Source organism: Drosophila teissieri, chromosome X, assembly GCF_016746235.2.
Source record: "Drosophila teissieri strain GT53w chromosome X, Prin_Dtei_1.1, whole genome shotgun sequence".
Taxonomy (NCBI): Eukaryota; Metazoa; Arthropoda; class Insecta; order Diptera; family Drosophilidae; genus Drosophila; species Drosophila teissieri.
In genome coordinates this window covers 13,014,018-13,154,486 of record NC_053034.1, presented here as the reverse complement: position 1 = coordinate 13,154,486, position 140,469 = coordinate 13,014,018, and the positions used below count along the sequence as shown (strand labels likewise).

General features: G+C 45.3%; 12 protein-coding genes and 1 long non-coding RNA gene across 34 annotated transcripts; 6 read left to right on the top strand and 7 right to left on the bottom strand.

Moving 5' to 3' along the window:
- Positions 1-5,724: 5,724 nt before the first annotated feature.
- LOC122624569 (AF4/FMR2 family member lilli) lies at positions 5,725-6,825 on the bottom strand. Its single transcript, XM_043804208.1, has one exon. It carries the CDS (start codon positions 6,750-6,752, stop codon positions 5,772-5,774), a length of 981 nt encoding a protein of 326 aa, XP_043660143.1. The 5' UTR covers positions 6,753-6,825; the 3' UTR covers positions 5,725-5,771.
- A 4,908-nt stretch (positions 6,826-11,733) lies between these two features.
- Positions 11,734-19,624, bottom strand: LOC122624732. Its single transcript, XR_006326504.1, has 4 exons — positions 19,508-19,624; positions 14,770-14,990; positions 14,501-14,688; positions 11,734-12,318 (listed from the first exon to the last, which is right to left on the bottom strand). It is a non-coding gene; the product is annotated as an uncharacterized LOC122624732 (long non-coding RNA).
- A 14,392-nt stretch (positions 19,625-34,016) lies between these two features.
- LOC122624443 (keratin, type I cytoskeletal 10) lies at positions 34,017-35,518 on the bottom strand. Its single transcript, XM_043803980.1, has 2 exons — positions 35,085-35,518; positions 34,017-35,029 (listed from the first exon to the last, which is right to left on the bottom strand). Exon 2 carries the CDS (start codon positions 35,001-35,003, stop codon positions 34,560-34,562), a length of 444 nt encoding a protein of 147 aa, XP_043659915.1. The 5' UTR covers positions 35,004-35,029; positions 35,085-35,518; the 3' UTR covers positions 34,017-34,559.
- A 22,132-nt stretch (positions 35,519-57,650) lies between these two features.
- On the top strand, positions 57,651-61,237 carry LOC122624449 (nuclear exosome regulator NRDE2). Of its 2 annotated transcripts, none has more exons than XM_043803986.1 (2): positions 57,651-58,464; positions 58,878-61,237. In XM_043803986.1, the coding sequence occupies exons 1-2, from the start codon at positions 57,718-57,720 to the stop codon at positions 61,140-61,142; spliced, it is 3,012 nt and encodes a 1,003-aa protein (XP_043659921.1). In that variant the 5' UTR covers positions 57,651-57,717; the 3' UTR covers positions 61,143-61,237. The 2 variants fall into 2 exon arrangements, with proteins under 2 accessions (XP_043659921.1, XP_043659922.1); XM_043803987.1 differs by lacking the exon at positions 57,651-58,464 and adding an exon at positions 58,612-58,741.
- Positions 61,238-63,367: 2,130 nt separating this feature from the next.
- LOC122624452 lies at positions 63,368-83,386 on the top strand. The gene is made up of 10 exons (XM_043803994.1): positions 63,368-64,048; positions 70,248-71,020; positions 74,723-75,582; positions 79,410-79,573; positions 79,638-79,992; positions 80,096-80,288; positions 80,369-80,600; positions 80,674-81,486; positions 81,664-81,803; positions 81,915-83,386. The coding sequence occupies exons 3-10, from the start codon at positions 74,732-74,734 to the stop codon at positions 82,059-82,061; spliced, it is 2,895 nt and encodes a 964-aa protein (XP_043659929.1). The 5' UTR covers positions 63,368-64,048; positions 70,248-71,020; positions 74,723-74,731; the 3' UTR covers positions 82,062-83,386.
- A 280-nt stretch (positions 83,387-83,666) lies between these two features.
- Positions 83,667-91,123, top strand: LOC122624451 (DNA topoisomerase 1). 6 transcript variants are annotated; one of them, XM_043803990.1, is made up of 8 exons: positions 83,667-83,981; positions 85,314-85,522; positions 86,035-87,001; positions 87,077-87,150; positions 88,308-89,437; positions 89,515-89,765; positions 89,842-89,993; positions 90,057-91,123. In XM_043803990.1, the coding sequence occupies exons 1-8, from the start codon at positions 83,955-83,957 to the stop codon at positions 90,157-90,159; spliced, it is 2,913 nt and encodes a 970-aa protein (XP_043659925.1). In that variant the 5' UTR covers positions 83,667-83,954; the 3' UTR covers positions 90,160-91,123. The 6 variants fall into 6 exon arrangements, with proteins under 6 accessions (XP_043659925.1, XP_043659927.1, XP_043659923.1 ...); XM_043803992.1 differs by lacking the exon at positions 83,667-83,981 and adding an exon at positions 84,655-84,675; XM_043803988.1 differs by lacking the exon at positions 83,667-83,981 and adding an exon at positions 84,735-85,250.
- Positions 91,124-92,304: 1,181 nt separating this feature from the next.
- LOC122625026 (dystrophin-related protein 2) lies at positions 92,305-94,921 on the top strand. Its single transcript, XM_043804864.1, has 6 exons — positions 92,305-92,678; positions 92,738-92,954; positions 93,011-93,868; positions 93,930-94,047; positions 94,115-94,268; positions 94,331-94,921. The coding sequence occupies exons 1-6, from the start codon at positions 92,450-92,452 to the stop codon at positions 94,690-94,692; spliced, it is 1,938 nt and encodes a 645-aa protein (XP_043660799.1). The 5' UTR covers positions 92,305-92,449; the 3' UTR covers positions 94,693-94,921.
- A 42-nt stretch (positions 94,922-94,963) lies between these two features.
- Positions 94,964-97,163, bottom strand: LOC122625027. The gene is made up of 3 exons (XM_043804865.1): positions 97,059-97,163; positions 95,481-96,984; positions 94,964-95,424 (listed from the first exon to the last, which is right to left on the bottom strand). Exons 2-3 carry the CDS (start codon positions 96,880-96,882, stop codon positions 94,973-94,975), a joined length of 1,854 nt encoding a protein of 617 aa, XP_043660800.1. The 5' UTR covers positions 96,883-96,984; positions 97,059-97,163; the 3' UTR covers positions 94,964-94,972.
- A 64-nt stretch (positions 97,164-97,227) lies between these two features.
- Positions 97,228-104,388, top strand: LOC122625025 (histone deacetylase 6). Of its 4 annotated transcripts, none has more exons than XM_043804860.1 (9): positions 97,228-98,064; positions 99,189-99,491; positions 99,554-99,684; positions 99,743-99,926; positions 100,457-100,728; positions 100,794-102,201; positions 102,284-102,916; positions 103,063-103,150; positions 103,638-104,388. In XM_043804860.1, the coding sequence occupies exons 1-9, from the start codon at positions 98,062-98,064 to the stop codon at positions 104,021-104,023; spliced, it is 3,408 nt and encodes a 1,135-aa protein (XP_043660795.1). In that variant the 5' UTR covers positions 97,228-98,061; the 3' UTR covers positions 104,024-104,388. The 4 variants fall into 4 exon arrangements, with proteins under 4 accessions (XP_043660795.1, XP_043660798.1, XP_043660797.1 ...); XM_043804862.1 differs by lacking the exon at positions 97,228-98,064 and adding an exon at positions 98,316-98,334; XM_043804861.1 differs by lacking the exon at positions 97,228-98,064 and adding an exon at positions 98,733-98,841.
- A 117-nt stretch (positions 104,389-104,505) lies between these two features.
- On the bottom strand, positions 104,506-106,157 carry LOC122625028 (p21-activated protein kinase-interacting protein 1-like). The gene is made up of 3 exons (XM_043804866.1): positions 105,292-106,157; positions 105,157-105,233; positions 104,506-105,093 (listed from the first exon to the last, which is right to left on the bottom strand). The coding sequence occupies exons 1-3, from the start codon at positions 106,042-106,044 to the stop codon at positions 104,568-104,570; spliced, it is 1,356 nt and encodes a 451-aa protein (XP_043660801.1). The 5' UTR covers positions 106,045-106,157; the 3' UTR covers positions 104,506-104,567.
- A 99-nt stretch (positions 106,158-106,256) lies between these two features.
- On the top strand, positions 106,257-110,782 carry LOC122623087 (probable ATP-dependent RNA helicase DDX46). Its single transcript, XM_043802016.1, has 5 exons — positions 106,257-106,486; positions 106,551-106,835; positions 107,049-108,267; positions 108,417-109,417; positions 109,485-110,782. Exons 1-5 carry the CDS (start codon positions 106,470-106,472, stop codon positions 110,623-110,625), a joined length of 3,663 nt encoding a protein of 1,220 aa, XP_043657951.1. The 5' UTR covers positions 106,257-106,469; the 3' UTR covers positions 110,626-110,782.
- Positions 110,783-112,949: 2,167 nt separating this feature from the next.
- On the bottom strand, positions 112,950-138,953 carry LOC122625196 (inhibitory POU protein). Of its 13 annotated transcripts, none has more exons than XM_043805183.1 (9): positions 138,828-138,953; positions 138,214-138,246; positions 133,027-133,083; positions 132,326-132,502; positions 115,304-115,502; positions 115,095-115,235; positions 114,762-114,993; positions 113,787-113,950; positions 112,950-113,729 (listed from the first exon to the last, which is right to left on the bottom strand). In XM_043805183.1, exons 1-9 carry the CDS (start codon positions 138,951-138,953, stop codon positions 113,668-113,670), a joined length of 1,191 nt encoding a protein of 396 aa, XP_043661118.1. In that variant the 3' UTR covers positions 112,950-113,667. The 13 variants fall into 13 exon arrangements, with proteins under 13 accessions (XP_043661118.1, XP_043661119.1, XP_043661108.1 ...); XM_043805184.1 differs by having other exon boundaries at positions 113,663-113,729; positions 113,787-113,944; XM_043805173.1 differs by having other exon boundaries at positions 113,663-113,729; positions 113,787-113,944; positions 115,304-115,481.
- On the bottom strand, positions 119,847-121,978 carry LOC122624025 (serine/threonine-protein phosphatase alpha-3 isoform). Its single transcript, XM_043803448.1, has 3 exons — positions 121,800-121,978; positions 121,598-121,737; positions 119,847-121,511 (listed from the first exon to the last, which is right to left on the bottom strand). The coding sequence occupies exon 3, from the start codon at positions 121,046-121,048 to the stop codon at positions 120,140-120,142; it is 909 nt and encodes a 302-aa protein (XP_043659383.1). The 5' UTR covers positions 121,049-121,511; positions 121,598-121,737; positions 121,800-121,978; the 3' UTR covers positions 119,847-120,139.
- Positions 138,954-140,469: the final 1,516 nt, after the last annotated feature.

Below are 140,469 nucleotides of genomic sequence, written 5' to 3'. Positions count from 1 at the left end.
GTCAACTGTAAAGTAGGGTAGATTACACTGCTTTGAATGATGCCACCAGCCAAGGAGCGAAGATTCCGGAAAATGCCAACCGGAATGAGGCGAAAGACGCGAATGTGTCTCGACCCTGCTGGTGCCCATTAGATGGACCTATGTAGGTGTAGAGTAGAGGCAAATGATACAAAACGCAACTTACCATCAACTTGCTTTCTTGAAAGCCTAACTAGTTTTCCTAACTACTCATTGAAATTCCGGTATACCCCGTGGAAATTTCGTATAGGTCCTGGTCGTGGCGCCAGTCCAAGGAAAACCAACAGAAAACGGAAACACTCGAATGGGAGGGCTGAGCGGAAAGTGCAGGGGGAAAGGCAAGACATCGTCCTTTTCCATAGACAAAGCCAAAGGACAACGCACAACTAGCTGCAACAGAAAAGAAGTAGAATGAATTGGTGTCTGAATTTTCGCAATCGAATTTCTTAATACCCTTGTTGGCAAGAATTAAATCATATCGAAAGCGAATTGAGCTTTATGTTCTTTATTGGATATACATAAATATATAAAGACATTAAAAACCAATTTAATTCACAATTCAAAGTGTTAACCGATATGTAAGATACTTTTCAACTTTCACATACTTACAACATTTTCCAAATTCGTAGGGCATTGGGGTATGGCGTGGTCTTTGGACAGGATACGTTTCGCTGAGATTCTCCGGAGTCTGCTTCGGACCCGGACCCGGACCCGGACTTGCACTGGCCCAGTAACTCGAGTAATTGGTAGCACAACCGCCCCCCCTTTCCGCTCCCTCCTCACCACCCCCCCCTGACAGCTCGTCGTCATTGCCATTGCTCATCTTCAGCGCTGTGTGGCCCGCAAATGTGTCTTTGTCAGTGCGTCAGTGGAGCGTGCCGCGTTGCAGTGCCAGGAGGTCACCAGAGAGAGAGGAGGTCACCACCCCTGCACCCACCAAACCCAGGCCAGAAGTCACCAGCACCAACACCAACACCATCACCATCTCCACAGCCATGTGTGTGGAACGCAAATGCTTTGGCATATCAAAAGTGAAACTTTGACATATAATTTCTCGCATGGATTTTCACTTTGACGGCATAAACGACGACAATGGCACATGCCTTTTGCTGTGCGAACCCCATGGCGAAATGGAAGAGGAGACAGGCAGGCACATTCGGCGTCGGATTCTTATGCGGATATACTCGTATGTACGTATCGAGATCCAGATCCAGATACAGATCCGGATCCGGCCTAAAAGCTTGCCTCCCCAGCCCGAGAACATGTCATAAGAAGTTGCTGGCAAAACGCCTGAGGGGCGATACCATCATCGACATCATCAATTCAAACGGTGGATGGCAGTTGAATTGATGGGCAGCCAGCCAGGTGGCAATCTGTGCAGCAGGACGTGGCATGGATATGGATAAGTGGGCCAATGATGGGTTATTCAGCGCCTAGCACTGCAAGCCCTCGTTTCCTTGCCCAAATGCACTTGTGTTGCACTCACTTGGGACAAAGTGGTCTGTCGAGAACCCTCTATTATATTATGTTTGTGGAAAGTAATAACAGGCCTCAGGCTACAGACTACCAAACATTTCCGTAGCTTAAGAATCTTTCATTTATTTTGAATGCGTATTGTTGTAACCATTATTGTTATTATTCCTCCATATCTTTAACGGACATCTCCAACGGATCCTTATTAAGTTTCTAATGCAAATCGTCATCTGGAGCTGCTCTTCTTGCTTATCCAGCTGCACTTTCATAAGCTCTTCATGCTCTTTTTAAAAATCACCTTTCAAATACCTTTTCTCCTTCTCCACCTAAGCCTTCTTAGTTGTTTCAGTCTTTTCTCTGATTATCTCCTCAGTCGTTTGTTTAGTGCTTCTCTTGGTCATTTCGATTTCGTCCTCCTCGGAAGATGAGACTTCAAAGCTGTATATATTCTACCGCTCTATTGGTTAACTTCAGGCTAACTTCAGTGTTGTTAAACGGTAGGTATTGTTGGGTTGTGGCTAACTTCAGTGCTGTGAAACGATAGGTATTGTTGAACTTTGTTGAACTTTGGTGCTGCAAATCGATAGGTATACCTAGTACAGCTACCTGTGTAGCACTAATTGCAACAGTGATTGTAAAAACACACCCTCAAACTTCTTCCTCTCTCTAATTAGCATTTAAATACTGAATAGAACTGACTGTAGGCAAATATGACTAAAACACTCATATCATGTCACGTGAGCCTCTATCTGCCAGAGTTGCACAATAACCAATTCTCTTTTTCCCTCGTTACTTTCTCCATTTGCCTTCGGTGCTTTCTCCTTTCTCATATCTCCTCCTTGCTTTGTTTTCGATTGCTGTCTCTGCTCTGAATGAGTTGGTTGGTTTTTGTATGGAAATTTAGAAATTATGTTTTCTTGTCTTTTAATTAATAATCTCGAGGGTGTGTTGGCCTGCTCTGGCCGTGGCTTATGTCTGAAGACGACGGAGTTTTGTTGGATTTGCAACGGGTTTTGTGAGGGGGGAGGGGGGGAATGTGAGTGCCGAGCAACGGGGCGTATGAGTAACATGTGAAAGCAATATATGTTGTTGGGCTGGGCGTCGACTCAGCAGGCAGCAGGCAGCTGGTGTAACTCAAATTGTAGATGGTGTTGATGCCCCCGCCTCTGCCTCCGCCTCCGCCTCCCCTCCCCTTTGCTGCCCACTTTTTCACCGCCTTTCTCGCTTTTCCGGAGCAACTTTTATGGCCTGTGTGCGGATGTGTGTGCATTTGTGTGTATTTGTGTGCGAGTGTGGCTTGACAATGTGATTTACATTTAATTAAAATCGTATTTACTCGTTAGATAAACAAACACAGGACTGGGGCACCCGCTCTGTCGCATCATTAGGCACTCGGAGCGCACGAATTGCCAAGTGGCATTGGGAAATGGGAAATGCTCGGTGGAAAGTGGGAAAGTGGCGCTTGGGAAATTCGGCTGGAAGCCAAGTCTCAGGTGTTGGCCTGCCACTTGGATGTCAGCCTTGTGTTGACGTTGACAGGGCGACATGTCAAAAATAACTCGGTGCCATCGATCGCCGAAGGCGCTCCAAATATAAACCACTCTATCTTACGGCCAAGAACGAAATAAGACAGCGGGGAAATGGAAAATGGAAAAAGGAAAATGGAAAATGGAAAATGTTGAGAAGCCGCAACAAAAAGCCCAAATATTACCAATAACGGAACGTGAAGGTAATGGAAATATATATCTATAGTTTAAACTCATACAATTATTGTTATGCTAAAGCATATATCATCGATATAACTTGCAAAATTCGAAGGTTTTCATGGAAGCCACATAAATATCTTTGAGTTTTGCCCACATTTATTGCCCACAAAGCTGCTCCTTCATTCGTTTATGGCAGATAGCAATTGTAAAAACATATACTCGTAGTTAGTTGAAACCAAACTGAATTGTTATTGCTGGCCATTCGAGAGCAAAGCAAATTGTCAATCGATGCTGACTTGGACATTAATTGCAGGAAGTGCTCTGTGAAGCTTTGGCCTTTTAAAGAAACCTCCAATCATGTTGCATTCAACAGCACGAGTTGTCCTCTCTTTTTGCCACCACACCATGACCACTCCACTCCAATCCAATCCAATCCGCCCGCTCCAATCCCAATCCCCAGTTCCCAGTACCCATCCCCATTTTCATACCCATCCTCATCCCCATTCATTGCCCATTCTTTTCCGCCTCTTGTTTTGACTTGATGACCAAGTTAAACAAACACACGCCACACAAACATGACCCGGCGCTTCGGCAATCGGAATGGGATTCAAACTGGAATCGGGACTCGGACTAGGAGTGGTGAGGTGCGGTGGGATTGGGATTGGGAACGGGATTGGGAATGGGGGATGTGCTGCTGCAGCCGTGTCCAATTTGCATGGCCATTGTGAGCTGGACAGGAAGTTGGGGGGGGAATCCGCCGCCTGCTCCGGAATTCCCAGTCATGCCCTGCACTTCATGGGGGAAGTGGGTGGGTCAGCGGGTGGGTCAGTGGGTGGGGCAGTGGGTCAGAAGTGGGCAGCGCATTTCCGGCATTTATCAATGGTAATTTCTCGTGTCAGCTTTGAAATAATTTCAGTTGACGGAAACGAGACTATTCAAGTGTGATCGAATGCACACAAAAATTATGCCACAATTACCATTCGGTTCTATAGCAGCCATTGTGTATGTTTATAAACTCTGCTGATAAGTTTGCGGTTTCCCTTGGTCCATTTTCAATTAAATTGATCTACACACACAAGTGTTCGGCAATTCATTTTTTGTATATTTATAGCACATATAAACTAATAAATGTCAAAATAGTTTGTGCCACGCAAAGCGTTGTTTGTGACCGGATTTTTAATCAGCTTCAGAACTATGATTATAATTTATACGAAATATAGTTGATATTTTATGTATTAAGCTCAGGCGAACGTGAGTGCAAAAGAAAAGCGTAAAAAATAAATTTAATTAAATTTTTATTTATTTTTAAATGTTGAATAATGTTGAATAACCCTTCCGGAGCATAAATATTCATGAGCACTTGTAGTGGCCAAGCCGAACTCAACTTCTTGTTGCCTAATCGATTTTCCCCCCGCTTCTGCCTGATTTTCCCGCACTTTGACTCCGATTTTTGGGGGGGGTGGGGTTGGAAAAGGGGGCTGGAAAGGGGGCGTGATAAGGGGCAGCTTGTAAAACAATGACAAGGACAAATTCGTGCGATAGGCAAACAGCATGGAAGGCGTTTTTCTTTCTTTTCTTTTTTTGGGAAAGGGGCTCGAAGTGTCAATACAAATATAAATCAATGTTCGGGTGGGGAACCAGTTGAGATGCTCGGAAAAGCGGGCAGGAAAAGCAGGGGAGCTGGGAGAAAGGTAACATGCCTAAGCAGTTGTTGCCTTTCCCTTTGTCCTCCCTTTGCTGGCAATCAATTTTAACAAGCACCCAGTTTTCCGAGATCTGCTCGGCTTACTGGGCATCTGGCTCCTAATTGGTTGGCAGTTATAGAATACGTAGATACGTAAAACATGCGACGCAACTCAAGTTCCATGCAACTCTACGGGAACTCTACCTTTTCAGATATTAACTAAAGCAGATGAAAATAAGGCAGAGAGTTTCATTAGTGGCACACGCACAGTGGTACAAAAAAACCCATTTCGAATTGCATTTAAATAATAGTTTTGGTTGCTTTACCGCCCTCTCTTTCGCTCACTATCGCCGCCTCTTTCTGTGCCGTGTGAGTCGTGTAATTAGTGCAAGCGAGAGGGCGATAGAGTGCGAGAGAGAGCGGGACAGAGAATAGGCCGCGCAAAAAAGTTGGCAGACTTATTTTTTCCCCGTTTTTTGCACCGTTTTTTGTACAGCTCCTTATACTCCCACAGTTTTGTGCTTTTGTTTTTGTTTCGCTAGAATTTGTTCAATTTAATGTAACATGAAGGGAAAGGCACAAAAACCAGAAACTGCTGGGCAAACTCTGGGGGAGGGGGTGGGCGTGGGAAACGGGCGGAAGCACAACATGGAAAACTGAAAAGTTTGCGGTGACGCCGGAAAATTCCATCAAAACTGTGGCGCACAGCCTTAAAGTGACTTTAAGGGTTTCCCAATTATTTGCAAGTTCATGAAAATGCAGGAAAAATTCGCTCTAATTGCGAATCAGATCACTAAAAGCTTGCTAAACTAAATATTAGTTATTTATGCTTGGAGAATGAAGTATTATCTAAGATTATTTATTAATATATTACTCAAAAGACAAGCAAGTTAGATAAATTTCAAGCGATACGGAATGATGCCTTGATCAGTGTGGAAATTCAACAGGATATCAACCACGTACAGCTGGCGGTCAGCGGATAATCCTGCGCCATCGCCTTCGTCTTCAAGCTCTCCCGACTCGCCAGATCCTCCAGATGCTCCACAGCCTCCGGATGCGTCAGGTTCTCCAGTTGCCTCGGCTGTCACGGTTTCTTCGGATGCTTCAGACCCGCCCGCTGTTTCAGTATCTCCTGAACGTTCAGCTCCTCCGGATGCTTCCTCAGCTGCTTTGGTGGAGTCAGTTTCGCCTGGTCCATCGGCTCCTCCAGTTGCTCCAGTTGCTCCACCATCCTCTTTTGCCACATCCTTTCCACCGGTGTCAGCCATTATAAACTTCCGCAAGAGCTGCTTCTTCCGGGCCTGCATGGCACGCCACTCGTCCAGTGTATATTGTTCGGGCTCCTCCGATGGATCGTTGTTGGCAGCGAAACTGGATACCTTGGATAGCTTCATCTCGAAGGCGAAGGCGTGCGAATTGGTTTTCTGGCGCAAGTCGATCTCCTGCTGCAGGGAGCCCCAGTTGTGGGCACCGGCTCCATTGCGCTTGTCCACCGCCTTGACGCCAGTGCGATTCGATCCTGATCGGCGATCAAAGAGTCGCTCACCAGGACGATTGCTTTTGCGTCCGGCTTTGCGAAGAATGCCTTTTTGTATCGGTTCGAATTCTGACCGCTTGTCGGAGCGAACCTTGATGTCCTTCACCCGATCCTTTTTGGGAGCAGTGCGCAATGCCATGGTCGAAATGGGCTTCTTCTCCACCTTCGGCTGGAAGAGACGAGCTGCCCTCTGCGGCTTTGGGGGCATCTTCCGGAGAACGGCCACCATTGCTGGCTGCTTCGACGACTTCTTCATCTTGCGATCCTTGGTGGGGCTCACGGACACGTTCATACCCTCGTCGAAGGCGCAACGATTGTCGTGGCACGCATTCATATTGAATATAATAGTAGAGTAAATATCAGATATATAATATAGAATAAAATCGGAGCTCTGCAGGCGAACGAGAATCGGGCTGAACTGAATGACAGTCAGTAGGGAATCAGGGCAGCCGAACAACCGGGCAACTGAGTTTTCTCAAAATTTGTTTAATCTTGAATTACTAATTGTACAGAATTATGGTTGCAGGCCTTTGAAATAATATCTAAAGATAATCAGCTATGCATTATGGGCAAATAATAACTGAGTATATCAGCATTTTTCTTCATTCCCATAAAAAGTTAAACGAGGTATTTTGTAATCAAATATTTGTATTTTTCATAACATCAAATTAAGTGTCTCCCTCAAATATTTCGAAAAGCCATATAAAATTGCCATGTGGCTGAGTTGCTAGGATATTAACTTGAGCGTTCAGTTTCCGGGCATTATTATTTATAAGTTTACTCGCTCTGCGAGTGCTTCGTTTTACCCACTTTGTTCATTTCATTTGGCCTCCCGCTCCTGTGGCTCCCTTGTGTCTCTGTGGAGCTGTGCTGCTGTGCTGCTGTGGAGCTGTGGAGGGGCCCAAAGTCCAGTGCTGGTCCAGTGGTCCAGTGGTCCAGTGGTCCATGGTCTTGGCCATCAAGTTCTGTGTTTTGTCATAAGTCATGTGTCTGCTCGTCCGTGTTGTGCTCGTGTTTCCGCTGTTGCCGCGCAAAGTTGTGTACTTATGAAAATTAGTTTCTGCTGCTCCGCTACTATTTTTCATAATTAAAGCGCAAATAAAAAACTAAACTGGCGAACAAACAATTGCAATTAACTCCTCTTGTTGTTGCTGGGCCACCCCCCTCCTCCCCCCTCGCCCCCTGTTTATGTAGTTATTCGCATTTATTTGCGAGATTCGTGTTATTCTACCCTCCCATTTTTCCTTTTTCTCTTCTTTTCCCCATTTTTTTTTTTATATTCGCCTCTGCCGCTGCTGTGCAAAAACATAATTCACTTTTTATTATCTCATATTTTATAGAAAGTTCCAGGGAAATATGGGTGGGTGTATATCAGCCATATATATGTACATATACACACATATATATATATATGTACTGGGGTGTATGTATAATGCAGCGGCTGTAAGCCTCTCTGTGTGTCGTTTAATTCATTTAGTTTATGCTTTTAGCGCTTTATTTGCTTAACTGCAGTTTGCATGTGTGCTTAAGTGTGCGTGTGAGTGCGCGTGTGTGCGTGAGCATACATGTATGTATGTATGTATGGGTATACCCAGTCGGAAGTTCGGGAAAGTGTCGAGGAAAAGAAGTGTTACAGAGTGCTTCTTTTTCCACAGAACAGCGAAAGAATTTCTCCAAAGCTATAATGCTACTACATATAATGCATTTAGATGCCAATTGCTCATAATTATGTATATCGTGCATATCATAATTAATCGTGCATATTTGTTTATTTTCAATTATATATTTATTTACTTTATTTAGAATGTCCTCCTATTAAAATGTGAATAACTCTTGGGGAACACTTCTTTGGGAACAAAAGAAGTACGACGGAACGTGTTCGGGAATAACTCGAATTGCGACTGGGTAATTGCAGCACACACCAGCACACACTCGCACACACACACACATACACACGTCCTGGATTTTGCAATTACTCCGCTTGACAAACAGCAGCAGCAATAGCAACAACAACAACAGCAAGGAGCCGCAGCAGAGCAGAGAAATTAATCAAAATATGAACAATTCAAGCCACTCCCCTGAAAAACCACTTCCCCCCGCTTCCCCCCCAGCCCGCGAAAAATACCCTCACCACGGCAGTGGAAAACCGCAGATGCTGCCATTGACAACGCATCACTGCATTTTGCATTTCGCATCTCGCATCTCGCATTTGGCATTTCGCATTCCGGGCCATCCTTTCGCCTGTTTGCCAAATATCAGCAAATTTTGCGTTTAAGCCAAGTGCAAACATTTTAGCAAACGGCGAGCAAACAAAAGACGACACAGCCGCCTTTCCATTCATTCAATCGATTGCCTCTAATGAAAGCCACTTCGACAAACTCAACAAAATCAGCAGCTAAAATCAACAGGACACCACGGCACTTTTAAGTATTTTGGCATCTAGTGTGCATTTGGTTTTAATTTAAAATTAAGCCGCAATTTGAAATTGGAGCGGCGAAACTGGTTTCGGTTTTCACTTATCCATATACATTTATACTTATTTTGCATATGGTTGTGGCACAAACTCTGAACGTAAATGCAAAACATTATAAATAAATAGAGAACGCCATAACTGTTTTAATATTTTGCGTGCATTTAGTTTTTAATGGAAGCGAAAATGAAATCGGGGGAGAATAGCAGAAATTTGTGCAAACTTTTTTGTTTATTTCAGACATAATTAAAAGTTTTGAAATTAAATGCTCCGTGCTGCCTAATTTACTATTTTGTACTATTTACTATTTGTTTGTTCTTTCCATTTAAAAGTTGCTGTATGGATTATTTAATTTTTAGCATACATAAACATATATACTGTATATACATAGCTATGTATTGAGTAATATGTACAACTTGTCGTTCTGTATTACTTTTCTGCCAGTTATACTCCGCATATGAAGGGAACTTTTTGTGCAAAAAGAAAATGTAAAAAGTTCAAAGTGTTGGTGTAGCAGGTTTATTCTTATTCTGCAAGCGATAAAAATTAAAGCCGAGGAAGTAACAATCGTAATTGTTACAGCTGCTCGGCAACTTTTGTGGGCTTCTATTTTGCTATTTTGCTATTTTATTTTAATTTTTATTGGGCGTCTGGCTTCGTACTCCTAAACGTATACGCAGTTTCTTTTATGAGCCATTCCGATTGTGCGTCTGTGTGGGTGTGTGTGGGTGAGTGGGTGTGTGGGTGAGTGGGTGTGTGTATGAGCTCTGGTGTACATTTGGCTGCTTTTTCTTTGTCTTGGGGTGAGTGGCTTTCATTTATGCCCTGCTAGGTCCAAAGCCAATGCCGAATTTCGCCTTTTTCTTCTACTTTGCTTTTCGATTTGCCATTTCGAATTCACTTCATTGAATTGTTAATTTTATCGCTCACTGGAGAACACACACACACACTAACACACACATACACTGACATTCGGCGGGGGGCGATTGCATAACTTTGATTTTCCTGCTTGTTCTTTATTGTCATTGGCTTGTATTTTGTATTTGTGGTTATTGCACAGCCAGTTGAGGGCCGTTCTCCTCCACTCGAATCTCCGTATCATTTGCTCATATTAAATTTTATTGCTCGCGGTATTCCCTCATAAACATTATGTCTTCCATCCACCCTCGCATGCACGAGCTTAATCAAACGGCGGCGAGGTGAGCGCGTAATGTTTGCGGCAGGACGAGGAGGAGCTATGTATGTATGTACCTTCACACGAGTTACTTGTATATTGGCTGGAATGGCAGGGAATGGCAGGGAATGGCATGGTCTGGTTTTTGGCTTATTGCTCGGGCTGCTGGCACCGAACTGGCCAGCAAATTGCGGCGATATTGCACACAAGTGTGCGCTGCGATTGGCAGGACACAAAGTGGTCATCCTGGCCACGGACGACAGTGTCCTTTGCTAGGCGGCGAAGAAGCTGCAGCGGAATATGAGTCAACTGACAACAGGTCGTCGCACAGCAGTAATACGCCCACAAAAACCCTACAGCTCACTAACTATTTATTATGCTAATAAATCTTGGAATCATATTTTAGGCAATAAATTTAATGGCATATATATTACTAGCAAAGCTAAATATTTTAATAAATATTAACACATTATAAAATATTAAAGTTAAATATTGTAATATAGTTACATATTCAAGAATAAGTCGACCAGCCCCATTGGTACCTCTTACTTTTGGCAGTCAGTGAAGTTTGCAGGCTTGCCTCAAAGGGAAAAATTTGCATTTTTTGCAGTAAATTCAATATTTTCCTTTATGATTTTCCACCGCTGCCTGCTGCCTGCTGCTGCTGCTGCTGCTGTCGTTTTCCCGCTGACTGTTTTTGTGGAACGCAGCATCCCCATCCCCATCATCATCATCATCATCTTTTGGCCATATTTCCCTTCCGCTTACCCACTCCATCCGCTCCGTTTGAGCCAGAATCTGAATTCTTTGCTGCCAGCTTTTAGATTGCGCCATCGTTTCATGTGCAGAGTTGTAGGTTCTGCATGTGATATTAAGCCGGGACCAAGTCGAAGACAAACATCGTCTGGCAACGGGACACGGGACACGGGAAACACAGGGAACAGGAGGAGTTGCTCTCTACTGGGTGGTGGGTGGAGGGAGGTGATTGGGCGGACAAGGACGAGGCAGGACGCGACTGTCATTTGCCTGATAGACGAAAGCGGAGGCCGCGTCCTTTGGCAGGCGATCCATTCCACTTCCCCTGCCTCTTTCCCTCCGCTGCTGTTTGCAACATCAACGGCACGAGTATATCCCTGCTGACTTCCTTCAGATTTTCCTCGCAGGGATAACGTTTTTGGGCGGCTGTTGTTTTGGGTGGCTGGAGGCAGGAGGGGGGGGAAATGTCCTTGGCTTCAAGTGCTTGTGCCTGATTTCGGAAATTGGTTTGCATTAGAAATCACTTAAGCGCATAAAGTGGTCGTGAGTTATTGCCGCAGGATGTGCACCAGGACATCCAGCATATGTGCTCCTGCGCTCCTCGTCCCTCCTCCTGCCTTCGATTCACTTGGCCCTGTTTTGTTCCTGGCTGCCACATTTCTTTCGTTTGGATCTTTGCCTGCACGTCAAACCGTAACAAATTAATTAGGACAAGCTAAATCCTTGTGGTCGCTGGCCTGCCTGTTCCCACTGCACAGTAATCATACTCACGTATTTGTTAAGAAAATTCTATTATATTAGTATAAATTTATAGTAGCAAAACCATACAGAACTGCATGGATTCACTTAAAAAAGAAACGAATTTTTATTACCCATATATACCAACATATGCATTTTATTATCCTATTTCCCACATATTCACAATACTTTTAGCCAATAAAATAGTAAAGTTGCTATTGCTGTCACGGCAAATTTCTCTGTGTGTACCTCTCCGTTAGTGCCTCCTTTTTATTTTCTTCTGTCTCGTCGTCATCTCATTTCAGTAATTAAGACATTTTGCTTCATGAACTTCAAAGAAAACATAACTTGCACGCTCCACTGGCTCGCCAGTTGGATGTTGCCTTCGGTCGGCGGAGTTCCAGTGGTGCAGTGGTGCGGTGGTGCAGTGGTGTGGTGGTGCGCGGTGGTACATTGCAGCCGGTTCCAGTGAGCCAGAGGGCTAGGTGGTAGGTAGCGGGTAGCGGGTGGTGGCAGTGCGCAAAGGCCTTGCAACTTTTTGCCGCACAGTGCAGCACAATGTGCCCGGCTTAGAGATGTTGCTCGTTGCGACTTCCGTTTCCTGCACCATGCACCCTGCACCCTGCATCGTCCTCTTCCTGCTGGGCTGCTAATTTCCTTCATTAAGCAGCTCAAGCATTTAATGGCAACAGAGGACTAAATTGTTGCTCGAGGTGGCATGGCAACAGCGACTAGAACAACTAAGGCGGACAATAAAGAACCCTAGGCGAAAAGTACCTGCGATAAGTGACAGTTATCTTATCTTTATCAAAAAATCAACAAAACAAAATTGTTGTAATAATACGGATACTTTAATTTTGATCATCAAAATTTGCCAAAAATGGCAAAAAATTATGATTTCTCTTTTTGCACACAGGTGGATAGGGAATTTTGTTACGAATTCAACGAGATATGGCATTCCACTTTTGGACACCTATTTTTACTGCTATGTATTAAAAACTTGTGCCTTAAGTTGCACATTCATTATTCATTCACATTCATTCAGTTCATTACTTTGCCCCTTTAATTGCTGGCTACTTAAATGCACCTCCACTTTTAGTCATTAATTGGTGAGTATTATTATTACTAGATAATTGCGCTGAATAATTTCCCGATTGGCTTGCAGTGCGACAATAATTTAATTCAAATACATCTATCTAGATGCGTATATAAGCCATCTCTTAGCCGCTGAATTTATTATCGCAATGATTATTGATATTATTGATTATTGATATTCATGTGTGGGCCAAACATTTATTTGCAGCCGCCAGAAGTTTTTCGCCATCAAATTAAATGGAAATGTTCGCAGTCCAAAAGTTCCGCCTCCTCAGCTGCGGGGCAAACTTTCCATTGTGGCTCAATCTGATAGATTACGCATACGCCACGTTGTCGCTGCCTGGTAAAATTTAACGAGCAAGAAAAACACTCAATGCGAGACCGAGAGTCTGAGTCGGCAGCCTCCCAGGATCAGTAAACCGGAGCTTAAGCCAAAAACCGAACCAAACTGGAGCTCAGGTGATGGAGCAAGGGGCTGGGCCATGCCCACGCCACGCCCGCTGATTTATAATTTAATTTGTGTGTTGGCGGAAAAAGTTGGTGAAACCCTCTCGGCTCTGCGGCTCACAACTTGAAACTCAAATAGAGCAAGGCGAAGCTTCCAGTTTTGCAGGCTCCGGTTTTCCACTTTCCACTTGCCAGTTGCCCGGAATCCCGGCCAGCGTTCAGCGCTCAACAGCCAACTTTGTCCATTAAAACAAACTTTTTCAGGCAGGTGGAGCGCATCGATGGATTCCACCTCCTTGTACCAACTAACGCTCCAGCTCCAGCACCAGCTCCATCTCCAGCACCAGCATCAGCTCCATCTCCAGCACCAGCTTCATCTCCAGCACCAGCTCCATCCCCAGCTTCAGCTCCAAAACCATTCCCGAAAAATGCGAAGCCCCCAAGTTGACTGCAACAAGGTAACCAAAAACTGATACGCCGAGTGCAGGCAACCAATTTTGTAATGTGAATTTAATGTCAGTTTTGCGACAGGTGCGTTGAGTGGCAGGAAAATGGGGGGTTTTCACTGAAAAGCTCTCAACTCTTCCCCCAACTCTTTTCCCCTCTGCGGGGAGCGGGCTTAATGCATTGCATTTGCAGTTATTGGCAAACTTTGCTGTGGTCAGATGAGCGGCCAGGTGCATACTCGTACATATATAGACGATAGCCAGATGGATCTGGCTGTCGGGAATCTGGGAAATGGGGGAAATCTGGGAAATGGGGGAAATCTGTGGAATCTGGGGAATCGTCGGTGTCGCTGGTGTGGCATAGAGATCCATTTTCATCCTCTTTTTGGGTCACATTCGATTGGCACTGGCCTTGCGGCTGATTAATTATGGAGCATCCTTTTGCGGGCAAAACGGAATCGCAAACGAGGATGTCCTAATTCTTTTCGCAATTTTTATTTTTAGTTTTTGACAATCAATCAACGGAAATCAACGCTTATAGCCGCGAATTCAGTGCATTTGATGTAATTTACTCACATTAAAAAAAGGAAATGGTAAATATAAAGCCATTTATATTTTCACGCAAAATACTAATATTTTAAGCCAGTGCATTGCATGATTATATATGTTCGTCAGATGATTTATGTTCGCAGTGCCATTATAAATTTACGTTATTTTGACATGACATACTTTTCCGCAATTGCCGGTTTTTGTTTTTTTGTTTTTTTGTAATTTATGCTCTTGACAAAATTTCGCTGATTGATTTAAAGACCCCGCATTTTTTGCCATCAGTCATTTGCCATGCATACATATTGTACGAGTATGTGTGACGAAAATGCTTTGTTGACAAATAATTCTCACGCAATTTAATGAAAATTAATGACAGGTACTTTGAGTGATTATTGTGTGCAGCTTACGTTCGGGATCGGACTGTCGCCTTGTCATCGGGTCTCTCCTGCTCCTCCTGCTCCTCGTGGTCCACTCCACTCCACGCCACTTCGCATCAGCCCAGGGCCAGCCCCTATATGTGCATATGTGCGGAATCCTCTCCAGATCCAGCTCCCTTTATGGGCGCTCGGTTCCGCGCTGTTTGCCTCTGGCATCGCTGCACTTTCATTGCGTTAATATTGAAATTGGGTTAATGAGTTTTTGTTTATGGCGCGGGTACACACAGCCACAGCCTCACCTTTATTCCCATCTCCACCCACCTGCCCGTGCTCTTCATCCCGCTCTGTGGAAAACTGATGGCATCCGCATCCTCATCCCCATCCCCATCTCCATCCCCATCCTCATCCGCCTCCACAGCCACATGCCAGTCCAACTCATCCACTCAGCTCACTTGGCGGGTTTAATGCAAATTTGCCGAAGCCTGGGCGCCACAGCGGTGGGCGTGGCACGTAGGCGGCGCTGAAAAAAGTTATCATTATCTTTTTTTTATATCGATAGGTTTGCCCGTGTAACATAGCCAACTACCCGGGGATAGTAAATAGGGTTAAGTACTAATAAAATATTGATTTCATGCTATAGAAATATTATCTAAAAGCAAACAGCTAATGAATAACTCACTTAATATTGAATAAAACATTAAAGTTGCATGGGTTAAATGCTTTGAATGCATTCCCAATCGATTTAAACATATTTTAGATTATTCAATTTAGATCATCTATACATAATGTGCAATTCAACTGTAATTATCCACCTACGAGTATAAATACCAATAAATAAATACCATTCATTGTAAATATATATAAATAAATAAATATATATTCAAAAGCGCCAAATAAATAAAAATGTTTTTCTTTTTTCTTTTACAATTATACATGTTATATTAATATAGCAAAAGAGATTGTTTTTACCCTTACTTAAAGTAGGTGAAAATGTGAGCAAATTAAATACAACCAGCCGAAGGTTTTCCTTCTCGATTGATTTCCCGGCTGTGATGATGGAAATGGATGAGAGTTTCCAACGACGACGATAATGATGTGAACGCTCCTTTTGAGCTGCGAAAACTACGTGATGATGGTCTCCGAAGGTTTAATTTTAATTAAAGTGCAACTGGCGGCATTTCGCCAGGCAGGTGCTGCAAATGCAATTGCAATTGCAACGGATACAAAAAGAGAGAAAAAAAAGACACGTACAACGTACACCAATATTGATTGTGCAACGGCAACCGCAAAGTGCCAGAAATCCATTTCAGTAATCAAAATATTGGCTCAAATTAAATTCAAATTGTTGGAAAAATATCGCCAAATCGAAATGCACAGAGGGCATTCATCTTTGGCAAAGGATGAAAAGGATGCAAAGGATGTCAGCCTTTATGGATGCGATTTTACGAACATGTTTGGCTATGGTTACATACATACATACATATGTATGTATATGGTTGTGGCTATGAATGTATGCCAATAAATTCCACTTGTCGTGTTAATTATGCATTTTATGCGTGCCACGCCCAGTTTTCCCACAAAGGCGGTGCTCCCAACGTACTTATTAGGGCGCAAATTCAATTAATAAGCACGGCGCTCGCGATTCGCGCTTTTTGCATTGAAATACGAACAATGTTGCTGCTGCACAGAGAGAAATAAATTGGTCTATGGAAAATATGTGCAAAAGTAAGCTCTACATTTCGCTATGCAGTCTTATTATTGCTTAAAAATTCTTATATTTATGTTATGTATTACAAATATAATATATATACCACTGGCTGCCTTTTCGCCCTGTGCAATTGTGTAATTGATGTTTTGTCGCTGCTTTTTTTTCGCCATGTCCTGGATTCCCGTTGCGCTGCCGCATGGCATACTTTCGGGCTCATGTCGGCCAATAAATTATGCGAAATTATTTGAAGTTGTTAATGGCCTGCGTTGTCGTTGTCCTTGTCGTTGCTCTGAAGCCAACTGAACTGAACAGAACAGAGCTAAACTGAACAGAACTGAATTGAAACGAGCTGAGCAGCATCCCAGTGGCTGTCGCCATTATGATTTAGTTGCCATTTGGCCAGTGGCACACCTAGCTGCTCCGCCATATACAGGGTAGCATGGTAGCCCATAGTGGCCCCTCGGATTGGATCGCCTGTTGTGGATGGGATGCTTATGGCTGCGCCGACCGGGGAATTGTCTCGGAATTCAATTTGCTTTCGGGATTTCAGCGCAAAGTTAATTACCCGGCAAAAAACTATGTAGGCGAGTCCCCGGCGGCGTTGATCGCATAAATATGCTGGGAAAATCAATCATGAAGGATAATTGAAAAAGCCCCCAAAACAGCAGCTTTGGGCTATGATTTGTGGATTTAATTAAGCTGGGGAATAGCATTTGGTTGGCCTAGAAATGTGCACCACATTCAATTTTCTCGCCAAATAGAAAATATTTATACTTAGCCCATTAAGAGATTAATTGAATAATGTATAAAGTTAAGTTTATAATGCAATCAAAAGGGAACAAGCAATAAAATATTAAGTATTTGAAGGATTAACAGCGAGGGACAAGCAAAGTAGTTTGTATTCCACTGAATTCTCCCACGATGGCCAATAAGATTCTTTGGGGACCTTACATTTTCCCCGGCCGAAAACAAAGTTGCCCGTTTCGGGAAATGCAAGTTTTCCACTGCACTTTGTTGCGCTTTTCATCAGCGCCGTGGCCGTCTCACTTTCACTTGAAACTTTCTTATTGCATACTTTCATTATACGTTTATTATTTCGGTTGTTTGGGGTCGAAGCATATTTCATTTACTGCTCGCTGGTGTTTGGCGAATTTCCCCTCGTGGAATTTTCCCGCTTTGCACTTTGTAGTTTCTCGATTTATATATATTTTGGCACTTTTGCCTGACGCATTGACCTAATTCAATTTCACGCTGCGCCACACACAAAACACAGAGATCAGGGTAGTGAAAAATAGAGCAAAATAATAGCGAGGCGAATAAAAGGCACTAGAAAAAAAGAAATGAAACGAAGAGAAAAGAAAAGCCGGCGGAGAGAAAAGAAAAATCAACTTAACTCAACTCGAAAAAGGGGGGGGGGGGCCTTGTACTCGTACAATCAAAATTGCCGAGAAGAAAGCCGGGGGAAGAAATGGGAAAGGGGAAAACGGGGAAAGCGGGGAAAACAGGGAAAAGCGGCAGCGACAAGCTGGTCTAAATTATGAAATACACTCGCTGGCAAAGAAAAGCGCAATTGCAAGGGAAAAGCGATGGGCGGGCGGGCGTCCTGGTGATTCTGGGGAAAACTTTGAAAGTCTTTGCTGGGCTGCAGATTTTTCTATTAACTGGCACTGCAGCAACACAAACAACAACAAAAACAACAACAGCAGCAACAAAAACAACAATAGCAGGCAACTAATGCAATAATAAAGGAAATTTCCAAAAGAAAAGGCAGCGACGAGAAGAGAATAGAGAGCGGAGAATAGAAATTTCACTCGCTGGCTGGAGTTGCTCTTCCGCTTTCCCGCTTTTCCTGCCCCAATTGACTTGGCGACACATTAGACTGCACTGTGCGAAATTTCGGCTGCATTCAGCGCAATATTATGAATGCGAATAGTGTTTTTTGTTTTAGAATTAACTAAACGTAATCCTTAATATTGAGTACTTTAATTAATTGAAATTCCGCATTCGAAAGCTATAATTTATATGCAATAAATATTGATTATTAAAATACGAATAGCATAATTTTGGTGAGTGCATCGAACCCCTTCCATTAAGTGCTGGTGCCGAGCCAATTTTTAATCATAAAAGACAAGCGGCAAACTCTTTGTCAGCCCAAAAGGAAATGCCAATGGAAAATGGAAAATGGTGGCACGGTGGTGGCGTTGTGTGGAGTGGCTACAGTAGGTACAGTGAGTACATGGGGACACGAACTCATTTCCGGCTCATTATGACCTCGGCGGCAATAAAGCTAACGTTTTAAGCGCTCTAATTAGGTTTCGCCCGCCACCTCGTCCTTTTGTCCATTGCTCCTTTGCTCCTTTGGTCCTTTGGTCCATTGGTCCTTTGATAATGGCTAGCAATTCTGATTTGATAATCCGGCAGCGATGCAGCGGCGGCAATTGAATGACGGCATTTATTCGCCTGGTCAAGGAGTCACCAATTTAAGTCACGAAGCCCTGCGCTGTTTAATCAAACTAATTAGGCACCCCGTTTTTGCACCCCCTCAAAAGCTTTGCACCCTGCCCCCCTCATTGTCAGCGCTTCTGCGACTAATTATGATGCCTGGTTATGACGTCAAAGCCGAAGTAATGCTGTCAGTTGCCTGGTTTTGTCTCAGGCCGCAATTGATTAATGCGCAATTATTCGCAGACGCTTAAAATACATTTTCCAATTACAATTAGTGTCCGAAAAACGGAAAAGGGGTGGTTCCCCTCAGGGAATGGCTGTTCAGGATGGGGTTTAGCCAATGGAATGTAATTGAAAATTTGGCCACGACCCCGAAATGTGGGCAACGCTTTTCAGCCAACTAAGTCGGATGATGAATGAATTATTTTTGGGCCACCTGTAACTAAGAGAGACGGAAAGCCAACCAGAAATGCTGGCACATTTAGGCAAAGTTTTCACTTAATATTTATAGCAACATGCTTATATCATAATTCACCTTTTTTTTTGGTTTATGTTTTATTCAACGAAATTGTTTAACTTAATCTAATCGGTGTCACTTAAACGATTTTTCTTGATACCTAAGTTATTTAAAAAGATTACATGGCGTAATTATTAAAGGAAATGGCATAATTGGCGTTTCAGTCTTCTGCTCGTCTTAACATCACAGGGTGGAGAAATATTCTTAAGAATAACCAAACACTATATAAAAACAGGAATAACTTTATTTTAATCATATAATATTAATAATATGTGCGTTTATTAATTAAATATGTGCTGAGAATAAATATCAAATCGCGAACATAAAAATATAATTAAATAAACTGCCTCCTAAGTGTGGAACATACCTGACCAGGTCCATGATGCACTGCATCCAGAATGACGACGGGATACCCACATGGCCTCTGGAACCACTATCAGACACACCAACACACAAACTACTACTTTTACTATCACATTTCAACTTCCGGTCAACTGATTAGTGAGATGTCAGAGCGGCTATCCCATGAGGATGGAGTCAGAACTGATTGGGAATTGCAAGTATTGGTGGACGAAATTTTGTTTACTTTACATTAATTATGTAAAATTATGTAAATTAAGTAAATTACCATGTATACAAAATAACTTTTGATATGTTTAATGTTTTGCGTTGAATGTTACCTATGTTTCAGTGTTGCAAATTCATTGTTGCACATTCAATGTTGCAAATTCAATGTTGCACATTCAATGTTGCATATTCAATGTTGCAAATTCATTTTGCACATTCAATGTTGCAAATTTAATGTTGCACATTCAATGTTGCATGTTCTATGTTGCAAATTCAATGTTGCAAATTCAATGTTGCATATTCAATGTTGCAAATTCAATGCTGTAAATTACAAATTCAATGTTGCTAATTCTAAGAACATTTATAAGTATTTACATTATTTATTTTATATACATGCTCTATGATTATGTTTACCTTTGTATTATAACGTTGATGATGTTTGTGCTCTATGATTATGTTTATATCTGTATTATAGAGTTTATAATACTACTAATTCTTTGGGGTGCAAATCTTGGGTCAATGTCTTGTGCCTTGTGACTCAAGAGTGGCAGCCAATAAAGTAATACCGAACTTCTTGAGCGTGGAAATTGAAATAAATGTGCTTTTAATTATGCCTCTAGTGACAGCCACATCTCCGTCAATCAATTAGAGGTTGTCAGCCCGCTACCAAGTTGCCCACTTGCCCACTTGGCCAGTTCTTTAGCATTTTGGCCACCATCGACGAACAAGAAGAAGAGGAGTATCGCGAAAGAGACGGCGAGTAAATAGAAGGGAGACAGAACGAGTGCTACAGTTTAAGCGAAACGAAACGAAATGAAATAAAATCAAAAAGTTTCTTGTTGAAAATGGCCGCATAACTGAAAGTAAATTTACCCAGCAAACGAAACGAAATTGTTGCAAAAATATTTGAGCTGCATAAGCCCCAGATGGGGGGCGGCAATATAGTAGTGGGTGGCCGAGGCGAGGCGAGGGGCGTGGCAGCAGCTGTCACGCCCGGCTCCTTTGTAGTATAAGTGTATGTGTCTGTGTGTGTGTGTGTGTGTGTGTGTGCATTTGATTTTATGACTGTCAACTGACGGCGAATGTTTGTCATGGCAACGGCAAAGGAAAAAACTTGTCCCATGCTCGTTCGCCTGTATTTGGCTTCCTGCCATTTCGATATATCAAAGCATCATAAATGCTGCTATAGCTGCACCACCAACAACACCAAACACAACACCGACAATCACAAAAACAATAAAGCCAGAATGGAAGTATGGTATGGTATGGTATATATGGTTATATGGAGTACAGAAGTCGGGGCGCCGCGTACGTGTACAACCCCATTTGGCTCAGTTAGCCGGCCCACGTTGCGTATGAGGAATGATATGACGAATGACGAATGAGTTTCATTTCCACTCGGGCCACGCACCCAGCCACTTGTCATCGTGGGCCGGATTATCTGCCGGGAATTCCCAAGTGTCTACGGAGTGCTCCTGCTCCTGCTCCTTCTGCTCCAACTACTGCTGCTGATCCTGCGAATCCCGCTCCGCGGATTGTCCTGCAATTACGGGGGATGACAGTGCGACATACATTCGAATGCGCGTTTTAAGGGCATTTATGCCAGAGCGTTTGCCTTTATTATGGTAAAGAATACATAGAAACATCTATTTGCTCGCACTTTAAGCACCTTAATATAATATCAGCTGCATCTTTCCAGCAGACAAATAATATTATAAAAGTATCGCTCTGTTTTCTAGTAAATACAAATGCAATGTGTACAAAACCACGAAACAACAGGGCCAATAAATGTTTTTGTTACCATCTGCAGCGAAAAACTGGGCCAATAATCAGAGTTCAAAGAAACTTGCGCACTTATTGGCTCTCCTCGGTGAAAACATGGCACATTTCAATACCAAAATTCAGAATTGCATTTCGATTATACCGCATATCGGATTTCAGCACTCATTTAATTAGCGTCGACAAAATCGTGCACTGTGCGAAACGATAGAGCATTTGAAAAGCTTATAAATGTAAGCAATACTTATGCATATAATATGGAATATGGAATGGGGATATAAATCGAGCAACTTGCAGTTAACCATTTTCTAAAGTTATTTTGCTTTCGTTGCCGGCCAGATGAGTGGGTCTTTTCTCCCAGTGTTGCACTAACACAGCACCGATTGCCAATTGCCGCGAGTCAATTGTTATTGTATTGTAATTCGCTAGTCGAAATATTTGCCAGGACAATAACAATTTGGCTTGCCGCACAGGACCCTCGGCGTCAGTTGATTGGATGAGTGTGCGATGGTGGCGGTGCTGGTGGTGCTGGTGGTGCTGGTGGTGCTGGTGGTGCTAGTGCTGCAAAGTGGTGCCGGGTGGCAATTAATTTGCACTAACCACTGGGTAATTAAAATGAAAAGTAAATTACATAGCCAAGGCAAGGATCGGCGGAGGCAGCCTGATGGCTCGGGACCTATCCTTCCGCAAATCCAGGACCATTGCACAACCTGACACACTTGCTGCTCCAACTGTATCTGTGTGCCTGCTTGCGTGTGTATGTGTGTGGGTGTGTGTGGCGGTCTGTGGGTTGTTTTTAAAAGCATTTGCTGCAAATGTATCTCGAACTTCGCACACTTGACTGCCATTCAATTTGCATAGGAAATTAGTTTGTTCGCTTTGAATTGAAGTTGGTCCCACGAGGCCAAACAAGGCCAAAAGTTGCTGAGAGCCAGAGTGCGACAGAGATGGCCAGCTGGAGCGAGCGAGATGGCTGCTGTGCACACATGTAACCGAGACAGTCGCTGCCAAAAGGATAAAGCAAAGGATAATTACAAAACACTAATTTGATAGCTTGCTAAAATGAATTGCCTAAAGAACTGTTAAAATAACCATCCTACCTTTGGTTTAATAACAGTATTATAATACATAAGAAAATTTTTTTTTTATAATTGAATAACTATTTTTGTGCCCGCAGCTGTGCGTGTGCGCCAACTGCCTTTGTGCACATTTATGCGTTTTGTTACTGGGTCTTTGGCAAGTAGGAGTATCTACCTTGCACTAACGCAGCTGCTGGTGCACTTAGAGAAATCCGAACGTAGCTAACAGAAAATTGGAAGAAATTGTACTTTATTGAAAAGGCATACCACACTTGAATCACTTTTAATCAATACAAAAGCTTTAATACAATAGCTACATTTAAAAGTTATTAATTAACGAGCTGATGACCCATTTCTCTGAGTGCACAGGCCAAGTGTATGTACTTTTTAGCATGTGGTGCGCTGCACTTTGGATCTTCTTTTTGTTACTTAACCATGCGGGCGGCAAGGGGTGGCAAGGGGGCGGCAAGGGGGCGGCAAAGGGGGCGGCAGGACGTAAAAAGGATACCATATGAGCACCTGCCTGTTCAACACGACAAGTTTCTGTTGTTTCGGGAGACGATTTGTCTCTGGGGCATTGAACACATGTAGTCGGTGGCAACCACATGAGCAAAGTGAACGTACAATTTCAGCATTGATAATTAATCGATTAACTTGGGTAGTACAAACAAAAAAAAAAAAATGGGGGGAACAATAGAGAGCTAATTGTTATGCAGATAGAATACCCCTTGGGTATACTCAAATTGCTACGAAAATGCGTTTACAACGACATGACAAAGTGAACTATTAATTGAATTGAATTGATTTCTTTGCAATAAATAACGTATTTAAATTTTGATTAGCAAGCAATGTAGTGTTTATTTTATTGCAACACACTTTCAATATGTTATTTTAAAACGTAGAAATGCATACCTTACCTGTGGAGAAAATGACTAAGAAAATTAATTTCCTTGAATGCCAACTATTTTGATAAATTAGTTTGATGAATTTCCTGCACTCGGAGATCTGTAGCTGTAGCTGTAGCTTCCAGCTAGCATTTGATTAAGCTCACATACAAATAGTGAAACCACAACACCATCCTGCCAGTAATTTTGCCAGCTTACAGGTATTATTATTGCTTTTGGGGCGTTGACAGCATTTCAAGCCGCAGGGGGCGTGGCACGTGCCACCCACCGAAGCAACCATGAAAATGGCTTAAATGGAAATTGTTGTAGTACCACTCGAAGCCGGGCAAAGTGGGCGGGAAACTGGGAAATGGGAAATGGGAAATGGGATAAGGGATTAGGGATAAGGGATCCATAAAGATAGACAAGGACAGCGACAAACAGGTGGGCTGGGAATCGGGTTTCGGCATGTAATCCCATTGTTGGGGTTAGACGACAATCTCTGCGGGATTCCAATGCCCCCCAATCGGCGAATCTCCCTCTGCGAAGCCTGAACACCATGTATACATATATATAATTATATATCATGCGTATGTTGATCGCAAAACAAACACCTTTGGTTAAATACATACATTTGGGGGAAATATGTACATAATACACATCTTAGATAACAGACTTTTCCCTTTAATTTGTATGAATCACACATACTTTACTAGCTTATTTCAGCAGATACGATGAATCAATAATCTAGAAACAACGAGTTGGTAGTTCTAATAGATTTAACCTCTACTAGATATTAATCTCCATAAAATCTGGAAAATATCTATGAATAATAAAGTTGCATGTAAATGGCATCTATGCCATTTTCTTTTCCCAATTATAATAATTAATCAACAAACTGAGAAGCCACACACAAAGATGGTAAAGTGCAAACACTTTTTAGTGTAACCAAAATACTCGACTTGAGAATAAATAAATAATCTTGAGGCACACTTTGTCGTTACTATTAATATGATGGGAATACGGAATAGCCGGGCTTTGAAGTTTAGTTCCTCGGGTATTTATCAGCCGTAGTTCGCCGTTGTTGAAGTATTTTGTGTTTCGGGTGTAGCTTGCACCTGCCACTTTCTTGACAGCGACTTTGTTCGGTATCCGGGACAGGAACTCAAAATATTTATGAAGATGCTCGGCAAAAGTTGCAGAGCACGGAGCTAACATGAAAACTTGTGGAAACAATTTGCCCGGCCAGCTAGTTACCCACTACATTCGCCATTTGCCAACGGGGATATTTGTTCTGGGCGAGCGAGGAAAACTTTGCGGCAATCGTATTTAATTTTCGCCCCATGCAAATAGAGGTCAGCGCGGTGGTCGAAAGGCCTGCTCATATTTAGACTGAACTAACTTTTCCACACATGTGCGTGTGTGTGTGTGTGTGTCCGTGTGTGTGTGAGTGTGTGTGTGTGATTTGGGGGCGGTGCACCGCATGCGGTAGGCAGTGGCAATGGTAATTTGAAATTTATGCACAAGTTGCAGTTCAACTGACAAACAAGCACATAAATCAATTTATCGGCCATTCGGGAGGGTGTGTCCACCTATGTGTGCTCTATATGGAATACATGTATCCGCACAAATGTATACATACATACATACATATATATATATATATATATATATGTATATGCATATATGTTAGGTATGATTTTGGTAGGTGGTGCAGTGGCGCTTACAACTCCAGGGCACAATTATTGAGATTTGTTTGAAGCAGAACAACAGGCCGGCAAAGTTGTATGGTACGCCGAACTGCTCTTATTTGGTTATTGGCCACTAGGTGGCGATCGATAAAGTGGTCGACCCAGCCAGTCCACCCAAAAGTGTTCCATTTAAAGGGTGTGCAACGCCTCGACTATGGCCAATCGGGCACTTTATCTAAGTTTTTGGCCTGGCCCATGGGCGCCGTGGGCTATTTACAATTTGCTTTTGATTTGTTTCATCAACTTTCATTAAATTTTATTAAATTTTAATTGCCATGCTTGCATAGCCTCTTGCCTTTTCCTGTTAACGTGCCAGCTCTTCGGTATTTCTTCACTGCCAACAGATTTTTCGGCAACATTTACTTCTTCTCATCTAAGTTGTTTTCAAAAGGCTTTCTTTTGTGAATTGTAATGCTACAGAGTTTTAGTTGAAAAAGTGTTCATTTTACTTGCTGTAAAAAATCAGTACAATCATTACAACAATAAAGGAAAAATGTAGCAGCAACTCAATTAAAATCATTTAATATTTGAATAAAATTGGCAGTTTATCAAATACCTCTTAAAACATTTTAAAAATACTTATGTAGACCGAAAGTTTCTTTGCTTAGTTAAGCTCCACAGTTTGTCCATATAAGTAGTTAACAAAATGCCTATCTCTTACTGGATTGTGAGGGGGAAATCGTAGGAAAGAAGGATGATTAATCCGATATGCCGGGCAAAGTCATCTGCGTCTCTGCATCTCAGTTCACTTTGCCGGCGAGGAATTAAATTTTAATTACACTTTTAGCGCTTGGCCCGCTAACAAGCTTCGGTTCCAGCTTTTCGCAGGAGCAGCAATAGCAGCAGGAGCAGGACACCTTTGCCAGTCTCGTTTTAATGAGAATTTATCGCCTTGGATATGGCCGGGTGAGTCGTGGGGCGAGTCCTGCGAGTTCCGCGAGTCCTGTGCATCCTGTACTCTCCCGGTGAGCTGTTGAGCTGGTGAGCTGTGCGTACCGAAGGCCAGTTGACGTTCATTGCAAATTAGCCGCTGCACTTTTCAGTGCCGAGATGCGGAGGTGCAGTCCTGCAGTTTTGCAGTTTTGCTGTCCTGCAGTCCTGCAGTTTTGCTGTCCTGCAGTCCTGCAGTCCCCCGGGCAACGCGTCGTATGCGCAATAAATAAATCTGTCGTAATTAAAACGCGCCCTCTGCGACATCGCCTCAACTGTCATCCGCAATTTACGTGCGCTCTCTCTATTTCCCCATCTGCACACCCACTTTTCTCCAATTCCCCTCCAATTCTGCCCATTCTCCATTTCTCATTTCGCTTTGTCTCCATTTCTCCGATTCCTGTTCATTCTCTCGTGCTGTTACCCATCGCCAATTCCATTTTGTTGCCTTGGCAGCGGCGCACAAAATTCCCAGCTATAAATTACTTTGTTTCCAGGAATTCGCCAAAAGGGCAAAAAACGAAAATAACTCGAGTGCGTAGTGCAAATCCCGATGAACGACGCACAAATGCCCTGGAGTGGCACATGAAGATCGGATCTTTAAGGCACTTAAATCCATACGTTTTTTATGGCTTTGGCTTCTAGCCATATGTACAATTTAAGTGGCTTTACATTTGATCACAAGTTTGCTGATTTGCTGCTGATTGTATTACTTTGTGGCAAATTCAAGTGCTTGCTTCATAATGCTTACTTCATTTTGTGGCATTACTAATTTAGAATGTGAGATTGTAACAGGCGCCGCTTTGTTCATGCCAAATACTCGTATATTGTTGGCCTAAATATGCAACTGGGAGATCGGTGGCGTTTTGGTTAGGGTGTGGCCGGGCATTATTTCATTTTTTGCCCCAAACTCGCTGTGGCAAGCTGCGCAAAGATAACGCAAACAAAACCCCAAACAAACTCCGGCAAAAGGCCAAAACGCGTTCATAAATTGCCCAATGAAAGCGCACCCGAGGGGCGCCACATTCAAAGGACCCCGGTCGAGGCGAATCCAATCGAATCGAATCGCCTGGAATCCGGGGGACAGGTCCTGGTCCAGGTTCTGGTTCCCGCAGCGAAGGTGTCCGGTGTGGACTGAAGTGGACGCCGGTATATTCATTCATTTTTCATCCAGTATCAGTAGGACTGGACATCAAACTGCGTTTGGGGACTTGTTCACGGGCGGTCTTTTCAGACGGCATGAACTATGAGGCTCATATCGGTAGAAGGCTTGGATTCGCTGTAGCCGAGAGGTTCGACTAGCGCATACCTACTACATCTGCTGCATCAGCATCATTTGTCTTACTTAAAAGGGTATACTTATAAGCTTCGTGTCTTCTTGTTGTCATCCTGCAGCTGTTATTAGTGCAAAGGCCTTCTATAAAATGGTAATTTTGGTAAATATGTACATTTCTCGGTGGCATTTGACCGCGGCAAAGTGTTTTTCCCGCTGACTTGTGGCCAGTGCAGGCATTTAAGCAATGCGCTGACTGCATTCCGAAACTGGTGCCCTTTCTCCACTTTCTTCGCCCCAATGCCATTCCATTCTCTTCAGTCTTCGCAGTCTGCTGCTCAGTCTTTCCAGTTGAGCTTTTCCGCTGTTAGCATTTCCTTTCTTTGCCTTTTCCCCGTTTTCGCCCCTTTGTGTGCATCCCTTTCAAGTCGCTGCCTTTGCCATTCGCCGTTGGCTGTCTCCCGTTGAAGTTTTTTCACACTTCCGCGTACACCAACACCCAGCACCCACCACCCACTGCCACCACCCACTCGGCGCCACCCACTAACTGCAGCGCAACGTCCTTGATGGGCGGCATGCATGACAGATGGCCACGCCCAGTGGAAATGATATCATTTGTACTCGCATCGGGCGGCGAGCAACTTCGCCCAGTTGTCAGTTATTCTGCTTTCCAGCCATACTTTCCAGCAAACAAAGGCGCTTCGCGATGCCAATGGGCGTGGCACATCTATGCACGGCCATGAATCCTTTAAAAACAATTGTTACATATATAAATGATATTTTTAGAGTCACTAAAAGCATTGACTTTGGCTAGGTATACATACATTCTTTTTTGTTTAAATAACATACGATAAACACAAAGTGTATCAATACGCTTACAACGATTTCAGGCGTAAATAATTATTCAAGACTGCCAGGGAATTTGTGCTCAGTGTATTTGCTAGCCCAACGCGATGTTACTTGTGTAGTTACTTGTCGTGGCGAAATGGAAGGGCACGAATGCTCTTAATGGCTCGCGCAGGCTTCGTCACTTAGTTTGCCATTTGGCTGCCAGCTTAGTTTAATGTTCTACCCCTCCTGCTCAGCCCCCCCTGGAACCACGCCCATGCCAACGCCTCCAGCATCGCCTGTCCACCGTCCACCGTCGACTGTCGACTGTCGCCGTCTTGTCTTGGCCGAGGCTAAAGTGTTTTCTGCTGCTGCTCCTGATTGACATGATATGATGGCGGCCGGGGGCTGCTGGTGGCGGTGCGATTGCTCGCTGTGAAGTTGGGAATGTACATCTATAGATGGCCAACTTGAGATGGTCAGGGAACAGCGGGGGACGGGGACGGGGGACGGGGAGCAGGGCAAATCCTGTCTTTCACTGGCCTCGATTTGATTTGGCTCCGTTCGGTTCAGTTCGGTGCGGTTGGGTTGGGTTCAGTTTGGTCGATCAGTGAGTTTACCCAAAGTCAAATTGCTGCTTGACCCACACACAAGGATATTGCGGGCTTGTCAGCAAATTATGTGGCTTCTGCTCCTGTTCCTGCTGCTGTTGCTGCTCCTGCTGCTGCTCCTGTTGCTACTCCTGCTCCTGCTTCAGTTGTTGATGTGGTCGGAATGCCAGAATGCCAAGGGGCGTTGGCCATTTGGGTGGCTCAAACGCGGCATAAATCCGGCGACCGGTAATTGAAACGTGTGCGCAATTTTCCACTTTAAGGCGGTGGCAGCGAATCTCCGATGGAATGGCTTCAAATGTGCATGCATTTTCGCAGATAATTCGTAACAGTTATCGTGGTATATGAGTATAATATTTCATTTATTTCATTCAATTATTAAAAACCGAGTTAACATCATTTGAATGAAACAATGATTAGAAGTAAACGGTAAGTTTCATGTATCTCATTTGTATCTTCTAAAGTCGCCTCTTGATTAACCTGCTCAATGGCCTCGTACTTAATCCTAATTGACTGAGTATCCAAATGATGAAACCCCCTGCCACATTTTTCCTGTCCCATTCAGATGTCGTGGGATCGTGGGAGTCACCGCATCCATCATCGCCTCCTTTTCAATTTGAATTCTGCCCCTGGATCTGTGGATCTGCATCTGTATCTGGCGGTTGGCCATGTATCTGCTTGTTGTTTCGATTAAAGGATTTCCGCCCCCAGCTCCTCCTCTCGAGGTGGCGGTGTTGTTGCCTCCTGATTAAGCATAATTTATGTTGGCCAAGTGGCGACCATTAGCGCTGCGTCGCCATCGCGGAGTCCTCGGAGTCGGAGCCATGTCCATGATAAATGCGCCGCATTAGCGTCCAATGCCGGCTGGCAATAAATCCCACGTCGAATTTAACCCCCCCCCCCCCCCGAGTGTAACCTCACCTCTTTTCCCGATGTTTGGTTAATTTCGCTGCGGGAATTTTAAATCATCTTTAAATTAGGGTCATGCAAACTCAATAAACCAAAGGCAGTGGGTGCTGGTTGGTTTGTTGGTTTGCTGGTTTGTGGGTGGTGTTCGTTCACATCACCGCATCGCTACTGCTGCACTAATTGAGTTGCAGATACATTCGCACATTTGCCACAATTTGGCAAACAAATCACGTAGCAACTGACGCTGCTCATCCCACTGCCCACCACCATCCACCATCCACCCCCATCCCCCATCCACCATCCACCATGCCCCATTTCGCAATCTCCAATCCTCCATTCCACATCCACATGCCACCGAAAAAAGCACCCAAGGCCATTACACATGGCTCCTTCGACATCGTATTGCATTCCCTGATTTCGCTGCTGGGTTCACCTCCACCACCTCCACCACGTCCATGTATGTACATATGTATGTATGTACGTCGATGCCTTTTCACTGGGTCTCCGGGTTTTCCGGGCACGGAGCAGATGTGTCCGGCGAAAGTGGGGCGGTATTTCAATATTCAGTTTTCAGTACTTAATTGCTTCGCTGCGTATTTCTAGGTGCTAGTTTCGATTCTTTTCGGCCAGTGATCAGATCGTATCTAAAGTCGATCCATATCAGATCTTTGACTATATATATATATCTTTTGTATACTTGGCCATGCTTTGCCCGATTTCCATTTCGATTCAAGTGCCTTTGGGTGTGGGCTAAAATTTACATTTATTTAATTTGCCCCGGTCCCGAGAAATGCAAATGCCGCCGTTGCAATGCAAAGTGCTTAAATGCAACCTCTCTCTCTTTCTCTCTTTCTCTCTCTCTCTCTCTCTCTGTCTCTCTCTGCTGCTTTAGTAGTGGCGTCTCTTTCGCTGAGCATGCGGCCTTCTTTGTCTGCTTGTCTGCATTAATGCATATGCATGAGACTTAAGCGCGGCCACGCCTCGCAGTTGGTAGTTGGAGACGACTACCCACTACCAAATTATCGACACTTAAAATGTTGCAAGCGTCGCCTGTTTGCCAATCCCTCTACCCCTCTACCCCCCTTTTAACCCCCTTTGGCGCCCCGCTAATGCCACGTTAACCCCCCCCCCCTTTTTTCGGTGCTTCCTCTGGGGTCTCTTCATCTTCGTCTTCATCGCCGCCGAGCTTCGTTGTCCTGCGAAAAGGATTCCCGTCGACGTTTATGTAATCTTAATGTTTATGCAGCTTATGCTTCATAAATTCGCCACCCCCCCTGTGAAAGTACCTCACCACCCCACCCCCTACCCCCCCACCAACGCCACTGGAAATGCGCTGCTTTTGGCGCCGCGACGTCGTCTTCCGGTGGCATTTTGCGCCATCGCAGCTGGATCTTCATTTTATGCCCTTGCTGTTCGGCAATTTGGCCACAATTTTGCCCCTGCAAACAGTAAAACTTATCAGATCCACAGCATTCATAACTTGTGATGGCCAAAATTTGCAAGTTTAGTTGGCTTGCTTTGTGAATATTATATAAATATAATTACCAAAGAGCGCTAATTAAATAAATAAATATTTGTTGCAAACCTAAGCAGGCATTTAATTGTAATAAAATATACAGAATTCAATATATCTGTTTTATTAGGGTAACTGCAGTTTTGCTTCCCTTTTCGTTGGCAATTCATTTTCTGTGTGTTTTTGCCGGCTCTTTTTTCGCTCTCTGCTTCCTTTTTGCACATCCGTTGCCGTTTGTGCCATTTGTTTATTGCCAGTTTCATTGCTTCATTGCGAAAACTGGCGAGCTACACTCTGCTTATCTGCCCCCATGCCCCATGCCCCAACTTGCCCCATACAACCATACGACCGTGCCCCAGCACGCCCGTGGAAATCCTGCCGCCTCCTGCTCGCTTTTTGGTCCTTGCAGCTCCATCTTCATCCGCATCCACATCCACAGCCACATCCACATCCACATTGCTCCTGCTTTATTTTGGCTGATGGAAATATTTTTACGACAAGTTTTTCGCGAAGATTTGCAACATTTGCAGAAAAAAGGGAAACGGCAGCCAGCCAGCTAACGGAAGTGGATGTGGCACTGAAAGTTGCGCGAATCAGCGCAAAAACAAAAAACCAACAGCAACAAAAGTAAGAAACGAGCAAAATAAAGCAGGGGAGTGGTCTGCACAAATGGAACGCACATTTTGGCCATAAAACGCTTAACGTTGATGTGTTCGCCTTGATCAACCTTTGACCCCGGATGTTGTCAAGTTTTATGCCAACATTCGGTGGGCAGCATTGGAATGACAGCCGTGCCCCGCACTTTTCGCGTCCATGAATTTTGCATGCGGCAGCAGAATGCAAAATTATAATTAGGCAGCCGCGTGATGTGGCCCTTTCTCCCCTTTCTCCACTTTCTCCCCTTTCTCCCCTTTCTCCACTTTCTCCCCCTTTCTCCACTTTCTCCCCCTTTGCCAGAACGAGTTCACAGTCAACGCACGTCCAGGCATAAAGTACATTTTATTAGCTTGCCTTTTGCATCGGCCATCGGGTGGGTGGTTGGCTGGCTAAGTGGTGCTGCACCACTGCCAACTGTCCTCTAATTTCGAGCTGCCGCATGACACGTAATTGGTGTGACCAGGGCACAGGAAGTTGCAGGATCAGAAGGCATGCAGCTGGAAAAATCATTTACATTTCATTGCAACATTGGAAAATGTACAACTTACGGACGCTAGAAAGGATCGAATACAGTTTTTCAAAATTGCGTGAAAAGGCAGCGAACAAAACTGTTAAGTAGAATTATAGTCTTCACAATTGAAAGAAGTTAATTAGTCAATGTAAAAAAGATAATTCTGTATATCCAAAGTTCACTCCCATATATTGGAAATCAACAAGACTGCCTTTCAAAACTCCGGGCACACTTTGCCTGATTAAGCAGATACCTTTCATGCGATTTGATTCGCTAGTTTCTCCCCCGCGGACCACGCTGCGTATGCGTAATAATTTTTTAGTTGCGCCACACCCAACACCAAACCCAAACCCAAACCCAACTGGCAATGCAAATAAATATTCAATTGCAAATGGCTGAGTGGGCGTACAGCACACGCCCCCTTTAGGCTGTTATTTTTTTGTTGCTGTTTTCTTTTTTTTTTCCTATAAAAGCAATGGGGAAAGTGGGGAAGGTACACGCGAGGCGGACGCGCTCAAATTGCAAATTGCGCTCGTTTACAAGCGAAATAAATGCGCGAGCGCCTGCCATTTGGCAAGAGTCAGGCATGCTCCACACAGGTCCTGACCCACCGCATTTTCCGCTTTTCCGCTTTTCCACGGATTCCCGCCGCCAGCGCATGGCATTAGAAAAATGAAGCGTCGTGCCGCAAAAGACAAGTTGGTCGTCGTCGTTGGCTCGACTTGCTTGGCATTTTTGTGTTGCGTGCTTTTGGGCGCGTAATTAGATAAGCAGCCAGCCTGAATGTGGGTCCTGTTTATCCCCGCAGCTCTTTGCCCAGCTCGTGTCCTGGTGTCCTGGTGTCCTGGTGTCCCGGTGTCACCAGCCAACGAACTGAACTGAACAACTGAACAACCAACAAGCCGCTGACAGATGGAGCGTCATAAAAGCGGCACCAACAATGCGCCGCAGAATGTCTGAGGTTAGGAGCAGCGGCAAAGTGGTGTGCCGGAAATGGCTAATGGGAAATGGGAAAGCCGACACAAGACCAACCAAGCAACAAGGAGTGGAAAGCGGTGACGGGGATTTGAATTTGTCACGTGGCCGGCAAACGCACCTGGGCACAAAGGGGCGGACAAGGACACAACATGCAATTATACGCAATCAACATAAATCATTCAAATTGCCACACACACACACACACACACAGAGAGAGAGAGTCAGAAGAGGGAAAAATAAGGGAAAAGAAAGGAAAAGTCGAGGCGCACTTCAAGAGGGGGCGGCTGTCGGCGAGGGCGTGGTGGCCGTTGACGTTGGCTTTTGGCTAATTTGCAATTGAAATGCCCAAATTGTGTGGGCTGGCCGCATTACGCATACGCCGTGTGGTGTCTGCGTGGCAAGGGCTCCTTAAACTTCCGCTCAGCCCATTCATCTTCCCCCGCACCCCCGCACCGCCGCCCTTCAGCTCGACTGACAAATGCCACGGGGGCACGTGAAGCGGTCAGTGGCCAAGGTAAATGGATTCCCTTCTTTTAAGCAACAAATTACGGCATATACTTGCAGATTTTTGTCATTTGACTGGGCATAAATTCTCAATAGCACTAATTTTTCGTTAAAGCTCAGTTCTTATTTTGTTTGCATGATTATACAGATTATTTGAGATTTTTAAAGTATATTTCGAGGTATTTTTTTACATTTCGTATGAGCAAAAACCACACGTTTTTCTCAAGCCATGCGCAAGTAGATGTCGTCCTCTAGTCAAAGAAGCTCAAGCAGTTTGATTTTTTTTATCGAACCGAACATAAATATATATATCTTTCGGATATTTCCACCTGGTTGGTATGCGCTATGCTATCTTTAATAGTTGCCTAATTGCTGCCTACGCAAAAATCGCTTAACGCCAGGAACTAAAAATTTGGTCTCATTTGTAGAGCGGTAAGTCTATCAAGAAGAAACGATGCTAGAATTCCTAGATTTTGCCAACAGTGCCAAAGTTCAAATGCCATCTGCCACGGTCCTGCTTATAATACAAGTACCAGCCAATCGGAGCTCATCAAGAATCCATCGAAACCATCGTCGTCCAGGTGGAGGGAGAGTACACTCCCATCAGCAGTCCCACAAGGAATCGGGTGCTCTTGTGCCTTGTCATCAGTCGAACAGAAGGTCCATTGGCACGCCATAGATCTCGGCCAGCTGCAGTTTGGTGTAGGCAACAACGCCGCTGGGACAGTAGGCCATCGCCTCCTCCAGGGTGATCCACTTGGCGTTCGAGTCGCCCGCACATACCACATGCAGGTGGATGGTGCCCTCGAATACTCCATGGCTGATGATGCCCATCAGGTTGCTGGTGGCGCCACCACTTGCACCACCCCCACCACCACCAGCAATGTTGCCACTGCCACTGCCACTGCCGTTACCGTTTCCGCCTCCGTTTCCGTTTCCGCCAATGATGCTGCCGCTCTGGCTGCCGGCGCTGCTTATGCCACCGCCACCACCACCGCCGCCGGTGCCGCCGCCACCGCTGCCACCGCCCACGCTGCCACCGCTGGCATTGGCGTTCGAAGAGGTGGCCGGATTCAGATTGATGACCATCCTGGAGCGGCAGCGATTAGGAAGGTCTGCGGTACAAATTCAGCCAATTTAGTCAATAACTTAAGTTAGTAAGTGACTCACCTGAATATAAAACTATCAAAAGTGGAAAAGAAATCGGATTGGAACCAGTTGTCAAAGTGGCTCAGTACTCGGGATTCGTTGCAGTTTGCCGCCTTTGGCCTTCGGCCTTCTGGCCCGGATGGTCCGTGGCTGGATTCTGGACACCTTGAACTTTGATCCTACGAATTTTGTACTTATTCGGTGCGATCCAATGAGTCTCTGGTGCAGCTTAAGATATGTGTTCTACACTTCTGGGCGCCCAAGTCGCACGCGATTCTGGTGCAACTTTCTCGATTGGCTAGCTAGATACAATAACAAGTTATGATTTTATTCGCCGTTTGATTATTATTTTTTTTTTTTTCGATTTTCCTCTATATTTTTTTTCTTTGTTTAAACGGTGTGTGTGTATTATGTGTCGGTTGTGTGTGCTGACTACCTAGATGATTTTAATATATCTAATGAGCCCTGACTTTTACATGGCAGTTTGCACAAAGCCAGCTGGCACACTTTCTTTTCAAGATCAAATAAGAGACGATGTATTTTTGGAAAATTGAGAATATAGAAAATTGCCATCTGTAAACGAAACTCTATTGGAAATGTTATGGTAAATCAACAAGAGAGAATATATTTTCTGCCAAAATCCAAAAATAATCATCAAACATTGGAAAAAACTTGGAAAAAAATAAATTTTTTTTTGGTAAACACAGTTTGATTGGAAATTTAATTACGAATTCAACGAGATGTCCCATTCCATATTTGGACCAATACTTTGAATGTTCTGATCAATATACTGATATTTAAATCGAAAAAAAACAGAAAATCAATTTTTGGCCAAAATCTAATAATCATCATAAAAAATTGGAAAACATTTGGAAACAAAATAAATTTTTTTTGGTAAACACAGTTCGATTGGAAATTTAATTACGAATTCAACGAGATATGACATTCCATATTTGGACCAATATTTTGAATGTTTTGATCAAAATGCGGGTGCGTGGTCTGGGCTGCGGGTTGCGGGGTCTGGGCTGCGGGGGCTGTGCGGGGGCTGTGCGGTGTCTGGGCTGTAAAATGTAAAATGCGGGGTGTGGGGTGCGGGGTGCAGGGTCTGGGCTGCGGGGTGCGGGGTTTGGGCTGCGGGGTGCGCGGTCTGGGCTGCGGGGGCTGTGCGGGGTCTGGGCTGCGGGGGCTGGGCTGCGGGGTGCGGGGTCTGGGCTGCGGGGTGCGGGGTGCGGGGTCTGGGCTGCGGGGTCTGGGCTGCGGGGTGCGGGGTCTGGGCTGCGGGGGCTGTGCGGTGTCTGGGCTGTAAAATGTAAAATGTAAAATGCGGGCTGCGGGGTGCGGGGTGCGGGGTGCGGGGTGCGGGGTCTGGGCTGCGGGGTGCGGGGTGCGGGGTCTGGGCTGCGGGGTCTGGGCTGCGGGGTGCGGGGTCTGGGCTGCGGGGGCTGTGCGGGGTCTGGGCTGTAAAATGTAAAATGTAAAATGCGGGCTGCGGGGTGCGGGGTGCGGGGTGCGGGGTGCGGGGTCTGGGCTGCGGGGTGCGGGGTGCGGGGTCTGGGCTGCGGGGTGCGTGGTCTGGGCTGCGGGGTGCGGGGTCTGTAAAATGTAAAATTCGGGGTGTTCGGTCTGTGCTGCGGGGTGCGGGGTCAGGGCTGCGTAGTCTGGGCTGCGGGGTGCGGGGTCTGGGCTGCGGGCTGTGGGCTGCGGGGTGCGGGGTGCATGGTCTGGCCTGCGGGGGCTGTGCGGGGTCTGTAAAATGTAAAATGTAAAATGTAAAATGCGGTGTGTTGGGTGAGGGGTGCGTGGTGCGGGGTCTGTAAAATGTAAAATGTAAAATGCGTGGTGTGTGGTGTGTGGTGCGGGGTGTAAACGTAATAGATTGCAATATTAGTATTGCATAGCTTTAGGATCTGACGGAAAACGTTGATCAGCTGATCGTGATTGTGCGTGGGCACAAAACACCGCACAAAACCCCGCACTCCGCATTTTACATTTTACTTTTTTTACGTTTACAAATAATTCCCAACTCGTTGAATTCGTAATTAAGTTTCCAATCGAACTGTGGCAAGTTCACACATTCGAAGTGAAACGTTAAAGTTTGTGCAGTAAGCAACTAACAAAGGCAGAACAATGAGGCAAGCAAAGTTTTCATGGTTTTCTTGTGCTGTATTCCTCATAAAACACCAATACCATTCACATTTCGATGACATATCCTGGCCGCACTGGTGCTTATGAATGTGCCACATTATGTTTTGCTTCTGCCAGCAGCAAATGAGCTGCACAAATACAAGTTGCACGGCAAAGTTGGTGGCACGACAGCCTCCGCTCTATCCGATTTGCAGCTGCAATTCCTCACCTTCATGTTCACGCTTAGCTCTTATTTACGATTGCAGGTGCGATGCGGGAAAAGTGCAGGAAAGTGCAGGAAAAGTGTGAGAAAAGTGCGGCAAAGTGCGAGTGAGGCGGGCGGTGGGAATGGCGAAGGAAGAGCGAAGGAAAAGCGGAGGAAAAGCGGAGGAAAAGCGGAGGAAAAGCGGAGGAAAAGCGGAGGGAAAGCGCCAGTGCTGAGTTTAAGTCGCGGCAACGGGGGGGGTCCCAAAGCAATTAAATCGCATTCGCCGTGTGGAAAGCAAATAGGATTCCGGGTGGGGCTCTGAATGGGGAGTCCGGACAGAGACAAACAATCAAACGGAAATTAATTGCGGGATGTGTGAAAAGTGAAAGCCAAAAGCTGCGCGGTAAATGATTGTCGGAGCAGCGAGTTTTCCCCCATTTCCCCCCCTTCCCCACCGCGACTTTAACTCTTGAACCCTGATTGATAGCTAACCTCGCACGGGAGCATTGACTCCGGTTCTCCAGAATCGAACTGAAATCCAAATCCAGACAGTTTGCTGGCTCTCGAAATGTAATGCATTTTACCCCGCGAAAACCATTAAAGCAAGTTTGTAATTGCTCTAACAAAATCATTTTGTTTTTCTGGTCAGCATAATGTAGCCTAAAACTAGGTAGGTATATATATTATTTTTCCAGCTCTTTGGAAATTCAATATTCTGGGTCATTCAATATTTTTGGTCATTGCAATTAAGAGTCATTGCGAATTTCGCTTACTCATTGAACTTATGTATGTGAAACACGGCCATTTTGCACATTCGTGTCATGGCGTTGCCCAAAAACCGATATGGGCCAAGGGTCGAAGTTTAATTAATACATCATTACGTGCTGTTTTCGGCCATCCCTTTGTCACCGTGCACATGGCTGAGCTGTATCCACATCCGGATCCGCATCCGGATCCGGCGCACAATGAGCCAACTCATTGGCCCGGCAGTGAGTTATATCTTCATGAAAGATTTGACAGTTGCACCAGCAGTCGCACCCAAGGGGCCACATTGAGTGGATGCAAGGAGTGGGGTGGAGTGGGGTGGAGTGGGGTGGAGTGGGGTGGAGTGGGGTGGAGTGGGGTGGAGTGGGGTGGAGTGGGGTGGAGTGGGTTGGAGTATCGCCTCCATTGCCTCGGTTACACGCCTGGGTTGACTCCAGCATCCGCTGCACTGCTCTGCGCCATCCAAGTGTTACATATTGCCATCCACCACCCATCCACCTGCCACCCACCTGCCACCCAACTTTGCCACATGCCACCTACCGCCTGCCACGCCCACTCGGCGCCCTCTCGCCGCCCACTTGCAGTCGCACTCACTTCATAATGCTGTCAAGGTTGAGCGATGCTGAAATATTGAAGCCTGCCCCTTAAACATTCACGAGTTCGTGGCTTGATGGCTTTTGCCCGCAGCAGGTGATGCCGCAGTGAAAACCGTCAAAATGCCGAGTATTAACTTGTCAACTTGGTTCGATTCATTCTTAGCTGGCAATCTGCTCCAGAGTATTTGCATTCGATTGCCATAGAGAAAGTTATGTAACTTTTCCAAAACGCACTTGTGGGCCATTATACTCGTGAGCTTGCGTTCTATGAGCATGTGTTTACATATCGCTGATTTATTTTACTTGTTGATAGGAGCGCACAGTGCATAGAGTATGTGTTAAATGCGGAATAAGGCAATGTTATCAACTATTGTGGCATATTTTAACATACGTAAGTGGTCTAAAAAACATTTGGATAGAGTAGCAATGAGCAGGTGTTTACACTATTTGGTAGTAGCAATAAATAGAGAGTGCCTAAGGAGTACGAACTGCAAGTGGGGCTGTGTGATTGACTTGTGGATGCCGTTTTGCCAGAGGTCAAAGCACACACAAGTTCAACGACTGACACCAGCGTATGTATGTAGTATGTATGTATGTATGTATGTATATGTATGTGTGTACTTGCCATTTTAGCTTTTGTTCTGACTTACTGCAGCAGCATTGAAAATCCAAAAAACAATTCGAGTCCCGGCCCAGGTTTGCCAACATAAACAATTTATGCACAACAAACTGCACTCTTTTGAATGGCAAAGCAGCAACAATGCAGAACACACGCAAGGAATAGGAAAAAAAAAAGTAAAAAAGAAAGCAGGGGAAGTCCCGGCTTGCAGCCAGCTAACTTTTAGCTTGGCTTGTTAGTTAAGCGTAAACAAGGGGCGGCAAGTGGGTGTGGGCGTGACTCTGGCCGGGTCATTTGAATGCATGTTTGGATGGACGAACGCCGGAGCGCCATCGATGATAAGCGAGAAGTCAACACGGCGGCGGCGAAGGGGGGTGGGGTGTATCGGTTGCAGCAGAGAAAGTGGGTGAAAGTGGGTGGCTGCTTCGGTTGCTGCTGCTGCTGCTGGTCAGTGGGGACTTGGCCATGTGTTTGCGAGTTTGTGGCGGCAGAGGCGCAGAGTCAACGCCAATGGTAAATATTTAGCTCTCGGCTGCACTTGAGATTAACTCGCACACAGATGCGCCGCATCCACACACACACACACACACACATATATACACATAGATATAAGCTGTGTGTGAGAAAGGGACAAAGGCGGAGTGAAGCGCAATACAAACACACTCAAAAGTGAAAATGGAAAAAGTTTCAATGGTTTTATCATGTTTACTTTTATTTGTGTCACTGAGTGGTTGTATAAGCCCCAGCCCAGAACCCCCAGCACCCCCATCCCAGCCCGGTATATAGCCAGGGGTCAGGGGTCAGGGGTCAGGCGGTGGATAAACAAACATAGACGGAGACAACCGAGCATCGAGCAGAGGAAAGGCGTAACGGGGAACGGGGGAACAGGGAAAAGGGGGCAAAAAAGAAGGACTGGAAGGACTCACATAAGAAGCGTATGTTCAACACACTCGAGGGAGATCACTGGCTGCCGTGAAGTGGCCGACAAGTGACAGCACTGGATTTCGATAAGAAGCCGGGACAATGGCAGTGTCCTTGGTCCTTGGACCTTAGTCCTTGGTCCTTGGTCCTTGGTCGCCGGCTCCAGCAGCTGAGCCTCGTTGAGCCACAGCTACGGCTGCAGAAGCAGAAGCAGAAGCAGCTCCAGGCATCGAACTGCGAAATTCCCTGAATCCCACTCGAGTTACGCCTTTAATGCGCCGCTGACCCCTCTGCACCCTGACCCCTCGCAGCGCCCGCATCATCTGACCAAACATCCCGGCATTCCCGGCACCATCAGCCTCAGTCTCAGCCTCACCTAATCAGGTGCTAAGCCCGGCCAGATGTCCCCACAATTCGTTAACCGATTTTACCGATTTCAGCCCAGCCTGGCCATAAACAACCAGACGCTTGTGCGGCTTTCCAAGCCCCCAATCTTCCAATCCCCCAATCCCCCAATCCTCCAATCCCCCAATCCCCAGGTCGAGTGCGAATCGTATACAGCTTAGTTTAGCCTTAAAATGCCTGAAACTGCTGCATTGAAGGTGAATTTACATTATTAGTGGGCACATTTCTCAATTAGCAAAAACATGTCCACGAAATTAAGCGACAATCAAAACTGAAACATTTATTAAATGCTACTTCAATTAATTTGTTAAATATTTAAAGCAGCATAGAAAAGGATAGAAATAGGTCAAGTACACCCACATTTCTTTAACAGAAAGAAAAATTGATGCATATTCTTGCAGTTTAATATTCTAAAATATTTGCCTTTTGGGCAATCGGTGTCAAGTTCTCATGTCGCAACTAAAAAAGGCGCCAATTGGCTTTTGGCCATTCTGATTACTTAATTCAAAAATATTTAATATATTTAAAAAAGAGGAATGAACTTTCGGCCATTCTGATTACTTAATTCGGAAATATTTAATATATTTAAAATAGAGGAATAGAACTTTTGTTTTCAGCTGCATTTTCTGAACCATTTCGCTCGTTTTTCATTCCCTTGGCAATCGACTAATTAATGAATATCCTTGCATAAGGCGGGGCACAAGCCCCCATTGGGGGGGGCAGTGGGCGTGGCAACGCCCCCGATTTGTTGCTCAAGTTGACTTTGGGGCACATTTTGCATTGATTGGCTCTCGAGTGTTTGGTTTCCGTTGTGGGCCCCATTGTTTTGGCCCGGCTTTTGTTTAGACATGCTGAACAGCAGTGCTCTGTGCAGGGGGTTAGAGGTTAAAGGTTGTCAAGTGTGCGATCGGAGATAAAACCCAATGCCTCAGACCCCCCCTCTCCCCTTCCCTTGTTCTGTATTGTTGTCATTGTTTTTATTTTTGTGGCTTTTGTTTGTGCTTTTAGCCAGTAATTAGTTTGGCATAACACCTCCCCAGCCACTTTTCTGGCTGGCCAAGTGTTGGGGCGACTTTTGGATGAAGGTCGCTTTGGCCCCAGGGCGAGTACAAGTATTTGATTTCGGATCAGGAAAAGTTCTCCAGGGAATTACACATCACTGCTGCCTGGCAGTTGCAAGGGGATTTGTTCTCTTAATTAGATAAGATACATGAAGGGTTTCATTCAGATACATTATCATTTTTTCCACTGACCCAATTCAAATTTGAACTCCAACTGCTGAAAATCAATAATAAGAGTGTCCTTCGGTCCTTTCCAACCGCATGCAAAGTAACATAGTTCCCCCAAAGTACAGTGCTTCTTATGATGGCATTTCGGTTTTGTTGCTATGCCGGATCGGCGATGATTGCCCCACTGCCACTGAAAGGGGCATCGATCAGTGCAGAGTGCAGCGTGTGTGCTTCTGCAACTGAAACTGCGAAAGTAATAGTCTTTTGGCCCCATCCAATCCCCAAAAACCCCCTTGAGCTTCGAACTCAAAATCGCCGCATGGGGTCGCATTATTTTGTCCGCCACTATTCCACTTTTAACTGCCGCCCAGTCTTGTCCGCCCTATTTGCTGTTGCTGTTGCCCTTTGTCTCTGTGGCCCACGGAATTTCGTAAGCGGATTTTTATATTTTTGTACCATTTGAACTTTTAATGTGCGTGCTGTGCCCGCTGTCCAGTTCTTCCCTCCCCTCCCCTCCCCTCCACCTCCTCACTCCGCCAACGCCATCCAATTTATACTTTCGCAGCTTTTCCGCTTTCCATCGCGAGTTTTTCCCTTGGCCACTGGGTGCCGTGGCATTAAAGTTTAAATGGCGAAACGTTTCAATCAGCAGGAAAACACACAGCACTTAAGATACGGATGCAGATACAGATGCAGATACAGATGCAGATAGAGATACAGATAAAGATGTACGGATGCTATAAGCAGGTTTACTCAATCCTTTAAGGGATATTTGCAAGGAAATTAAATTGTATTACAATACACGATAAATATTCATACCTGCAAATATTTTAAAATATTATAACTACAAAATTACACTTTATTTGATATTTGCAGGTACCTCTAGTCAATAACTAAATAAATACAGCGCACATTATATACAAATAAATTATTTAATTTAAATTTTGGGACGTTTCAACACATTATGCGCGATTAAGACCGCCATATTCGTAACTTCATTAATAACATGTTTTTCGCTTATAAATATTTAAATTTTCCTGTGGCTTTGCATTGCATTGTTTTATTTATTTCCTTTGTTTGTTAATGAGTCAGTGAACTGTACTTAATACGAGCGAACTGTATGACTTGTTTACTGATTATTATTATTTTTAGGCGGCACATTGTGGTTCCATTTGATGCTGCATTTGGCCGCTCCTTTCTCCCCACCCACATTTGTTAATTCTTTAGGTGCTTTTTCACCTCCATTACGACCTTCTTCTGCTCACCCCACACGCTTTTAATTGCCGCAGCTGCAGTTTTGTTGTTTGGCGCTGGTGGTTTTTTCTATTCCGCCATTTCGCAAATTGAAATGCGCACAAAATTTAAATTGCTGCTGCATGCTTTTAGGCGGCCTGGATGAGGATGAGGAGCAAATGGCGGAGAGGAGGACGATTGCCCATTCCCAGGGCAATGAGAAGAGGAGGAAAGAGAGGGAGAGTAACACTGATGGCAACGGTAAAAGCCAACGTTAACGTCATCGTTAGCGGCATTTTCCAGGCGCTTGAACACGCCAACACACACACACACACAGGCACACACACACACACACAGCTACCAACCGGAAGTGGAAGCGCGAGCGAGAGGCAAGATGGCAGCCTCATTTGCAGCTAGGCAAATATCGCGTATACGTCATGTTGGCGGCACAACAATTACCGTTAGCGGCTTGTACAATTTATGTTGCTTACTTGTCGACGACGCAACGATTCCCAATCAGAGAACTGCAGCAAGCCACCGGCACTCCAAGTGCACCTGTCTCAGCACCCGGGTGTTCGTAGACACTCTATTTGCGGCAATAACAAACACTCTAATGTCTTAACAAAAAACAATCTTATATATCATTTAATAGTAATTATACTTAATTAACACCATTCTATTTCTATTGTTCTAGCTGGCATTCAAAGTGATATTATAAAATTATAAGTAAGTTAGCTGAATGTATTACGTTACATTTAAAGGAAATATTGAATAATACTAAATACTAAAAAATACTAAATACTAAAAAATTAAATAAAAAATACTAAATTACTATTAAATACTAAATAATACTAAATACTAAATAATACTAAATACTTAATACTAAATAATACCAAAATATAGGTGCCCTCCTCTGCGCTTCTCAAAAGTCCTACATAAGCAAACCACTTTTTCGATGTCAATTTTTTAAATACTAATTGTGAGTGAGTGGTGCAGTGATAAGTGATATATGGCAGCAGAGGATATCAACATTGTGATTTCGACCTACTGGAGGATGTGCCTGAGCTGGCTATTTTCCAGGAGCTACAACCAGCTGTCTGGCAGCTCTGACGTGGCAAGGAAAGGAAAGCTTGAGGAAAGGGGTGAGTACCTGGGGGAAAATGGAGAGGGACGCTTAACTCTCTGACTTTTGGCTGCGGCTTCTGTGGCTGCTTGTTTATTTTATCTTTTTAAAAAGAATAAGTATACATTTATAAAGTTAAATATGGGAAGCAAATATTAAAAATTTTAACAAAGCTAATAATATAATATATAAAAAAGAAATGTCTATTTCGTGTTGTTTAAATGTTTGTAAAATTAAGGCAAAAAAGGAGGCTATCTACAGATTTTGGGCATAATCTTTTTCGTTGTTTTTTTTGAGTAATTATGTTACCACAGACACTCGGGTGTTTACGAGACATAAATGAGTGTTCTTGCCACTCTTGCAGTTCCCGGCTTACTGCAACCCCCCTTCCCTCTACCCACCGCCCCTCTTCTCAGCCAATTTAACTTGGCTAATTTGCAAGTATGTTTATATGTACATTCATATACATACATACATATACTTTTGCCGTCTAGACGCAGCACAGCATTGCCACTTAGTGCCACGCCCACGCTACCCACGCCCATGCATTTCAATTGCATCGCTTTACTGCCCACATAAAAAACTATGCTGCAAATTAAAATAAAGCTGTGGCCCGAAGAAACTTTAGAGAAACGCCGAGCGGCGAAAAAGTAGAAAATAAAGCGAGCGAAGAGGATGCAACAAACAACATATATCCTGCGCATCGGTCGACCACCCGAGTTGGTCGCCTTGGCCCGGGCCTCATTAAATTAGCATTGATAATTATTTTAAATTACTTCATTTAGTTGTGAAAAATGTTTGCGCGTTGTTGCCTCTGTTCCCCAAAGCGATTTGTTGTCTGTCCCAACAGCCTCGCATCCCCCTTTTTTGCCACCCAGTCGCTTTGTGCCCCATTTAGTTTTGTCGGATGTGGCAGACAAAAAGCAGGGTATGCGGGTTATGCAGGATAAATGGGATATAAATCCCCGCAATTTAAGTATTACTCTTTTTTAGTAACTCAATTATTCAATCATTACTCATTTATTAGCAATATTATAGTTATACTTCTTAATCATTGAGAAATAATAATAATACTTTATTTTTCTTGAAAACCATCAAACCACTTTAATGGGTATCCCACGGGCGGCGACTTTAAAGTGGCAAGTGCGCGTGTTCGTCGCCTGCTGTTGTTGTTGTCGTTTCTTTATAATCCGCTCATGTAACTGAAATTAATTTGATTGCTGATGTTGTCTCAGCTGCTTCATTAATCAAAAGGGACAAACGGCGCCTGTGTAGTCGTAGTCCTAGCACTTCTGCCGCCTCATGAATAATTAAATATGGAGCAGAGGAGCATAGTTATCCCTGTTTTTTGGGCTCCGCTTGGTGGATGCGAGCTTGGCCCCAAAAACTTATCCATCAAATGACATTTGCGTTGATGCGGGTGCTGCTTACGCTTACGCCACTTGCCTCCATTAACCCCCATGCGCTGGGTAACCCACATCCATGTCCCCATCCATGTGCCCATCCACCACCACCACCACCTAGTTGTCATTTGTTTGGGTTTCGGCCCGCCTGTGTGCATCCACTTGTTACGGTTCAGTTTTTGACATTCGTCAAAAATTGTGTCACAATTTCAGCGAACTTTTCGCCGCCCAACGGGCAACGGGCAACGTCACTCTGTGCAGCATTTTCCGGAATTTTCCTGATGCCGGCGGCGCCACAAGTTTCACCTGTACCGTACCCTACCCCCCCTACCCCCCACACGCCCATGGCAATGGAAATGAAAACGGACAGGCCCCCAACACAAAGGTGGTGGTCAGCAATTTTAGTTGCAACAACTTTTGCTCTACTTTCCAAATGGATCGCAACGCCGTTTTGCGGCCTGCGAACTTCAGCAGGTGTTGCGAAAATCGCTCTAATGACGTTGCCTCTTATTACAAGAGCTTACAAATGTGCAGAATTTTCTATTTAAAACTGATTTGCAGTTACTACTCCATACACCTATTAAACTATATTTATTTCGAACTTCTAAATTTTCAAATGTTTCGCAACATTTTTCAATTCAATCGCCAATGCATTTTAATGCGTATTAGCACTTTATTTATCATCCACATTTCGGTTGCGAACAACATTCTGGAGCTCTTCTCGATTTGATTCAATTTGAGTGCGGTGATTGAATCAGGTCAATTCAAATCAGGATCTGCTGAGCAGGGTGGGAAAATGGGAAAATAGGAAAATAGGGACGAGAGGGCATTCAGCGAGTTTATATTTCTATTGGTGCGCTTCACGCATTCGGCACCTCTGCGAATTGAAAGGGCAAAAAAGGAAAAATGTAACACATTGTTTCTTCAATGCAAAATGCTTTATTCCTTTTTCAAGTGTGTCTGTGTGTGTGTGTGTGCTAACATTTTTTGTGGGCGTTTTTTCGGCAGTGTGTATGGTGTTATCACCGCTGTCACCATTTTTTGTTTGTCTTCGTTTTGCCCTTTTTTTCGGTGTTCTGTTTGTTTGGCTAAACCATTTTTGTTCAGCGGGGATAAAACCTGCATAATATTTTGGTAAAGGTTTCGAGGCTCCAGTTTCGGTGGCACTGTATATTTGCTTTCGTTTTTTTCTTATTTTTTTTTTGTTATTTTTGTTGGTTTTTTTGTTGTTTTGGTTTTGTGCCAGCACCGTGCCTATTTTTCAGATTTTTTCTCCTTTGTGGCGTTGTAATTTCTGACTTGGAAATGAGTTTGGTGCGGTCAGCCGCTTGGAAACGAGGCGATGGGATGAAAACATGGACAAGGAATTCGTTTTATGAATTTGTTAACTACAAAATGAAAATCAAGCCATGAAAATGCCCGAGACAACAACAAAACAATTCCATCTCATTTGCCCCGGATATTTGCCTGCGTGAAGTGTGAAAATCTAAGAGAGAGCCTCTGGACAAGGGGCGGGGGGCGGGGGGTGTTGAGTTTTCCTCGCCAAAATGGCAGATTGGCTAGGACTCAAATGTACCGTAAGCCCAGAGAAGCCGGGAAAAGTTCATTCCGGATTTCGGGGGGCTTCTTCATGAATTTCATGAGTTGTCCAAATGTCCAAATGTCCGCATCTGTGTCCAGAGCATTTGGCACTGATTATGCAACTATCCCGGAGGTAACATCATCCACATAAGTACTCCATTCCACTCACATCCACACACTCTATACTCTACACTCTATACTCGTATACATATATACACGCAATCTGTATAATTGATGCAGCCTTAGGTGAACACGGAGCTAAAGTGTCCTTGGGCACACCTTAGGATTGAGTGAAGTCGGAATAAGCAATTCGAGTGGATGAAATGATACGGAAAGATTCAGGTGCAGGAGAAGGCGATTTCAAATAAAGCAGCTACGCTTATCAGCACTTATCCATATCCATATGCAGCGTGTGCAACTTTAAATTCTAAAACATTCCTTCTAATTTCCACTTTAAGACTTGTGCAATGGAAGATATACAATCAAATCAGATAAGTTAGTTTAGTTAGTTACAGAAAAATCGTAATCAAATTAAAGGAAGTGGTTACTAGTAGTTCTAGCAATAATTGATTCAAACATCAAAGAAATAATCATCCCACCCAGTTTCCCATAACATTTCCATAGCCCAATGGCAACGAAGAAAGGGGGCGTAAGAACATCTCAACGAATATTTCAATGTTTCCTATTAGATGTCATTCTCGATTTATTTGCCAAACACTAAACTTTGTCCAGTACTTTTAATAAAAAGTCAAGTCGCAGAGCCCTCTCCAGTATTTTCTGTTTTGGCCCCAAATGTTTGACAGCATCGAAGCGCCATTAAAGTCAATTCCTGAGTCGTCTGGGTGGATGAAAGTTGGCGGCGATGGGCGGCGGTGGGCGGAGGTGGGTGTTTTTCGCCAGGACTTTTCACCCGCAGTCAGGCAAAGTCACCGAGAGTTGCGAAAAGGATATCTCGATGTGTGGAAGAAGATTGAAAATGGATTTGGAGGAGATGACTGGCACTGGGAATCCCCAAACGATTTCGACACATTTCATTAAATTTTGGCAAAAGCCAAGGGCTTTTCTCCGAATCGAGTTCTTTTCGCCCTTGTTATTTGTTTTTTTTTTTTTATCCTCACCAACTGCTCGGCAGATTATGAATTGGCGATTATGTTAATGAATCATCCAGAATCCAGAATTCGCATTCTTATGTGCATAAGTAATAGAATATACGTGACACTCCCCATCGATTTAGCACAGTCGTTGCTCCCTAATGATTTATATGAGCAGTGAGAAAAAAGACAATTTTTTGACTTGTTTTTAATTAAATTTATTTAGCCAGTTCTCTTTACTCTTCGCCGACTCTTTTAGCCTTGCGCATTTTGCGTATTTTTCGCCAGATTCTCAAAGGGGAAAGCACCAAAGGCGAAACCAAAGCTCTAAGTATGAAAATAAATAAGTTCGTCTACAGTTTTTTCCACTTTTTTTTATCAGCTTGTTTGCTGGGCGGTGTTGGTCAAGAGATAGTCCCCGATTTATATATATACTCGAGGCGGAAAACTCTGAAGGGTGAATGGTAGTTTGCAGGATGGAGCCAAATTGTGGTCGCAGCTCTTTGAACCAAGCTCCGCTTTCATAACGAACAAGGAGCAGAATGAAAATATGCCACGAAAAGTATGCACAAGTTTTTGCCAATCCTCCCTAGAAAAAAAACCCCAGCCAAGCTTAGTGGTATAGGCAAAAAAAATACAAAAAAAATAATAAAAAATAAAATAATAAAAAGTGCATCAAAATAAATCGAGTCCAAGTTTTTTTTCGGCACGGACGAGTGCGAGGGGCAAAAATCTGGATGGCTTCAGTGAAGAGGCAAGCGGGATGTATTATTTTTAGCGCTTTCCCCTGGCTTTTTTGAATTTTCTTGCCGTTTTTTTGGGAAACTTGAGTTGCAAACAAATTGCTTGAAAGTATGCAACAAAAATTTCAATTGTGTGAGAGCTGAGCGGCAAATGAAATTGCCCGAAGCGGTCATGTGTGTGTGTGGGTGTATTCGTGAGTGTGGGTGTGTAGGTGTGTAGGAGTATGTGTATGTACTTAGATTCTTCATGCGTATCTCCTGCCTGTGTGTGTTTGTGTGCCATTTACCTGCTGGCAGTTGGCAGTTCATGCGGTTTTTTAGCGTCACACGGTGGAAAATGGGAGCAAATCTGCCCAGTAGTTGTGCATTTCTTGCTCTCTTTATTGTTGCATTTGTTTCAGCCATAAAGTCATCATGGGGCAACTGATTTTAACAATGAGGAATTTTGCAATCAATTTTATCGCTTTTTTGCCATCGAAAAAACCATCTGAAAATGGTTGTTGAGCAATAAATATATATGAGTTTACAAGTTACACAATGAGGAATGCTGCATGTATCGATGAAATTTAAAAATTCCACTATACATATTAAAATTGTGATGGCAAACAACGATTTTTTTTACCCGTAGCTAACCGAATTAATCCTAGCGAAGTCAACATGTTGGCAAACCAAGCAAATAACATGCAGCATTTGGTCAATTTTCGCACAGTGTAAATAGTTCTCTCCGAATTGGATATTATTTTTGTTGTTGGCCCGTCTCGACCCTAATCGGATCAGCAAGTTAATTTACATGCAATTCAATCAGTGGCGCATTGTCCTGCCCTACTAAGTATGCAACAAAAGTTTCCACCGCCACATGCATGAGTGTGCGTGTGTGTGTGCGTGTGTGTGTGTGCGTGTCATCAGTATTTTTGGCAAATGCCATCAATTCTCGGTGAGTGAGTGAACGAATGACAGCTGGAAGATGGTACATACTATATACCATACCATGCCATACTATACCAGAAACTGAAGTAACTGAAGTGCCGAGGTTGAGGATGGCGATGGCGATGACGATGGAGACTGATGATGGGGCTGAGACAGATGCCTAATCCCCGGCACAGGTAACCCGAAACTTGCTCCTTTGTTTCCCCGTGCCCCTCGGTTGGCTGTCAGTCGAGCTGCCATCAATAATCACGTACAGTGGAGCTCTACCAGCCCCTGCTTTCATAAAGAAATTCTGAAAATGTCCTGCCTACAAGTCCTTAACTGCCTATAAGCGCACATAATTGCTTGCATGCCCTTGGGCAGTTTTATACATTATTTCAAGTGCCTAGTGATTACTTCCACGAATAACAACATAATTGAATGAATGTTCGAATTTAAAGCAATGCCCTAAGAAGTCCACTGTAGATAGGCGAAAGTCGTTGTACTGCATCCGCACTGTGGAATGCAACTGAGATGGGGAAAATACCTCTTTTGGGCCGCGTCCTCGTTTCCTTGCCACGGATTGCGTGCCTCGCCCGAAATCGTTTCGATTATATTGTACATTTCCGACTCTATCTTTTGGCTCATCTCATCTCATCTCATCTCGTCCAACTTTCCACTCAAACATGTTCATTTGGCAGTCATTCATCATTCAGCTGCTTTTGTGCTGCTTTTGGGCAAACAAAAAAAATAAAAGAAAGGGAATATGTATGTATATACGGGAATATATTTACAACTAACCAACAGACGCACGCAGTTCATAAAAAATTAATTAAAATCGAGTCAAGTCAACGTGGTGCAAATATATAAATATAAACAGAAGAGGAATTAAGTGAGTATCGATTATTTATTGCATTCGCAACTGCTCGCTATTAATTACAACAGACACTTGACAATTGCGCACTGGAATTTTTCGCAGTGCGATGATGGCAGAATTGGCGACACTTGAATATATGTATATAAGTTATATATATATAAGTTATAGGTAATGTGAGTATGGAATGATAAAAACGAATAGTTAGGTATAACTGCACATGCAATGAATAGAAATCATTTGAGAGCATTTCGCATTCGACGTAGTGCACCTGTGGCTGTCAAACCCATATCTGCAAATGCTAAATGACACTTTTGGCAATTTTCCAACCGCTTTTATATTTGCGTAATTTCATTTACAAGCACAAAAGCACTTATATACACATAAATTAATTTATATGAAATCCGCATTAAAGCGCAGCCCACTGACACCTTTAAACTTTAATGCGGAGTGGAAAAGCTGAATTCGTCAGTGAAATTGAAGTGGAAATTAATAGTTCTTGGATTTAACAACTAACTTGTAAAAAAGAAGGGGCATCTTTTCCAATTCCAATTCATTTTTGTGTAATTTGTTGTAATATAATTAAGCCTGGCTGATGGGATTAGGCTGTGTAATCCTGGCAGAGAGAAAGTGAATGCTAAAGGACTCAGGAATGCAGAATGCCAGCGAGGGGAACGAAATACCGGCGAAATCTCTCGCCGATCCACGTGTCACAAGCCAACGGCGACAGGACGATGACATGACCACTGACCCACCTGGCCAGCGAAACGTCCATGCCCGCAGCTCCCGATCCCCGAAAGATACGGGCATGGGATTGCATGGGCATGCGATTGGAAATGAGAATGGGAATGGGAAGGGACATGGGTTTCTGAGTTGGGAGTTGGACGTTGGACGTTGGTCGGTTGTGCCTACATTGAAATTGACGGTTTAGCCGGGGCTTTCAAATGGCCCTGCCTACTTTTCGAACCCAAACGAGACACAACGAAACGAGAAACGAATCGAAACGGGAATCGTCGCTCCGGGCAGCGGTTAGATTGCTCTTTTATCGACGCTGCAGCCGCTTTTCGACCAGGTTAATACGAGCTCCGCATGGCTGACCATGTCGTCCTGGACCGAGCAAAAGGGTTCCGGCCACAAGCGACACAGGCAACGCAACACACATATCCAATTTCGAACTGGGGCAGACCCACTTTATACAAACTCCACATAAGCAGGCAATCCAATTGGAAAATGCCACGACCCATAGGAATCCAAACTGCCTACTTACTTGCATATTTATTAGAAATTCATAACACATATATCACATATTGTGTTAAATATTTATGTGAAATTAAAAAGTGTTCAAGTGTCTGATTGAATAACTAACTATTGAATGCGTAGTAGAAACTCCATATTATTTGTCAGTTTTAGACATGCAAATGCTGGCTTTCAATGTAAATCACGGCACAACAGGTAAATGCCATAACAATTAACTGGGTTACTTCCGAAATCTCCTGTACGTGCCTTTTGGCTTGGAAAAGATCTCACTTGTGCGAATATGTATATTTTTTGAGCAAGTCTGCTGTTTTTTCGCTGCGTATTTCCATCCTTTCAGCCGGCTAATCTTGCCGAAAGCAGCAGCACATTCAAATACCTCCGCCCTTATGCGATTATATATTTTCCTACTTCAACCCTGAGACAGTTTTTTCTCTCTTTACCTTTGCCTTCAACATTTAACATTCAGCAGGGGCATGAGCATGAGCACATGAACACCGCCACCTGCCATATGCTACGCTTCTTGTCGGCACTCCTATGGTGTCCTTGAAAGCAACAGCCCACCGGGCATACCCCACACACCCCACATACCCCGCACTCCCCGCGCCAGCCCGCATCCATTACGCACTTTTATATTCACATTCGCGTAATTATGCAATGCCAGAGATAAATAAGGAACAAAAACCTACGGATGTGTGGGCTCCTCTCCCGATGCAGGTAATAACAGTGCAAACATGTAATTACTAAAAATTTTTATATTTGGCCGTGTGCAGCCACCGCAGCTCTGGTGGCAAACTACGAAATCCGTTTTCTATATTTTCCAGCATAATGAGGCTCACAAAGGGCCCAACGGAAGGTGAGCAGGAGCTGTGGATCAGAGGAGCAGCTGGATCAGAGGAGGAGCTGGAGAGGATTGCGGGCGGAGCGTTTTGCTGATGACTCTGTGGGCAAATAATTAGATATGCCGCTGGGCCAACCAGACTGTGAATAGAATGCCAAGCACACACACCGCCAGAACACACCAACACACATTCTACACCTGAAACAGTGGGACAAAGACTCAATTTAAAAAGCGCCATGAAAACGGGAATAGCTTTTATCTCATGTTTGCGTCGTAATTCATTTCAATAAATTTATGTTATATTTTTAATGCATTTATAAGAGATTCCATAACATTTTCGTTCAAGTTAAGTTGTAGGTATTCCACATGGAGTTGATCTAATATTAAGCACATGGAAATTGCAAAAGCAATCCCATGTTAGACGTTCTTTTTCATCTTGATTAAGCGCAAGCTAAAGCCCAACCAGCGGTGATTTTCATTTCCCAACGGCATCGAGCTCAGCACGATTTTTCCGGCGATTTGCCGCGCATTTTCCATGGTATCCGCCATGGTAACATACGTGGAGATGCCGCAAACCGCCTACATTTTAGTGTGCAGCCGATGGCAGCCCCTCTTGCCATGTTCCTGCTCCACCTACTCCTCCTGCTCCAGCTGCTCCTCCTGCTCCTCCAGCTCCTCCTGCTCATCCAGCTGCTCCTCGTCTGCCCATGCGAGTCCTTCGTGGTCGTAGCATCCACATCCTGACCTGCGCTATTCTGGTCTGGCCTGCTCGGCTTTGGTTTGGTCGGCCCGACTTTGAGTCTGAGTTGGAGTTTGGCTCTGGTTAGGGTCTGCACGGACAACAATTTGATCGAAATGCTCAATTTACCAAAAAAAACAGTAAACAAACAGTAACAATTACAAGTTTTGCATTATGTGTATAAAAGTGCATATTAATTCGCAGTATTCTATTATGGAAAAAGCTTACCCCACTGTTTTCAGTGCAGGCTCGGATCTAATGGTGGAACTGCTGTGGTGTGGCTTAGCTGGCAGCCATGTGGATGCATGTGTGCTGTGTGCTCTTAGTCCTCCATGGTCTGCCCAACCACCCGCTGCTTGTGGACGTAGTCGTTGTTGTTTTTCTGACGCATGCCTCACTGGGCTCCAACCCAATCCTTATCCATGTGCTCCTCCGCCAACCTCAGCCGCGTGCCCATCCTTCAAGCTCTTCAGCTGCAACCGCCGGCTGTCTTTTATTTTAAGCAGCCAACGCGGAAAAATATCTCGAAAAACAAAAGCAAAAACTACAGCAGCGGAGTGGAAAATGGCTTCAAATCAAACACACAGACCTGGCCAAGGCAGCCGGTACGGTGGGAAAACCCAAAACGTGAAAATCTCCGCTTGTGTGTCGACGTCATCGCCATAGAAAAAAACAAAAAAGAAAAAACAAGAAAATACAAGAAAAGAAAAGAAAACGAGGAAAGGTATGGACAAAAACGGTTTTACCTATGCAATTTGAATAATTTAATGGATTTTTATGAGCAGTAAACTGCGCACAGGATGGATGCACTCACTCACTTCCGGAGCCCTACATCCACATTCTCCGGCATTCGCCACGACTTGAGACATTTGGCCCAGGAGCAGCCAATTCCGGGGAATGGCTGACGAAAAATGTCCTGCCAGTGACGGAAAAATCGCCGTAAATTCGTGTCGACCGGATTAAGGATGAGTTTGAGAATCGCATCGCCACTTGGGCAACGAAATTCACTTTACTTTTGTCAACCGAACGGTGTTGTTTTTAAAAATAGCCCAGGCACTTTAAGGCAACGAGCTTAGCGGCAAAATAATATACTTTATAAATCAATTTGGTTTCTTCCATAAATATGAAACCGTGTTTTGCATTCTCTTTGATTTTATATATTAAACAAACCCTTGCAAAACTAAATAATAAATATAAGCATTATGCATTTAAATAAGTTTATAAATATTTGATGACTTCAAATGTCAATATAAACTATATACTTCTTGCTTCTTGTTAGACAGCCATACATTCAAGTTTTGATCAATTTTCAGCCCGCAGCTTCTCACATCTTATTCCATCGAGTTTTTTGTCCAGTGTAGCGGTGGTGGTGGATTCCTGTTCCGGTTGCTCTGCTCCGCTTCGCTTCAGCTCCAGGGATCGGGTTCTGTGGGCTTATTCAATTTCGCAATCGCCGCCTCTGGAGTCGTGCCACCTCCCCCCAACGGGGGGTATCCCCTTCACCCCCCTTACCCCCTCCACCACCACAAGCCCCCCGCAGCTGGTTGTGCCTCCGGCCATGTCCTGGCCTGTCCTCCCAATTGACTGCCGCGCCACTTCCGTTTCGTTGACGATGGCGATGCGATGGCGATGGCAATGGCGTTGGGAGCTCCAAAGCCAGTCAAGCGTTCGCCTGCTGGATGCACAGCAGCAACATCAGCAGCAGCAGCAACATCAGCAGCAGCAACAGCAGCAGCAGCAGCAACAGCAGCAGCAGCAGTAACATCAGCAGCAGCAGCAGCAGCAACAGCAACTATGCTGTTGTCGTTGTCGACGTTGTGCAGCAAATGCAATAAATTTTCAAGTCATTTCAACTTCCGGTGTGTGGCCCCGATTACAGTTTAGTAGCTGTAAATATAAAGCGATATATACTCACCCCTACACCTAGAGAAAAACATTCAAGTAACGCACTAAGACATCAAATTATAATTAAATCATTTATGTAAGTACATGTTTTAAGCAGAGCTGATCCGGTTTTTCCAAGCATGACGTGCAAATACATATCTCAATTTCATGGCACCAACATACAGATGTGCCAGTCTTCAATGATCGCGCGCATTTCCTCTCAGTGCACAGATGCTAGACGGATCCGCCCACGCTCCGCGTCAGTTTTCCGTTGCCACTGGCAACTTTTGTAGCCGTCTGGCTTTTTATAGCTGGACGCCGGACTTGTTTTCATTTTAATGTCTGTTTTTAATCTTCTTGCTTAGGTTTTTTTCCTCGCCGCCACCGCTGGGAAAAAAGCCTAAAGTAATTACTGTTCGATTTTCCAAAGGGGGGGAAAATTCTTCGGCGGGTGGGGGTGGATGGGAAAATTATGGAAGACAACCGCCAGCTGACATTTGCCAAGTTTCCCTCGCTATTTGCCTTGTCATTGTCATTGGGCTGCTGTTGTTTACCCATTATTATGTACAAATGTGTGGATGTGGGCGTCTTTTGTTGTGCCAAACACACACACACACACTCCTGCACCCACACACATGGTTCTCTCTCTCACTGTATCTGTATCTGTCTCTGTCTCAGCCTGTAACTGTCACATTGCTGGCACTTCATCATCATCAACAACAGCAGCAGTCATCGCTTTCTCCCGCCTTCTGCCGCTTTCTCCCACTTTCGCCGCTCCTTGTCCGCTTCTCTCGCTGCTTTCTCCCCTCGCAGGACGACTTTCTCACAGTTGGTGATTAGCGACGAAAGGGGGGTGGTAAGGGGGTGGCCAAGGAAACCCCACGATAACGACGTCACTGGGGGCGATGGCAAATGATTGCCACTTGAGGTGTAAACGAGCGCATTTTACAGCGTCTTTGAGATGTTCACAAAAATCAAGTAGAGATGTATATGGAAAAGAGTGCAGGAAAAACTGCGGGGAAATATGGAAAAGGGAAGGAAAGGAAAGAAAGGGGAGGGGAAGCGGAAAAAGTCTAGCTGAAATCACTGGCACGCCCCCTTCTTGAATTCGTTATCGATATAAGCATAAAGCTTAAGCTGCAAATCGACTGACATTAAGTGTTATTATTCCCTGATACTCGCATCATGTGTGGCGCAAAGACCTCAAGCATTTCATTATTAACAAATATGCTCTGCTGACTTCGAACATATTTGGTGAGGCGTGAATGCAGATGCTTAGTAGTCTAAAACCAATTTCAATAGAAATAAACATAGTATTTATAATGTAAAGGAATAATAATTATTTAAGTGGAACCCATTAATATGAATGGATCATGGCCTTAAAACCTTACTGTGGAATTACAATTAAATCGCAAGGAAAATATCAGTTAATTTCTTTGTAAGTTATAAAAGCATCTAGAACTTGCGACTATGCCTAATTAGTTTCACATAATAGTATAACGGAAATAATTCAATTTTAATGGGTCAAGCAAAAACGGGTACGTTTATCACTTTTATTTTTGCACGTAAACAAAATGAATTCGGTGCCTTTCGTAAAACTTCGTTCTTGGTGCTATTCACACATCTATATATACATAAATATGCATGAAGCTTCGTATCTTAATTTTTTTCTTTTTGGTGGGCGGGATATTTTTACAAGTGTTTAATCACGCCCAAATATTCAAAACCTTTTTGGATATTCTCAAAACGGTTGCAAACACCGCTAAGGGGTCTACAAAAGTGGAGACTTAGCAAAAGCTCTGGAAATTGCTAATTTAAATTAAAGCGCCTTTTCCAGTACAATACAACCTATATCGAAAGTAGATTAAAACAAAATCAATTAAAATGAAATATTATAGGAATTATAAATATATAAAATAATTGTAATAGGTTCTAGTCACAGCTGCATTAGTGGAGTTTCCAGCCCAATGGTTGGGGACTCCACTAGATTTCGATAAGGTACCAATCGACATTTGCCCACCTCTAAAGTGCCGATTATAAACAAAGTTAATATCAAATACACAGGCCAGAATTCTTCACCAATTTGTTGTTAAGTACATAAATTGACTGTTTAGCATGTCTCTCTTTCCCGCCTATGGCGATGGCCAGCCCCCAGCAGCCGGCAGTGCGAAAGAGACGGCGAAACCAGAAGAAGAGGCGCCAGCAAAAAGCGCGAATTGGAAAAACAACGAGAGTTACGTTCAAAAACATATAGAAGATGTAGATATGGCAACTCAGGAAGCCCAACCAGGCAGCTCCTCCAGCAGCGAGGACTCCGAGGAGGAGGCGGACAAGGACAGGAAAGAGGATGTAACCAAAACCAAGGAAATGCCCCGGGGTAAACCACTAGAATTCGATGCCAGCGATGAGTTCTATGTGGACAAGAAGAGCAACAGCGCCTATAGAAACATCAGCACCCTGACTAAACCCACGCGACCACGCTACAAAACCCGGATGGCACGACTACGGGATGGGAACCACAAGCACCGTGGCTTCTCAAGGGCTGACTCCAAATTGACCCTGAAGAACAGTCGCTACGTCAGGAAGCAGCTGCCCGCTGAAGCACTCAGCGAGGAGGAGGTGTCCAGGCTGCGGGAGCAGCTCACCCGCAGCAAAGTGCTCGTACAGCGGGAGCCCGAGGTGCTGGACCACTGGCTGGAGCTGCACCGCCTGCTGAATCTCAATTTGGACAAGGCCAATCGACTGGCGGTGGCGGAGCACCAGCTGCACACCCTGGAAACGGCCCTGGAACACCATCCGTCCAATCAACAGATCCTGCGGCTCTACACAGACGTGGCCAACGCCACATATCAGGCCAGCGAGGTAATCCCTGGGTTATTTACTATTGGGTTTCGTACAAGGTTGAATCTTTGCGAGCGCATAAGTAATTAGTAACCTTTTTAAAAAACATTAACTGCACAACTTTTAAGTATATTCATCGTAGTAACCCGGTAATATTTTGTAAATAGAATCTAGTACGTTTTAGTCATACTGTCAAGCCACATCAGGTCCTAGCCACATTCGATTTTCAGTTTCAAAGCCGACGACACCGAAAAATAAAAAAAAATATATATATTTTATATACGAATTGAAAATTTTGGTGAGCGGAAACATATACAACTCCCATTTATTTATCGCGCGTATTACAATACAAAATTTTGAGAAACGACCGTACATAAAAAACATAACATTTTATCAACTAATATACACATATACAACAATTTTTATTTGTTCAGGTCGCCGCGCGCTTCGAGAAAATGCTGAAGAGAAACCCCTTCGAGTACATACTGTGGACCAACCTAATAATGGTCACCCAAGGCAACATGGCGCGTTGCAGGGTGCCGGCTGTGCTCCGGATCTACGCGTACAGCATGCGCCGAATGCATGTGGGACACACCGATGAGATAACCCGCAGATTCGAGACGACGGAGACGGATGTGATAATGCTCAAACTGTTCCACAATTGCCTACTATTCCTACGCCAATCGGGCAACATAAACAGGATGTTTTCCGTGATTCGTTTGTCAATGGAGCTGAATTTCCCGGGCCTGACGATGGATTGCCTAGAGGCAAGTGCCGCCAACGAAGCACCATTGATCGAGTTTGAGGAAATGGTGCTGAGTTCGGGAATGCCGATGCCCGAGATCTGGACGCGAGTGGAGAAGCTCAGACAGGCGTACTGCTACCTGCCGTATCCAATCTTGACTGAGTCCGACTCGACTGAAGACTTCAAAGGAGAATTGGATACCGAACGATACATGTTCAGCGACGATATTGTCCCATATGCACACGCACTCAAGTCGCCGAACAATCGGTTGCACCTGCTGCTCGTGGTTGTGCAACTAACCAAGATGCCCCTGATTCGCAGCTCTTGTTTGGCAGACAAATTGAATCCGTGCATTGACGAGTTCGGCGAGACCGAGGCCATTGAATTGCTATTCGCTGTCCTAGCAGATAGGCACTCCTATGCAGTGCCCGCGTCGAACTATGCGGACTGTAATGCGCCCATGATCAACTTGGCCAAGGACATGTCCGTGACTCCCAGCTTCATGCCGCACTTTGTGGGACATGACGTGTATGCGGATACCGTCAGTAAATTGATACTCAAATGCAGCGAAGCTTTCAGCGGCGAGGAGACCAAGCGACGAGTATTCGTGATTCTGTGGTTGCGCTTCCAACGGCTCTTAATAGTGCTGCACAAGCTCATGGGCAAGCTAACGACATCTTATTTAAAAGACACACGAAAGCGGATTCGCGACCAGATCAGTTTGGAGGAGAATCGGGATGTGGTACGTTTCTATACGGAGCTGGCCTTGTGCGAATTCGAGGGTCAGGATGATAATGACAATGACAATGACAATGACAAAGACAAAGACAAAGACAGCCGTTTCTTTTCCATATTTTGGAAGATCATCTCCGAGAAATCGGCCGAATCCGGCTGCATCAGCTGTCCGGACATAATGCATCTCTATTTAGTGTGTGCTGAATTGCTTATACAAAATCGTCGCAAGGAGAGGGCCATCGAAGTGCTCATTTCACTGTGTGTGGAAACACATGTCACCTTAGACGAGACTTCTATTAGCTCCAAGCAAGTGATTGTAGAAAGCATAACGAGCGGAATGAAGCTGGTAGCTGCGGAACTGAAAGCCCTCAATACACAGCCAGCTGAGATGGCTTTGGAAGAGTACTTCATGCCCAACAAACTGCTCATCCTTTTGCGTGCTCTCAGTTTGCTCGACACACTGTATGATCCGCGCAATCTGGAGGTTAAAAAGTTCCTCAATGACCTGCAGCAGAGGGAACTTGGCCCCGAGGCCGCGGAGGCCTGCGAAAGAAGGCGTTTCCTTAGGGAGCAGGTCATGGAAATACAGCTACTACAGCTGCAGTTGTCCATTTCACTATCTGGCGATGTTGACATCTATTGCGGATTCAGTGAGAGCAAGCTGGAGGAGCTACTGGAGCGAGGACTCGACGAGTTTCCACGAAATATGGTGTTTCTGCAGCACTGGACCAGCTTGAAAACGATTCTGTGGCACAAGCAGCGGGGCCGCTTCATACGCACCAAGGCCGGCATCGCTTCACTGGCGCACTTGGTCATTGCGGCTCACAGCCGCTTTCAGAGCATCGAAGGCAATGATGCGTTTTCGAAGGACGCCATACGGGTGGCGGTGCGCAATCGTTTGATCAACTTGTTTCAGGCTTACCTTCCGACCAATTCAAGTCGTTCGGAAACGGAGGAGGAGCAGTATCGCGTACTGCGCAGGAACTCCATCTATTGGCGCTTGTACATGACATGCCTATCCGATACGAATGCCACTTTTCAGCGCAGCAGGGACGTCCTGCTGATGGCCATTGACGAGTGTCCCTGGGACAAGGCCCTGCTGATGGAAGGCGGCAAGGTTTTGCCGAACGAAATGGCATTCCTACAGGACCTGATGACCGAAAAGGAAATACGCATTTTCGCTGTGCCCGAGGAACTGAACATCTTGCGGGCCCAGTGAGTCGCGTCAGCTAAATTTAGTTATTGCCCGATGTTTTCTACCATTCGAGCAACTCGATAATTTAGTTCTTTAAATATATTTATTTTTTATCAAAATTAGCTGAAGTTTGCTTCCAGTTAACTGGCGACATTACGATAAGCTGTTTGGCATAATGTACGTATTGGGTACATGCATACTTAACTACATAAATCCTAAGCCGCTTTAATCGCATATGAGATTCGGAGTACTATTTTGGTACTCGAATATTCGCCATTCGATTATGTTGAACAATTTCACGACCTTAAAGCGCGTTGCTGCGCGGGGAACCCAAAATCGCATATCGACTGTCGGAGATTAGTCAAACTCAATCTTCTGGCCAATCCGCTTCCCCCGAATCTATCATTTTCCTGTGTTTATTATTTTGTGTTATATTGTGTTATCGCAAGATAACCGAAGAAAACTCAAAAGCCAAAACAGCGCCGAAAAAAGCACCATACACCTGAGGTCGCAATTGTAGCACCTGGCAGCTAAAAGACGAAATTTGTTGAATTAATAATCATAATTTAAAAATTAAGATAATATAAAAATGTATTTTAAGATGTTCGCTACGTTTTTAGGTAAAACAAGTTGTTATTTTATAATTGTTGAAAATTGTAGTTTTGATAACAAGCTTGTAAATACATTTAGATTAATTTGTACATACTAAGGGTTTTTTATAAGCCTTTATTTTAAATGATATCAGTGATATTGACAATTAAATCATGGATATTTTATATGCAATCTAATCGTGTGACCGCAAGTGTGCCGACCGAGTTGCGTGAGTGCGAGCGAGACGGCTGAGGCGGAGTGCTGGTTCGTCTGGAATGTTGCGTATGCGCCCTGTCTGCCCAGCCACTTTAGACTCCTGTGCGTTACTGTTGCTCTTCGGGAAAGCGTGGAAATCGGGAGAGGAAAAACTGCGATGGCTGAAGCGGGGTAATGGGGGTGAAAAGCTCCGCTCGCCGAAACGCATTAAAAGCTGTCTGAGCGCGAGCGTCCTGGCTGCTGTCCGTACGTCTGTCCGTCCGTCCGTCCGCCCATCCATCCGTCCGTCCGTTCGCCTGCTCGTCCGCCCATCCGACGTCTTTGGACCGGGCCACATCGGTGGCAGTCGGTCGGCATCTGCCCAAGTCCCACGACGCGTTGTCACTCCGCATCGGCCGTTGCTGCAGTGGAAGCGGCCCGTTTGGCCAAGTGGCGTCTCCGTGGTCCATCGTCTCGTGGCACGGCGGAGTCTCCTCTCGAGGTTTCCCAGGCACTCCAGCCCGTTTCCAGTTCCTAGGTTAGTGCTAGAGCCCGGAATATCTGGCCGATATCAGGCCAATCCATATATGTATATAAACATATATGTATATATATCCCTAAAACAGCCGATAGGGAGTGTAATTTTTTTGAGAGTGCGCTCCCCCCGTTCTAAGTGCTTGTGTGTGTGTGTGTGTTTTTCTTCCTGTTTGGGTGTGTGTGTGTGTGTGTGCTTGGATGTCCCTGTGTTGGTGTAGAGAAGCAGCAAGAAGAAGCAGCATTGTGTAAGACGCCAGCGTCAAGTTCATAGACTAAACAGCGACTCTGCTTCTGCTTCTCTAGCCCCATGAAAAAGCTTTTCAGAGAGGAAACTCAGAAAATGAGAAAACGATAGAGACAGAGACAGAGAGAGCGCAGAGTGTCACGGTGCACTGCTAGAAACCAGTGGTTAATTCGTGACAGCAGGGTAGACTGTAAAGTATGGCATACATTCAAGCATCTTTAGCAGGGATTGCAAAACGCTAGATGTTTCTGTGATGAATTAAAAGATTGTTTTAAAAAAGTATAATTAATCAAAATAACTGTAATTGTATGTTGGAGATTGTAAGTCATTTGTTGCAGAGCTGCAGCTTTCAGTCACGCATTTCTCCCGGTGTACTGGGTGAGCATGGACACGGCGAGGGTTTCCCGGCCGGAAACCTTAGTCAAGGTCTCGCCAGCTTTTCAACGCAGGTTGTTGCTGCGCTCTCGCTCGCACCCGCTGCTGGTGGGCGTTTTGCCATCTCTGTCGCACCATCGCAGTCCGTGGCGAGCGGGCGAGCGAAGCTTTTATTGTATATTTCATATTCCATGCTCTTTTCCCTGCTGTTTCGATTTCTGTTTCTGTTTCTTTGGGGCTTTGGGGCAGCGGCACCTAGAGCGGGAGAGGAGCGTCGTTAGCTTTCCGGGCAGCTGATTCGCCGCTCGGCTCTCCGCTGCCGCTGGCGCTGCCACTGCCACTGCCGCCGTCGCTGCTCCGCTCCGCTCGTCGTCTGGCTGATTAGTTTAGTTTGTGATTTCAATATATGTAATTAATTTTTGTTTCTGTAGCGGTACGGACGGACGCGTCGCGACGTTCGCTTGGTCCGCTTGGAGCAGCTTGGAGTTCGAATTCGGTTAGCCAGCCGTCGCTGTTTCGTATTTATTATTATTTTTTATTTTTTATGAGTATTCGTATTTCGTATTTCGTATTTCGCATTTCGCATTTGTATCTGAATGTTTCTTTGGCACTGCGTACGTGTGTGAGGAGGCGATTGTGCGAGTTTCCTTCTCTTTCAACTTGCCTTTTTCGTGGTCGCCGCCGCCGCTGCTAAAATGCAAAGAACACGCTCAGGCAACGTAAATGGCGCCGCGCTAACGAATGGAATTGGAATATCAAACAGTGCCCCCCAGAGCCCCAAATAAAAGTGGAAAAAAAATAAGAGGAATTAAAACCGAAATACAACAAGCAACAAACAAACTTCGTTTTGACAAAAACCAACCCCCCTCCCCCCGCGCTTTTTTTACGTGTGTGTGTTTTGTGCCAGTGCTTGTGCTTTTGTGTAAAAAAAACGTTTGCAACAACAAGATAAAGCGCGTTCGAGAGGAATTATTATAAAAAAAAAAAGGTAGATGGCGGTGACCCTAAATCATACAGCACTTAAAGATTCAACAACCAAACGTTGGTGTATGAAAAACTCCAATTATCCTATTATACCGCTAAAATATTTCCCAGCCCAATGGTTGATTTCCGACCAAAGCCAGGTTTAGGTCCTTTAATGCCGCTATTGGTGTATTGTTGAATAAGCATTGGTGTTTTTTGTGTTCTGCGTTGGTGCACTGAGATGTTTGTTTCAACAACCAATTAATATTTTTGGAACGTTCGAGTTTAGCAGCTGTTGGTGAACAGTGGCTGGTGTATTGTTGAATTTGCTGTATTAGATGCTGTTGCAGTGCTTGTACCGCTTCATTTCCGTTTTTGTTCACTGATTTCGATGTTTTATTGAGCAAAGTGTTGGTTTTTTGTATGGTGTAGCATATATGTGCTGAAATCAGCGGCGCGTGCGCGCATTTTTGCGCGATCGAAACCCGAGAAGGATTCAGTTTTTTGTTGACTTGGGAAAAGTTTCGATTTACAAAAAACATTCCCACTGTCTGTGTTTGTCATCCTCCGAAAATCTGCTTAGCCAACATTAACGTTTGCCCAGCCACAAACACACATAGAAATGCTAAAAACTATCACATTCGCATCGACACAATCAATGAGGCAAGACAAATAAAATTAACATATTAATGAATTTCCAGTTTCTTTTTTCGACTTATTTAATTTAAAAAAAAAAACAAAAAAAAAACAAAAAAAAAACGAAAAACAAAACAAACCAGAACTCGAGTGTAGCGACTTCGGCATACCCAAAAAGCACGAAAGCGGGAAATGTGAATATGGCCAAATTCCAGATCTGCGCTTTAATGGGTGTGCGGAGATCATCGGATTCCAATGAATATACATAGATGTTATATGCTTATATGGCGGGGGCACTTTACGATGGGTTCTTGGCCTCCCTTGAACTTGTGGGCAGCATAGAAAGAGTGATGGACGGACTTTGGATGATAATAGCAATAAAAGTAAATATAAATAGCCCAGCATAACATCAGTTTTTCAACGATCTTACCAGTTCCGAGTTCCGATCAATAAAAGTGTTTTTTTTCTATTTTTTTTTTTTTGCCATTTGGTTTGGTTTTTTCTTTCGAATTTTGTTGTTTTTTGTTCGGCAGCTTTGCTGCTGCTCTCAAGGTTTTCTGTTTGCTGTTGCCGATGGTGATGATGATGATGTTGATCATTTTTGTATGGATGTTTTTCATTTGTATTATTTTCTCTGTTACTTTTTGGCTTTTGTTTTGGTTTATGTTTGATAATTCATTTCTACGTCGCATGCTGATGTTGGCAATTCAATTGAGTTGGAGCATAGGGAAATGTTATAAATGCAAACATACAAGTCCCATGGCAGTTTTTTATATAGCAATATTTCTCTAAAAAATCATATAATTTTGGATGTGTGTTTGATTCTTATGGACTTCAAAGGATGCAGTACATTTTCCTTTGTTTTACATATATATTTAACGAGTTCGTATAAGTAAACATATTTACAGTTTTTTGTATCATTTGTTGTTCTTGTCGCCCTCATCAAATTTTTTGCTGACGTCGCGTCTAAGAGCGATCGCTTTAGCTGAGCGTCAAACGTTCGCCGAGCGTTCAGCGTTCCGCGTTCAGCGTTCAGCGTTGAGCGGACCAAGCGGTATAGAGAGTCAAAAGCTCGACGCTAAAATGTGGGCAGTGGGCTCTGTTTGGTGAGGAGGGAGGAGGGGGGTGTTTTAGAGGGGGCCAAGACGCTCGAAAGCTGCGGGAAAAGGAAAGCCGAACCTGTACTGAAAGCGGACCTAAGCAGCGGCAATTGATAACCTAACCTAGACAATAAAAACGACATCCAACCGCTGGCGACCCCATGAAATGACGTCCACTACTTGAATAACTTGCCATTTTAAGTTAAATATTTAATTTTCAATTAAATGTGTCTGATTCTCTGTCAGTCAAGCATAACTTAAGGCTGGGAAATTTTACCAAGAGAATTGGAATGCCGAAATGCTCTTCAAATTTAAATTGAAATGAGCGAACTAATGGTACTGGTAGCACAATTCAAATTCTAAAATACAACCGGAAAAACTACATAGTGGGGAAATATTTCAAATTTTGATTTTTGATTTCATTCGCATGAAATAGAAAACACAATGTAAGCTATCATAAATTAGGGGCAATCAAATCGAGCCGCAAAGAATGCGGACTGCCAAAACACAAGTTTATCGATAAATCGAATCTTAATTGGAGGCGAATTTAGCATGGCTGATTGGATCGCATATAGCCGAGATACCGAGATAGCTTGACGCCATCTTAGCCATCAGCTATGCTAATCAAATCGATTTGGCTCAGATTAGCCACGCTTGCCGCGGCTCACATGGCGTATGTGCAATAAACGAGGCATGGAACAGCATAACGCATACGCCTAGTGGCCAGGAGTAAGGTGTTCCATTTGTATGTATCCTACGGCGTCTTATCTCGCTTCTTAGTACCTTACCTTTCTCAAAGTCTCTATAGGTCAAACTAGTTTTATTTCTTCAACAGATCTTATCTCTCTTCTTGATACCTTACCTTTCTCAAAGTCTCTATAGGTCAAACTAGTTTTATTTCTTCAACAGATTAGCCATACAATCAGTTTGAAAGCTCCGCATTCTATTCAGACAGCTAGTAACTATATTTTCTTATATATATTCTTTTTTGACTCTGTGATTTTGTAACTCTGGGCACTGATATGGTAGTTTCTCCCACATTACCCATGTTATGGAATGTTATGCAAAGTGCACTCGCAAATCTTCGTAGAACGTGCTTCAACGGCCACGTTCTTCCCGCCCTCTCTCGCTCTCTCCTCTTTCTTCCTCTCTCTTCTCCATCCGCTCTCATTCTTCTCCCTTCTGCTGCTCTCCTCCTCCCCCTCCCCCTCCCCCATCGAGTGCTCGGCTATTTTTGGTTTTTGCGACAACTTTTTGCCAGCCACCACCTGATGTCGACGTCAGCTTTGGGCCAGGTCGAAACAGCAGCGTCTCGCTAGCTCGATTGTTGTTTTATAAAGCCGCTTTTTTAATTGGCCCGGCCAGGATTTCTTCAAGATATTTTCAATCGAACTTTGGCCATTAAACTACCTAAAGAACTTAATACTAGATGGAAAAAATACTGGCTAAGAAACTGCCCATTAATTCCGGTTTATTTATTATATTACACAAATTCTGGCTGATGAGTAAAATTGTTTTAAATAATAAGTTCCCATTTTCTGTTCCTAACTCTCTACAAAAACATATGTTCGTGGTTTCCAGGCAAATTGGCAAAGACGTTTTACATTTTGTGCAACCGCACAGCTTAGATGAGGTGTCAAGTTCAAGTAAATATATGTATAAACCGATACCACCTGAAGAATATTAAAAATAAATTTCATCAAAATGATAAGGCAGGAGGAGGAAATGTCTCGAATTCAATGAGGTTCATTCATTAGCATACTTGGAATTTTGCAGACATCAAAGGGGCTGCCAAGGCATATCGCCTATAAGTCAACCACCCCAACCACAATCGCAATCGCAACCCCCCTCCAAAAAAAAAGAATCCGTTCGGCACTGGCAAAATGATCCACTCTAATGATCTATTAGCAGGCGTTTTTGTTGTTCTCTTCTTTTTCTTCGTTTTTTGCTCTATTTATAAATGACTTCCATACAATGGCGCGCAGCGAGACGTATACGTAATATTGCGTATACGCCCCGCGGTTCAAACCCAATCTAACGCGCTCCATTCGATGTAACTTTAACTATTGCAAATGTAAACAAACCGAAAGTGTGGCAGGGGGACGGGGGACTTGGGATTTGGGTGGAAGGGGGAGGGGGGGGGTACGTCAAACGTCAAAGCAAATTATATAATTTATTTATTTTGTTACCGCTGAGCGAATACGCTCTCATCACTCCTCACTCTTCACACTGTGTGTGTTGTTTGCTTTGGGTTCTCTCGCGTTCTTCCTCCGATTATCCCCTGCAAATCCCCCGTAGACCCAAAGTTCGTCGTCGTTGTCTGGCAAATAGCTTTTCGCCTTTTTCTCGCCCATTTCTGCCGTTCTCATTCTTCTTTTCTTTTCTTTGCTTTGCTTTTCTTTTCTTATTTTTCTGCTTTATTTTGACGGAGCACTTGAATTTATTTTTGTTTTATTCTTTTTCTTCTACGTCGCCTCGCCGTAATACAAACACAAAAAATGGACAAGTGCAAAACATACAAAAAAAAACAACAAATTATAAAAAGCAGTGAGCAGAAAAGGTTTTTTATATATTACATTTTAAATTTTTGTTGTTATTTTTGCCGCTTTTTTTTACCCCTCTTACTGCAATTACGACCCGCTGGCGGGTGATTGACCCAGGCCCCAAAACTCGGACCCCAGTTCCAGACCCATAACCAGATACAGATACAGCCGCAGCCGCAGCTGCAGATACAGATACAGATACAGATACTGCTCCAAGAGCGGAGCCACTGCAGCTTCACGGTGGGTGGTTGGGTGGTTAGGTGGCGGTGCGGTGGCTCACAGGGTGGTGCGTGTGTCAACCGCACAGCACAAACAAACAGAACAGCGCAGAAAAAATGTTTGCGAAGATTTTCTGCGTGCCTGCGATGTCCCTGAAAAGCGAGTGGAGCTTACATTAGGGAAAACTAGAAAAGAAAAGGCATTAAAAAGGGTTTACACGTGTATACAAAGCGGATTGCGGGGATATTTTCCAACTCTTATTTTTAAAATGCGGTACCGCTAGAAAATGATGTTATGGAAACATTTTGAAACTACATTGTTTTGTCATTTAGATGGGAAAAAGGGCTGTGCAATATTTTCTACCACTTTGCACGCGAAATCTTAAAAATCCAGTACCTACTGTGTTCACTGTAGCAAACCCACACACGCACGCACACACGCACGCACACAGACACGCAGTGGGAACCTCCATCTGATTGTGTGTGTACACACGCCCACCTACGTACAAAGTCCCCCACAGGGGGGCTTCTAATGCCGCAGGATTCAGTTGTCCTTGATTCACACAGGCACACGCATACACACCATCCATACACACACACAAACACACACAGAAATAGTAATACAAGTGCGTGCCCGCGCCTGTCTGTGTGAGCTTTTGGGGGAAAAGTTGGGGACACTCGTAAAGAAGTTTATCTTCTTATATATATATTTGATTTAGACTGCCAAGCAACACTTGAAATAAATGCGCACAAAATAAACATATACATTGTATACATACTTTGTTTGAGGAATTAAAGATGAAACTGAAGATAAAAGGTGGGGACAGAAACTAGAGCAGCTGCCATTTAAAGGATAGTTCGGCAAATCCAAAGGAATTAGCTGGCTGCATGATTCCGAGATAAAACGTTGAATTATTTACTTTGTACATTAATTATCAGATGCACAAGATGCTCTCGAAAATGGGGCTCTACTATTTCTATAGCTTAAACACATAAATAAATGGTAGATTTTTATTGTTATTCTAGACTTTTCTATAAAATATTAAAAAAATAATGATGTTCAAAAACATGTAAGATTGAGCAAAGAAACTAGAGATACAAGTTGGAATGGCAATCAATCGAGCAGCTTAGGATAATAAATTGAGCCCCATCGAAATGTGTTGAAATCGGCAGCCAAAAAAAATGAAATAATTCAAGTGAAATATGTATCAGCAATGGCGGTTCAACTCGGGTTCAATAATTCCCTTAATTTGCAACTGGTGGTGCTAACTTTTGTTTTTTTGGATTTAACCGGTTTATACATTCACAAAACAGGCACAAAGTCAACGAGATAACAAAAGTTCAAAACAAAAGGAATAATGGAATTTAAGAAGCATTTAGCGGCAGCTGCAGAAAAACAAAGCAACAGGTGACAGCACAGAACAGATCAACAATGATATTAACATTTTTTTTTGTGTCAGTTCGCCAGCTAGTGGGAAATAAAAATTTAAATGTAATTAAAGTATTCTTTTAATTAAGAGAAAAATCGCAAATGGATGAGGCATAAAGGAGTGATGGATAATGATGTTGAAATTAAGTGCTAAATAAACTTAGTATTTTTAATGAAATGCCTTTCAAATAGTAGGTAATACCCACTATTTGTGCTTTTTATGAATAAGTCAGAATTATTATAATTTCAAAAAAAGCCTGTTTCTAAACCCCTTCTGTTTCTTTTCGACTCTTTTTAGCAACAACAAATGAACACTTGCTGGAAGCTGAATGGCTAGGCAACAACTCAAATGAAAGCTACAACCAAGTGAAACAAAATACCTCCAGCTGTACAAATATTGATTGATATTGAACAAGTTTAAAAGAAATAAACATAAATGCACAAATTTAAAGCAAAGTAATGGGGAAACTAAAACAAAAAGCAGTCGGAGATGACTAAATAATGTATATGTAAACTAAGCTCGTTTTCCCGCAACCCGTCCAATTGAAATCCCAAAAACAAAAATACTATGTGTGTTTCAAAAATGTTTGAACAAATACCGTAGGAAATACCGTTAGGTGGCGAAAGTGTATCTGTTATACCGTTATACCGTAAATATAGCGAGTGCTTTGAATTAGGTGCAAGAAATACTGAACTTCGGTAACTGGCTGTTATAATTTTCGTTAATTTTTTGTTTTTTGCTTGAAAAGTAATGTACAAAGTATCACGAAGAAATTTAACAACAAACAAAACACAAATAACGAGGAAGATAACGGGGCAAATTGCAACTGCAGGACAGCAATAACAACAAAGCAAAACAAAGTAATACAAAACAATAATAATTCACCAATATAAGACCAACAACCAGCAGACAGAGCGAGACGGATAGAGGCATAAACAAACCGCACAAGCGAGTGCGAGCAAGAGGGCGTGCGTGAGAGCTTGCCGAAAGAGCGCGAGAAGGAGAAAGGTGGCGAGAGAAAGGGAGAGCGCAAAGCTTCATGCAGAAAAACAAGAAACAGCGCAAAACATGTAAGTGAAATTGATTTTTTGCCCTCTCCCTTCATTCCAATGATTTTATTGTTATTGTTGTTATTGTTATGGCCAGCATTAGATGTAAATATTTCACGATTGATTTATGGGGCCCCAGAGAAAAGAAAGCTTGCGCTGCTGCCAGGTGGCAACCCTGGACGAGCTGCGATGGTCTCGCTTTCAACTGCATATCAATTAGGTGTCAATCCTGCAGCTACTTATAGTAGCTATAGTATAGTATAAGTGCAAATCTTGTATCTAATCTCTGTGCAATACCGGAATACTAGAAAATCACCGTCCAAAGTTGTTGACTTAGCCAACTCACCAGTTAGGGCCATCACTTACATTATCCTTATCGAGTGAATAACAGTTGGTCATCGTTATTGTGTGAACCCAACAGAACCCATTCATCAGATGACTCAGAGGGCAGTGCAACAATGTTTGATTACTGCTGCCGATCAGCGGGGATTACGAACTAGGTTACATGATAAGAACCTCTGAAGGTCATCTATTTTGGTACTGTAACTGTAACTCGTTCCAAACACAAAGCGTTAACAATTAACAATTAACGCAAGCAAGGTCGATCTCTTTTTCAAGACCTACATAGTTGCAGGCTCCCCAAATGTTGGAATTTTCTAATTTAAAGTATATTGTGTATTTGGCATATCAATTGCATAGAATAGGTAGAGGTATAGGTATAACTCATTCCCAACCAAAGTTGTAACTGTCAAAAAGTTGACCTCAACACTTTCGAGGTTTATTCAGCCGGGCGATATCTTTACTTTGGCCATAACCACCAGCAATGCCAGAAATACAGAAATATTGAACAAAGGCGGCGGGTTCAACAACAATTGGTGGGTGTCTGGCCATGGTCGTTGAATTTGTTGGAATTTGTTGGTGGAAAGCCGACGTTGAGAAGAGGAAACAAGCGACTTCGGTCGGCGGCTTATCAGAAGCAATATTCATGTTTAATATCTGTACAAAGATTATAATTGCCCTCACTTGCGACTCACACGAGTGTGTATGTACATACATATATGTACATTTGTGCTAATTGCACACGAATATACCCAAAAATGTACTATATGGCCAATCGGCAATTTTTGGGCATTGCCCATGGGAAACTTTATCGATTTGCGGGCTATAGAGTTTTGGAGGCGTGTCGTGTGCCACTTTACAATGGTCGAAATAGTTCCGCAAGATAAGAGCAATTAGTGCGATTTTTTTCGCATGATAACCAATCCCAAATCAGAGGCTTTATTGTCATTCATGATTTCAATTTAAATATCGTAAATCAACTTGAAAAAGGGCTGATTACCTTTCAACACTTATCTTGATCTTTTCTCGTGCACTTAATTTAATGACTGGGTTTCGAAAATAACTGCTCTGTGCGGTAAAAACTTGAAAACTACAAGGGTAATTTGCCTAAATATATGATACGAAACTTGGATCTGCAAATAAATCATTAGTTATAAACTATTGAAACAATAATTGTGTGTGGCCCATGTAAATATACATATACATACGTGTTGATCTAAACATTTTCATTAGTTTGAGCGCCTAATAGAAAAGGAAGATATAGTAGGCACTTAATGCCATCCAATGGTTTGGCTTTTATCACATTGCGTATACGCCCCGTTTCACCAACATAGCGATCGCCATAGTGCCTCAATTACTACACCATTTGGTCAGTGGTATTGTAATACAGATGGTGTGGTAATACAGAAACGAACTGAGAGAAGTAGATCCATTTGCACTCTCGGCTGATGGCCCACCCACTTGTTGTATTCGCATCTCGTGCACGTTGCGTATACGCCCCATTGCACCGACACACTCGGCCATGCAAAGTGGCAAAGTGGCAAAGTGGCGGCAGCTCGCTGTGACATTAACGCCGTCTGGCGATTTTGGCAGCAATTGACATGTCTACCCTCGTTGTCTTTATGACCGCTGTTTGCGCGCCACTCGAGAACAATTGCAAAACAAATTTGGAATGGCGGAAAATAAATGTGCAACAGCAAAATAAAGTAATAAAGAAAAGAAGCGCAATTATTACGGCAATCGTCGATGATAACAACTGGAAAAAGAAATGCCTGGATTGCATATTACTTAGTTGTCGAGTGGCTGCCGACTTCCTTGTTGACTATAAAGTGTTATTTCGTAATTTGTCACCTTTTTATTGTAATTTTCCAGTCTATTTTTGCTAGCAAGCTAGAAAGTTAATTACAAGCCAAGCAGTATTGTAAATTATAAAAAGTTACTTGTGAAGAATATATCCAAAATATTACTAATTAAATATTTGAGGGCATTTGAGGGGTCTTCATTTCATATTGTGTACTCGTACAATAAATTGAACTATCTCTTTATTTGTTTATGTCATAACTCTTTCAATATCGAAATTTCTGCGAACAAACACATAAGTGAAATAAATTCGTTTTTAATTAAGCTATTAATTATTAACCATATTTCCTAGAAAGCACGATAAATAAATTGAAAAGTAATATTCATCTGGAAACAAAAGCAATTTGAGATATTGTCATGAACTATTTTAATTAATATTAAAATATAAAATAATATATGTACATATCAAAATTAAATACAAGCTTTCAAGGATAAAATAAAATGAAATATTTGAATGGATATATATTTCTAATTCTTTAAGAATTCCGCTCCTTTTCCCACGGCAATGATAGTTTTTTATAGAGGGAAAGCTTCAATTGTCCACAAGGAAAAACAAGGGCAACAAAAAATACAAAATTTATGAGCAGAACTCCCCGCAATTCCCGCGACCCAGAAGTTCGATTGTCATGTGAATCAGAGGCTAGAAAATAATATACGAAAATATGCCAATGGAAATGGAGGGAGTAAATATAGTTCAAAGATCTGCCCTGAATAGACGGTTATATTTTTGTGTGTGATCTGAGCAGGTCCATGGGCACATACATATATACATACATATGTACGTATGTATGTACGTATATAGTGTTTTGAATTATTTATAGGCGACACTTGGATAGGATTCGCATATAAATAACGTGGATTCTTTGTTTTTTGCCTCCGCTTTTGCTTGTGTCATTCAACCAACAAAAAATGGAATTCCCCCCTGCGCCGCCCATGACTCAAAATCGTTTATGGTTTGAGCGTTTTACGAGTTAGATCATAAAAAATCCCAGGAACGTCGAGTCCAATTGCGCTCATTTCCTTGGTCACTATTTGATTTCGTTGCCGGCTATTTTTAGTTTTTTTCAAATCCAACAAAATAATAATTCGAGAACGGCATTGGACATAAAAACACAAAGTTCTATCTTTAAGTGCACTGGAAAAAATAGTTAAATATAGTTAAAATAGTTAATATATGTGCCTTACTTACATAATAGCTTTTTTTTTTTTGAATGAAATCTGCCCTATAATTTATTATTATTATTAGTTTAAGTACTTAGGCAAACTTAAATTGAATAAATACATACACTGATAACTTGCTAAAAAAGAAAATGATTGATAAATAATTGTTGAACATGACGTTTTTAATTATTCATTAGAAGGTCCATTTTTCTATCAGTGCACTCACCATTAAATGGGAAAATAATCTATTGAGCAATTAGACGTAGAGGGGGCTTTCGCATTCTTATCAGCTGTCAATGATGCAATGATCTCCTCAGCCGATCGATCGCTCACACAACCCGTCCACCTCTCTGTATTTTCCAGCTGGAGAACATGGAGGGTGCCAGTCGCAGCAGGAACTCCTCCACGAGCCACAGCCAAGGTCGCGGCCAGGACATTGAGGATCTCAAGCAAGACATTCCCTACTTTGACGACCCACCGGCCCTTGATGCCGATCTGCTTGTTCTGGGCAAGAGCGAATGCCAACTGGACGAGCTGGCCTGGGATCGCGATGCGGATGCGGATGCAGATGTGGATGCAGATGTGGATGCGCCGCTAGAGACGGCACCCGCCGTCGATCTCGAGGAGGATAACTACCCGGATGAGAACGAGAGCTCGGTGCTGGGCAGCGACTATGCGCCCAGTGGGAGTGGCAGTGGTGCCAATAGCTTCTATCAATCGCCCACGCCCTCTGCCGCCGGATCCGGTTGCGATCTGATGCTCCGACCGCCCTCCAATTCCATGTACCACTTCAACTACCGATCGCCGGGCAGTCCAATGCCCGTGGCACCGGCAGTGGCCAACTCTCGAGGTCTGCATCCGTATGCACATTCCCCGGCGCATGGCAATCCGCCTGGCTTCTATCCGAACATGTGGTATCCCAATGCACCATACGGATCGGCCGGAGGAGCCGCCGGAGGAGCCGTGTCCGGTGGCAGGTACATGGGCTACGGAGCGCCAGGTGGAGTGCCAGGTGGAGCCAGTTCGGGTCCGGGTGCGGGTCCGGGTCCAGGAGCAATGCAAGCGGCATATCCCGGGCACTCGGCCCACATGCATGCGCTGCATCATCAATATCCGCAGCCACATCCGCACGCCCACCACCCGCAGCATCCGCATCACTCACCGCATCCGCACCACCCGCATCCGCACGAGACCATGATGGAGATGTTTCAGCTCTCGAATAGGTGAGTCCCACAAATCTTTAATATACATAGGTACTATATGAAACAGAAATCTTTGAGATGTGAAAACGGAATATTTCAGCCTGCCAATGGGAATAATTGCTTTGTAATCCGAAACCTGGGGGCTGTATTAGTTTAAGACGCACGCACTTCGTTCTGCACCCCCTTTTTGAGGCGAGGATCCACCACCCATCCAACCACCCACCGCGCTAATGGGGGGCAGCATCCACCCGTGGCCCCTCGACGGGCGGTCGGATGGTCGGATGGTCGGGTGGCCAATTTGGCATTATTCAGAAGCACCCACTCCGTGTTTGCAGCTTCCAGCTGAGTGGCTGGCCTGATTGTAGATTGCTCCTCCCAATTAGGCGTCATCTTGTGGCACTTGCGGCACTTGTGGCACTTGCGGCTCTGGTGGCACTTGCGGCTCTGGTGGCACGAACTTGCAAAGCACTACAAAACCACCGAAAATCACTTGACTAGGCGGCCGTGGGCGCTGCTCATATATTTTTATTTTTATCAGCATTTTCCATGATTAATTTTTATTTTCGTCACCGAGACGACTGCACAGGACAGGCATTCCTAATTCTGCGATTCTGGATGAATCGCCATTCATCCGCGCCGCAGGAGAGCTGCACAAGTCCACCCCCCACCCTTTGCCCGGCCATCGCCCACTTTGATTGACAGACCATAAACAGAACACAGAACAGAGAACAGAACAGCAACGTTCACTCGCTTCCTTATTTACTTGGCCATATGTGTATGCATCGCTGTATGCATCGCTTTTGCCGTTGCTGTACCGTTACTCTCGAACTTATAATCCGATGCGTTTCGATACGTCATTAGCGCGGCTTCAAGGTCGCCACTGCTGCACTCGTCGGTTGAGAGGGGGAGGTTGGGCGGTGGGTGGCGGTAGGTGGCGGTTGGTGTGCCTGTTGCTGTTGGTGTGGCTGTTGGTGTTGGTGGGGCTCGGTGGGCGGGTGTGCTGGGTATTGGGTGGTGCCGGCAGTTATCGATACGCGCGCACTCTACATTGTAAGCGGCAGCAAACAAATAGAAAGCGTGAATGAGACAGACTGCGGAAGCGTTGAGGAGCCAGTGGTGCACTTGCAGAAAATAGGGTACAGTTCGGGTAAAATGTAAAATAATATCGCTAAAGAGTTTTCCATATTAATTTGCTCCAGCAACTTACATTCATATATCATACGGAATAGTTCCATTCAACTTATTTTTTCATCGAAAATATCGTTCCTTTCCCAAGTTCGATATAATCGAAAAATTATGTATAGAAACACGTATGTATTAAAATTATGAAATATTTTTGAAATATTTTATTTGCTCCTGATTAAAAGTCTTAAAAGTAAATTACTCATACGCAGTGTGCACCGAATGAAGATGGTCTATTTATACTTGAGCAAAAAGCTCAGTTCAAGTTGAAGGCATCTATATTTAAACTCATTTCTAATCAACAAGTGCTCGTGGAGATTTTACAAGTGTAGTTCGATTCTCCATTCAGCGGCGAATGCAACAAGTTGAGTAAACAAACAATCGCACACTCGCGGATAACATCTATACAAACTCAGCCGGCAAATATGTGTTTGTGTACGTCTGTGTATGTTTGTGTGTGTGTGGGAAATGGCACTTGGGAATGGCTAAAAAGTAGACAGCTCGAGAGGCCAAAGCCAACAGTCGTTGGCCACTTGGCCAACAATTGCACAGACAACAATTTGACATCAAGTGCAAGGGTGCAGTGCACTGTGCTAACTCAATCAAGGCCAGCAAATCGCTGCATCGGCAATTGGGAATCGCAGTGGCAATCGTTTGAACGTCTCGCATACCCTGGAAATAGAGCAATACTCTTACTCGTAAATGGCATAAAATGGCAGGATATAAAATTATAGATGTAATTAAAGTGCTCTTGGCCCAATTATTTTTCGTTTATGGAACTTTTAATGGTTTGTTTTTATTTTCGAGTCGTTTTGAGTGGCAAATGAATGAGGCTTTACTTTAAATTTAAGAAATATTGCTACCATTTTTTGTTTGGTGTGGTCAGTTACCTTTTGTTATCTTTGCAATGTGCACCATTATTTTATTATCGATTTACTATAAAATATTTTTTGAGCCTATCGTAAAACGAGCCCTAATATTTTTAATACATATTTCTGAAACTTATACAAGTTTTCGTCGCGAAAGTTGATCTTATCTTGCCCGAAATACCGACTTTAAAACGTTTACTATTATTTTTATACTTATTCCAAGTAGTTGCATTGCTTTGCATTTGTTTATTTGGCTGTTGCGCACTTTCCCAGTGCCTAGGATGGCTTTATTTTGTTATTCTCATTCCTATTTTTCTTGCTTTTCTTATTTTTCCTATTTTCTTCGTTTTTGTTTTTTTGTGCAACTGTTTGCATTGCTTTTGCCAATGCAATTGCAATTGCAATTGCAATAGCTCCTGCACTTCGTTTTGCACTTGCCAATGTCTGTGTGTATTTTGCGAACTTGTTTTGCAATTGCGTTTTAAAATAAATTACATCAGTACGAGAGGTGGAGATAGGGGTTGCTTGTTGGGGGTTGGGGGTTGGGGGTTGGCAGTTGGGGGTTGGCGGTTGTGAAGTGGGGCAGTGGGAGTGAAGTGGGGATGGGGCTAAAACAACATTGTGGCAGCGGACAGCGAACAGCGGTAGCCAATCGGAGGCAGCGATCTCACATTTCCGTATAAATTACTCATGAACTCGGCCGAAAGCGAATGCAGTGGGGCGCACAGAAAGTAATTAGCCATTGGCCCGATTATGTTCATCAGCTTATATCCATTACATCTGGAATTAATTTCGTTCGCAACAAGATTCTTTAGCTGCATTAACGGTATATAATTAATAACAAACTGAATAACTACATTTTTTGCTGTGTATCGCAATCGCAATCGTAATGTTCAAGACATTTGGCGCCAAGTGAAACGAACCAAAGCCCTACCAAACAGAACGTGATCATTGCACTTGAAACCCCGAGCTCAATCGCCCCATCCCCGAATCGCCACCCATGCAAAACTGATAACTATTGACAGACTGAGACGGACTAGGGCAAAGGGGGGCAAAGGGGGGCTGTTTTGTTGTCATAGTCTAGTCGGTGCACTATGTAATACTTGCAACTACGTAACGGCCACACAAATGCCCAGTCATGTGCCCCATACGTACGTATGAGAATGAGATGGTGTGTGCATGTGGGATTATGCGGACAAGTTACGGACAAACGTCTCCAGATTATTATGAAACATGCGTAATGTATGCAGGTAGTGTAGTTACGTTCGATTACGAACTGTGATACAAGCAGCAAAATCCCATAAGACTGTCCAAAAGTATGCAGTGCCATGAATTCATAACCGCGTTTCCCCCGGACAACCCACTACTCGTGTTCCTACCTCAACGAACCATCCACTTATCGTTTACAACATTGTGTATTATTGTGTATTATTTATCAGCAAGCAGCTCCCCATCCATTGAGCATTGTTATTATCCACATTAATCTGACATTTTAGTCTAAGCACTGCTGGCACTTTGAAAAGGTTCAACAATAATAAATGCATACTTATACCGAGCTAATGACGAACTGCACTGCCTGCCCCCAGGTGAAATTACTACTGCTCCTTATTAGCCGATTAGTAAGATTTTATTTCGCATTTTTAGGCAAGCTCCCTATATGATTCTGACCTTATGCACTGATGCCAGAAGTTCCATAAGACTGAAGTGTATCATTATAATGAAATGCTTTTTCTTAAGATTCTATTAAATTCTATTCTAAAATTCTATTTATATCAATTATATTTGCGTATTTTTTAGTGGTCGGGAGGCGCGAAACCGGGCGGAAAAGAATCGGCGGGACAAGCTGAATGGATCCATCCAGGAACTATCCACAATGGTGCCCCATGTGGCGGAGTCGCCACGTCGAGTGGACAAAACAGCCGTTCTGCGCTTCGCCGCCCATGCATTGCGATTGAAGCATGGTAAGCTATATCACATATCACCAGCTACTATTTATTTAGTAATACTATATAAAAACTGCTTCAGCCTTTGGCAACAGTCTGATGCAGCAGCGACCACAGATCACGGACACACTGATGGACATGCTGGACAGCTTCTTCCTCACGCTCACCTGCCATGGCCACATACTGCTGATCTCGGCCAGCATTGAGCAGCACCTGGGCCACTGTCAGTCGGATCTGTATGGGCAGAGCATCATGCAGATCACCCACCCGGAGGACCAGAACATGCTCAAGCAGCAGCTGGTCCCCACCGAACTGGAGAACCTCTTTGACGCCCACGGCGACTCGGATGCGGACGGTGAGCCCCGCCAGCGGAGCAAAGCCGAGGAGGACGCCATCGATCGCAAGCTGCGCGAGGACAGGCGCAGTTTTCGAGTGAGGTTGGTTTCTTACAACTTATTATCCCATTGTACTACTGTTCAAAGCACTGTGACTTACGTTTTAATATGACATTATACCATATTATACAAAATTCTTATGCAGATTGGCTCGTGCGGGTCCCAGATCGGAACCCACCGCCTACGAAGTGGTCAAGATCGATGGCTGTTTTCGGCGTAGTGACGAAGCGCCGCGCGGCGTGCGCTCCAATCATTTCAGCTCCAATCTGCAGTTGATCAGGAGGACTCGCGGTCGTGATGATGTCATTCCTCTGCACACCATTAGCGGCAACGATATCGTAAGTTGATCCATTTATTTCTTTATTGAATATCCTTTACTGTGGAGTTGTTCCGAAGTAAAACTCCATGATTGTTTCAGATACTGACTGGCTGTGCCCGGATAATCCGTCCGCCAAAGATCGCCAGTCGGCTGATTGATGCCAACACACTGGAGTACAAAACCCGCCACCTGATCGACGGCAGGATCATCGACTGCGACCAGAGGATTGGCATCGTGGCCGGTTACATGACGGACGAGGTGCGCAATCTCAGTCCATTCACCTTTATGCACAACGACGATGTGCGCTGGGTGATCGTGGCCCTGCGGCAAAGTGAGTGTTCACACCCAGTCTGAATAATCATAATATATATAATATTAATCATAATATAATTGACACCTTGCAGTGTACGACTGCAATAGTTCTTATGGCGAGTCCACCTACCGCCTGTTCACCCGCAACGGAAACATCATCTACCTGCAATCGAAGGGCTATCTGGAGATCGACAAGGAGACGAACAAGGTGCACTCCTTTGTCTGCGTGAACACGCTGCTGGGCGAGGAGGAGGGCAAGCGGCGGGTGCAGGAGATGAAGAAGAAGTTCTCGGTGATCATCAACACCCAGATACCGCAGTCGACCGTCGATGTGCCCGCCTCCGAGCATCCGGCTCTGCTGGAGAAGGCCGTACTGCGGCTCATCCAGAATCTGCAGAAATCGGGCGAGAATGGCGGCCATGATGACGGCGATGAGGACGATGATGCGCAGGATGACGACGACGAGGAGGAGGATGATGATGACGATCAGGACGATGGGGCACGGAGCATGTCTGAATTCGGCGATCCCTATGGCAGCCATCATGGTCGATCGCATCACGGTTCCTCGGCACTTTCCTCCCACGGCCATGGTAGCTCCAAGACTCCGCCGCTGGCACTGGTTCCACCGGAAACGTCCTCCGTCAAGTCGGCGATCTCGAAGAGCATCAGTGTGGTCAATGTAACGGCGGCCAAGCATCTGCGCGGTGTCCACGGATCGGCGGCAGTCAAATCGCCCAGCTCCTTGGGCAGTTGCACCTGCAGCGAGTCCCATTCGCCCTGCGGCTTCTGCCAGGCTCCACCCACGCCCGATCCCCAAGCGGCTGGGTCCACCCTGAAGAGGAGCAGCACTGCTCTGGCGGAGACCGAGGAGAAGATGACCAAGCGGCGTTTTATACCCAGCACTGGTGAGTTGGGGGCCTAAAATGATCAAAAGTTAACTTAGAAATGGATGTACTATTGCTGGATATTTCTGGCATCATTTATTTGGTAAAGTCAAGCTCTTGTCTTTTGATATTTCTTAACTGTTGGTTAAGTATCGGTTACATTTGTACCCCATTCAAATTTGAATTATTTGTCGGCAGAAATCGAGCACGTGCTGCACACGTCTCTGGACCAAATCGGGCGAAATCTGACCCAGCAACTCAATGTGGCCAGGAATTTGCGGGAACAGAGCCAGCGCTTCGAGTTGCCCCATGCCCATCAGCGATTCGATGAGTTCATGGTAAGCTATACAACGAAAATCCTGAAAATCAAGCTAATAAAATATAGGAGAGAGATTGGAAATCGCACAGTTTGTGATTGATGTTGACCGTATTTTCGTGACCCTTTGCAGCAGGAGCACCAGAAACAAAGTGAGCTGTTTGTGAACATCAAGAGCGAGTACGAGGTGCAGCTGCAGCACAAGGCCAGCACCCGGAAGTCATCGGATTCGGATCGAAATCAGGAGGAGCAGCCGCTTCAGGAGGACGACCAGGACTAGGACCAGGAGATAGGGAGTGCCCGTTCGGCTCTCGACTGAAGGGTTTCATCGATGTGATATGTAACTACTGTCCTGGCAGCCAGCTCAAGCCCAAACACACAAGGTGTCCCTAATTCGTAATAGAACCAATTATTCGGGGTTAGGTGGTCATTCGGTCAACTGATGGGTAACTGCTGCGGAACAGATTCAGATACAGATACAGATACAGATACGGATACGGATAGATATCCTTTAACCCCAACCTATGAGTGAGCCTGAGACAAGCATACTTTAGTTACCCCGCCCACATGCACACACACACATATATATATTTATATATATATGTATTAATATATATATATATGTATATGTATGTACATATATACACTGTTTGTTCAGTTTGTTGTTTTTAACTTCCTGTCCCACGTAGAAGGACTTTTACATGCATGTAGAACTAGTTACCGTTGCCGTGGCCGTTTCCGTTTCCGGTTTCGTTTAGAATGTTAGAAACATTTTTAGTAGGTAAATACAATTACAACGGATTCTCTTGATTACAATTTGTTATTTGCTGATCCCAATTTTCCAAAACAAACAAACAATGCTAGAACAAATATTCATAGAAAAGAGTCACGTCAATTTCCACCGGAAGCGGAAACGGCAACAAACACCCACAAAGGATAAAGATAAAGATAGAGATAGAGATAAAGATTAGCGTAAATGGGAGGATTTAAACAATTATTAGGCTAAATGAAATATACTATTAAAACCTATGTACCATACGTTGTGCGTAATGCCCAAACTAAACGTGATAAAAGACTGTTACCAACTACATACACACATACATAATACCAAGATGGAAACACCCGTAAATCTATAACTAAAACGTAAACTTAAATCGGCATAGTTTCGCATAAAAAGGAAATATATACATATATAACAAATATTCATACGCGCACTTAAAGGAGGCGTGGCATAGTCTAATTACATTTACTGTACGAACACTTTTTATAGATGTTTAATGTTGTTATGGTTAAGATAAATCCAGACGAATCGATGGATTTTGGCCAAGCACGGTGCACTGCATATAACAAGTGAGCCAAGTACAATTTACACAAATATATACATAATTAGATGCATATATGGTTCGATGTAAACTAATAAATCGATGTAAAAGCGTAAAAACGGAAGTTAAGAAACCACACACCCACACCCACACACACACACACAAAAACCAGAAAAAGCTGAGGCGAAAAAAATATGAGAACTCTGTTAAATGTTTGTTATGCATTTGTTTTTTTTTTTATCTAAATTAATATTAAACTAATGTATTAGTGAATAAACTTGTGTACCTACATACAAAACAATGATAAAGCAGGCGGTGGTTTTATTTCTTTTCATAGGAGCTAAACAAATGTTATTACTGCAATCGCAGTACTTTAATGCATTTCTATAAATATTAACATATTACTTTTGGAATTAGTTTCCTTTTGTTGAATGTTTTTAATGTGCCCCAATTTAAGCAAATAATCGCCAGGCTGGTATCGGCAGGGCCACAAAAGGTCACACTGGCCGAAGCAGACCTATCGGCCTATCGCTCTCCGATAGCAGCGGTCGCTATTTGTCCGAACCTATCGGGGCCTATCGGGGAGACAACGTTCGCGTGGCTGCTGCGCGCTGTAAAACGCAAAGAAGCCAAAAAGCAAGGGCAATCGCATCGCCAGAAGCACAAAACGCTGCTCCATTTCGGAAAACCCCAGTGCGCTTTTCTTTCCCCGCCGCTGTCACTGCTTGACGTAGCCCCAACACAAAATTATACAGAATATACAAAATATACAGATCCTTCAGTCGAACAGTGTGAAAGTGTGAAAAGACGGGAATAAAATAAAAGTAAAACCGCTAGGCGAGCTCCGCAAAATGAGTGGGGATGTGGCTGCCGAAAATGTAAGTGCCCTTAACGAAAATTCTATTCCGTTTTTTATGTAATGTGCAAACGTGTTGAATAGGGGACTTTGCCTGCCGCCTGCCTGCCGCAAAAATCAAGTTAAATTCTGCACCGAATAATTGTAGGGTGCACAGAATAGTTGCAAGTGTACCGCTTGCTGTTGGCAGCGCAGTCGGCGTCGCTGCCAGCAGAGTGCGTAAAATGCAGGCGAGGAGAAAAGAGAGAAAAACGAGCAGAGAAAAAAAATAAGAAGAGGCCTTTTGGTAATTGACGAAAATGGCGACAATGCAAGTGGCAAAAGGCGAAGGAGGGTGCAAAGCAGAGAGGGGAAGAGCCGAGGCAGACGAAATGTATTTGGCACAGTGTGGCCGCAGCTGACTGGTATTTTTACCAAAACTGGTATTTTCATCAGCCACTCGAACGTTGCTTTTCCACGAATTTCCCAACCAATAACACCCTTTAACCAACTCTTTACACAATTTGCATTGCAACTTGCCTTATTTACGTTCGCACAGCGTCTCAATTTCACTGCTTCTCGCTGATTACTGCCAAATTTGGTCACACTGTCCTCTACCACACACTTAAAATCACATGTGTTTGTTGTTGTTGTTGGCCCGCAGCGTTTATGTACATATGTAATTGCAAGTGTCCCATTTTGCAATTACATTTCTATATGCACATACATATATGAAGGTGTTTTGCCGTTTGATAAGACAGATGTGCCACCCCAAATCACCAGAAGAAAAAAATAAAGCAGGAACAAGAAAATGCACCCGATGAATTATATGCAACCGCAATAACAACAATAACCCCGTGTGCATGCGTGTGTGTGTGTGTATAGCTATTGAAAAAAATAATGCTGCAAAAAGTGTAATAAAAAACAACGATTTTCTGTATTCCGTACAATTTGCGGGCGTGTGTGTGTGTGCCATTGTTTGGCAAGGTTTTTTTTTTTTTTTAATATATATTAACCTCTTCCAAGTGATTCGGAAACAATTTCCAATTTCCTGTCGCCATCGCTCTGCGGCTCGGCTTCTTCTTCTTCGATTAACCCATTGCTGACAGTTTGAAGTGAATTTTCCTACGCGGCATTTGTTAGGGTTGATTTTCACCACGTGGTGAGCGGATAGACACGAGATAATAGCAAATCATCACCAGAAATCGAGTAGATCCACAAGAGAATAGCGACCAGCACGGGCAACATGACGGATGCACAGGTTTCTGGCCCGGATTCACTCTCACTTTTCAGCTGGTCCATCTATGTACGAGTAACTAACTGATACCATCTCCCTTTCTTCTCTTCCATCTTGCCATCTCTTTCGCGCCCGCAGAGCATCCACATACAAAATGGTGGCAGCTGCGAGGTGGTTCAGTCCAACGGAGTGACCACCAATGGACACGGACACCACCACCATCACCACAGCAGCGGGAGCAGCAGCAAGCATAAATCCTCCAGCAAGGACAAGCACCGTGATAAGGAGAGGGAGCACAAGAGCTCCAGTTCCTCCAGCTCGTCGAAGGAGCACAAGAGCAGCAGTCGGTACGTAGGAGCAGCTCGATTCGATTCGGGCCACTCGTGTCGAACCATCTGGAACAGTTGAAATAGGTCAAAGTCAGGAAAAAACAATGTAATCACCTGGGGGATTCATAATAGTGCTCATATTAAAAGTCAATTGTTCTTAATTTGTACATGGTTATAGTTATTATAATCCATTTACAATGTTAAACTATTCAGATCACTATGTCAACGTATGCAGGTGGATATCCCAACAAATGAAACGAAATTGCTATCAGTTGTAAAGGTAGCCTGTCTAGAATGGCATTGAACACTTTCACTGGGTCAGTTCCTAAGTATTTCAAAGTAAAATCTAATTATCTAATAATGTTTAAAAATGTATCTAGAATGAAAAGGGGATTCTATATCGCACACTAGAGTTAATGTCCATTAGATCCAATTGCTTCCTCGATGGCTATAGATTAGGCTGTACGAACGACAACATATAATACCAATTTATAAGGAAACCAACTAATAAGCCTGACTATCCATTTCAGCGACAAGGATCGACACAAAAGCAGCAGCAGTTCGTCGTCGAAGCATCGGGACAAGGACAAGGAGCGTGACGGCAGCTCGCATCGCAGCAGCTCATCATCCAGCCATAGGGATAAGGATGGGAGCAGCAGCAGCAAGCACAAGTCCTCGTCGTCGTCTGGCCACCATAAGAGCTCCTCAAAGGACAAGGAGCGACGGGATAAGGACAAGGATCGCAGCAGCAGTTCATCCAGCCGGCACAAGTCATCCTCGTCTAGTTCCCGTGACAAAGAACGCAGCAGCAGCAGTCACAAGAGCTCCTCTTCATCCTCATCGAAGAGCAAACATTCCAGTTCGCGGCACAGCAGCTCATCATCTTCCTCGAAAGATCCGCCATCTTACGATGGAGTGTTTGTTAAGCCGGAGCCTGTTTCCCAACCGCTGATGCACTCGGGCCCGGTGGATCCTTTCCAGATGCAGCAGCTCGGTGGCTACGAAGCCGCAACCGCTGCCAATTTTAATGGCAATGGAAACGATGGCGGTCTCAACTATAAGAACGGCTACGAGGAATCGATCGTAGACATCAAAAAGGAGGACGAGAGTTTCAACAATCTATCGCAAGCCAGCTCCTGTGACTACTCCATGTCCCAGTTTCGCGCCGATGAGCCGCCGTTCGAGGTGAAGCACGAGCAGAGCTACGTCGAAGAGGACAGCACCATGAACTACAATGATCAGGAAGATGAGACCGAGGCGATGGACGACGACGAGGAGGATGTGCCGCTGGCCATGCGCAAGCGCAAACAGGAGGCACCCGATCGCGGTGACGGCGGCATGGATGACGACGACGACGACATTCCGCTGCTGGCGCGCAAGAAGGTCAAGAAGGAGAAGATCAAGAAGGAATCCAAGGAAAAGTCTAAAAAGCGGGTCAAGGAGGAGCCGAGCGATGATTACGGCAGTGCCAAGCCGAAAAAGAAAAAAATGAAAAAGGTAAGCTTAGCGTTATTTATCATTATATCATTTGCACACACGACTGACCTATGTATGGTCTCTTTTCTCCGCCAGGAGCCCGAAGTCGTCTCCCCCACCAAACGGCAGAAGACGAAGGTGAAGGAGGAGGAGGAGGAGGTGTGGCGATGGTGAGTTATCCCCTTTATCAAAATTATCACTGCTCTTCACCCAGTGCATGTGTTAGCATAGAAAATGGTCCAAAAAGGGGGGTTATATGCGATTATGTGTATGTAGTGAGATAGCTGCTATGGAAAAGCGTGCATTACTTCAAGAGAAAACAAGATATCCATCATAAATGAATCTTCGAGCGATCTTTTCATCAAATCCCGAGTAACTTAGATCACTGCAAAGGTTATTCCCGGTGAAAGGCCTTTGGAACAGGTAGCGCTGGCTCTGCCGCAGCAAAATACTTGATTATATCAAGGCGATGTCCAGATTCGCTTGAGCACAAACAGTGCTTACAAAAGGCGACGACTTGTGACGTGACACACAGGCGGGCGGCCACACAGCCATGTGTTTTGGCTGCGAGAAGTTTGGGTGTCACTGACCTACATTCCCGAAAGTCACACACGGCGAACCAGCGAGGCACAGTGGCTGCCGCCAGTTGTGGGCCCGCATGTGGCTCGCCGCGATGTGGAGTTTGTGTGGGCGGCAACTGTTGGCGGCCACTGTGCGGCGAGCGCCATTCGCCGCGAAACGCATGCGTCGTCGACCGGCCCTCCCCCTCCCCCGCTCGCCGCACAGTTGCTACGTAAACAGCTGAGCAGGCCGAAAAACACACATTTGAGGTTATGTTCGCGAGCGGCTACTTGGCTGCTTTGCGTAATGCGATAGATAAATCGGAAATATACGAGACCAAATGTGGCGCTCTTTGGCGGCATTACGTCTATTCGAAGGCCAGAGTGTTTGCCTGGTTTTTGGACAGCGGATGGTGGCCATAGCCACCGTTGCGGGCAAGAAGAGAAGAGTGCGGCGGAAGAGCGTCCAGGAAGAGCAAGTTCGATGGTGCGACTTGATTAGGGTGCTCCGCTGAAATGGGGTGGACCCAATTGTCCGATCTTGTTTACTGCTAGCAATAGCTATAATGCTTATTATCTCTTAAAGAGTCAGACAGCTGACGGACTGAAACTGGGATAGTAGTAGTACCCATTTGTATATAAAATATAAAAATTGAAGATCGGGGGCTCATTTTCTTTAGGTCTATTACACTATAAACACAAATAATGCAGGTTCAGTTTTCGCCGCCTGTACATGAAGCACTAACCCGAGTCATCCTACATTCCAGGTGGGAAGAGGAAAAGCGTGCCGATGGCGTCAAGTGGTCAACGCTGGAGCACAAGGGACCCGTGTTCGCACCGCGGTACGAACGGGTGCCACGCAATGTACGGTTTTACTATGATGGCAAGCCGTTGGAACTCTCGGAGGAAACGGAGGAGGCGGCCACCTTCTATGCCAAGATGCTGAACCACGACTACTGCACCAAAGAAGTGTTCAATAACAACTTCTTCAAGGACTTCCGCAAGTCCATGACGAACAAGGAGAAGGAGATAATCAAGGATTTCCGCAAGTGCGGCTTCCAGGAGATGTTCAACTTCTTCCAGGCGGAGTCCGAAAAACGCAAGGCCGCCACCAAGGAGGAGAAGCTGATCAAGAAGAACGAAAACGAGGCACTCATGAAGGAATTCGGATTCTGCATGATTGATGGGCACAAGGAGAAGATCGGTAACTTCCGTCTGGAGCCGCCGGGTCTGTTCCGCGGCCGTGGCGAGCATCCCAAAATGGGCATGATCAAGCGGCGCATTCAGGCCAGCGATGTGTCCATCAACTGTGGCAAGGAGTCGAAGGTGCCGTCACCGCCGCCCGGATCTCGCTGGAAGGAGGTGCGCCACGACAACACGGTCACTTGGTTGGCCTCCTGGATCGAGAACGTGCAGGGTCAGGTCAAGTACATCATGTTGAATCCATCCTCAAAACTCAAGGGCGAAAAGGATCACATTAAGTACGAGACGGCGCGACGCCTGGACAAGGTCATCGATAAGATTCGTGCCACCTATCGCGACGAGTGGAAGTCCAAGGAGATGAGGGTTCGCCAGCGAGCGGTGGCCCTCTACTTCATCGACAAACTGGCACTGAGAGCAGGCAACGAAAAGGACGAGGATCAGGCCGATACCGTGGGCTGTTGCTCGCTCCGCGTGGAACATGTCCAGCTCCACAAGGAACTGAACGGAAAGGAGAATGTGGTGGTCTTTGATTTCCCCGGTAAGGACTCCATTCGGTATTACAACGAGGTCGAGGTGGAGAAGCGCGTCTTCAAGAACCTCGAGCTGTTCATGGAGCACAAGAAGGATGGCGACGACCTCTTCGATCGACTCAACACCCAGGTGCTCAATGAGCATCTCAAGGAGCTGATGGAAGGTACGTATTTATTTATCCCCCCACCATCTCATCTTTCCCATTACTTACTCGTCACTTCCCTCTGTCCAACGCAATAGGACTCACGGCCAAGGTATTCCGTACGTACAACGCTTCAAAAACACTGCAAAGCCAGCTGGATCTGCTGACCGATCCGAGTGCCACGGTTCCGGAAAAGCTGTTGGCCTACAATCGCGCCAACCGTGCCGTGGCCATCCTCTGTAACCATCAGCGTTCCGTGCCCAAAAGCCACGAGAAGTCTATGGAGAATCTGAAGGAGAAGATCAAGGCCAAGCGAGAAGCCATCAAAAAATGCGAGGCCGAATATCATGTGAGTATATGCGAAACGTGCTTCCGCCAGCATTATGTGTAATGGAGATTTCCCATCTTCTACGACCCAACCGAAGTCGAGGGACGAAAAGAAGGGCAAACAGCTAGAGCGCCTTAAGGATCAGCTAAAGAAACTAGAGCTACAAGAGACTGATAGAGATGAGAATAAGACCATTGCCCTGGGCACCTCTAAGCTTAACTATCTTGATCCACGCATATCGGTGGCATGGTGAGTCTCCCCCTTCAATCAAATCCCGCTTAACGAAAGCTAATGTGTTCAATCCATTTGCAGGTGTAAAAAGAATGACGTGCCGATCGAGAAGATATTCAACAAAACCCAAAGAACCAAATTTCTGTGGGCCGTGCACATGGCCGATGAGAATTATCGTTTTTAAATGGGTTCTCCTCACAGCCACGCCTAGACACAAACACACACGTACGCACCTCCCCTCCCCCATACATCCACAAACAGAAACACCCACAAGGAGCACAGACAGCGCCGGTTGAAGAAGTAGAGACCGCTAAGGAGAGAAAACCACACCCACCACAAGGCCGGTTTATAGATTCCAGCCTAGTCCCGCCATTCCTTGCCCCACAGTTTATGCAATAGGTAGTGCATATGTCCAGCTTTCGGGCGAGGCATTTCGGGAGTGTTCGCCAAAATGAGCGAGACGGGATGCGGATGCACTGCACCGTAGTCGGGGATCAGCTTGTCCGCGTCTGTTTTGTCTGCTTTTAGATCGTTTGATTGGTTCAAGTGCGCACTACGCTAAAGTCTAACTTGCGAAATGTACACACCCAACATACACACACGCCAACAACACACGCTCCCACTTCTATTTGGATATGCATATATATATATTTATATATTAAGCACAAAAGAAGATGAGAAACCTGTGCAAGACGTCGCCGCCACCTAAAAACAAAATTTTCTGTTTCTACAAAGCAATTTTTTTTGTCAAGATGACTTCTCTTACACTTTAGTTTTACATATAATACACGCGAAAAAAAAAACTATATATAAAAGCAAAAACAAACAAGCGCAAGCAAACGAAAAATGATACAATTTAACGTTTTTTTTATGTTTACCTATAGTTGATTTTGTTTAGCGAAAAATGTCTTTCACTATTAATTAATATTACGATTACGATTACTACGTATTTAAGTGCTAACTGAACAGAGAAACCTTGTAGCCCAACTTTTAGCATAGCATAATTTATTCAATTCAACTCTGAACCAGCGCAATTTACCGCCCGCCCCGAAAATGGAGAACAAAACCGCACGGATGTCGATGTGGTTTTGTTTTGTACCTTATGATGATTTTAGTTAACATTTAAAAATATACAAATGCTAAATTGATTTGCAGACCTTTCTATACTTTAAGCCCGCATGAAAATGCTATAATACGAAGACAGGTTTCAAGTTCTTATCCGCGATCCAAGCCACCAACACTGAAAACCAATTGCAGATACAAATCAATCAATTCAATGAACCAAAACAGAACCACAGCTAACAAACAGTCGCAGCGAAAACTCTAATCTAAAAGAATGGAACTTTATACATATAGGATCTATAAGTATGTGCAATTAAGTGAGCTAAAACTAAAACTTAAACCAGAAAAAAAAACCCTGTAAAAAGCGAGCGTCCACTTGAATCCACTGGCACACAAAATATATAATTTGTAACTACCAATACCAATCTTGGTATCGGAACAGAGAGCAATGGATTCAGGTGGAGCACTTAGGAGGAGAGTTAGGAACACCCCAGACCCAAATATCCCGATCCCATCAGCTACGATTATGATTTATGTGGCCGTACTTTTAACTAAGCAAATCGATGGAAATTTCTATTTCGCCTCACGCCCCCTAGCATAAATTGCAAATGCGCATTGCAAATAAAGAACGAACGATCTTTATATATAAATAGCAACCCAAACACATATGATAATTAGTGATTAATGAACACAAACATCTTTATACGTATGTCGTGGAGACGCATACGGAAGCGGGACAATGCTTTTAAAAGGCAACAAAAGTTAAATAAACTAATTACGAACTCCCTTCTTCGCCCCGCTCCCCGCCACCCCACTCACATATAAACTTGGCATATTACAATATTGATATAAGCAAACAAAAAACAAGAAGCGAAATGATAAGAAAAACCACTATTTTAAATCGAAAACAAAATAAATGAAAAACAAAATAGCGTAAGTTAATATAATTGTAATGGAATGATGCAAATATACATACAACATATATTTAATTTTAAAATTGAACTGACGGTGTTTCTTATTTTATGAACTTGGGCAATTATTTGTATTCAAAGAAAGTTTTTAAACTATCTCGTTTATCAAACTTACTTACAAAACTATTCATATTTATTTTGGGTTTTCAAGTTAACCGTTTATAGCCACATCTTCTAAAAACGAATGTATGATTTATAATAAATTGGTGATAAAACTTCGAATTAAGCGGACGCGGACTGCTTGCTTTAGAATCAAATTTAAACCTCTAACGGTTTGGCGAAGTGATATCGATAGCCAGCGTGGCGTTGCCACCTCGCACCACTTAAATTTGACTTTTGCGCTAACGGAAGAGGAAGAGATCGCGAGAAACGACGCGTTTAAAAGAGACTGAAATTATTTCGAAAATCACGGAGAATATAGAACTTTAAACGCCTGCCAAAATGCTGAGATCGACGGTGCCCGTGCAGCTCACCAAACTGCGAAACAGCGCCGAGGCCGTCGCATCCATAGCCCGGGAAAAGGGATCCCAAAGGGGCCAAGGACAAAAGCAACAGGTGGACAAAGAGCTATCCACCATCATGGAAGATTTGCAGCGGGATTACGGGGATTACAAGTACACGGTGTACCGGTGCGCCAGTAAATTTGTGGCCCTGCAAAAGATATTTCACAGTGAGTCTACTAGGGAGTTCAATAAAAGGAGTTTCCAAGGATTAACCTTCAAATTGCAGCTGGAAAAATTCCCTATAAGCTGGTTTTGGCCATTTTAGATCGCCATAACTTGAGTGGCGGCCTGGAGCTGATGGTTCCTCCATTCCAGTTGACCTCCCTGCTCCACGACGTTTACTTTGCCTGCGAAAAGCTGGGCCACTTCAACCGGAATGTGGACTATCAACTGGACAGGGCAACCGGGCTGCTGGCCAACTTCTTCTGGAATGTCTACGATCCGTGGGTTAAGTTGCTCCTATCTAAGCATATGTTTGATATTTGAATGTTATCGCTAGGCAACGCAGACACTCCATATCCCTGCTAGAGATCAGGATCACCTTCATACTGCTGTGCAAGCTATATAGCAGCGATCACCTGGTGGGCGACATCTTTGGCTTGCTGGCCGATCCCAAGTCGCAGATCATCTCCAGATATGCATTCGAACAGCTCCTGGCCACGCTGAGCAAGTTACTCAGCTATTTGGGCGAGGCCAAGGCCTATGGCGCCCACAATCTGCCGCTGGCAATGGAGCAGTGCTTTGCCCGCTGTCCGCATGGCGTTGGCGGATTGACCGAGCCGCAGTTCCACAAACTCTGGACGGGAGCGGGTGTCCAGACGCGGTTCCTGATCTATGGCAATCTGCTGGCACTGGTGAAACGCATCGAGGACACGGAGCATTTGATACACAGCAATTCCTGTGCCGGCTGTCGTAAGGAGCACATTGTGGGCATACGTTTCCGGTGTCAGGTGTGTAGGGATATATCGTTGTGCCTGCCCTGCTTTGCGGTGGGCTTCGCTGGTGGTCGCCACGAGCCAGGGCATCGGATGTGCGAGGTGTTCGTGGAGGATCAGCCGCCCTTGCGTTGGACTCGCCACCTGGCCAAGCTGTGCGGCTGGCTGGTGATGCCCCGCAAGACACAGGAAGAGGAGCGTCGCGGCTTCTGCAATGCCCAGGAGAGTGGGGCCGCCTTGGGTCAGTCCGCTGCCACGCCCATTCCCGCGGAGACGCGCAGTGTGCGCAGTCAGTGCCAGGAGAAGGACCGCACAGTAATCCTCCAGCAACAGCAGCAGGAGCTGTGCTCCCTGACGGGGCTAGCCAGCGAGGCGTCCAGCAGGCTGCAGTCCATCATCGATCGATTGCTGCTGCAAAATGCGTGCGTATTCCACTTTCGCCAGCCTTTTTGGTCAAGCCTAAAAGTTGTTCTTGCATTTCAGGAAACTAGAAACCCAGCTGCAAACAGTGGCCACATCATCTAGCTCGGAAATATCGCAGTTCCTAAGCGCCCATCAGTGTTTTCTGCTGCAGATCATCGAGGATATGAGACAGCTTTCAGTGAGTTTTCTACACAATTAACCTAATGGGCTTAATAGCTGAGCTAACTACATCTACATACTTGCAGCATTCCTCTGCGGCAGCTGCACCACTTGCGCCAGCGCCTCAAGTGGCTCCTTCAGCTGCGCCGCTAGTCAGCTCCACTTTCCTTAGCTCCAGCACGCCTCAGAGGCAGATATTCGATATGTATGCGCCCGTGGGAGCCAATCTCACGCACTCCAGTAAGAAGAGAACCTTAAACTGAGTCATAAAACAGCGGTTCTAAGTTATTTGTTTCTCGTAGTAAATGGAGCCGAACTGAATCGCACCTACCTGGAGGCAAACAAATCGGATTACTCCCTCAACGACATAAGTTTGTGGTTCGACCAGCGTCGCTCGAGTGTCCAGCCAGGACCTGGCTCCCTGCCGGCTCCTCTGTCGCTGCCAATGCCACTGGGTGCTCTGCTGGAACAGCAGCCGGCAAACGGCGGAGATGGCCGCGACACCGAGATGGTGAACTTCAAGCTGCTGTTGCACAAGGTCAAGGAGATCGTCGAGGACTCGTACAGCGACAATGCCGAGCTTTCTGCAGCCACTCAAAATCTGGAGAACGTCCTCGATAGCATCATTAACGGCGAGGAGCAGCAGCGACGCATCAGCACGTGATAATCAGAATGCCACAATGCCCACATATCGATTCCAGCCCGACCAAGTCCAGCTAGCTTTAAGTTGTAAATGTTTAAATGTACTCCAGACACAATGACACGAGTCATGCATTTATTATACCCTTTTTCCTATTCACATGTGCTTTAACATTCGCATTAATGCTTTAATTTCTGACAAGAATGCAATAAAACCTATTGTTTTTATACAAATAAACAATACATAAAACATATTGTGAACATGCCTAAACACCTTTAAAGAGATGAAAAAAGGCATTACCGCCCTATTGTGGATCATCATCGGTAACTATCATAGAAGCTAACACATCGCTGGCCATTTCTGCCTTGTGAAGTTGCGTCAGCTGCTCCCGGCGCTGCTCCACACTGGTTGCCGGCTGACTTAAAACCTTCCTGGCGTCCAACTCCTCATACAGGCTGTTCAGCAACTCCATCTCCAAGTCGGCAGGCGACAGGATGTGCTCAGCGAACTCTAGCACATTGAGATTGCAGTGCAGCTGGAGGAGATCGCTCGTTAGGCGATGCTGGAACAGACGCAACCGATCGTCCGTTTTGGCGTACACATGCCAATGCTTTCCGGGATCATCACGAAGGAGCAAGGTGTCACACCACTGCGACTGCGGGTGGCGATTGTAGAAAATACGCTGGACAGGATCGGCGGCGGTAGTGGAGGACTGAAATGCTGAGCCAGGAGCACTGTCGTCCAGCAAGTCGGAAGCTAAGACGGATTACAAGTTAAAGGGGATTACAAGAGCTCTTGACATAACTACTCACTCGGCTCCTTTTCTGCCTCCTGGACTTGTATCAGCTCGAACTTCAGCTTGGAGACCAGAAGCTGCTCAAATGCCGTGCAATCCTGAGCCGATTGGAACTCCAATTTCAAGGAGCAACGTGCCGTGTGCGTCATAATCACGGCCAAAAAGTCTTGATGCAGCGTGGCGGGGGAAAAAGTGGGTATCAACGACTCCGTTTTGGCCAACAGTTTCTTTACATCGAAGGTAATGAGGTGGATTTGTCTAGGGGATGCCTCCTCGCCAATCTCGTACATCGCCATCAATATGAGTTCCTCCGCCTCGAGGAGATCGACCAGACGCAGGCGCACCACCATCGCGGCAGATCGTTCCGGCGGTAGTAGTCTTTCCTTCTCCGCCGGTCGCCATTTGAGCCGCCTGCTATGCTGGTCCTGGCAGGCCCAAAACTGCGCCAGCTGGTCGTAGTCCTCGGGTGGTTTGCCATCTGCCTGCAGTGGCAGCTCGTACAGGCGGTGCTCCACGCTAAAGTCGGTGTGTGGTTCTATTGCAACAATGGGATACAGCTCCTTGACTATGGTGAGGCGATTGGTGCCGGTCATGTTGACGAGCAGAGTGCCACAAACTAAATAATCGCCGCAGATCCGAGTCCATACATCGCCGAGTCGTCGGAGCGGCTGCTTCTCCTCAAGGAGCAGCGAGCGCTGGCCCGGCGAGCCGAAGTATAGCAGGTCCTGGGCGTGGGCAAAGTCCTTCTGGTTTTGGATTCGCAGGCTGTTCAGCTCGGCTTGAAGGCGGTTCACCTCCTGCACTAGGCTCTCGAAATCCTGCGTGGGCAAGCCGGCGTTTTTGGAGGTGCTTGGCTCCTCATCCAAGAAATCCTCCTGGAAATCGCAACGCTGTCGCTTGCCATTACCGAACACCAGTTCCACAACGGCCTGGTAGGGAATGGGACCTTCGACCATCTGGTACTCAACCACATCCCTGTGATCCGCCACCAGCTCGAAGTTGGCCCCGTGGTCCTTGGGCCTTCGAAGGACGATGAGGTGCTTCCAGCACTGAATCAGCACGTAAATCCCCTCCCGCTGCCACACAAACTTGCCGAATTTCAGTGGCAAATCCTCAGGCGGATCCAGCATGCTCCAGTCCAACTTCCCATCGGTGGGTTCCCGATTGGGCAGAAAGGGACACACCGGTCCGTCGTAGCCCTCCAGCTGGCTGGCTATATGCTGAAGTTTCGTGCCCTTCAAATCAATGTAGTGCACCAGATCCTTGCGCCGGAATTCGTAGAACTTTAGGTTCCTCGCCAGAACCAAAGTGGTGGGGTCATCCCGCGGCCGGCCCACGGCGGGAAGATTGGCGCAGAAGGCCAACCGGGCCGGATGGAGCAGCATTTCCGGCACATTCTCCTGGACAAACGGCAGCATGGATGCGGAAGGCACAATATGAGTATGGCGCCTTCGAATCGAAAGCCCTTCGAATCGATAGCTTTTGAATTAAAGTAGTTGTTATCGGTGTGTTAAATAGAGCTGTTTCAAAATGGAAAAACAAATATTTATATTATAGATGTAAAAAACGTGTAACGTATCACAATCCCTATTACCTAAGTAGGCAGTGTGCTTCCCTTTCTCTAATAAACAAACAATATTTTGCAGTAAACTTATATCGATAAGCTGATACCGTTGGCCGACGACAACCACCGATTATTCAACAAGTTGTGTCAATCGGTGGAACAGCTGATCGTTGTAAGTGGCAAGAAGAAGACGTAACACAAACATTGCATTCCGCTACGCCCGCGCTCCAGCATTTCCCGTCTCTCTTACTCTGTCTCTCGCTCTCACTGTCTCTTCTGCTCCGCCTCGCCGCCCCCCACAGTGCTCCTCCGCCCCGTGCCCCGCGCCTCGCGCCCCCCATCCTCGTGCGTTTGTGTGCGATTTCTGGTTCAGGTTCTGATTTTCCGCGTGTGCTTGTGTGTGTGCGCGCTGCAGTGTCTATGTATCTGCTACTGTTGCTGCAAGTTTGGCTGCGCTAAAATCACGAATGCAGCTGCAACGTTACCGAAAATCAAAATAAAACCGCCTGCTAAAGTTTAATTTTGTTGCACAGTGTTTTAAGTATTAGGTGTTTGCAAGCAACAAACTCACGTAGGAAGCAAGAAAAACAACGATAAAAGGCAACATTACAAATGCAGAGCAATTGAAGCGCAAACACACACAAACATTCGGAACGGCGGTTAGAGCGAGATACAAATAGAGTAGGCATAATTTATAGTACACAAAAAAAAGACGGCTAATTTATAACAGAAAAGTGTGCTGCAAGGAATCGATAAGTAACGGGAGTCAAGGAGCAGAAGAGGAGCAGCCAATAAATACTGTAAATGCGATATTAAAGAGCGAGAACAACAACAACAAGCAGCTGTGAATCACTCCGTCCCGCTCCCCCGTGCTTCCAGTTGCTCCACTTCCAGTGCCGGATATTCGGATTTGGACTCGGATTCGGATACGGATTTGGCTTGCTTCGGATCGGATCGGTTTGGTTTGATTTGGTTTTGCTTACCAACTCGGAATCCCACTTGACGTTCGCGGAGTTCCCGTTTTCCCACAAACATGGTGAGTGCTGGCGGATTATTGCCGCCTTTTTCGAGTTGTTTTGGCCAAAAGCGGCAGTGGCAACCGAACAACAACACCCACACACCACTCACACACACACACACGCGCACAGTGCAAGCTTGGCTTGCTCTTGGCCAGGTTTCGAGCTCCTCCATGGCCGCAGTTCCAGTCCAAACTTCGTGGTAAACAGTTGGCGGCTTGCCCATTGGAAGCGCAGTGAAGCCTCCTCCTAAAGAACCCTCAGAATATACACTTCCAGAGTCCTTGAAGGTTGTTTACATGTGGCCAAATACAGCTAAAGCTAAAAATATTTTGTGTAGTTATTTACAATACAGTGAAACATCCATGGCGTCGCCGCATAAGAAACAGTGAAAAAAAAAATAAAAATATTTACAATTTATTATCTGAAAAGTGTTAATTCCACAAGTGAAACTAATGGGTTCTTGAGAATAAACATTTTTCAAAGGCCAGATTTGAGATTTTTAATTTCGATTCTAGAACATAATGTAATCTCTATAACTTAAACTCTTCCAAAAGCTTGATAAAATGCCTGGCCGTACTATAAAAAAAAATCCTGTTTTCGAAATTCTAAAAATATTTCCAAGGAGTGAGCCGAAAATGTAACAGAACTTGAGCTGGAAATAAAAAATTCAATATAAGTTATAGTAATCCTTGATTTAAATGTAATTTATGGCAAACATATTTTAAAAACGTTTGCTACATATTCTGTTAAGATAAAATCGAATTTTTGTGAAAACATCCTGTGCGCGTTATTTGGTGAGAACTGTACCAAAATTAGTTGCAATCTAGAGCCCAAAAAGTGTGTCACTCGTAATCTCCGATAGAAAGAGGCCCGGACTTTATGGGTTTATGTGTATAGTTTTCACGTAGTAATATTCGCCGAATCTTTTATAGCATTCTATACCATGAATAGCATTGCTTGAAAAGCGTTAGGGAACTGGAACTGAATGCCCGAGCACTTGTCTCACTCGAGTGGGCATTCAAATTCGCTTCCATCTATGCATGAATCCCCGCTAGAAACTGCGCGGATATTGGACACCAACCGGGCATATCTCTCTACCCAACTGAAGCTGGTTACTAAAGATTCAAATTCGTTTTCCCAGAGCCCGCCCATAGTCACGCGACGGAGCGCGCAGCAGGCGAAGATTCAGACGCGGGCAATGGCCAGTAAATCGAAGACGGGCACGGCAGGGGCGGCGGCGACGGCGGCGGGTGTGATCAGCGGTGGCTCTGCCAGCGGCGGCGGCAGCAGCGGCAGTATCAGCGGCGGATTTAATGCCGCCGATGCGAGAAAGACGAACAAACCGAACGCAGCGCTCTTGGAGGCGAAACGTCGAGCACGGAACAACATGCTCAAGAATCAGGGCTCCGGTGCGCAGGAGTGCGTCACGGATATATTCCAGAATGTGAGTGCTATCTGGTTGCTATCCTCTATCCTCGTGCAAACCTAACCAACTGATCTTTTTAGGCTGTCAACTGCAAGGGTCTGGTGCGGAAACCCACTGCCCTGATCTACGACGAGTCCATGAGCCAGCACTGCTGCCTGTGGGACAAGGAGCACTACGAGTGTCCCGAGCGCTTCACACGCGTCCTGGAACGGTGAGTACTTAAGCAATATACAACGAATTATGCCAATAGTGATTACTATCTTATCCAGCTGCCGCGAACTTAATCTGACGGAGCGCTGCCTGGAGTTGCCCTCGAGATCGGCCACCAAGAATGAGATTCTGCGCCTGCACACGGAGGAGCACTTCGAGCGGCTGAAGGAGACCTCCGGGATTCGCGATGACGAGCGCATGGAGGAGCTAAGCTCCCGCTACGATTCAATTTACATTCATCCGGTGAGCAATCGCTTCGGATGGGATCTTATGGGAACAGTGCATCCAAGAGCCAGGCACCCAATTAGCTTATTTTATTGTATTTGCGCTTGATTGCTTGCGAAGATTGCGTTGTTTTCAGTTTACCGGCTTGATAAATGCAAATTGGAGCAGATTAGATTAGATGCGGACCATTGCACTAGAACAGTGCGGTGCATAGATGTAAATGGTTGAGAGATTTCTATAAATTAATGCTAATGACGTTGCCTCCTAACTTAAAATTCATATATTCCCTGATTGTAATTCTGATATATTCTTGTTAAGAGAATTGTTCCCACTTTGGTTATTAATTATTCTGATTTACCACTGCCCAACGTGGTTATTACTTTATATTTCATTAGCTGAATCCTCTGGCAATCTGACGCGCACTGTAAATTCGTTTGATTGAGCTCGTACTTACACTATTCGTTCTAGATAAGATTCACGGTGTTTTACTAGCCCCGAGTTTGTTATATATAGAGCACTGATAACCTTATCCGCCTCCCCCCTCGCAGTCCACCTTCGAGCTTTCCCTGCTGGCCAGTGGCTCCACCATCGAGCTGGTGGACCATCTGATCGCCGGAAAGGCGCACAATGGCATGGCCATCATCCGGCCCCCGGGCCACCATGCCATGAAGGCCGAGTTTAATGGCTACTGCTTCTTCAACAACGTGGCACTGGCCGCCCAGCACGCCCTCGACGTCCACAAGCTGCAGCGCATCCTGATCATCGACTACGATGTGCATCATGGGCAGGGGACCCAGCGGTTCTTCTACAACGATCCCAGGTAAATTCGCCAATTTCTGTTAAATATTCTAATGCGTCAAATCATTCACTTTCGTGTGTTTTCAGGGTGGTTTACTTCTCCATCCATCGTTTCGAGCACGGCAGCTTCTGGCCGCATCTGCACGAGTCGGACTACCATGCGATTGGATCGGGAGCGGGCACGGGCTACAACTTCAATGTGCCGCTGAACGCGACGGGGATGACCAATGGCGATTACCTGGCCATTTTCCAGCAGCTGCTGCTGCCGGTGGCCCTGGAGTTCCAGCCGGAGCTGATCATCGTGTCGGCTGGCTATGATGCGGCGCTGGGCTGTCCGGAGGGCGAGATGGAGGTGACACCGGCCTGCTATCCGCACCTGTTGAATCCGCTGCTGCGACTGGCCGATGCCCGGGTGGCCGTCGTTCTTGAGGGCGGCTACTGCCTGGACTCGCTGGCCGAGGGTGCGGCCCTGACCCTGCGCTCCCTTCTCGGTGATCCCTGCCCGCCGCTGGTGGAGACAGTGCCTCTGCCGCGTGCGGAACTCGCCCAGGCCCTGCTCAGCTGCATTGCCGTGCACCGACCCCACTGGCGGTGTCTGCAGCTCCAGCAGACCTACGATTGCGCCGAGTTGCAGGACCGGGACAAGGAACAGGATCTGCACAAGGTGCTGCGCCATTGGATTGGCGGACCACCGCCGGTGGATCGTTACCCAACGCGCGATACGGCCATTCCGCTGCCACCGGAAAAGCTGGCCAGCAGTGCTGCTCGTCTGCAGGTGCTGCGCACGGAGACGAAGCTATCGGTGCCGTCAGTGAGGGTGTGCTATGCCTACGATCCCCAGATGCTGCTGCACTGCAATCTGAACGATACGGGGCATCCGGAGCAGCCGTCGCGTATCGAGCACATCCACAAGATGCATGGAGAGTACGCTCTGCTGCCGCGGATGAAGCTACTGTCCGCCAGAGCGGCCACCACGGACGAGGTGTGCCTGGCCCACACACGTGCCCATGTGAATACTGTGCGTCGATTGCTGGGCCGTGAGCCGCAGGATCTGTATGACGCTGCCGCGATCTACAACTCGGTGTACCTGCATCCGCGCACCTTCGATTGCGCCACCTTGGCCGCCGGATCCGTGCTGCAGGCGGTGGACAGTGTGCTGCGTGGCGAGTCCCGCAGCGGCATCTGCAACGTCCGTCCGCCAGGCCATCATGCCGAGCAGGATCAGCCGCACGGATTCTGCATCTTCAACAATGTGGCCATTGCGGCGCAGTATGCCATTCGGGATTTCGGTCTGGAGCGCGTGCTCATCGTAGACTGGGACGTCCATCACGGCAATGGGACGCAGCACATCTTCGAGTCCAATCCCAAGGTGCTCTACATCAGCCTGCATCGCTACGAGCACGGCGCCTTCTTCCCCAAGGGACCCGATGGCAACTTCGATGTGGTGGGCAAGGGTGCCGGCAGGGGCTTCAATGTGAACATACCCTGGAACAAGGTGGGTTTGGATTTGGATTTTGGATTGATATGCACACTTACGAACACACACTCTCTTCCAACTCATTCCATTCACTTTGCAGAAGGGCATGGGTGACCTGGAGTACGCACTGGCCTTCCAGCAGCTGATCATGCCCATTGCGTACGAGTTCAATCCCCAGCTGGTGTTGGTATCCGCCGGATTCGATGCTGCCATCGGCGATCCCCTGGGCGGATGCAAGGTGACGCCCGAGGGTTACGGCATGCTCACCCACTGGCTGTCGGCTTTGGCCAGCGGTCGGATAATCGTCTGCCTGGAGGGCGGCTACAATGTGAACTCCATTTCGTACGCGATGACGATGTGCACCAAGACGCTGCTGGGCGATCCCGTGCCGACGCCCCAGCTGGGAGCCGCTGCGCTGCAGAAGCCACCAACGGTGGCCTACCAGAGCTGCGTGGAATCCTTGCAGCAGTGCCTGCAGGTGCAGCGCAACCACTGGCGCTCGCTGGAGTTCGTCGGACGGCGGCTGCCGTGCGATCCCGTCGTGGGCGAGAACAACAACGAGGATTTTCTTACCGCCTCCTTGCGACACTTGAATATCTCAAATGACGATGCTTCGGGAGCGGCGGGCGGACCCGGCGGCGATCAGCCCGACTGCGGCGATGAGCGGCCCAGTGGGAGCAAGCCCAAAGTCAAGGTAAAAACGCTCACCGATTACTTGGCGGAGAACAAGGAGGTACGAGGACAACAGCACTGCGTTTATCCCTTAGCTCGCCACTAATCGCTTCTTTTCGTGCCTTTTTCCATCTCAATCCCCATCTTCGTGCAATCCCATGCGGCCTCAATCAATCTCTGCCCCGCACTCACCCCTTCGCGTATCAGGCCCTCGAGCAGAATGAGATGTTCGCCGTGTATCCGCTCAAGACGTGTCCGCACTTGAGGCTCCTGCGTCCGGAGGAGGCGCCCCCATGTAAGCCATTCCAGTCCAGAGAAGATTCCACACGTGCCTCGAAATAATGCCCAAGATAATAGAACTTGGACTATTTTAAGGACGTTTGATTCTCTCCATGTTCCTCGTTGTGCTTGCTGATGTTGCTTGATATTGAAAATTGGCTATTTTTCTAGATTATTTATAATTGTTTTATGATTTCTGTACATTTGTGCATATGGCTTGCATTCGTTTTGTGCTTGGCGGCTGCTTTCGCTTTCTTTAGTATTTTGTGTTTGCTTGGCTCTTTACTGAATTGAAATTCTTGCAAAAAAGAATGTATCTTCGCTTTGAATGCTGCGTTTTGTGGATCTCCTGTTTCCAAAAGTCCCCTGTGAGACTTTGTGATTTATTTTCAATTTAGTTTAAAACATTTAATATATCGCCTGCATGGAAACTGCTTCTGGAGATACTCACTGCCCAGTCCTGAAACTAACGCATATTCTCAACGATTTCCCATCCCAACCAGCACTAGACAGCGGAGCGGCGTGCGGCGTCTGCGGATCGACGGGGGAGAACTGGGTGTGCCTGAGCTGTCGGCTGGTGGCCTGCGGTCGCTACATGAGCGCCCACATGGAGCAGCACTCGGTGGAGGCGCAGCATCCGCTGGCGATGAGCACGGCCGACCTGTCCGTGTGGTGCTACGCGTGCTCTGCGTACGTGGACCATCCCCGCCTGTATGCCTACCTCAATCCGCTGCACGTGGACAAGTTCCAGGAGCCGATGGCCTGGACACATGGCTGTGCGCGGCGCGACGATGGCTGCTATGCGCTGGGGCCCGATGGGCGAGACGAGGACTCGGGAGATGGCGTCGCCGGGAGCAGCTTCTGCCTGCGACTGGAGCGGAATAACTGACCCTTGGCCATCCGCGTGCTGGGCGCCCTCACGGACTACTTGTGCGCGCTCTGTCCGCCACTCAGACACCTGATCCAGTTCCTGGCCGAGCACCTCTGGCCGCTGCTGGAGCGCATTTATCTTAACCTATTGCACTACTTCCTGGCCCACTGAGCACCCCATCCCATCCTGCAGCCCGCAAAGTGCATACCGCATCCCAATTGACCTGAAACGTGCTGGAGCTGACAGCCGGTCATCCACTGGTGATACTGGCAACTGTCACCTGGCACCTGGTTCCCTACCATTTATACAAATACAAATTGTTAAAGTTATCAACTAATGATCTAATAAAGAGTTCGAGTGTTTTTCGAGTATATTTTAGAATACAAAGTGTTTGAAGTTTTGTGAAAGAGATCGAACTTCATTGTTTCCGATGGAGTTATTCATATTCCAGCTAATCCCAGCTCACTCGCCAGTTCTTCCAATGTTTTTAACGCTACATCTCTAGATTAACTCAACATTTATTGATAGTCATAACATAGAGTAGAATTGAAGCTAGTAAAGATTACTTCTTTTTCTGCTGCTTCACTTTTCGTTTTGACGCTGGCGTGGGTGGCTGTTTGCGCTTCGTTGGCTTCCTTTTCCGGTGGCCGCCATCACTGGAGCCGTCACTGTCGCTGTCGGAGAAGTCCTCGCTCTCCTCCTCCGATGAGTTGCTTTCTTCGGAGGATTCCTCGGGTTCCTGCGGCGCCTTCTTTGCCTGTTTCTTCTTTTGCTTCGTCTTGGGAGTGGTTACTGCCTCCTTCTCCTCCTCCTCCTCATCCTCCTTCTCGGCCTCCGGCTTCTCATCCTGCTCGTACTCGATGGTCACGAATCCCCGCGATCCCGCTGGCTTGGCACTTTGGTCAGGCTCCGATTTCGCCTTTGGTTTCTTCTCCACTTTGATGCGCTGTTCCACCGGTCGGACATTGCCGAACTGGCTAAAATCCAGCAGGCCCAAGCCGGTGGGTCGGCAGTCCATGCTGGTGCTGGCAATCTCCTCCAGCTTGCGCGTTTCCTTGTCGATCTTCCAGACTTTGATCTCACCAGCGCTGGAAAAGAGAAACATGTATACAAAATGCAATAGTGTTTTGAATTCCCATTGCGTAACTCACCTGGAGACGGAGGCCAGTGTTTCGTTCAGATAGGCGATGACCTTGACCCTCGCCTCGTGTGCAGGAATGATGGTGGGCTGCAAAGAAAACGCATTTGAGTACCATGGAGACCAGACTGATAAGTGTCAAACTCACTGGAGTATCTTCTTCGTCCTTGAGGGAGACCCAGGCAATGCTACCGTTCTCCAGGCCAGTGAGGCACTCGTTCCCGTCCAGCCATGTGACGCAAATGGGCTTCGCCGGCATCTTGATGCGACGCATCACATGCGCACTCTTAATGTCCCAGATCTCCAGGATCAAGGGACCGCTCAGTGTGAAGTGTTCGCCCTGCGTGGACCACGACAGGCAGTCCGGTTGGCTACCCAGCGTCGTCTTGCTCTTCAAATTGGTCTTGTAGGCGACGCGGCCCTTGACCAGATTCCAGGTGTTCAGCACCTGGTCGCCGCCCAAAGATAAGGCCAACTTGCTGCTGGGATGGATACTTATGTGGGTGACGGCCTGGCCGGCATGGGCCTTCTTCCAATCGCCCTCCCTGGTCCAGCTGCCAACGCGTGTGGCGATCATATGGCCATCGGTGCTCCCGGAGAGCAAGTGCGTCAGGTCCGGCGAGAATTGCAGTGTGTTCACTGTGCCGGTGTGGGAGAGTAGGATCTGGCACTGTTTCCGCGTGCGCATGTCGTACACGAAGATCCTGTCATCGCTGCCGCCACTGGCCACCCAAGGTCCCTGCACGGCCACCGATTTAATGGATCCTGCATGGGATCTGTCCGCAAAAGTCTGTTTGAGCTGCAGTTTTCCGGCATCGCCGTCATCCGACGATTCGATGAGCTGGTAGCCCAGCAGGTACTCCTCGTAGGTGCCCACTATGATCTCGATGTCCGGCGGCATGGCAGCAAATTCTGGTAATTGTTTGTCGGAGACTTAGACTGAATTCTAATCAAGAATTTGTTTATGCGCTCAACACGTGTGCCAGCGGAGTGGCAACGCCGATTGGCAGCGAACTAGTGGTTCGCATGTAGGCGGGCAGCCCTGCTATTTAACAGTGACGAGTGCACCGTAACAGAGCGTAATAGAGCTGTACCTGTAATCGATAACTTTGATTGGCCCTTGTGCGATCTCTAACGTTTAATAAGTTGTATTTTGTGAAATGTTGCTAATGAAAATTCGCTAATAACTGTATAAAAACAACTGCATTGTGCTGCGTGGCGTGTTTGGGTAACTAAAGGCAGTGGGAACTGCGCATATCCAGCACCGTCCGTGATTTGGAGGCGTGGCAGCGCCAAACCGGCGACCAGTAACCCAAAGAAACCGCCATGTCGAAAAGTTCCGGGTAAGTTTTGGCCCATCAAATTGATTGATTACAGGTGAACTAATCGCTTTATTCTCCCGCAAAGACGCGATCGGGACAGAGAGCGCGACCGGGATCGGGAGAGGGAGCGCGACCGGGACCGAGAGCGCGACAGGGATCGGGAGCGGGACAACCGGCACGACAGTCGCAGTCGCGACTATGACATGGGCAAGTCCAGGAATGGCGGTGGCGCCGGCGGCGGCGGAGGCGGTGCTGGCTCCCGGAACATGCGTGATGACCGGAAGCGCGGCAAGGACATGATCAGCGATCGTGGAAGACGCGACGAGAAGCGGAGGAAGCGTTCCAGGTCGAAGGATTACGAGAAGGACAAGTAAGCATGCGATTCCCTCTACAAACTGCAAAAAGATTCAAATGCTAGCACCCCAACAAACAGATTTACCCTCCTGAACTTCCTTTTCAATTATCCAAATTGCATTTCGAACTGCAGAAAGTTTCCAGAATTCAGCCAAAAGTCTCTTTCGAGTATTTGAATATAAAAAGGGCAAAATGGGACATACATCCGCTAAAGACAACCTCTTTTTAGTTCGCCCCATTACAGGCGCCTGGACAAGGATCGTGACCGTGATCGGGATCGCGATCGGCAACGGGAGAAGGATCGGGAGCGCGAGAAGGACAAGGAGCGGGAACGGGACAAGGATCGCGAGCGTGATCGCCAGCGAGAAAAGGAATCGGACGGCAGGCGAGCGACCGCAGCAGCTCCGCTTATCATACCAGTGCCCTCGACCAGCTCCTCCGACGAGGAGGTGGAGGAGATCGACAAGGAGGAGCAGCAGCGCCGTCTGGAGCAGGAGATGATCAAGCGGCGCGAGCGAATCGAACGCTGGCGCGCGGAACGCAAGCGGGACACCAAGGCGGCCGTCGTGGCGCCGGCGGTGGTCAAGTCCGCAAAGAAATGGAGTCTGGAGGACGAGTCCGAGGAGGACGACAGCAATCCCGCTCCGCCGCTGGACAGCGGGAAGAAGGACGCCGAACCCGACTCGCCGCCCTCCAAGTTCCACAGCATACGCAAGCGCTTCGACGATGACGTGGTCGAGTCGAAGTTCTCGCCCGTTAAGCGCCCCACCTTTAGCAAATCATTTGGCAAGTTGGGCATTGGCCTGGCCACCAAAACCGAGGGGGAGATCAAGAAGGAGCCACCGCCGGTGGACACCAAAAAGGAGATCAAAAAGGAACCCGAACCAGTCGCAGTCAAAATGGAGATCGTTGAGGAGCCCACCGTCGCAGCAGAGGAGAAGAGCATGATGGCACCGGAACAGCCGCAAGTGGATGCCAAAGCGGAACCGGAAGTGGAAGAGAAGCCGCAACCCGAAGCCGAGCCTGAAGACGACATTGATCCACTGGATGCCTACATGCAGGAGGTGAACAACGAGATGCGACGTGTGAACAATTTCGTCAATCCACCCACCAAAGCGCAGGGTGTCGTCATCCTCACGGGAGTGGCCAAAAAGAAGGCGACCACATTGAAGAAGGGCGAGCTGATAGAACAAAACATGGACAGCTTGGAATACTCCAGCGAGGACGAACTGGAGGACATACGTGACACGGCCGTTAACTTGGCGATGAAGCACCGCAAGGAGCTGGCCAAGATCGATCATTCCTCGGTTACGTATGCGCCCTTCCGCAAGAATTTCTACGTCGAGGTGCCGGAACTGAGTCGCATGACCGCCGGCGATGTGGAGAAGTACCGCTCCGACCTTGAGGGCATCCAGGTGAAGGGCAAAGGCTGTCCAAAGCCCATCAAGGTGAGTTCCACTAGATATAGATCGTGTGCGTGTTTTGTGCGTGGAGCGTTTACACGAAGTGCTTAGTTCAGTCGCATAGCTATTCCCGTTTTCCCGTTTGCCACAAAGTCTACCCTAAATGATAATCCTCTTTCTGCAATCCTCCCCAGACCTGGGCGCAGTGCGGCGTCAGCAAGAAAGAGATGGACGTGCTGCGACGGCTGGGCTTCGAGAAGCCCACGCCCATCCAGTGCCAGGCCATACCGGCCATCATGTCCGGACGGGATCTGATAGGTATTGCTAAAACTGGCAGTGGCAAGACGTTGGCATTCATTTTACCAATGTTTAGGCACATTCTGGACCAGCCGAGCCTGGAGGATGGCGACGGCGCTATCGCGATCATAATGGCGCCCACGCGCGAACTCTGCATGCAGATTGGCAAGGACATCCGCAAGTTTAGCAAGTCGCTGGGCCTGCGGCCAGTTTGTGTTTACGGCGGCACGGGGATCTCCGAGCAGATTGCCGAACTGAAGCGCGGCGCCGAGATAATTGTGTGCACGCCGGGTCGCATGATCGACATGCTGGCGGCGAATTCCGGACGTGTGACGAACCTGCGTCGCGTCACCTATGTCGTCTTGGACGAGGCAGATCGCATGTTCGACATGGGCTTCGAGCCGCAGGTGATGCGCATCATCGACAATGTGCGACCGGATCGCCAGACGGTCATGTTCAGCGCCACGTTTCCGCGGCAAATGGAGGCGCTGGCCAGACGCATCCTCAAGAAGCCCATCGAGGTGATCGTCGGCGGTCGTTCGGTGGTGTGCAAAGATGTCGAACAGAATGTGGTCATTCTCAACGACGATGCCAAGTTCTTTAAGCTGTTGGAACTGCTGGGCATCTACCAGGAGGCGGGCAGCATCATTGTGTTTGTAGACAAGCAGGAGAACGCCGACATCCTGCTGCGCGACCTCATGAAGGCATCGTATCCCTGCATGAGCCTGCACGGCGGCATCGATCAGTTCGATCGCGACTCCACCATCATCGACTTCAAGTCGGGCAAGGTGCGCCTGTTGATTGCTACCTCGGTGGCGGCGCGTGGCCTGGATGTTAAGGATCTCATACTGGTGGTCAACTACGATGTGCCTAATCACTACGAGGACTATGTTCACAGGTGAGTTCTTTTATTCAAAACTGCGTGGGCTATGCCACTATAATGTGTCTACCTTTTTCTTTCCCAGATGTGGTCGCACCGGTCGAGCGGGCAAAAAGGGTAGCGCCTACACGTTCATCACACCGGAACAATCGCGCTATGCCGGCGACATTATCCGCGCCCTGGACTTATCAGGCACACTGATCCCCGCCGAGCTGCAGACGCTGTGGACGGAGTACAAGGCGCTCCAGGAGGCCGAGGGCAAGACGGTGCACACGGGCGGCGGTTTCAGCGGCAAGGGCTTCAAGTTCGACGAGCAGGAGTTCAATGCCGTCAAGGAGAGCAAGAAGCTGCAGAAGGCGGCCCTGGGACTGGCCGATTCCGATGATGAGGAGGACATCGAGCAGGACATCGACCAGCAGATTGAGCAAATCTTTGCGGCCAAGCGCACGGTTAAAGATACTTCGGCCGCGGCCACGGCTGCGGCGGCGGCTGCTGCGGCTGCAGCCGCTGCTGCTGCGGCAGTTTCTGGAGGTAATCCGGCACTGGCCTCGGCGGCGGCGCAAGCGGCGGCAGCTGCTGCTGCTGCCAATATTGCCATTGCGGCGGCCTCGGCTTCCGCAGCCGGTGGTGTTCCAAGTGTGGCCGTGGGCGGTGCTCTGAGCTCTGACAAACTGGAGCTGGCCAAACGACTGGCCTCCAAGATCAACAGCAGCAAGAACCTGGACACCAAGGGCACTGTGGTCACTGTGGAACCCCTGCTCAAGGGAACGCATGTCACGGGAGCCGCCGCACCCCTGCTGACCGCTCGCACGGTGGCCGAGCAGATGGCCGCCAAGCTGAACAACAAGCTGAACTACCAGCCCAAGGAAGATGAGGAGGGACTGGGCCCGCTGATGGGCGGCACAACCAACTCGTTTACCAAATACGAGGAGGAGCTGGAGATCAACGATTTCCCGCAGCAGGCGCGCTGGAAGGTCACGTCCAAGGAGGCACTCGCCCAGATATCCGAGTACTCGGAGGCGGGTCTCACCGTGCGCGGCACGTACGTGCCGCAGGGCAAGAATCCGCCGGATGGCGAGCGGAAGCTCTACCTGGCCATCGAGAGCTGCAGCGAACTGGCCGTGCAGAAGGCCAAGCGCGAGATCACGCGGCTCATCAAGGAGGAGCTGCTCAAGCTCAGCTCTGCCCATCACGTCTTTAACAAGGGTCGCTACAAGGTGGTCTAGACCACCACCTGGACGCCCCACTAAGCCTCCCGCTATGATAAGATATTCTACTGTTCTTCGGGACGAGATCAGATATGCATAAGCAGCGTCGTTTGTGGCCAATTGGGGGCTGTACAAATGGCCAAACTGATTTAACCCAATAAATGTATTGGTTACACGCGCCTTGTTTAATTGTTTAATTCGGAGATGTACTGTACTGTTTGCCAATCAAAAGTCCCCTTCAAAGTCAACCTTCAACCCATTTAGAAGTCGAAATTGGTTTTCTTACTTTTTGTTGCTCTTCGCTGCATTTTTATTATTTACTTATATATCTCCGCCAGCACTCGAGCGCTGCAATCAATTGATTTTCATGCTACAGTATTTCTTGTGTCTAGAAACTACTAAAATTAAATTTAAATGTAGTTATGAGCTTGGGCATGTACCGTTATCAATGGTATGTATTATAATTTTTTATAAATATTATTATGCGCATTTTGTTTTGGTTTTTGGTTTTATGAAAAAAATTTGACGTTCTTTAATTGGTTTACATTGTTTATGCACTAATTTGTCGGCAAAATGTTGGGCTTTTCTTGATTTAGTGTTCCATTCCCATTCGATACAAAACTATTTGTTATTTTATTTTATTTAGCTTTCGTTTAAAATTATTATTGAATTTCGCGCTTGAGTTTGGTTTTTCGTGTTTTTCCTTTTCTTTTTTTTGGTTTTCTCTTTTATGGCTACTCATTCAAAATCACTCACACGCACTCTATATATATATATATATTTATGTATATATATATATTTATCCGATACCTTTATACTTCTTCGTTTTTATATGTACAAGTCTAGTTAGAACTATGAAATGTGCTAAATTATACAATAAAAAAAAAACAAAAAAAAGTTATGTATAGTATATAATTTTTTTAAAATTCTTTATATATATACTATATATTTATATGTAATTCATAGTTGTCATAGAGTTGTTTGTTTTTTGCTTTTGTTTTTATATTTATATGTGATCTTAGGTTTCCCCTTCTGCATTAGTTAAGTTTAGTTTGGCAACATTTTAAATTCGTTGCAATATCTCCAGTTGCTGCTAACATTTGTTGGTTTTTTGCTTTTGTTTCTGTTTCTGTTTATCTCCTTGATGATATCGTTCTTGCATTAGTTTACTTATAATTAGACAAAAAAAATTAAATTATGCCTTTGCTTAGCTGCTTTTTACTTAGCTGTTTGCTTTTTGGGGCGAGTGTGTGTTGCTTTTTCTTTTCTTCTTTGGCGGGGGGAAATCCAGGTTTTTTTCTTCTTTGGATCGGGACTACGGATTAGGAATTTGGGAGCTGGGATTGGGGTGTACGGATTACTTATGGGATGTCTACTGTAAGCTAGCTGAAAATCGTTTTGTTTCTGGTTTCCTTTGGCTACAGTTGATGTGTGTGTGTGTGTGTGTGTGTGAGTGGGTGTGTGTGGGTGTTGCGTATATAGCTGCGGTATTTACAATCGAATCAAAGTTCCCTATATGTATATAGCATATATACAGTGGCTAGTGCATAGCGCTTCTGTTTTTTGGGGGCAGGGGGCATGTGTGCGGGTTTGTCAGTGTAGTGATGGTTGCAAGTGCTGCTTGCTGCTTGCTGCATGCAACATGGAACTCATGTTGCTGATGTTGCTGCTGTTGTCCATGGTTTTTACCTCTTCCCCAGCTCGTCCACATTCATTTTGCCTTTTCCTTAGATTTATAAGCTTAGATTCTTATTATCGGATCACTTGAAGCAATTTCTTGGCATTCTTTTGGTCTTTGTGTGTCTCTCTGTGTCTGTCTCTGTGTCTGTGTCTGTCTGTGTCTGTCTGTGTGTCTGTCTGTGCGTGTGTGTGTTTAGTTGTGTGTCAGTGTGTGCGTGTAATGTCCTGTGTATCCTTGTTGTTGGGCAGTAGCAGTTGGGGGTTCTCGTTTCTCGTTTTGGAGGGGAAGGCCCGTGTTCAATTGATTTATCATTTCAATTTGTTCACCGCTTTTTGCTCGTTTTTTTTTCCTGAAAAGAGGAGATTAAAAAGGATACCAATAAATGGCTTAGTTAGCTCAATTTATTCTCGTTTAAATACCGCCAATTTAGTTGATTTATTATTTGTGATTGAGTAACAGAATAAAGGTTTTCAATTGTATAGAACATATTTCCATATTTTATAATTACTCAAAACTATATATCCTTTTTATGAAATAAATAAAAAATTATACTAATTTAATTCTAGGTTTTACTTTATATACATATATATAGTAATCACTGACTAATAAGCAACTCAGTTAAAACCAATATAATGTAATAGATAGCATAATTACCCACTCACCTTTGTTCTTATACAATTCAATAAATTATTGCATTTGATATGTTGGTCCATTGTTTCATTATTCGTTCCTAAAAAAATTCTTGTATTTCTTGGTATTCAATTTGCATTCTCATTGGTTGTGTTATTCGCAAACGATGTGTTTACTTGGGTAATGCTCTAGTTTTCTCCATTTGTCAGCTTTCGATTCTTGGGCTTTCTCTTTCTGAATGATCGTAGGAGGGGGGGGCTTAAGAATCGGGGGATATACGAGTATATAGTTGAGGAGAAGGTGTATATAAATGTTATAGTTCTGTGTAATGCTGCTATTATTATTAGTATTTTTTCTGGCCGCTGCTGCTTGGTTACTGAGTGAAAGACATGGAGCGAAGTGGTCATCGTCGTGGTTATTGTTGTTGTGGTTGTGGTTGTGGTTGCCCTTGTGGTTGTGATGTTGTTGGTGGTGGTGGTGGTGCTGCTGCCGCCGTTGCGAAGAATACTATATGTACGAGGATCAGGAGCAGGTGCAGGAGCAGGATCAGGAGCAGGATCGGTATCGGATCGGATCAGAACCAGTATCCAGAATCCAGAAGCCGATACAGATAACTACAGATAATAGTCGCCCAGACAGGCCGATGTCGCCGCTGCCGCCGCCGCCGCCGTTCCCAGTGTCGCATGTGCCGCTCCTGCCGCCGCTGCCGCTGCCGTGTTTACCGCCGCCGCTGCCGTCATAAACGACTATCAGTATCCAAATCCCGCCGAACCGTGGCCAGTCATTGAGGGTGTTACACTACTAACTATACCTAATTGTGTGGCTGTATTATTTGATTGTCAGTGTTGTTGAGCGGCAAATTTCATACGTTTTTGTTTTTGACGTTGATTGCAGAACCAGACGCGCACCACGTTTTTCTTCAAATCCAGCTTTTCGGCAATCGCTGCGATTTTCTCACCGGATGGCCTCGGCTGGACGGCGAAGTAGGCTTCCAGGGAACGCTTTTCAGGTGCCGCAATGGAAGTCCTTTTTCTTGAAAAAAGACTCGATATAGATTACTTTAGAAGCGGGGCCCTAAACTGCGGGACGATCGGTAGTCGGAAGTCGGAAGTCGGATGTCGGATGTCGGTATTCGGTATCGGTAGATATGGTGAGATAATGGTGGTGCTCTGATACTACGATCGATCAATGCGAAAAGTCCTAATGTGTGGCCTTAATGTGCCTGGCGATACCCCATAATCGTTAATCAAAAATAATACGCTTTCAAAATATAAATATACATAAATAACAAAGTAAATAATATTTTCAAAAATTTAGAGCGGTTACTACAGCTAAATCATAATTTAAATAATTATAAATGATTTTATTAATGAATTTATAGATGTTTTTAAATAGATTTGAAGCAATTGCAATGCAATCCTTAAAAAACGAGCGGCAGATGGCGCCACATGCGCTCGGTGGAGTGGAAGTAAACTTCATCGCTAGATGGCGCTACGTTAGCAACTTTACTACTTTGTTTCAAGCAAATGCAATGCACCTGTTACCGAAATGCATTATTTATTAATTGACTGTGCCACATCATTGATAAATAATTTGTACACCTAAATTCGATTATGGGCTATCGCACGTGAGCTGGTCTTGGTCCCACATTTAGACCCGCATCTCTGGCTGTTTTTTGGTGTCTGGCCAATTAGTTCGCGCTCAGATGCTGGAGCAGGGTGCTCTGGGTTATGGGCATGGGCATGGTGGTCATAAGGGGATGCGGATGGGGACAGAGGATGAGGAGCAGTGGGGGGGGGGACAGGCTGGGCTACGCTACCGCATCAATTAAAACACTTTCTACCTTTTCTTTTCGCCCGCCGGCAGGACACTGGGCGCATCCGGATCGCGCCGCTTGTTTTTCGCCTGCGCCTCGGCCTCCTCGAGCCACGCCTGCAGGATGGGCTTCAGGGCGATCATGTTGTTGTGGGACAGGGTCAGGCTCTCGAATCGACAGATCGTGCTCTGCGACAGCGCTCCGACGCCAGGTAACTTGAGATTGGCCAGGGCTTTGCCCACGTCCGCCTGCGTGACACCTGTCATTTATCACAATAGTGGGTGTGTTGAGTTCATTTGTGATTCATTGTGATTACGCGTTAATTGCGAGCTAATTAACATTTAAGGGCAAACAACTAACCCAGCTTGATGCGCCGCTGCTTGAAGCGCTCCGCAAACGCCTCCAGCTCGCGAGGATCGGTATCTGTGTCGGGATGCAGGCCAGCGGCAGCCACCGCCGCCGTGATAACAGGATGATGTACCGCCGAGTGTCCATGATGTCCTGCGGATGTCCGACAGATGGACAGATGTTAGAAAGTTGCGCCTTCTCGGAGGCACTGCATCACTTACCCCCCGTGTGGCCACTTAACGTGCCCGGATGGTGGTGGCTCATCATGTGATTCATGCTGTGATAGGAACCGTGCAGGTGTTGGTGTGTGGGCGTCAGCGGCGACTCCGAGATGGGCGCCAGTGTGGTCATCGAGCCCGTCGGATCCAGCATGTCCAGCTGGTCCATCGAGTGGTGCATCTGTCGAGAAAAAGGATTTTCCTAAATAGCATTGGAATGGAAACGAACTCGATTAAAACATTTAGCAGCGCAAGTGGGTTTTATATTTACATATATGTATAATATCAGAAAAAAAGCAAAGATATACAAAATATGACAGTATCAGTGGTTTATAAATATATACATATGTACATGATCTTCAAAGTCGTCTCTATGAATAATAAATACGAAATCAACATGGCCAATCATCACCTCACCAAAGATAACTTTCCAACTTTCCAACTACAAGTTCATATCATTATACTTCTGCGATTAAGTAGAAAGTTGGAGAAGTTAGTGGGCTTTAACTGGAACCCCAACCGAAAGATAAATAAACACAAATCTGGCATCTGTGCATGCAACCACTTATGTAAATGGCATTATCTTAAACACCATCATTAGCAGGCGCATCATTATCATTGTAATCAGGACCCAATTTGCGAGGTTTGCGAGGTTTTCCACTCACGCCATAAGAAGTGTATTTAAAGCTACCTCTAATTAAAGTCCTCGCTCGTCCTCCATCCATCCTGAATGAAGTAAGCTGACAACCCTTTTGCTCCAGCTGCACTTGTTACTTTCCCGGCGACGGAAGGCGACGGAAGGTGGCGGGCGGGGCCAAAGGATCCCCTTTGGCAGCTTTAATTGAACGGGAAATCAGGCCCAACACACAGATACTTACACACACACACACACACACACACAAGCAAGCGACTGGGAGCGAAACGAAACGAAACGAAATGGAACGGATACGGATATGGATGCGGATACGGATACGGATGCGGATACGAGGGCGCAGCTCACAACTCGCAACTCGCAACTCTTTTGTCTAGCCATCAAATATTTATAGAATTGCTCAATTATTTATACAAATATGAATAGCAACTAAAAAGCTGGAACAGCGAGGAGCTGTCTTCTTTCCCCACCCAGTGTCCATGTTCCCTCGTTTTGTGTTTTGTGTTTCGTGTTTTGCCTTTGTGTTGCTTTGTTAAGCATTTAAACTGATTACAGCTGAAAAGTATGCTACAGCACGGAGGACCAAATAGCCCGGATGGCCTCTTTCTGGCTCTTTCTAAGTCGCGCCCCCTCTCTGTCTGCCCTTCTGCCCCTTCGGTTGTAGGGACCTTCTGGGTGGGAATGGGGACGGGGATGGGGATGGGGATGGGGGGAATCTACGAATTCGGAGGCTCGGTGGGCTGGGTCAGTCATATTTATTTATCTTTTTGTGAATGTGGCGCAGTCGGGCGGGTAAAACTAGCGCTTAGTTCTGCTCTCCTATGTACAGTCGGCAAATATGCCACGCCCCCACCGACGAAAGCCGGTGGAAAATGGACACAGTTACGGAAAATGGGAGGCGGGAAATGGAAAATGGAAATGTGCACATCGGACCCCAGCCCAATTATGTAAAACTCTAAAATGATAAGGAGAGGCCTATGGAGAACAATAAGACCCACACACACACACACACACACACACACACACGCATGCATGTGTTGGTGGGCCGTTGTACCGTTGTGAGTGGTAAAAACTATGTAGATGCTACTACCCCCGCCACGGCCCCGAAAGTCGTCGTCCGTGCTCCGAATACAATGGCAAACTCTTCAATTATAAACCAATCCCAAAATTAGTCTGACGGTTATTGGTTTGCACCCTTGGCGCTCGCTCTCTCGCTCTCTCTCGCCTTCTCTCGCTCGCCAGCTGCCCGTCTCCCTCGCACTCGCACTCGCCGCTCGGCTGCGCGCATTGCCTCTCTGTCGCACGCGATGCTGCCATCTCTCTCGTCGCAGAGAGTACGGAACCACCCTGCGCGTAAACACACACACTCACACACAAAGGGCATGCAAAAACAAAAAGAAAAACCAAATCGAAGGACCCAAAAATCCCAACTAACGCGGCAGGGGAGAGAGAGACGGACAGATAGAGAGGGAGAGGGCGATAGAGAGAGGGAGAGCAGGATTACTTGGCCATGGACCCGGACCCGGACCCGGGTCCAAAAACCCATAGCCATAGCCGTAGCCGTAGCCGTAGCGCCGGGAGTCGAAAGTGGCAAGTGGAGAGTGGAGGGTCGGGACGGGAGGAGTAGGGATTCCCGGAGTCGGGCAGCGGGATGTGCTGCATTGTGGTTGGCTGGGGCTTATGCAAAATTCATGTGGGCAGTGCCGATGTCGCTGCCAGCGTTAACTTTACCGTTAACGTTAACGCCACCGTCAACGTCAGCATCGCCACACAGCCACCCACATCACCAACACCCCCTCTGTTGGCCATTTCATTAGGCGCATAATTTGTAATTAATAAAATTATTCAAAGGCGGCCAAAGGATGCTAAGCTGTAACTTTAAGCCAAGGCAGAACGTCAGCAAAAGAAAATACTTAAATAAAATAAGTATTTGGCTTTCGGTTTATTACGAACATTCAAATTGGGTATTGTTATGAGCGTTAGTTGAAGAAACTTGCCTTTAAAATAAATAATAATAAAACTGAATATGCTTAGTACCACATAGTTTGAAATACATTACAATAAAAAACTGCAAATTTACAAAATGTGTGTAAATAGGCAATCAATAAAACCCAACTGAAATATAAGACAATGAATAAAAATAAATATGAAGTAAACATGATAAATAAATAAATTTTAAAAGAAAATCACTACTTTGTAGATCAAGAAAAGCGTAAATTTCTTCTAGTGCATAGTAAATAAAGTATCCCAGATACAAAATTTCAGAGTGAGAGCGAGATGGCAGAGTATGTATGAGTTTGGGTGTGTGTGTGTAGGTGTGGGTGTGGCATGCCATATATCTCCACCCCTTTTTGGCCGGAGGACAAATCAAATGCAACAATAGAAGGCAATTTGCAACAAAAAGGATACAAATAAATGCGAGTAGCTAGCCGGAAAAAGAGGAAACAATTGCACTGCTGCCAAATTGCCAAATGTTGTCTGCATTGATTTCCTGCTGCAACTTGTACATATCCGTGAGGCTATATAGAAACATATATACATATCTGCTCTGCAGCAGCGACGTAAGCCGAGCATCCCACACACACACACACCTCGAAGTTTGCGTGTGTGTGTGTGTGCATAAGGACGCCATTTTAAACAGGAAATACTCTTGAAAATGCAAAGAGAGCCCGGATTTGGCAAGTAAGTTGCATAGTAAATTTTGTAGCACAGTTGGAATAATGCTAATTAAAAGGTTACCACATTTACTGGCATTTAAAAATGTATCTTAGGTTAAATACATATGATTTAGTTGGGAAAATAATATTATATTTAACAGAAGAATACAACACTTTATGAACTATTAAACTCAACGCAAACGTTAGAGCGTCTATCGTGAAAATGAATTTTGTTATATTAAGCAATACCTTCTTAAAGGAATTTCCAAAAAAAAGACAAGCATTTTTATTTATTTTTCTTATATATGTAAATAATACTTTTTCCATCTTCCGCAGTGTGGACATTTGTTTTTTTCTTTATACAAAATAATAAGAAATAAGAGTATTCAATTGTCGCTGAGCTTTTTGCTCCTGCGAATCCGTGCATCTTACTTGCTTTCATTTTGCTCTGCGACTTGGGTCGCCAACTTCATGATTTATTAACAAATTTGCGAACAACATTTATTTTTTTTACCGTTTGTTGACAAACATGTGACTCGCTCTTCTGTCTCCCTCTAGACGCTCTAGCTCCATCTCCATCTCCCTCCCACCCGTCGAGCTCCTTTGCCCACTTTCGTTTCTGATTGTTTACGCGTAAATGACCTCATTATATATATAATGTAATTTGTTGTTGCCACACTGGGTTCCTTCTTTTCTCTATTTTTTTGTTGCCCATCTTGTTTTGACATAATAAAGCGTTTTTGGCGCAATTTGTTGTATCTTTGTCTTTGTCTCTGTTTTTGTTTTTGTTTTTGTTTTTGTTTGTCGTCTGTCTGCCAGCTCGCACCTCAGTTTTTTCGCCCCATATCGCCGTCTCCCTCTACGGATGCATGTGTGTGTGTGTGTGTGTGTGTGTGTGCGCTTTGTTATTGTTCATTAATTTTTAAGCATTGTTAATATATGGCGGTGACTTTTGTCACCGAGCACAAACAGAAGGAGGTGAATCTCCACTTTTCACGCCGCCAGAATGCGTAGCATACTTTTCTGGGCTTCCGCGTTGGGATAGGATCCTAGTTTAATGGCTAAACGAGGACTTTTGACCAGCACTTGTTAATATATAAATATATACATAAATAAACAATTGATAGAAGCGTTTTTTATTCCATGCTTACATTTGCAATAGTTAAAAGCTAGCACATGGCATTACTTTCCATCAATTCTCTTTCCATGATTCTCTTAAAACAAAAAACACCCAATCTAGTTTGATTAGATTTGTTTAATATCACACATATGAAGGAAATGGCTGGATATCTGGTAAGCCAGTTGGGATTCATGGAGATATACGCTGGAGCTGGGCCATTTCTTCTTCTTTGATCCGTTTGACGAGTCTAGATGAGTCTGGAAATTATGATTTCGAACCGATTTCGTGTGGGATTTCGTGATAATGTGGATGAGGGTCAGAGTATGTCATTGCTTGTGTTATGGTGTAAAATTCAAGATCTGGTCCACAGAGAGGTCCACAGATCTAGCTACCTGCTGGTATTCTGGTAGCTACTTCTTGCGCTTCTCGACGGGCTTGAGGATTTGGAAGGAGCACATGAGGGTGTTGTCCACGGACATCATGGCACCGGCATTGTCGAACTCGCCGCAATAGTTTGGGGCGGAGAAGAGGGTGACCAACTGGCGCTTGGCAAAGAACTCGTAGCCATCCTCGACCACCTGGTGGGCACGACAGATCAGATCGAGATCGTGCTTCTGCAGGAACTTGACGACCACCTCGGCGCCAAAGGTGAAGCTGACGCCACGGTCGTTCTCGCCCCAGCCAATGGTGTCCTTGTCCGGATCGGACCAGAGCAGATCGCACAGCAGTCCCTGGTCGGGCACATCGGTGGGTCGCATAATCCGGCGGATCTGCTCCATGGAGGTGAGATCCGGACTCAGTCCGCCGTGGCAGCAAAAGATCTTCTCATCGACAATGGCCACCACCGGCAGGCAGTTGAAGCAATCCGTGAATGTCTTCCACAACTTGATGGTATATCGGCGCTTGCACTCATCGTAGAAGCCATAGATGCGATTGATGCTGGCGCACTCGTGATTGCCGCGCAGCAGAAAGAAGTTCTCCGAGTACTTGATCTTGTAGGCCAACAGCAGGCAGATGGTCTCCAGCGACTGCTTGCCCCTGTCGACGTAGTCGCCCAGGAAGAGATAGTTGGCCTCCGGCGGATAGCCGCCGTACTCGAACAGACGCAACAGATCATAGTACTGGCCATGGATGTCGCCGCAGATCTTGAGCGGCGCCTCCAGCTCCAGCAGTATGGGCTGCGCCAGCAGTATCTCGCGCGACTTGAGGCACAGTCCCCGGATCTCGCCCTCCGACAGCTGCACATTCTTGCCGGGCCTGGCGCCACGCACCTCCAGCAGACGGGCAATGATGCTCTCCAGGTTGAGCACCTCCGCCATGGTCTCGGTTTTGCGAGCCGCGGCTGCGTTGTCCGGGCCGGATAGGACAATCGTCTGGGACGCCGTTGGTGCTGCTTGTCAGGGACTCACCCTGAGATTGCGCTTGACTGGGAGACTGGGACTTGATCCTTGGCGGAGCTGTGGGCTATGCTTCTCTAGTGTAGCTGCGGTGGCTGGTGGCTCAACACTTGTTCTATTCGTAAGCTCACTTTTCACTTTTCTGCAAAAGGAGTGTGTGTGTTGGTGACTTGCACTTTTGGTCACTTTCGGTAATTTGTCAAATTTCTTTTCGATTTACTGTGCCCAATTCTTGGCTATAACCGAATGGAATCGTTGCCTCTATATGTGGAGTTGTTTAAAGTTCCGGTTTTCTGATTTCTTCACAAAATGCCCGATGAAAATGTATGAAAATGCTTTCGCTTCGACTGCTCTTTTCCAAACTTGAAGTGAAAGTGATTGACAGCTTGGATTGGTGAAGAAAATGTTGATTAATTTGACAAATCGATTCCTACGTCGATACACTCGGCGATATCTTAGCTTTTTCCCTACCTTCTGAAAGTTGCTCCTGTAGAGTGGCCGTGTTTGAGTTCGAGTGTTTCAATCTAGATTCTAGAATCCAGACCTTTGTCCTCTTGCCTCCTCTGCTCCCTGTGCCCCTCCACTCGCAGTAGTCTATAGATCGCGTTGTTCTTTATAGGGTTTTTAATAGGGATTATATCATATGGGTATTGGGTATTGGGTATCGCTTTACCGGATGGGAATGACGATGAAGGATCTGATGGGTTTACAAATGTGCTGTGCACTTTTCACTGAACCGCACTTCAATCACACGTTGTCTTCACGCTCTTGCGATGGCTTTAAAATTTTAAAACAAATTTTGATTCGGGAATGGTGACTTTTATTTTTTTTCAAAAACTAAATGAATGAAAAATCGACGACAGACAAGTCAGCAACTAGTCATCCTATTATTTCAGCCTATGTTTCGTTTTCATTTGTATTTTGTTATGTGTGCTTGCAAAAGAAGTCCTATAAATGCAATGAACAGTGCTTTAACATCTTGACCATCCTTATAAGCTCCATGCTAACTCAACTCCTGCGTTTTTTGCACTTTAAGGTATTATTTAGGATGGCCACCCCTGGAGAAGTGCGGCGACCCTCGTCTGACCCTCAGCCATTTGTTCTTGTTACCTCTGATTGAGTGGAAAACTTGAAGTTCTCCAGTGCCATTTGCACCCCGCTTTTATGGATGAGCTTATTTCGCCGGGATTCCCTGGCATTCCATGGGATTCCTGGGATTCCCGGGTTGGGCGGCTAGTGTGGCCACTAATTAGCTGCAATTTGTTGGCGCAACTTGAAAAATTGCAGTGTAAACAGGGTATTTCCAGTGTCCCAATAATGAGGCAATCACCCCGCGTATGTATGTGTATATATTACATAAATAGCGAGCTGTTCCGAGAGCTGATTGAACTGCTCCTTGGCAGTGGGCAAAGGGCTCCACTGTACAGTGTGTATCGTGTGCTGGCGCACCGCACCGCAAAGCAAACATTCAAACATCCAAACAGCAGCGGCATCGTTTATTTTGGGGAAACAAAGGACCTCATTTTCCCCCATTTGTTTGACCAGCAACGGCAGCAAAGGCAGCAAGGACAACAACAAGGACAACATGAACAACAAGGACAACAAGCGGCAAAGTTTTATAAATGGCCTGGCCATTGTTGTGCGCCCGCCGCTGTTTGTTGAAATTAATTGGTGTTACACAAATGAGTAATTTTCAATGTACATAAATATTTGCACAAATTGCAATTTGCGTTGTGGCAGCGAGAGGGGTGCGCAGTACGCACTCACTTTCGAGTGCTGTTCAAATAGCCATTTTTATTGTCAAGCGCTAATAATTTCCACAATGAATAATATGAACGGCGAGCATCTGTTATTATTCCAAACAAATCAAAACAAGTGCAGTCGAAACGAAACGAAACGAAAGCGAGTGGGCGGGCCCAAGACTCTTGAGTGCCTAACCCTGAGTTCTGAGCTCTGAGCTCTGAGTTCTGAGCTCTGCCATCCAGAGTCCTGCATCCTGTGCGTCCTCCCCCTCGCTGCTGGCATCCTGGCCACACACAAATCTTCATAAATTGCAGCGGCCGGGGCGACAGTTTTGGGAATTGAGACAAAGTGCGAGAAGTGCCTGTGGACCGGGGGCGAAATGCGAAAAGGGGTCGCCAAATGGGAAAATGATACACTTTACTTTACTTATTTTTACACACACACACACACTCACGCATACGCACAAGCACACGCACACGCACATGCAGAAAGGACACCCCGTCGCACACAGACACAATCAAGGAGCAACAAATTGCCGCATAAATGTGGGGTGGTTCGCCACGTAATAGATTTTATTTTATTTTTATATCCGCCAGACGCGCTGCCAGCGGCCAACTTTTTTCCTTTTTTTTTTTAGGCAGGGGTTGCGATTCATGGCCTTACTTACTTTTACTTTTCACATTTCTACCTTTTTACCTTGTTTTTCCCCCTTTCCCCGTCTTTTCGATCAGCAGTAGGTGTACTGAGGGGGGAGGCAGCTAGATTTCACGGGAATTCCCAGGACATTCTACACTGGAACAACATCCCCCCACGTTCTTTATAACAGCAAGTCAAGTTTTTCTCACTTAACTCTCTTTTTTTGAAATGAGCTCTTATAAATATGAAACATATTTATAAACATAGTTTCATTGCCAAGAATATTTGCCTATTATTTTATAATATTTTGCGTACAATTCATATTTGTATTACTGTCGTCAAGTTTAAGAAGTTTGCTTGGAAGTAAGTTAACTTTATGAGTTATTTACTATATATTATAGCTTAAAATCAGGAACCATCGATAAACAAATAAAATGAGATGCACTTGTATTAAGCATATGATCTTTACACCTTTATAAACTCATTGTAAAGGCTGTTTTATTTGCAGAGCTCATCGGTTTTTCTTCTACATTCGATACCTCTGACTTTTCGGTAATTTCCCTTACCATTTCCCAAGCTCCTTTATGTGTATCGCCTTGCCACAGACGACGCATAAACATTGCGGAGCAACAGAGACGCGGCAATACGCACGCATACACTGCAATAATTTGCAGGGTTAATGGCAACATATTGTCGCTGGCTCATCATGCGTGTGAGCCGAAATAATAGCGAAGGAAAAGCGTGGAAAACCAGCAAGACCGCGGAGTTTTCCCGCCTCCGGCGACCACCTGCCAACGTTTTCCGCCCACCCCCCACCTTTAATTTCTGCTCGTAATTTTTTACACATTGCGGTCCCAGCTTAACGGCTGCCCTGCCGTCTGCTTTCCGGCCCGCATCTACTGGGATACACATCGAAGGGGGAGGGGGAAAAGTACACCCACCCACCCGCAACCACCCCCTTTCACATCTTTCACATCACGCACACGGCGGCGATGGAACAAGTGCAGCGGCTCAGGCTCAGGCTCAGGCTCAGGTGAGGAGGGAAAAGCGGCAAAGTGGAAAAGGGGGTTGGGAAAACACCGGGGAAAAACAAGTACTACGTTGTGAAGTAGAGGAGTGTGTGGTACATTTTATTACACTTATGTATAGGCACTCAAAGAGGCATAGTTTTAGTGTAGCCAAATATGGAATGAAGTGCAATGAAGAAAGTAGTCTGCATAACTTTAAACTTAATGCTATGAAAGCTAACTAGAAGTTGTTGGCGATTTCTTGCAGTGCAGAGGGAAAGTGGCAATCACACGCTGCGTCACCAGTCTGTGCAATAAAAACAACAACAAAAAGCACAACGACACGCTGCACACACAGAGAACACACAAGGACACGAGGGATTCCACGTACGCCCATGGGTGTTGGTGGCGGGGGGTGGTAATAGAAATTACATACAAAGCAGTAGCAGCAGCAGGCGAGGGGTGGGCAGCGGGAAGCGGGTGTGGCACAGGTTTCCTCATTTCACCCGTGTAATTCTCCCCTGTTTTTTCCCATTTTTTTTCCCATTTTTTTCGACGGCCTGCACCTCACCTCACCTCCTTACCTCCCCTCTCTGGCCATCTTTCCATTTTTTCCGGCGGTGCGACATTAATATGTAGATGCATTAAGTACATTATCCGGGGTTACAACCTCCGGGAAGCAGCGAGGAGCAACCAGATCCGGAGAAGCGCACGCAGCCAGCAGCCAGCATCCAGAAGCTGCTGGTGCTACAAAGGCATGGTACCGTGGTTGGAAATGGAAATGGGATATATGTATGTAGGTATATCGGATATATCCTGGCTGGTTCCATCTGTCTTATAAGCTAATCTATCTGCCGGGCAGTTTTGTTAATTTTGTAAATATTTACTAAACAAAACTTGGTAACAGAATGTATGTAAGTAAGTTTATAACTTTTTTGCGATCTTAAGAAACTGGATATGAATGTACATACGATGTGTAATATAAATTGCTATATATATTTATATTTATATATTTCCTACTACCTCTAAAGTATTCCACAAAACATCTAATATTTATTTTCTATAAATTATGCATTTTATAACAAAACAACACTTGTTACTGCAGAAACATTTTCAAAGCTTGCGCCCTCAGAATCAGCAACTCAGCCCACTGTGCGCAGTGGCGGGGGCACGAAGGGGGCAAGGGAAGTATTATGATTTATTTTTATTATGGCGGGTAAAGTGGTCTTTACAAGCATCAAACAGGGCCACGCCAATCGCCCACAGACGCGCCGAGTAAAAAGGCAGTTAGTTGGTTTAGGCCGAGAGGGGGGCGCCGGAGCCGGAAGGATGGGTGGGCGGAGGATGGGCGAGGACATCCAGGAACACGACACGAGGAACACCAGGACTGAAGGACCGAAGGACTGAAGGATGGAAGGACTGAAGGACACCAGGAGCTGGGGTGCGCCGAGTGGCAGGAGGGTGGCGCACAAGTTGTTAAATGGACGGGTGGATTTGCACTTGCCGTGCTGACTGTTATCTTCATTTTTGCTTTCAGTTATATTGCCTGGGAATTCCTGTGGGAGCTGCTTTTGGGCACGGGATCAGGGATCAGGGTACAGGGTACGGGGTACAGGGATACATCCCCCTCCTCCACCTTCTGGCTAAAACAAATTGTATGCCCGGCACGGGCATAAAAACAAGCGGATCAAACAGCCGGGCAGGTGGAATCGGAATCGGAATGGGAATGGGTATGGTATGGCATCGTGGTGGTGGTTGGATTTCCTTGCAGCTTTTTGTGCCCTCGCCGGGAACAGGGAACAGGAGCCGCAAATCGAAAAAGAGTGTTCCCGGATTTGCCATCCTCGTCGTTGTTTTGACCGTAGCCGGGCTCATTGAAATTGCATTAATGTTCCGTTTGGCTGATAGATAACCCCTCGCAGATTCGAAAGAGAAACCTGCCACCCCGCAAAAGGAAGCAAGTTTCATTGTTGTGTAATGTGTAATGGAAATCTGCGTGTATAATCCGCCCCCTGATAAGAGATGGGCGGGATAAACTAGTTATGGCCATTAATGCGATCAATTTGATGCTCACTTCGGTGTAAGTAAATAACAGTCTTATTGAAAAGCATGGCAAATGGCAAAAGGGAAATGGCAAAAGGGAAATGGGAAATGGGAAACATATTCACCGCGACCAACAGCCCTCGTCACAGTTGTAACTGATAATTGCCAAGTTCTGGTCCTACATCTACATATGCCAGATATTACCGGTACCGGGATCATCCCGAAGGGGGGTTGCAAGTGCGGGGATTGTGGGTCAAGTGATGCGTTGATGTGCATTTTAAGCAGGTTAACCTGTTAACTGTCACAACCCTTTTTTTTTGCTTTTTGTCTCTTCACTTGGGCAGGGGGTGCAACTTAGTTAGATCCGATTTATCAAGTGGCACGCAAGTGTGGACAGATGTTAAGTTACATCCTGCATCTTAAGGGACTCTGCACTCAGCGAAAAATATAGCCCACTTTCTTAAGAAGTAGTTCTAGTTCTAGTGCCATTGAGTACAATATCTTATTTCTTTCCATAAAATGCTAACCACATATGTATTTAGTTAGAAATTTAAACAAGTTGCTCACCACATATATATTTAGTTAGAAATTCAAACTAGTTGCACGTTAAACTTGGCTGTTTGAACGGTTTTGTAAAGTAAAGCACTTAACCGAATGAGAGTGGCAGTTTAAGTCTAATTGTCTAAGTTGCGCAGTCTTTTGGCATTTCGTCCATTGACTGTGATCCGATTGTAATCTGCAATTTGGCCAATCAGTCGATTAGGGCTAAAAGCGGTTTCTCCCGAAGTGGGCCATTAAAAATGGATGAGAGTGCAGTGGGAGAAAGTGCAATTTGCAGTCGAAGTTCTAATGCGCCGTTGCGTGTAATTGTGTGGAACTATTAACTGGCGGCGAGGACGAAAAGGACGCGCTGCCACCTGGCGTATGAGCGATGTCCGTATCCCAGTCGTGTCCGTATCCCTGTCCGTATCCGTGTCCGTGTCCGTGTCCTGGCGTCGCTGCCCTTTTCTTACTCTACGCAATCCCCCCAAGCCGTATTTTCGTGCCCGTATTTCGTGTCTTCAATTGTCTTGGCCATAAAAAAGACGAACACATACAGCACCTAAATAATTGATGAAGAAAAGGAAACTAAATAAATAAATAAAAGGAAACATCGGGGGGCGGGGGCTGGTGGGCGAAAGTGGCGGTTTTTGGCAGATGGGGGAGTTGGTAAATTGTCACTGGATGACACAAAGCTTTCTGCACAGCGCAAATAATAAAATAAATAAATGAAAACCACGCTCGATACACAGACGACAGTCGACAGACGACAGACATTGAACTTTCACCTAAGCAAAAACAACAGCCAGGGACAACAGCCACATCCACATGACCAGTCAGTCGGCCACTAAATAAAGTTAATGCATTAATAATCATAATTTGCTCAATATTTCATGAGTTCATTGTGGCCAGTGGCCACTGTTGTTACGGTTGTGTTTTTTGCGGCCCATCCTGTTGGTCGACATTAAATATGGTTACACATTTAATTAAGTCAATCAAACGGAGTCGGCGATAAATGACACGGTAATCGATAAGCAGGCAATCCTGTTGATGACCACACGATAAGCAATATGCAATATGCAATAATCGATAATTGGACAGTTTGAACGACTTCCGGGTTGGGGAAAAACGGCCATCAGTTATTTGCCTAACTCTACTTTTCTGTTGACTTTTCAGCTACAAAAAGTAGCAATTTTCCAAGTGAACTAGCAAAATGCAGTTCAATGCACGCTAAACTATGGTAAAATGCCCTCCGTTTCATTTGCAATTCGAGTTCGTCAAGCAATTTAAGGCTGCTAAATGGCGGTGATTATGGAACTTTGGATTAAATATAGATGGGATACTTTTTGTGCATTTCTGCAAAATATTGGGTTTGCTATTATAGTAGAATTAGGACAACATATTTCAGCAGATTTCACTGTTATTTGTAAGGACTTGATTATGAACTATTTATAATAGTTTTGTATTGGTTTTTCCTTCCAGTTTTCTGTTTTGAATAGCGCTCTCTTTTCGAGGAACTTCAATCATAGAAGCAAACACGCATTTCATCGACACCCGGAATGTGCGTTTGTTTGCACTTCGGCGGGTGTCCCCCGAAGGTCCACCCTAAAGCAGCCACCCTAGTTAGCGGTAAGTTGTTTCTAATGTGCACGAAAGACAAATATTTGCTGTTGTCGCCTGTCGCCGCCGGAGAAATAGTGGAAGCCAGCCGGAAATGGTCGCGGACATGGACATGGAGTTTGGATTGCGTGCGGAGTGGCAATGGTGAGTTAACGATATTTACAAAACCATATTCCGACCGCAGGACGTGGCAAGGGGGGAGAGAGGGGAATGGAGAGTAAAAATCAAACAGGTGCACTAAATGAATTCAATATGATAAACCACTTGTGGTTGAACTCCAGGAACTGGGAAATGGGACCTCGGACAAGCCCCCTCCGTGTCCTGCAAGTATCCTTTTCCCTTTGGGCGGTGCGTGCATTGGAAAAGGACTCAAATCGACCCGATTCGTTTCATTTCGTCCCGTTTCGTCTTGTTTCGTTTCGAGGGAAATTGAGCCATATGTTGCGAATACTAATGGACAGGATATGCCCCGAACCCGGAAGTATGTAAGTGTAATTTAAATTGAATTAAGTGAGCGAGGGTGGATTGGGTTTGGGTTTGCGTTTGGTTTATGGCTCCTTGGGCATGGCCTGGAAAATATGGACTAACCAGATCGCAGCATAAGTTTCGGACCGGAAAAATCAGCGATAAATGCCTGCAAAGTGGCCAGCTCCGTATCCAGCATACCGAATCCTGAATCCCGAATCCCGAATACCGAGTCCCTGCAGCCCGAATTTCATCCCAGTTGGGCGCTGAAATTGATAATGGATATTTTGCCGCCCGCTGCCGGTAATTGTTACAAATGTTCTGACAACCTGACAACAAACCCGCCCCTTTTGCAATGCGAGCACTTCGAGTTTTATGATGGATATGATTATTTTAATTAGCATTATATTTACTCTTGTTTACCCTTTTTGCCGCCGCCCCCTTTTTATGGCCACCGCCTCTCCACATAATTGCCTTTTCATATGCTCGCAAAAACCGAAATCCGAAATCCAAAAACCGAATAACCAGTTGGATAACCAGCAGGATTGCCGTTGGCTGTTGGCTGCTGGCTGTTTTCCTTGCTGGCTCGTAAATTAGTTTAATTTAATGAGTTTTGTAATGCTGCTGGGGGCCTTCTGTCTTCTGGCATAACGATTATGACACATGTTACCAGACTTTCTGACAGCCCACCTCCCCCCCACTTCACTCCTCCAACTCGAAAGTTTCCAGAGGTGTGCCATGCGAAAGGATTTTGGGAGGGGTAGGGTAGGGTATCCAGGTGGCTTCATAAGTAGCACTGTTAGGCAGTTAACTACGTAGCTGCCACAATTAGCCGGAGTTCGTAAAGTCGGGCTGACAGAATTTTACATTTGAAAATAGATGGAACTGGATAGGAGGGAGAGGAGGGAGAGGAGTGTCCATCTAATGAATTATGCACCGAATTACTATAACTTTGGACCTGGCAATAATTCACAGGACCAAATGCATCTCGCCTATACGCATATGAATAATCTTATTATGCCTGTAATGAGCACACGTCCAAGTAAATATTTAATGGGTTCTTTGCAGCTGCAAAAAATGAGCTTGAAACTCGACAAACACAGAGAACACCTGGAAGAGTAAGGATGCAAGGATGCACTGCGACATGGCGGAGATTGTCCAGGGATGTTGGGCAGGGATTGTAGGGTTTCTTGGTTCCTTGCGGCACCGCAATTAGAAAATTCTTTTCGATATGCCAGAAATTGGTGCTTGACAGTCAGCTGCTCGCCACTAGGTTATTCCCACATGGACAAGTAGTTCCCTTTGGGGCGTCTCCATATTTCATGTGCGACTGCCGACCGGCGGTTGGGTGGGTCAGTTGCCAAACTTGTTTGCGGTCAACACAAGGTGTCCGGTCTCCCACGGAAGGGTTACGTCTAGCCTGGACTTGGGTGTCCTCGAAGCCAACCACTTGAAAGCTTTCCAAAGGTAACATTGTAAAGATCTTAAGAGCGTTTCGAAACTAGGTCTTCGCAGTTAGCTAGCCAAAGGAATGGCACTAGAATTTAATCTTAACACTTAAACTACATACATTCATAGGCTGTAAATTTAAATGCTAATATTTGGTAACAACTTGCTGCTACAGTTGTTATTTGAGAGCCTTGATTTGTTGTCCTTATTAATAAGCCCGCCTAGGGCGAAACCCTCTGGCCGGAAAAGCCAATTTGCCAACAATCGAATCGCAGATCGTGTGCGGGAATTATTCTACGGATATTTGGTGCTTGAGGAGGGTGTTCCCTGTTCCCAGTTCCCAGTTCCCAGTTACCAGTTCCCAGTTCCGATTCCTTGGGAGTGTGGGTGATTGATAGAGTTGGCCGGCACCTGAGACAGAAATCGAAACTCCCGGGTGCGTCGCGTCGCGTCGAGTGGGTTTGCCGAAAATTAAGGACAGCACGCGCTGGCAATTGGGAATGGTTATGGGTTCTCGGTTATGGGTTATGGGTTATGGGCTATGGGTTGTGGGCTATGGGTTGTGGGCTATGGGCTGTGGGCCATGGGCTATGTGCTGCATGTGCAGCATGTGCTCGGTGTGCCCTATGTGCCCTATGTGCTTCATGTGCCAGGAGGGACTCGAGTGGATTACTTTGCCTACGGACGATTGCCGGCGGATGGATGGGGGTCACGACCACATCAACCACCATCGCGGACGACGGCGCGTGGACAGGGCGCACTTTCGTCATGCTCGATTGTGCCGAAAACAAGTGGCAACTTGCAGCAGCAACAGTGGCCACAACCTGAGCAACCTGAGCAACATGCAACATGAGCAGCACACCACATCGCACCGCACTATGAACAACTAGCTGCAGGCTCGGAACTGGACAGTGAAGTAAAAACAGAGAAAAAAACAGGAAGAAAAACAGGTTGCTGGTGTAATTTGATTACAATCAACTTCTAATAGAGCGGCAACCACCACTTGGGCCCTAACCCCCTGTCCCCTTTGGATGGAAGGAAGGGAGGAAGGAAGGAGAGTCCTTTCGGAACGCCCAGTTCGAGTTGAAGTACAATACAATTAACGACACGAATCATGATGTGCTTACCTGGCAAACGACCGTCACGTGGCACGTTCCCAGAAGGCTTACACGTCACAATTTTAATTTTATTAAAGAAACATTTCAAATTAACCGCACACACACACACACAAGCAGTAGTGTACTTGTGTGTGTGTATCTGTAGGCAGACATGCGTGTGACCATTGAAAGCGGAAATTGGAGTTCTCGGCTGTCCCAATGCGACAGTTCCGTTTCCCTTTCCCCCGTTTCCCCGTTTCCCCTTTTCGTTTCCGATTCCGATTTCGATTGCGTTTCCCTCGCATTAATAACCCGCCTCATCAGGGAGTGACTTTCATAATTTGCAGCATTCCAGACGTTGGCTAATACAAAAAGCACAGGAAGGGGCGTCTTGGTTGGGTTCAATCAACCGCAGGACCTCCACTTCCGGAAGTGAGTGGCTCTCAAATACTCGTGCTTTTAAGCCAACTACTCTAGTCTTAGCTGTTTAAAGTGATCTATAAATGAAATCCACGGATGGACTTCAATGTAAGCCGAATGTAGATGTATGCTTCAAAGGTAAGACTTGAACTTGGACTTGGACTTGGAGGCGGACTCACCTGCAACGGACGCTGGGGAGGCCCACTCATGGAGTGATGGTGGTACATGACGTCGTGCTTGATTTGGGAGGGCATTTGGCTATGTACATGCTGGGCTTGGTGCTTCTGGATGTCGACGGCGGCCAGGGCCTCCGCTCTGCTGAGGATTCCATCGTTGATGCCCGCGAAGATATCACCCTGCGGAGTGGACAAAAGATCGCAGATCGGAGTGGTCAGTAGGTTGGCTAATACCAGGGAATGTAGTTATATGCATGTAAGGGGTTGAGGATGCAGGGATAAACAGTTGGTCCGCAGGCAAGAACACAATCGAAACAATAGGGAATAGATTTATATATATTTATATATACTTGTATATATATATTTATATATGTGTTTATATAGAGAACAACAAATCACCCAAATCCAATTCGAATTTTCGGTTAAACAAAGGCAAACTTCTTCGATGCCAGTTACACGTTGGCATACATATAGATATACTGAGAGATTTATGTATATACATATATAGGTCGGCGTCGGCGAGAGAGATCAAATATGAAATATCAAATATCAAATATCGAATATGAAGTATCAAAGATCGAATGCACATATAGTATATATCAAAATGAATTTCAGAAAAGCAAAATCAATCAATCAATCAAGTCAAGACAAACATGGTTTACTGGTTAACTGGTTTACTTTGTGTTTTCAATAAAATAACTTACATTCTGACGTGCTGACCACGAATTGCATAATAGGGAAGCGTCTTCTAACAAACGACTCTGAAAAGACGGAACAAACATCGATAGTATTGTGTATAGATTCAAGTGCCACTGCAGCAATTATATATGTTTTTCTATTTTTCTTTTTTTTTTTTTAAACAGAGGCAGAAACCGGGGAAACCTTAAAGCCTTTAACCAGCTCGCTTCCCATCGATTTTTTTCGGCCACTAGCGGCTTTTTAAATAAATAATTTCAAAAGTTTCTCGGTTCCCGTGCCCGCTGGTTCATCTTCATGTCGTCACCGTCACCGTCGTCGTCGTCGGCTATATTATTCCAGTCTTATCGATTTTATATATATATATATATATATGTTTGTATATATGTATGTATATCTGTGCTATACATGGGCATGCAGCAAACTCCTTGTGTACACGAAACTCGCACGAATTTTTCAGTTAATCAATTATTTAGATGCGCACAAAACTTCAAAACGCCGCACGACGAAAACGAAAGACGACAAAGTCGGGCTTTCCAGTGTGAATGAGACGGAACCCACATGGCCAGAAGCCAGAAGCCAAAGGCATTGCTCACGTTCTGCGGCCCATTTTCAGGCGAAAGGCGTAAGGCGAGGTGCACAGAGAAAAACGATTTGAATACCTAATAATTTGAATACATATCAGCTTGTGAAAAGCTAGTTTAACTCTATTTTTAAGAACTTTAAGGAGGCGAGCCAAATTAAAGGTGTAAAATTAAATTCAAAACTCATTTCCAAAAGTACATGGTTTTGAAGGATCTTTTTAGGCTTGGACAGGCAATTTAAGAATCGCAGTGTAGTGCCTGCACCCGTCTCCCTCACACCGCAGCAGGCTGTCTCTCTCTGGCCCACGAAGGACCGCAATAACCGGGCGGCGGCCATCGCAGAAATCAAAATGTTGTGCATTCCCAATGATGTCTTGGCCCATCATTCCTTGACCATCCAGCCAACCATCCAGCCATCCAAACAGCCAGCCATCCGACCATGGTTGCTTACACTTGCTCGAGGGGGGCGCCAGTTTGTTTGCACTTGCAGGTGGACATGGGCGCCCAACAAAGGGGTCGTCGTGTCACCTTAATGGCCACGCTTACGCGTGCTCCCATTTCAGGATGCCAAGGAAGTGAAAGACTTGTGGGCTCGAGACACAAAGGACCAGCGGAGAGTAAAAAAAAGAGAAAGTAGTTGCAATTCTGCAAGAGCAATCATTTTTTAAGCTAACTCGATTTTCCATCTGAAATGTTTTAAATGGCTAAACAAAACATAAAACTAAACATTTTGGAATTCATTTTTGCCTGCTCATAGTTTTCAAATACGCAGCTATCTAAGCTCTTTAAAATATTAGTTGAAAGTGACTTTGTAATTATAGAATTTAAAAAGTTTAATTAAGGCATTTTAAAGGGGTTTTGAATATTTCATGCATTGCATTTCAGTATTTATTTATTTATATTACTAAGTACCTTGACAACACAATAATTAATTAACATTAATAACTTGAATAGCATATATCTGATTTTATACATTTATTCTATAAGTTTGCCATACATATTTGGAAACTTTCTTGCTGTTTTGGGGTTCTAAAACCGAAATCCTTGTTCTAACCCAGTCAACGATGTTGATCTGCGGCAGGACGAGCCCTGCTAACCAGGATTCGCAACAGTTTGTTGGCCAATAAATTTCAGCACCGCAACGCAGCAGTGAATTAATTTATGAATTAATATGCGCAGTCATTCATCAAATGCTGCTCACTCTCTTGCCCTCTCTTTCTAGCCACGACCTAGGCCAGGATCCTGGCCATCGGAGGAGCGACGGGGGAGGGAGAGGGGAGACGCTGGCCAGGACGCTGTCTTGACCTGCTCACACACACACAGGAAAAAGGGGGTGGGGGGCTGGCAATGCAGGCTGACACTTGCACATAAATTCTTTATTAGTGTGAAAAATTAATCAAGTGAACTGTTTTTTTCCTCCTCGTCCTTTCTCTCTCTCTGTCTCGCACTTGTTTGTTTGTCTCATTTTTCTCTCCACGTGTGTCTCGTGTTCTTTACGTGTGCGTGTGTGTGTGTACAGCATGGCTGCATGGGTGTGTGTGTGTGTGCCTTAAATAAATAATTTAATTTTTTGTTTGTTGTTGTTTATTTATGTGGCAATTTAATATTCATGATGTGTGTAAATAGATACGCAATGCTGAATGCTTAATTTTATCGATTGCGCTGCATAGCAAACCGCCAAAAATACTCGTGCAATTAAATGCGAATAAATTTAGTTACTTTAAAACCAGCAGCTTATTTAATGCAATAAGAAAGTTTAAGGAATTTATACTTCATAGCATCTGAATGTAGATTAATAACTGATAGCTAGATAACAAGTATTTCATATATCTGCAGGTTAATTATTATTTAAGCGAAGGTTACGGATATTATCCACTACTAATATTCCCATTTCTTATTTATTTCTTTGGCATTTATTCCCATTTAGCAGTTATACAAATGTTAAAGTTAAATTGAAGAATGTAGAAAAGACGTTTAAAGCTCTTTTTCCTTAGGTTTTTAAAGAACTTTCTAACTTTATTAATGGCATACTGATTATTGATTTACTTAATAGTTTGCCACCCATTTAATATCTCAGTTGGCAGAAATCGAGCTGCTAATCCGCTGATTTAATTCGTTTTCCCACATTTCCCCTTGGAAAATGCCTGCTTGCACACTTTTCACTTCCCTCTTAATTTGGCCAATAATTTGTCAATTGTTTTCCAGCTGGTTTCGTTTTAATGCCGCGGCCATTTAATGCAGTTTATGAATATTTAAATCAAATTAACACCGCCGCTGTCCACTTAGCGCGCCAACCAAACAATTCCAGCTAAAGGACCCCCCCCTCAGTTTTCTCAAAACGAGAAATAGAAAAAACAGAACCAGAACATAAAAAAACCAAAAACCAAAAGCAGAAAACAAAAAACAGAACACCCGCCCCTGAAAATCACACTGCTCTGGTTCTTTGGCTTTTCAGCCGAGTATCTTCGGCGGTCCAGGGGATCGGCGACAAATTTCCATTTAATGGACTGCAAGGCGTTAAGTGTTTTTGTAACCAGCTAAAAAGGTGCTTCTTCACCACCCACCCCCTTGAAGGCGGACTTCCCCCTGCGCCCCTCCCCGTCCATCGACTACTTAATGCCCAGCCAAGGGTAGCATATAAATCCTATAAATCCGCCGCTTTGATCATTCAACTTGGTCCGCTGGCAGCTTTTCAAAAAGCCGAAAAGTGGCTAACGGCCACTTGAAGGGGCAGGGGACAGGGGACAGGGGAAAGGGGGCGGTAAATCCGATAAGCAAATGTAGTTGTTGCCCCTTAAAGAAGAAAATACACTTGAAGTGATTTCCTCGTTTTTTTCCCCGTTTAAAGTGCTTCTGTGTCGGATTAATTTAAGGACTTGCCGCGCGGGGTTGCAATTTGGGTGGGCAAAATTCGCGGTCGGCGGGGCGGGAAAAAAGTTATTCACCTGTTCGGGCAATCAACCTGCTGTTTTTTTTCTAACAATTTCCCAGCCTTTTTCCGCATTTGTTTATGCACTTTTTATGCCCTTGCAATGGGTGGCACCACTTTGGTGGAAGACCCAGACACTCTTGCCTCCATAAATTGCCTGCCACTTGGTTTTTATTGGTGTTTTTGAACTTTAATTGAAATGAAAACGACGCAGTTTTTCAATTTTTGTATGGTAAGGGTGTTTGTGAAGTAACTTGGAATTTTTTCCCTTGGTAACTATTTTATTTGTAAGGCCTTTCAATAAATTAGATTTATTATAAATGTTATAAATGTTATTCAAAATGTATTGCAAGGGAAGTACAAAATATTCATTTATATTTATTAGATTTAAACTATTATTGCTTTAATTTCAATGTTATATTAATATTGATACAACATCTTTAAATATAGCTGCTGGTTGTAATATATTTAGGAAAATTCCTATTTTCCATTTGTATCTTTCACGATTACATATCTTTAATGCGTAAAGTTCGTCATCATCAACGATGCTATAACCATTTCCACTCAGCCACGGTCGTTTATTTTTTGCTCGTCTTTGTGCTGCTACGCCGGCTTTTACATTTTTTATTTGTCTAGCTGGTCAGCAGCGCATACAAATAGTTGGTAAATAATTAATGCAAATGAATTTCAAATCACTTTTCAAGGTTACTGCACAACCCTTCAGTTCTGGGTTCGCTTCGTGGGCAACGCAAGACCCACAAAATCCGGAAAATACGGAATACGGAAAACTTTAGGCGACATTCACGGCGTAATTAAGACGAATGCTTGGCCGGAAATAATCGCGAACTGAAAATGGGAAGTGCAGTTGCATAGCCATAGCCATTTCCATTTCCATTTCCATTTCCGTTTCCTGTTCCCTTTTTCGTTTTTCGTTTTTGCTTTTCGCTTTTTGCTTTTGCACCTGTAATCCTGGGACAGCAGACTGGCATCAATAAACCTGTCTGAGAACTGTCAGTAATAACCATTTAATGTCTGCCCATGTTCCCATTCAATTTTTAACTCAAAGCTCATAAAAGATTCAGCAGGACACTGGGAAACTCCGAGACGCCTGCCAAATACACCGAATTATTCGTTATTTATGCATTCAGACGGGAAAAACACGGCATCCTTCTTAAGCTCTATATATGAGTGCTGCAAGTCGGTATTCCCTTTTTTACACTCAGCTGCCGAATGCAAATGAAAGTATGAATGGAGACCATATTTGCAGGTCACAGGACCACACACACAGCTTCCCATATATTTTGCAACTTTTCCCTTTCTATGCGCCAAAGTGATATTTAAATGGGAAGCTGCTAAGAAAAGTGTTTTACATTCCAGAAACAGCAAAGTATTTAAATGTTCTATAAGGTAGATATTTTGCTCTTTGATATACATCTTAATCTCTGATGATTTTACTCACTCCTAAAGCAGTGACAACGAACACTTTGAAAGCCAAGTTATATGAACATAAAGCATTTATGTAATATGTAATATTAATGTAGCTCATAATCAATAGGATGACTTGAAGTTCTGTGGTTGTAGAAGGGTTTTGATTCCACAGCAAATTCAATTGGTTTTGCAATGACTCGGTAGAAGTAGAACTCAAATGAAGTCGTACTAATGTACTAATGTGAAAATCATACCTCGAGAGAATCGCAAGATGATGAGATGTGAATCTGTAGAAGGAAGGATATTCTGTGGTATAGTAAGTGTCTTCTAAGTTATCAATATATACTTATTTAGGTGCTAAGCGTCTGTAAACTACACTTGTGATGGTTATTAAAATGACTAACTATGATTACAGTTAATATATTTCATCTCAGCCCCATAAATTCAGAGAATCCTAAGATGGCAGCATTTATAAGTAGTAAGGAACACTTCTAGAGGTTGTATGTAAAACAGAGGATTAGTAACTATTATTTCCCCTTCTAGCTTTGTCCCACATAAATGAGTTTTGGGATCCGGAGAAAAAGGACATTGATAAAACTTTCTTAAGAACCTCTACATTCAAATCCTTTAGTTTAAACCTAAAATTTTCATTAAGATTCAATTCAAAGACATTGAATGACTGCTGTTTCAGCTAATTTATAGTAACTGATAGTGAAACCAATTGGTTTTAAGATCAAGAGAACTGAAAAGTGGACAGAGGGGATACCCCCAACAACTTCTCGGCTTCCTATGCACCACATCGATGGGTTCGAATGGGGGGATCATTGGGTGAGGATCATTGGCGATGGAGCTGCCGATGGATACTTACAGATGGATTTGGCATGCAGCGACGCATTTGCTCCGAACTTCGATAGGAGGGACTGTAGCGTCCTGGAAAACAACTGGGCGCTGACATTTTCATTTTATCCGTCGTCGAGTACATCGACATTGTCATGCAGCCGCCGACGAAATCCTCCTCCAGCTTGAACGCCCTGGAGGCGTCGAAAGTGGTTGGCGAGTAAATTTTGAAGCACTTACTGGGACAGCCTTAGCGCGTGTCCTGCATGCAGGACATCAACAAATATCAAATGCACTGGGCCCGCTCAACGCCCTAAACTATATATATTTATATATATTTCTACTTTATATATTGGCTTCTTCGATCTTCGATCGATCGTATGCACTGCACTTGTATTTATACTCTTGGCCGTTGGCTAGTTAATGAATTGAATGATATCGAATGGTATTCGTGGTACGCGACAGAACTGAGAAAAAAATCACAGTAAAAAAATGTTGCCCAAGTAGTTGCAGAATGCCGTCGGTTAATTATTTGTAATTTTCGTATTATTATTTATTATTATTATAATTATGTATTTCTTTTGTTGTTTGACTTTTGGACTGGTAATCGAATTACGCGCACTCGAAACGGTTAAACGGTTTGGCGTCGGCGTTCAAACTGTTTACCGTTTGCGAAGCGGAGCTATTGGCCCGCGTTTTATACCGACTTCCGTTTCCTGTTTCTGTTTCTGGGACTTGCGATTTGCGATTTGGGTTTTGGTTATTTGCTTATTTGGTTACGTGGTATTACGCTGCTGCCTGTTTCTGTACCGCTCGACCGCTCGTACCGCCGCGCTATATGAGCGTGTGTGTGTATATAGGTGTGTGGGTGTGTGTATGTGCATTTATTTTTGCAGACGCCTATTCAAGAACTATTTTTTCGAAATTTTCAAAAACGCCAGCGCACAGGACACAGGACACAGATTTCACAACTAGACAAGCGCGCGTGGTGTTGTGATAAAGAATTCTATGATGAGTTTCGCTAACTTCAGAGTTTATTTTCAATGGGGCGGACGACATGTTTTCATTATTTATCAGCGTGGGCGTGTCCTGCCCGCTGCCTCAAAATGGCAGCCAAATTCCTTATATAACGCCAGCGTGCGCCCTTTGATTGGTCGCCCGATGGGAGCGGGCAGCGCAGCCGGCGCCTTCGTTCAGCTGGAATTGGGCAGCAGTCGGCGTGTCTCTACCCGGCGAGTCCTTCCAAACTTGACGAAGCCAATGCCAGCGCCAGTGGTGCGGCGTCTGCGCACTGCCACACCGCTGGCCACTGGGTGGCGGCGGGTGGCAGGGGGTGGCAGTGGGTGGTGGCAAGCCGAACTGGGTAGCACCACCCCCTTGAGAGCCGTGGAAGCGACGAGCATCGCAATGCCCCGCAATGTCCAGCATATGGCACAAATTCTTTTTTCTCCGCACTTCTGCCTCTCTCTGATTTCTCTCTCTCTCTCTCGCTCTCTCTCTTTTTGCGACTTTCGAAGGGGAGCCACTGGGTGGTGGGGGTGGTGCTGGTGGGTGGTGGTTGGTGGGTGGCTTTCGCTGGGCCTCAACAAAAGGCACAAAACGGCAGCGCGGCGGCGGACCAACAATGCCAAACCTGAAATGGGCGTACATGTCAGTGGGGCTAAAGATGGAGG

Coding starts and splice junctions, on each gene's coding strand:
- LOC122624569 (XM_043804208.1), bottom strand. CDS start 6,752: ATGAATGCGTGCCACGACAATCGTTGCGCCTTCGACGAGGGTATGAAC.
- LOC122624443 (XM_043803980.1), bottom strand. CDS start 35,003: ATGGTCATCAATCTGAATCCGGCCACCTCTTCGAACGCCAATGCCAGC.
- LOC122624449 (XM_043803986.1), top strand. CDS start 57,718: ATGTCTCTCTTTCCCGCCTATGGCGATGGCCAGCCCCCAGCAGCCGGC. Junction 58,465..58,877: donor CCACATATCAGGCCAGCGAG/GTAATCCCTGGG, acceptor TTATTTGTTCAG/GTCGCCGCGCGCTTCGAGAA.
- LOC122624452 (XM_043803994.1), top strand. CDS start 74,732: ATGGAGGGTGCCAGTCGCAGCAGGAACTCCTCCACGAGCCACAGCCAA. Junction 81,487..81,663: donor GCGTTTTATACCCAGCACTG/GTGAGTTGGGGG, acceptor ATTTGTCGGCAG/AAATCGAGCACGTGCTGCAC. Junction 81,804..81,914: donor AGCGATTCGATGAGTTCATG/GTAAGCTATACA, acceptor GACCCTTTGCAG/CAGGAGCACCAGAAACAAAG.
- LOC122624451 (XM_043803988.1), top strand. CDS start 85,185: ATGACGGATGCACAGGTTTCTGGCCCGGATTCACTCTCACTTTTCAGC. Junction 85,251..85,313: donor GCTGGTCCATCTATGTACGA/GTAACTAACTGA, acceptor TCGCGCCCGCAG/AGCATCCACATACAAAATGG. Junction 89,766..89,841: donor AATGCGAGGCCGAATATCAT/GTGAGTATATGC, acceptor ACCCAACCGAAG/TCGAGGGACGAAAAGAAGGG.
- LOC122625026 (XM_043804864.1), top strand. CDS start 92,450: ATGCTGAGATCGACGGTGCCCGTGCAGCTCACCAAACTGCGAAACAGC. Junction 94,048..94,114: donor AGGATATGAGACAGCTTTCA/GTGAGTTTTCTA, acceptor ACATACTTGCAG/CATTCCTCTGCGGCAGCTGC. Junction 94,269..94,330: donor AGCCAATCTCACGCACTCCA/GTAAGAAGAGAA, acceptor TGTTTCTCGTAG/TAAATGGAGCCGAACTGAAT.
- LOC122625027 (XM_043804865.1), bottom strand. CDS start 96,882: ATGCTGCCGTTTGTCCAGGAGAATGTGCCGGAAATGCTGCTCCATCCG. Junction 95,425..95,480: donor GGAGGCAGAAAAGGAGCCGA/GTGAGTAGTTAT, acceptor AATCCGTCTTAG/CTTCCGACTTGCTGGACGAC.
- LOC122625025 (XM_043804860.1), top strand. Junction 99,492..99,553: donor TCACGGATATATTCCAGAAT/GTGAGTGCTATC, acceptor TGATCTTTTTAG/GCTGTCAACTGCAAGGGTCT. Junction 102,917..103,062: donor ACTTGGCGGAGAACAAGGAG/GTACGAGGACAA, acceptor TTCGCGTATCAG/GCCCTCGAGCAGAATGAGAT.
- LOC122625028 (XM_043804866.1), bottom strand. CDS start 106,044: ATGCCGCCGGACATCGAGATCATAGTGGGCACCTACGAGGAGTACCTG. Junction 105,234..105,291: donor AGGACGAAGAAGATACTCCA/GTGAGTTTGACA, acceptor TTTTCTTTGCAG/CCCACCATCATTCCTGCACA. Junction 105,094..105,156: donor ACACTGGCCTCCGTCTCCAG/GTGAGTTACGCA, acceptor TCTCTTTTCCAG/CGCTGGTGAGATCAAAGTCT.
- LOC122623087 (XM_043802016.1), top strand. Junction 106,836..107,048: donor AAGGATTACGAGAAGGACAA/GTAAGCATGCGA, acceptor ACCTCTTTTTAG/TTCGCCCCATTACAGGCGCC. Junction 109,418..109,484: donor TACGAGGACTATGTTCACAG/GTGAGTTCTTTT, acceptor TTTCTTTCCCAG/ATGTGGTCGCACCGGTCGAG.
- LOC122624025 (XM_043803448.1), bottom strand. CDS start 121,048: ATGGCGGAGGTGCTCAACCTGGAGAGCATCATTGCCCGTCTGCTGGAG.
- LOC122625196 (XM_043805183.1), bottom strand. CDS start 138,953: ATGACAATGTCGATGTACTCGACGACGGATAAAATGAAAATGTCAGCG. Junction 115,236..115,303: donor GTTAAGTGGCCACACGGGGG/GTAAGTGATGCA, acceptor GGACATCCGCAG/GACATCATGGACACTCGGCG. Junction 113,730..113,786: donor TCAACGTCAAAAACAAAAAC/GTATGAAATTTG, acceptor CCACACAATTAG/GTATAGTTAGTAGTGTAACA.